The following is a 142,716-nucleotide window of genomic DNA, read 5'->3' as shown; positions in this document are numbered from 1 at the left end:
GCTAAGCTGCATCTGACTCTTTGCAACCCTATGGACTACAGCATTCCAGGCTTCCCTCTCCTTCACTATGTCTAGAAGCTTGCGCAATCTCATGTCCATCGAGTCGGTGATGCCATCCAACCATCTCATCCTCTGTCGTCCCCTTCTCCTCCTGCCTTCAATCTTTCCCAGCATCGGGGTCTTTTCCAACGAGTCTGCTCTTCACATCAGGTGGCCAAAGTACTGGAGCTTCAGCTTCAGCACCAGTCCTTCCAATGAATATTCAGCGTTGATTTCTTTTAGAATGGACTAGTTTGGTCTACTTGGTGTCCAAGGGACTCTCAAGAGTCTTCTCCAGCACCATAGTTCGAAACCATCAATTCTTTGGTGCCTAGCCTTCTTTACGTCTGAGTTTCATATGTCACCTGGAGGGCAGAAGCTCAAAAGGGGCCGGCGGGGAAGGTTCCTGCTGGAGGCTGCAGAATGGGCGGGGGCCATCTCCTCGCTCCTTCCAGCTCCTAGAGGCCGCCTTTCAACCTGCCTGCACTCCGGCTCTGAGTCTTCTTTCCCGGCTTCTTCACTCAGAGGACCTCGGCTATTTAAAAATGGGTAACCAGGGACTTCCCTGGTGGTCCAGTGGTTAAGAATCAGCCTTGCAATGCAGGGGACATGTGTTTGATTCCTAATTGAGGAACCAAGATTCCACACACCTCCGGGCAAATAAGCCCTCGAGCCACAGCTACTGAAGCCGCGAGGGAGTCCACGTGCCACAGGAGAAGGTCCCTCGTGACGCCACTAAGACCCGACACAGCCACGTAAGTGAATAAATATTTAAAATAAAATAAATAGACCTATTGGGCTTCCTTGACAGCTCAGCGGATTAAGAATCTGCTTGCAATGCAGGAGACCTCAGTTTGATCCCTGGGTCAGGAAAATCCCCTGGAGGAGGAAATGGCCACCCACTCCAGGATTCCTGCTTGAAAAATCCCATGGACAGTGGAGCCTGGTGGGCTACAGTCCAAAGAGTTGCAAAGGGTCAGACACAACTGAGCAACTGAGCACGCATTGTATAGCCCATGGAACTCTGTTCAAGGTCACATCGCAGACTGGCTGGGAGGGGAGTTTGGAGGAGAATGGACGCGCACACACGTATGGCTGAGTCCCTTCGCTGCCCACCTGAGACTATCACAGCGTTGTTGATCGGCTATACTCCAATAGAAGATGAAAGGTTTTTTAAAAGGCAAAGGACCTTGGTGATGACACTGGGCCCACCCAGACAATCCAGGATCACCCCCCGTCCCCACCTCAAGATCCCTAACTCAATCACTTCTGCGAAGCCCCCTCTGCCAGAGAGAAGAACTTGTCAGATTCCCAGCATTCGGATAAGGCCGTCTTTTGGGGCCATGATTCTGCTGACTCCTGGGTTGAGCCTTTTCTGGATGGTGACGCGGAGCCGCTGAAAGCGTCAAACAGAAACAAGTGGCGATCAGATGTGGCCTTGAGAAACATCCCTTTGGGAGGCTGCTGCGGCTGTGGGGCCCACGGGACCCGGGCATGCTAGGGCAAATGGCCTTTCATGGAGAGGGGGGATCACAGACACCTTCACAGCTGATGGCCCAGCCTCTAGCAGCACCCATTCTCCTCCCGGAAAACTAACGCTGCTCCTTCAAGGACCAGCCCAGGGCAGCCCTCCTCCCTGCACCATGGTGTGGTTTAAAGCAGCAGTCTGTAATCTCTGAGATTGAATCCCTAGGGATCTGAGATGGACCTGATGCAATAATAATAGAAATAAGAAGTGAAGTGAAGAAGTGAAAGTTGCTCAGTCCCGTCTGACTCTTTGTGACCCCATGGACTATAGTCCATGGAATTCTCCAGGACAGAATACTGGAGTGGGTAGCCCTTCCCTTCTCCAGGGGATCTTCCAAACCCAGGGATGGAACCCAGGTCTCCCACCTTGCAGGTGGATTCTTTACCAGCTGAGCCATAAGGGAAGCCCAAGACTACCGGAGTGGGTAGCCTATCCCTTCTCCAGCAGATCTTCCTGACCCAGGAATCAAACCGGAGTCTCCTGCATTGCAGGCGGATTCTTTACCAGCTGAGCTATCAGCAAAGGGCACAATAAACGTGATGAGCTTGAATCACCCCAAAACCAACCCCCGGCCCCAGTCTGTGGAGTGGGTTCAGGAAGAGCCAGCACATTGGGTGAGCTCTTGGGCCCCACTCAGGAGCCTGGCTTGAATTCACCGGTGGCATCCTGCCGACAGGAGTGCTTAGGGTCCAGAGTAGGAAGTAGGCAGGCCAGGCCTGGGTGGGGTGGTGGGGCCCCCTGAGCAGGGCTGGGGCCTAGCTCACCAGCTGAGAGGAAGGCTGCTGCTTATTCCCAGCTGTGGAGTTTGCCCTGAGCTGAACCAGCCTGTGGCCCCAGAGGCCCTGGCTGCTGAGGTCAGACAGACGGTGAAATCTCCCAGGGGCCCTAGTCACTGCGGGGGTGGGGGGTAATGGCTCCTTCCGTGGGACACGTAATAGCAGCACCTTTGCCCCAGCCCCTCCCTGGGGCCCCTCCCCGCTTCCTCTTCCGTCTCCTCACCTGGTGTTGGCCCTTGCTGCCCTCAGCCGCCCAGTCCTGACTCCTAGCACTAAGGGAGGGGAGCCCAGTGCCACCCTGGTCTTTTCCTGGCTCCTCCAGGCCCTCTGAACATGACTGCCCCTCTGCCCACTGGGTGTTCGGATACACAGGTCACAGGTCCCTGGGGCCCCTCTTTCATTTATTCAGCGACTCCCATGGAGACCACTTTTTTTTTCCCAGATTGGGGCTGGGTGCTGGGACACACAGATTATCATAGTCTTTGCCCCTTGGTGGGGGCGTCTCCTGTCTCTGGAGACACAGTTGGTTTCTCAGAATGAATAGCTGCTTCAATAGGCCATCACAGGAGGGGGCTGGCTAGGCTGGTGCGAACTGGATTCTCCGCCTCGGCTACTCAGCCTGACTGCTCTGCTTTGAGATGTTCCACTCACACTACACCTCAGGACAGCAATTTTTTCTTTTTTCGGGGGAAGGGGGCAGGTGCAAAGCCTTCCTTTGAGAAATCCTGAATCACCTGGCTGGGGATGCTGAGGCTCTGTGAGGGGATGTCACGTGACTAAGCATTCCAGAGTCAGTGGTCCAGCTGACCAGTGGCCCAGATCATCTTCCAGCCCTCCAAGCACCTGCATCACTGCCTCCTGGCTGAGCACTTCAGGGGCAGAGCGATTTGTCGGGAAGTGAATCCAGCCTCACTGTTCTCTAGCCCGAAGCCTGCCCTGGCCAGTCAGTCCTACGTTCTAAGGCACTGTTGAGCCCTTCAGCAGCACCTAGTATTTGCAGCTGGCCTGGTCAGGGTCCCCAGACCTCCTTCCGTTTTCATCCTCAGTGCGCTAGGGCCCTGCACCCCCACCTAACCCGGATTAGGGGCTCAGGGATAAGGAGTAACGAGCAGAGGGATTCTTTCTCACCTGCCCAGCCTGTCCTGGTCACCATCCCAGGTCCTGTCTCACAGACAGGGATGTCTGGTGGCTCTTTCCATTTTCTTCTGAGCAAGCTTTGGTTGAACACCTGCTGTGGGACCCTCAGGCCTCATTCTTACTGGACTGGGAAGAACGATGACAGCTCTTGGGTGCGGTAGGGGTCACTGGAGCATCAGACCTGGATTCAAAAGACTGGAAGCTCAGGGGAAAACAAAGCACTCCGACGGAGACACAGCCACGTCATTGGGGTGCCCGAGGAGGGGAAGGCAAGATCCAGCTGGGGGATCGTGAAGGGCTGACTTCCTGGAGGAGCAGGTGAGCGCAGCACACCTCTCCATTCTGAGGCTGGTGGGCTGGGTGCCTGAGCTGCACTGCATTATTGATCCTTCCTGGCGCCCTGTGGGGAGGTGGGCATTGCCAGTTTACAGAGGGGGGCACTGCTCGACGATTTCAAGGTCACAGCCTCAGATCGCTGCGTTTCTCTGTGTCTTATCTGATGCCACCTGTCAGTCACCCATCGCCGTGTGACAAAGTATCCCAAAACTTAGTGCCTAAGACTTATGCCCTCACTCTGGGCATCACTTAGCTGGGTCCCCTGCACAGGGGTCCCTCCCAAGCTATAGTCTCGGTGTCGCCTGGGCCGTGTTGATCTTGAGGCCCAGCTGGGGAGGATCAGCTTCCAAGCTCCCTTGGTGGCGGCTGGCAGGATCCCTCGCGAGCTTATGGCTGGAGGCTGCCCTTGGTCTCTGCCCACATGGGTCCCTCCAACACGGGAGCTTGTGTTATCCCAGGGCCCGAGCAGCAGAGTCCCACAAGATGGAAGGCCCACCTTTCATCGGCCAGTTGTGGGAATGACATTTCATCAGTTCTGAGAATGAGTCACGGGGGCCCAGCCTGCCCCGCAGGGGAGGGGCTCACACAGGAGGTGCACCCCTGGTTGGGGGCCATCCTCGGACGCTGCTCCCTGCCCCATGGGACAAGGGAAGTCATTGTCCCAGCTTCTCCCCTTTGAAGCTGGGCAGTGCCGGGTCATGGCTTGGAGTGGTGGCAAGACGGGAGTATGACAACGTCCTGGCAACAGCTGTGGAGACATGTCGGAGCTTCCCAGCTGGCACCTCTCAGCACCCCCACTGCCTCCCCCCTTGCCCCGCTCCCCCAACGCCTTTGGCCTTCCCCCGCTGCCTACAAGCCTGCCTGGGGATGGGCACAGTTTGGCAGCCAGGAAGCCCTTCATGGTACCCTCTCCACTAGCACACTCCCTCCCCCAACACCTCTTTTTAGGAAAATGGGGAAGGGTTACGAGGAACTGACCATTTGTCTTTCAAATGTTTTGCAATCTTCCTGGAAATGTGAGTGCTCTCACGGGGAGCGGGGAGGGGGTGGGGGGGGGGGTGGGCAGGCTGCTGGTCTGACCTCCTCCTGCTGCGGGCTCCAGTGACCTAGGCAGGGGAGCCAACGAGTCCCACCACAAGCCTTTTCAGGAACTGCCCGGGCCCTGGCCGGCCGAGCCCCCCAGAACCGCACAGGCCGCACTGAGGGGTGAGCAGCCAAGATTCCCTAGCTGGTGTGGGGTGGGGTTGGGGGGTACGGAAGAAAGTGCTCCAGGGCCGGGTATTCCCTGCCCAGCTCCCAGTGCCCAGCGTGACCCCCTGCAGGCCTCCCAGGCCAGCTGGGCCTTCCCGCGGTTCCGGCACCCCTGGGGTCTCCCCTTCCTGCCCTGGCTACTCTGTACTCCAGTCACTGAAGGGACAGCTGCACTGTGCCAACGATGGGGGCCCGCCAGGAAACCGAAGCCTGGGAGGCAGGCCCAGCACAGGTGACCTCGGCCTCTCTGGACCTCCGCTTCCGGGTTTCTGAAGAGGAGGGGGACGCCGGCCCTAGAGAGCACCCCCACCCACAGCGGAAAGAAGAGGCTGGTCTGGAGCCCCGCCTCCAGCCACGTGTCCTCGGGGAGGGGCGGGGCTGGAAGGCCTGGAGGCGGGGCCTCGGCGTCCCCAGGTGTGGACGGGGCTGGGTGGCTATCCTCGGGCTGGGCTGGGGGGACCGCCCTGCTCCCGCCCCTGTACCTCTGACCTCCTCGTCTTCTGCTGTCTGCTCTCTCCATCGTCGTCCGACTTCCTCCGGAGCATTACTTCCTGCCTAGTCCTCAGCCCCTCTCCCCACCGCCTGGACTCCCAGGCTGCATGTCAGTCTTGAGGTTGATTGGCAGCCCCTTTCCCAATCAACTTGCATGCATCTTCTCCCCTTCAGGTTAGGGGATGGCGCCCTTTGCAAGTTCCTGCTCTCCTCCCCGACCCCCTTGCCCCACGTCAGAGCCCTGTCTAGCTCTAGAAAGAAAAGAAAGTGAAGTCCTTAGTTCAGTTCAGTTTAGTTGCTCAGTCATGTCCGACTCTTTGCGACCCCATGAATCGCAGCACGCCAGGCCTCCCTGTCCATCACCAACTCTCGGAGTTCACCCAAACTCATGCGCATCAAGTCGGTGATGCCACCCAGCCATCTCATCCTCTGTCGTCCCCTTCTCCTCCTGCCCCCAATCCCTCCCAGCATCAGAGTCTTTTTCAATGAGTCAACTCTTTGCATGAGGTGGCCAAAGTACTGGAGTTTCAGCCTTAGCATCAGTCGTTCCAATGATCACCCAGGACTGATCTCCTTTAGGATGGACTGGTTGGATCTCCTTGCAGTACAGGGGACTCATAAGAGTCTTCTCCAGCACCACAGTTCAAAAGCATCAATTCTTTGGTGCTCAGCTTTCTTCACAGTCCAACTCTCACATCCATACATGACCACTGGAAGAACCATAGCCTTGACTAGACGGACCTTTGTTGGCAAAGTAATATCTCATGTCCAACTCTTTGGGACCCCATGGACTGTAGCCCACCAGGTTCCTCCATCCATGGGATTTTCTAGGCAAGAGTACTGGAGTGGATTGCCATTTCCTTCCCCAGGGGATCTTCCTGAGCCAGGGATTGAACCCAGGTCTCCTGCATTGCAGGCAGATGCTTTACCATCTGAGCCGCCACAGCAGCTAACCCTAACCCTAACCGTAACCCTAACCCTAACCTGCCGCCTTTCTGCCTATGGCCTCCCCTGTCTGGTGCAGTCTCTGGCCCAGTCACCACTGGGCACTGCCCTCTCCCTGAGGGGTGTGTCCCCCACCCACCGCATCCCCTGAGCTGCTCCATCAGGCTGTCCCCCAGGCAGGTCATACTCAACGTGGCCAAACACACCTCGGTGTCTCTCGGCACCTTCCCTCTGCCTAGATCTGCCCCTCCTCTGCCCTCGCCCCCACCCCAGCTCCTTCCAATGGACCTTCTATCCCAGAGCACCCCCTCCTCCGCTGGGCTGCCTGCCTCTCTCCAGAACCGAAGCTCAAATTGCCCCCTAATCAGTGGCCCTGGCAGACCTGGCTAGTTGTCCCCACTGGCCGCTCCTCCAGCACCTGGCTGCCCCAGGAGATGGCCTTTCCCAGCTTCCCCTGCAGCCAAGGGCAGGCTGCCCTGCAGCTGGCAAGGGTCCATGCAGGCTCACATATCTGGGCCAGAGCGGCCAGAGTGGAGACTGACCCCGAAGACCACGTGGGGAAGAGCTCCAGTTTCAGTCCAGGTTTCTAAATGAGAAAAGAAAGTAAAGTCGCTCAGCTGTGTGTCCAGCTCTTCGCGACCCCGTGGACTGTAGCCTACCACGCTCCTCGGTCCATGGGATTCTCCAGGCAAGAATACTGGAGTGGGTTGCCATTGCCTTCTCCAGGGGATCTTCCTGACCCAGGGATGGAACTCGGGTCTCCTGCACTGCAGGCAGACGCTGTGCCACCAGGGAAGCTAACTGAGCAGGGAACCTTTCTTTCCTGAAGCCACTGTCATTTGGGGTCTGTGACCCACAGTTCTACTACAACATCTGCCCCCTCCCCCAACACACCCCACCCCTGAACCTCTCCCATGTTGCATGAAGACAAACCTGGCGCCTTTTTGCTCCTTGATCCCACAACCTAGGATCTCCCTGCACCCTCGATGAGGTCCCAACCCTTTGCTCAGCACACGCGTGTTTTAGGGGTTGCACCCAACTCCCTTGCTGGCCTTGTCTGTGGGCCTTCAGCCCCCTTACTTAGTCCACAAAGCTCTGTGGATGGAGCACCTGCTGCGTGCTGGGCCTTGTGCCGGGAATTGAGGGTGCAGCGGTGAACAGGATGATTCCTGACACTCTGGAGGATGTCTTGGCTTGTTTCCGGATGTGTCTGCCCATGGGCTGGGGTTTGTGGAGGGCAGGACGCTCTCTGGTCCATCTCTGAGCCCTAGCACCCGGGCACAGGGCTGAGCATTTTTGTTGAGTGAATGAATGAATGAATGATCAATGCCTAAGTTAGAAGGGAGCTGAGACATCTTCAGATCCAGCTGGGGTTTGAGTGTCCACTGTGTTCCTATGACCGGGCTGGGTTTGCACATCACCAAGGCAGAATGGCTCTTCTCAACTCCCTTGGGCTGCAGGGCCCCCGGGGTCCTTTCCCTGCTGGCCCCGGCCCAACTCCAGACCCCAGCATCTGTCGGCATCCTGCTCTCGGGGAGAAAGGACTGGTTCCTCCTGGTCAGGGGTGGGTTCCTGCTGCCCAGAGCTGCCACCCAGCGAGTGCTGCAGCAGGCATGGTGCTGGGCAACGTGACCAAGAGCTCCTGGCCTCTGGGGGTGGAGGCTTGGTATGGGCACAGGTGCATAGAGGCCAAATTCCTTTTACTAGCTTCTTCTGTTGCCAGCTTGGAGGTATGGACTTCCGCCCCTTCTCTGGGGAGGCCCAGGCCCTTGGCTGGAATCAGAGTCTGAGTCCTGAGCTGGGGGCAGCCCCTCTGATGGATGGCCTGGGACTATGCTGACTATCTGGGGGCGGAGATAAAAAGACAGAGCTCCATCTCTGAGGGGTTCTGGGTTTAGCAAGGTGACATTACTTTTGCAGCGTATACCCCGAACATCACAGAGGCTTGAAGCAAAGCACCAGGCTCTGGGATTCGAGGGGAAGAGTTGCTTAGGGAGCCAGAAAGGCCATCAGAGAGGAGGGCACGAGGGATGGGGGCACTGGCCGCGTGGCTGAGTGGAAGGCGAGTTTTCCAGTCAGAGGGAACAGTGCTTGAGAAGCTATGGAGATGTTAGGGTCTCACAGGCTGTTTGGTGATGTTGGAGCAGAGGGGGAAGGCGGGTGGTTGGGGTCCAGCCCAATCCTGGGGGTCCCATTCAGGCAAACAAGGTCTCTGGGCCCCTTTTCTGGGCAGGGGCAGCCAGGAGGGTCTCTGCAGGGGAGAAGGGCCCGGATCTACAGGGTGGAAAGGGTAGCAGCAGGGGAACGGGGCTGAAGAAGGGGGTCACTGAGGATGAGCGGGGTGCCTGGCTTGGGCAGTGGTGGGGCCGCTCCCTGAGGAGACGCCCCTGCCGAGGACGGGCGTGAGTCCTGGCACCCCGCCATGGGGCAGGGTCCCCCACACGGCGGTCTGTGGCCCAGTGCTGGGCGTGGGGATGTGGGCAGAGGCTCCGGGCTCCATCCTTGGCTTGAAGCGCCCCGTGTGCAGGGGCCCGGCCGGCCTGGGTGGGTTTCTCAACCCGCAGGAGCCTGTGGCTTGTGCATCTCTGACCAGATGAGGACCTTCTGGTGTTTACGGTCGACAAAGTGTAACTTCCTGTTTTTAAGAGAAAAGGATTAGAAACACTTATTAAAAAGCCCTTTGAAAGGCATCAAAAGACTTCCTGAACGTCAAATGACTCTTACAAAGGAGCCATTTAGTGATTTAAGCAACACAAATGGGAAACATACAGGCCGGACCTCCTCAGACCGCTCACACACTCACAAAGCCTGGAGGGACCTGGTAGCCACGTGCAATGTGGACCGAGGGAACCTGGAGAAGCTAAGAATAGTCCTGAGGGTAGGGTAGCCCTTCTGTGGGACACAGGCATTTGGTGGTGTTGGGGGACCCTGAGCTTGGGGTGGCCGGGGCAGACCCCCAGGTGAGTTTAACCTCGACCCAAACCCTCTTCCAACTCCAGCATCTGGAACCCCCCTTGGGCCTCTGAAACACCCCCGTTTTCTACTGGGATCCCCTGGACTGACATCCCCGACACCCTGCCTCCACCCCCCCGCCCCGCCCGTGTACCAGCCTCAGTCCCAGCTGCCATAGTCTCTGTGTCTAAGTGTCGGCATCCATGCGGTCCCTCAGCCTGGTGGGCCCCACCTGTACACCGTCCTGTGTGTCCTTTGTCCCCAGGCCCCAGCCCAGGGGACCGTGGTGGCAGCCTCCTCATCGGTCTCTGGCTCCCCTCTCTCTGGCCTCCCACCACCACCTGGGGGAGTCCCCGTGCTGGACACAGAGGACCCCGGGCAGATGCAGAGACCCTGGCCAGCTCTTGGGGACACCTTGGCTACAAGATGTCCTCAGGTTGGCCACTGAGAAGATGGATTAGAGAGATGGTGACTCTCATCCTTGCTGGGTGCTGGGCCTCCCCAAGAGGCTGTGGACCGTGAATCTCAGTTTAATGGGGAGACAGAACACACACACACACAGGCACCCGAGCCCGGTTCCCTGGAGCCCCGTGTTGCAGGGAAGCCAGAGGCCCCCAGGGACCCAAGTCCTCCAGCTTGAAGACCTCACCCTCAGCTCCTCAGGCGTGACCCCTCTGCCTGCTGTCGTCTTCATCAACCCCAAGGCCCCAGACTCTTTCTTCTGTGCAGGCTCCTGGCCTTTTAGACTGATCACCCCACCCGGGGACTCAGAGACCCCTGACCCAGCTGGCATTCCACCCGCCGAGCCAGCTGGTGACCTCCCCTGCCCTCCCAGGAAACCACCCCCCCACCAACCCTCCCGGGTTGTGACTATTTGCTCCTGGGTTTTGCTCCAAACAGGGTACATTGCTACTTAGGCAGCTATTAAACCCTTCAGTGGCTCCCAGAAAATGCCAGAGAATTCTTGGAATAAAAATAACAATGAATAAAGTTGCCTGGAAATGAGGCTATGGGGCTGAATTTGATTACGCCCCACTTAGACGAGAAAATTAGCTTATTACAGCTGAGGTGAGGTGAGGTTTTTCCATTTTCTTCAGTGAAAAAAGATGCTTTTCCCATGCCCCTCTCACAGGGCTAGAAGTTAAGGGGGCCCTCTGAGCCCTGAGTTGGCTGGAGCAAAGGTCACTCTGGCAGGGTGCATGCCTGGCATGGGGGTGGGCCCCCATCTCCTGAGGCTGCACTCGTGGGCACCCCATGTGGCCCTGCGACATGAGAACATCCCAAGGACGGGTACCTGGGCTGATAAGGGGTGGAGGTGGGCCAACGCCACGATGCCCTAGGTCACCCCCTGCTAAAGGGGACCTACGCTTCCAAGGCCGTCTGCCCATGCCTGCCCCGGGGACCCACACGTCCCCTCCTCTCCCGTTCCTCAGCACCTGGACCTGCCCGGACCACCTCCTGGGTCTCCCCTTCCGGTCACGGCACACGGTCTCTCTCACGTACAGTTTCACCCCAGTGCCTCCCGTCATTATTCCTCTGGCTCTCCATGGCCCTCAGGATAAAGACAGGGCTCCTTACCCTGCATACAAGGCCTGCCATCATGTCCTGTGGCCACTGTGAGCCTTGATTCTATGTGTGTACTTGCCTGGGCTTTAGGGTGGCCAGATATTTGGTCAGACATCATTCTGGGTGTTTCTGTAAGGGTGTTTTGGATGAGATTAATCTTTAAGCCTGTAGACGGAGGGAAGCAGACTGCCCTCCCCAAGGTGGGTGGGCCACACCCAATCAGTCCACTGGAACAAAAGGCTGACCTGCCCCTGGGGAAGAGAGAATTCTTCCTGCCTGACAGACGTTGAGCTGGGACGTCATCTTTTTCATGCCTCTGGACTGAGACTGAAACATCAGTTCTGGGGACCGGGCCTGCTGGCCTTTGGATGGGAACGGCTCCATCAGCGCCCCTGGGTCCCAGGCCTTTGGACCTGGCTGATGCTGTGATCTAAATCTTCAGTGTTGTTCAGTTGCTCAGTCCTGTCCGACTCTTTGCAACCCCGTGGACTGCAGCCTGCAGGGCCTCCCTGTCCCTCATCTTCTCCCAGAGTTTGCTCAAGTTCATCTCCTTTGAATGAGTGATGCCATCCACCATCCCATCCTCTGTTGCTTACTCCTGCCCTCAGTCTTTCCTAGCATCTGGATCTTTTCCAAACAGTCGGCTGTTTGCACGAGGTGGCCGAAGTATTGGAGCTTCAGCTTCAGCATCTGTTCTTCCAATGAGTATTCAAGGCTGATTTCCTTCAGGATTGACTGTCCCCCGCCCTCCCATTCAGATGTTGAAACCTAACCCGCAGGATGATGGTATAAGTGGGCTGGGGGGCGTTGGGAGGTGGTTGGGTTGTGAGAGTGGAGCCCTCACGTACGAGACTAGAGCTCTTGGGAAAGAAGCTAGTGAGCTCCCTCGCGTCTTCCTCCCTATGAGGACACAATGAAAGGCTCCCCCGACCCCGCTGGCACATGACCTCGGACGTCTAGCCTCCACTACCGTGAGACGTCAATGTCTGCTGTTTTTTAGGGCACTGTCAGGAGCATTTTGTCACAGCAGCTTGGCAGACTGAGATGGACTGGAACCAAACTGTCAACTGGGCCTCCGGCTGGTCAACTCACTGCAGACTGTGGGACTTGTCCGCCTCCGTAATCCTGGGGCCCAATCTCTTCCTCTTTCTGCACACTCATCTTACTGGTTCTGTCTCTCTGAAGAACCCTGGTGAATAGAGCTGCTGTGTTAATCTGCGTAACAAATGACCACAAATGTGGTGGCTCTTACAGCTCTGAGGCCTGGGGCTGAAATCAAGGTGTGTCAGCCCTGGGCTCTCTGGAGGCTTCAGGGGAGTCTGCGGTGGCCGCCGGCGGCCTGGGTCTGTCGCTGCGTCATCACCAGCACCGCTTCTGTTTTCACGTGCCTCTCTCCTCCGTATGCCTCGTGTCCCTCCGTCCCTCTTGTAAGGACACCCGTGACAGCGTTTAGGGCCCACCCCGCTAAACCAGGATCATCTCACCTCAAGGTCCTCGGCTAAATGACATCTGTTAAGGCTTAGCTGTGTACGGGGCCGCTCACAGGTTCTGGTGACAAGGGCCTGGTTTCTGTTGGGCTGTGGTCACCAGCGCAGGCCTCTTGCCTGTCGAGGCCGCTGTGGACCTCTCTGGCTCTGGGCTGGCTGAGCAAGTTGGTGTGGGTGAACAGCAGAGGATCCCTGTGAGGCCCCCACGGGACGCGGCTGCAGGCTCTCAGCAGGCCCGCCTGCCTGGCCACTCCAGACGGCTGGGTTCCCTTCTGCGCGCTTGTCTCCGTTTCCCCACACTTTCTGCAGCAATGTCATGGACGTGCCTGGCTTTAATAACCAGGAAAAAGGGAATTGTGAAGACTTTCCGAGGACTGTAGCCCCAGGGGAGCCAAGCCCAGGGGGTCACTGTTTATTGAGCGCCTACTGAATGCAGTCAGAAGCATCCACCTGGTTCAGCTCCACGTGGAACCCCACGACATGTGCTCAGGCCTGGAGCACTTTTCAAAAACATCACTGCCCGCCTGCCTCTCACCCCCGCCCCCCCGCCCCTCACCCCTGCACCCCCCCTCACCCCTGCCCCCCCCGCCCCTCACCCCTGCCCCCCCCCCTCACCCCTGCCCCCCCCCCCCCCGCCCCTCCCCCCTCCCCCCCCCCGCCCCTCCCCCCTGCCCCAGACCCTTGATGGAGCAGCTTCTGAGGCAGAGAGTCCTGCACTGCCCAGGCTGGCCCAGGAGCTCAGAAACCCAGAGGGGCCTGAGGCAGAGTCTGGGGTGGGTGTAGGCAGTGGGCCTGGTCGGGCTCTGCTCCTGCCCTCTCTGTGCTGAGGGTCAGTGCCTTCCCCGCCCCTGGACCTGACCTGCTTGTGTGGACCTGCCAGGGCAGGCATGGGGCAGTCCCGTGGGAGCCAGCGCTGAGCGGGCCCCTCTTCCCTCCCCGATGGCCCTCTGTGTTCACCCCTGTCCCCCATCTGGCTGATGGCCTGGTGGATACTAGGGAGGACTGTCCGGCCATCCCCGGAGGGCCGCTAGGGGTGGGGGGCTGTTCTGGGGTAGGTGGGGAGCCGCTGTGAGACTGGGGAGGGGGGCTGGCACAGGCTGAGCAGAGGCTGCCAGACGCGGGCTGGCGTCCAGGCTCTGCGCGGAGACCAGGCTCCAGCTAATTAGCTCCCACCCACCCACATCCTCCCCTCCTCCCACAGGCAGGCTCACGTGCTGCGCTGCCGATGCGCCCCCATCTCACCCTGCTCCCCAAGACCTGCCCATCCCCCTCCGCACCCTCTGCAGCAGCCCCCAGCGCAACCTACCCCTGGGTTGCGGGGCGGGGCTGGCTCCGCCCCCGGCCCCAGCCCACGCTGCCTGGAGACATAAGCGTCTCCTCCTCCCTGCAGGCACCTGTCACCCCTGCGGTCCTAATTACCCACTCGGTGAGCACACCCACCTGCCCCCGCAGGGACGGCCCCCACCACGCACGCCCCCCACTTCCCAGCCCCACCTCACAGCCCTGCCCAGCCTTCCCGGAGCCCGTGGGCTACGTGTGGAGCCAGGACTGGAGGTGGGGGGTGGTCCCACGGGTCCTTGGGGACCGCCTGCCCCTGGATGCTCTCTCTGCTGCCCTCTGAAGGAGCAGGATCAATCTTGGAGGCAGGAAATAGGTGTCAGGCAGTCCTGGTCCTGCAGGCCCCGGCTCTGGGTGGGGACCCATTCTTGCCTCTCTGGGCCTCGACCTCCCGCTCCGTGCGGGTGATGCTCTGGAAGCCCCAGGGTGCTGGCCGCGCGGCCCCTTGCTCCCTGGCCGAGGCTGACCTGGCTCCCCTCTCCCGGCTCCAGGCCACCTGTTGATGGTGCCTCCCTCACTGCACCAGCTCCCCCACCCCCCAGGCTTCTCCAGCCAGACCCCCTTTCTCCAGCCTCCTCTCCCCCTGCACCCTGCCTCTGTTTTGCTTCCCACCCCCCACTGGCCCATCACCCGTTTCCACATCTCCATGGTCACCCAGCCGCTGCTGGCCTCTCAATCCTCCACCCCTGCGGCCCCCACGACCCTCCTCGGTGTCACCACCGCACCCTAGGCACACGCAGACTCCACCGCACCCAGCCCCTCTGGCTCTGAAAACCTGCGCCTCCAGCATCTACGCATCTCCTTCCCTTCTCGAGGGCCTCCCTGGTGGCTCAGATGGCAAAGAATCCTCCTGCAATGCAGGAGAACCGGGTTCAATCCCTGAGTTGGGAGGATCCCCTGGAGGAGGGCATGGCAACCCACGCCAGTGTTCTTGCCTGGAGAATCCCGGCAAGAGCCTGGCAGGCTACAGTCCATGGGAATGCAAAGAGTCGGACACGACTGAGCAAATAACACTTTCCCTTTCCCTTCTGTATCCTTCGTTCCTGATTCGGATCATCCTGTGCCTGGTTCTTTGTCCCCTGAGCCCTGACCTCTCCACTTTCCCCTTACCCATCAATCCTCTGTGTCACACCCCTCTTGGCCACTCTGGGCCCCTGATCCCATCGTGCGAGTCCTCACCTCCCTCATTCCTGGCCCGCCTGGCCACCAGGCCCCAGCCCTAGGCAAGTCCAAGGCCCTCCACACCTGAGCAAGCCACCCATCTGACCCAGATGCCGCCCCTGCGTCTCTGACCCCTGTTGAGCCTCTGTCCCCTGGTGCATGGGGGAGGTGGGAGCCACAGCTCCTGCCTCCCAGCCATGGTACCCACGGGGCTTTCCCCACTCCCTCCTTCATCACCACCTCCTGCATCCCCCCCATCTCCTGCATCTCTCAGGGCCCTCTCCACCAGCTTCACTGTCTGGCTCTAGGTACCAGTTAGTGCATTACTCCCCTCGCTCCTCCAGGCCTGGGACAGGGTAACTGCTTGCAGTTGCTGCCCTGGAAGAGTGTTCTGCCCCTGCAGGTTGCCCATGCTGCCCACACCTTCACTGCCTTCTGCTTTCCTGAGCTCTCCTTATTTGCAAGGGCAGTGGCCTCCTGCCGGGACCCAGTGGGCGTGGCCCCCTAACCTGCAGCCCAGGGCCCCTCCTCCTGGTGGCACTCAGCACTGTCACCCACAGCCGCTGTCCTGGGTGCCTGGGGCCCTGACCCTGATGTCCTTTCTCCCTGTCACACTCGCGGTGGGCTTGTGGGCTCTGGGATCCCCCAGGGTTCTGCCCCAGGTGTCCAAGGCCAGGTCTAGGACCTAGGTCTTCTCCGCCTCTCCCTTGCCTGAGCCATCTCTCCCACACCTAAGTGCCAGTGGATGCCACATGCTAATGACAGCTAACCGCTCTGTGCCGAGCCCAGGTGCTCCCTGGACCCAGCTGCCCTTGGGCATTTCAAGGAAACATGCCCCAAATACCTGCTGACCTCCTGTGCCCATCTCAGGAGCAGAACCACCATCAACCTGATCATGCAAACCACCCCCTTCTCCCTGGCTGTAGCTTCCTCGTCTCTAGGTCCCACTGACGGCACCTCTGCCTTCCTCACTGGCCCCGGTCACCCCCCGTCTCTCTTCCCACCACTGCTGCCTGGGCCCTGGTCCCATCCCATCCCTGTGCCCAGCCTGGGCCCCTTCAATCCACCTGCAGCAGGTGTGGCCTTCCTGGGCCACCGCCCTCCTGGCGCAGCCCTGGTGCGTCTTCCCAGCCCCTCCCTGCCAGCTGCTTTCCTGTCCATCCAGGAGAGTTCATGGTTGGCTTTGACCCTTGAGACTTAAATACGTGGTTCCCTCCATCTGGGTGGCCCGTTCTCTCCCCGTGTGCAGGGCCAACTCTGGCACAAAGGCCCCACCTTGCCACTGCTGTTGGTTATCATTATTGGCTCTCAGACTCTGCAGCGCTTCTCCCGGAGGGTGGGGTGGGGAGCATTGGCCTGGTCCTTTGTTTTAAGGCCGTGCAGTGGGAGCAGGACCCCGGCACTGTTCTGACGATGGTTAAGAAGGGTGCAGGCCCCTCCCCACTGCCTGTAATGCTGGGCGGGGGGCTGGGGCTTCTCTTGGGGGACACAGAGTAGCCCTGCTCCTCCCCTTCTCAGCTCCCCCATCAAGAGAGGGAGTCTGGGTTGGGAGGGGAGCCAGGGCCTCACCCCTCCAGGTCTCCCCGTTTGGGGGTGTCCCCAGGTCCTCCCAGACCCCTTGGCAGCCGCTGGCCCCTCGAATGGGTGGTGGGGCTGGGCTGGTGATTCTAGATGCTGCTGGTGGGTGGGGGGAGGTGTCTTCCAGGACTGTTCAGAGCCCCTCCCCCACCGGGCTGGGCTGGGGCTTTTCTGCTTTGCTAGAAAGGGGAGGTGATGGCAAGGGACACCAGGGGACGGGAGAGGGGTTGGGCCCGGGGCTCAGGTGGCCACGGGGTCCTGGGCCCCAGGCCCTGCCCAACAGCGCCCAGTGAGGAGTCCAGGCTGGGCCGGCTGCGGGGGGCTGCCCGTGGCCTGAGATGCCCCCTCTCGGCCTCCTGTTCAGAACACCGGGCGCCGCGGGGGAGCAGGGCAGGTTGGCGCGGAGCCGCGGAGTGTTTGTCATGTTCTGCGCCATGGCGTGGATGCCTGCCATCGTCTGCCATTATCATTAAGTACAATTTGGCAGGGGGATGGGTGGGGGAGCGGTGAGCCTGTGAGCCCTGATCACTGCCCAGGTAGAAAGCTCTCCCTGCCTCCTGTGCCTGCCGGGCTGGCCCCAGTGGGGGCTGCCTCCTGGCCCTGCCCTCTCCTGCCCACCTTTCCCGGCCGAGCTGAAGTCACCCCTCCGCCAGGAGACTGGCTCGGCCACCAGACCAGGCGGCCTGAGACCTACTGTAGCGCCCAAGGCAGGCGGCTTCCTACGGGCAGCCTCTGGCCCCGACTCGGCTGTGGGCTGACCCAGAAGGGCCTGGCCAGGGGCAGCTGCTTCCCTGTGAGAGGAGGTGGGATCCAGGGGAAACAGGGGTCCAAGGCAAGCAGGGATCTGGCTGGGGTCCAGGCGAAGCAGAGGCTGCACTTCCCGCTTGGGGGTCCTCGGCCCCTCCTTCCCCCCCGGGGTCCGGGGCCTCCTCTGCAAAGGGGTGGTTGGGAAGGCTAAGGAAAGAGGGAGGCAAAGCACCCCGCCTGCTCCCAGGGCTGTGAGAACCCAGGGAGACCCGCTGGAAGGTCTTCTTCTTAGACAGTCTGCTACTTTTTTGCCATTTAATTATACATATAGCTGTCTTTTAAATGTCTCTCTTCCTCACCAGAGGGCAAGGATGGCACATGCATGGAACCCCCAGGGCCTGGTATGTGAGCAGGTGAGCGGATGCTGCCTGCTCACCAGGTGAGTCATCTCCACAGGTGCTGGACCGGGAGTTGGGGCCTTGGCTTTACCTGCTCACAGGCAAACACGACACAGTGTGTCTGCTGAGCGGCTGCAGGAGCAATGACCGGTAGGGGTACCATAGGGACCCCTCACTAACGGGAGAGAAGACTGGAGCGGGGCTTCCTGGAGGAGATGAGATCTGAGCTGAGACGAAAAGAGGAAGCATGCTCAGAAAGAGGATTCATCAAAGAGACGGCCGTGGGGCAAACCTTCTGACCGTGCATCTAGGGCCGGGCCTGGCCTGCGCCTGGGTCTTCCTCTGGTCTTGGCGGCATCAGCCTGGAGGGGGCAGCAGCCATGGACACAATGCAGCCTCGATACTCCTCACCAGCATGGTCACAGACCACTATTCACGGCGCTTCCCTTGGAAAGGCAGTTCAGTTCAGTCGCTCAGGCGTGTCCGACTCTGCAACCCCATTGACTGCAGCACGCCAGCCCTCCCTGTCCATCACCAACTCCCGGAGCATACTCAAACTCATGTCCGTTGAGACAGCAATGCCATCCAACCATCTCATCCTCTGTCGTCCCCTTCTCCTCATGCCTTCAATCTTTCCCAGCATCAAGGTCTTTTCCAATGAGTCAGTTCTTCGAATCAGGTGGCCAAAGTATTGGAGCTTCAGCTTCAGCATCAGTCCTTCCAGTGGATATTCAGGACTGATCTCCTTTAGGATGGACTGGTTGGATCTCCTTGCAGTCCAAGGGACTCTCAAGAGTCTTCTCCAACACCACAGTTCAAAAGCATCAGTTCTTCAGCACTCAGCCTTCTTTATAGTCCAACTCACATCCATACATGACCACTGGAAAAACCATAGCTTTGACTAGATGGACCTTTATTGGCAAAATAATGTCTCTGCTTTTTAATGTGCTGTCTAGGTTGGTCAGAACTTTCCTTTCAAGGAGTAAGCTTCTTTTAATTTCACGGCTGCAGTCACCACTGCAGTGATTTTGGAGCCCCAAAATATAAAATCTCTCACTGTTTCCATTGTTTCCCCATCTATTTGCCATGAAGTGATGGGACTGGATGCCATGATCTTAAAGCCAAGAAGAATTAAAGAGCCTCTTGATGAAAGTGAAGAAGGAGAGTGAAAAAGTTGGCTTAAAACTAAGATCATGGCATCCAGTCCCATTACTTGATGGCAAGTAGATGGGGAAACAACGAACAGGTAGGTGCTATTTGGTAATAGTAGGAGGCCTGATCCTCAGGGCTGGCTCCCAACCTCGCTTCACTCTGCTGCTGCTGCTGCTGCTAAGTCGCTTCAGTCGTGTCCGACTCTGTGCGACCCCATGGACGGCAGCCCACCAGGTTCCTCCATGGGAAAATCTATGGGATTTTCCAGGCAAGAGTACTGGAGTGGGGTGCCATCGCCTTCTCTGAGCTTCACTCTAGACCAGGGATTTTATCTTATTTGTCAGCTTTGATCAAATGGTTACCTTGTGCTCTGTGTTGACAAGGATTCTAGTGTTCTGTATGAGCTCAGTGGGAAAGATTGATGGGTGAGTGATTAGTGATGTCGGAAAGATTGGTGATTGATTAGTGATGTCTGCTGTAAGTGTGGAAATCACATGTAGGGACGTGTGTGCCATAGACTTAAACATTTCTGCTCTAGACTGTAGACCACACTGTGTCAGACAGGAAAGGGTCTCGGCTATTACTGGGGCAAAAAACCTCTTGTGTGATGAAAGGGAAACCAAGGAAGAGCTCACGGGTGAGCAGAGCAGGAAGACGCTCAAGCCCCAGCTGGCTAGGCTCTTGGCCCTGCCCACGCTGTCTCTTTTTGCTTCTGGCTGAGAGGCTGCCCTAGTCAGGAGGCGGCTCGCAGCCCAGGCTGGGGAGTGAGAATCTGCTTTCGACATGCAGGAAGTAGCCCAGGAGGCTGGAACCTGTGGGCCAGTGGAGGTGGGGAGGAGGGGGCGCTCTGGGGGCCAGGGTCAGGGTTCCCGTCCAGTCCCCCAGTCTTGCTGTGTGACCTTAGGTGAGTCAGTGCATCTCTCCAACCTCATCCGTGAAATGGGGTTGATCGACTTGTTTTAAGGTTAGGAGGGAGCCTTCCTTCTATGAGCACAGATTATAAGACAGGCTTGGTGCTGGTGAGTGAAACTGTCACGGGTGAGCAAGACGCATGCAGGCCCCACCCTTATGTTTGCTTGCAGGGACAGGCTTTGCTCAAATTGTCACCCCCTGAAACAGTGGAATCAAACACTAAGGGCGTGGGGCCCCAAGGGGCAGAGTCAAGTCTTGGTGCACTAGAAAGTGGCAGCGTGGGGGTGGGGTTATTGTTGGGGTGGTCCTGCCCCATGGAAGCAACCGCTGAGGGACGAGCGTGGGATACAGGCTGCATCCCACCTCAAAGGATGCCCTTTTTCTGAATCCCACCGAGGTGCTGATGGACTGCGACTGCCTTGCTTCCTGGCCCCCCGCTTGTCGCCCAGGAGAACCCTAGGGGCAGCAACCAGGGTTAGGGGGCCACGGAGCCCACCCAGGACAATGTGCTCTGTGTCAGGCTCCCTGGGTAGTATTGTCTTGCCAGGCCTCAGTGTTCTCTTCTGTAAAATGGACACACTGGGTGCTGGGGGAAGACCCTGCCATCTACGCTGTGCCTCTGGGTTGGCACCCCTTGAATTGGGCAAGTATTCAGGGGTCTCCCACTCCAGGGTGATTTCTCAGGGCTGTGATCACACATGAGAGCCCAGGGAGACCCGCTGGGCCCCTGGAGGAGGCCCCCTGGAAGGTCTCCTTCTTAGATAGTCTGCTACTTACTGCCATTTAGTTATATGTGTAGCTGTGTTTTAAATGTCTCTCTTTCTCACCAGAGGGCAAGGATGGCACGCGCATGGTACCCTTGGGGACTGGTGCGTGAGCAGGTGAGCGGATCTCAGAGCCAACTTGTTCTGGGGAACCTGACCTCCCAGACTGGCAGATCCAGGAAGTGCCCCTTCACTTGGCCTGGCCAGGCTGGCCCTGCCTGGCTCAGGGTAGGGGCGGCCAGGATGTCCTGTGCATCAGGAGGGCTGCTGGAAGGACGGGAAGGGCTGGGGCTGGGTGGGCGGTGGGCACAGTGTGGGGACCTTGGGACCCTGGGGACAGGAACGCAGTGACTGGTTCCTTCTCGTCCCCTGGTGGCTGCAGACTGCCTCCACCCCCATTCCTGCATGCTTTCTGCCCACAGTCCTGGACGCTGGACCCAGTACTGAGGCCGGGGGATGTTCTGGTCACCCCTCGGCTGTCCCCTCCAGTCCTCCACCTCCTGGTGCTAGGACCCTCCTCCCAAAGGTTCTCCGGGAGACTGCAGGGGGGATTGCTGCAAACCGGGACGTCCTGTGACCACTTGGTTGTGTCTTTCCATGTCCCCGGCTCCGGGCTGGGACGGCTGGGGTGAAGGGTCTGGATTCTGGGCCTCCCGGCCAGGCCAGCGCCCAGGAGGGTGCCCCGAGCCCAGCTCTGTGGGCCTTGGCACAGGCCGGCTCTTCCCCAGGGCCGGTGTTTTGCAATCCTTCTTGGCCACTGACTCCCGTTTCTCTGGCAATTGCAGGTTTTCTCGGCTGTGATTTGGACAATGTTTTTTCCCTTCCAAACAACCACTCTGGAAAAAGGGACTCTAACTTTGAACGAGCTGGCTTCGATTGTTCCACTTCTTTCCACAAACAGCACCCCCTTCTCACTCCGCCCCCCAATGCCCTCGCCCAGCATTTCTAATCCAGCGATGCCTGGGGGTCACTCTGGGGTGGGGATCGTGGGCAGGGATTGCGGGCAGGGACCGCTGACCTCTGGGGCCTGGCGTCTCAGCTTCGGGGGCCACACTGTCCAGTCGCTTTAGAGTGGTCCCCAGTCATGCGCAGGCTCCTGAGGGAGTTTCCTGAGCACCTACTATGTGCCAGGCACTTGCTGGACACCTCTCATCATTCCCGCCATGGAGGCCCCAGAGGAGGGCAACTGGCGAGGACAGGACTGGGCTTTGGAGGTGAGTCTGCATCCGTGCGCCTGCCCCGCTGTCTCTGAGCATGTGGAGAGCGCAGCCCTGCCCACAACTCTTCAGATTCCGCCTGGGGCGGCTCTGTACAGCTTTATCCAGAGTGGCCTTCACCTGGACACCCACCTCACACTGTTCACGTCTGCTCACAACTGACTCTCACTCCCATTCCGGGCGTCATGGGCCCCGGCTCAGAGAAGTCAGGGGACTTGCCTGAAGCCACACAGCTGTAGCAACACGGGGCTGGGACTGGACATGGGGTGGTGTGAACGCTGGCTGAGGAGGGCTGAGGGGCAGGAGGGTCAGGAGTGAGCTCTCTCCAGGCAATGGGCCTGGCCCCAGAAACCAGCTCGTCACCCCGTCCCTCTGCAGGGGGTGGTGGGCCACTGGAGGGGTCCTCGGGCTCAACTCTGGCTTCAGTGAGGAGGAAACGGAATTCATGGTTCACCAGGGCATCAGAGGTGGCAACGGGGCTGGGGCTGCAGTTTCCTGGGCCCCAGGATTTAGTGAGGTCAGGGCCAGGCAGGAGGGCAAACTGTGTTTCCCTTTGGGAGGATGGTCCCTGGCAGACACTGTCCTCTTGGCATCTTAGGCTCTGCCAGCTGAAGACTAGAAAGTTGGTCCCTGTGAGCACTTGGGGGCCCCTGGACTTCTGGGATCCTTGAATTTCACATCTGCGCTCTGTAATTCTGCTGTCTCTGTGGCCGTAGCTCATGGGGAGAAGGAGTCACGTGATGCTGGGCACACATGCTTCCTCCGGGCAGCCCCCCTCGGCTGCATCTGGCAACTTGAGGCTTCCGTGGCTGCTCACTCCTTGTTCCGAAACCTCATCCTCGTGGGACTTGCCCTGTGGCTTCTGCATAGCTCCGGGTCGTTTTCCAGGGGCTCTCCAGAGCCCCGCCCTGGTCCCGGTCCTGCCCTCACCTGCATCCTTTCTCCGGCCCGCTGTCCGTGGTCCCAGTGCCTGACAACCGCTGGTGGATGCGTCCCGAATAAGGGAACAGGCTGCATAGAGTAGAATGTCCCTGTGCAGAAATCTATTGGCATTTTAGTCTTTTTTTTTTGCCGACGATGACGTGAACTTGTATTGATTCAAGCAAAAAAGCCAGATACCTTGTCATTTAAAAAAAGGACCAGCTCCCACTTTGCTGTGTGTAGCTGCAACCTGGGAAGATGCTATGGAAGGCCGTGTTTCGAGTGGTTTTACAAGCCGACCTCTACGTGCCAAGATTTCGGGAGCGAGGAGCTGGGCTTATGACTCCTGGAGTCCCTCCCAGCCAGCCACAGGCTCCTGGCTGCGCTTGCCAAGCAGTCCCTGAAATGTACTCAGACTCCGAGAGGGGACAGGGGCCCAGCCAAAGTCCTAGCCCCGGACAGTGCTGGGAAGGCCCAGGAATGTTGATCATCTGCCCTTGACCTGGTGAGCAGGGCAAGCGAACCCTGGACACTGGCCCCCATGGGCGGGCAGCCTTTCAGGCCAGCTCTGAGGGCTACCCCGCCACGCTTCCTGTGGGTGGGTCACACCCTTCAACCCCTGTGGGATCTGCTCTGTGCAGGGCCAGGCCCAAACCCATCTGGGGTCCCCCATGTACCCAGAGACCCCACACCATCCCCTGGGGACCTTCTGCAGCCTCTGATGGCTCCCCTGCTGGGAGTTTGGGGGTGACGCCGAGGAGGCCAAGGAAGCCAGCTTAGCCGTCCCGCCTTCTGTTCTAGCCCTCGGAGTAAACAGGAACATTAAATCACTACTTGGGGGTCAGGAAACTGGAAATAATCAAAACACAGTGTCCTGTCCTCGGCCCAGGCGCTGGGCCGCTTGTCCCCGGCCCAGCCCTGCCGCCTGGGGCTTTCCCGGCCTCGGCTCCACCCAAGACGCTGCCCCCGCCATCTGCCTCATGGGCCCGGGTGACCACAGTGGCCCACGCCCCAGGGTTCAATTAGTGAGACACCCGGAGAGCTGGCAGTCACCCCCCATGTGGGCACCACTTGGCTGGGGACATCACCAGCAGCCCTGAACCCCCACCAGCCCTCTGATCCCAGGTGATGGGGGTGGGTGTGGGGAGGGCCTCAGGGGGTGGCAAGCGGGGGCGGGGCGGGGGGCTTGTACCTGGTGCCCTGTCTCTGCTTCTAGGGCATGCGTGGCCTGAGGGCTGGCCACACCGCATGCCCACCACCAGGGGACAGTTAGATGGCCTAGGGCACACGGAGGCGGGGGGTGGGCAAGGGTCTTCTCTCCCAGGGCGTTCAGATAACGTGCCTTCCCGAGTGGGTCTCATCCTCAGGGGGCACTGCAAATCTTGTGGGTCTCCTGGGACTCCGCAAGGGCCAAGTCCTAAGGGGAAACTGAGGCTCGGCCAGCGAAAGCAGGCTTTGAGGCTTAGCCCCAGGGTTCCTGCACCTACCTTCTCACGGCCCTGGGATGTTTTCCAAGGCTGGTTCCAAGGCACGGTGGCAGGGGGGCAGAGGGGTGCTGGGGGGGAGCGGGGGGAGCGGGGAGAGGAGGAGGCCCCCTGGGCTGGGAGGTACAAGGTCCTGGCTCTGTGCCCAGCCCACGATATGCGCTGCTGAGCCGCCTCGGACACACCTCTGCCCTCTCTGGGCCTCCACTTCCCCACGTCAGGTGGCCTCTGAGGGTTGTCTCGTCTCTCAGATCCCACCCGCAGTGAGAAGACAGGGGACCCCCAGGGATGGCCACAAAGGACTCATGGCCGCACCTGAGCCTCACGTGGTCACAGATTCCCTGAGGTCCTGCTGCACGACCCCCCGAGAGCTGGGGTGCTCCTGAACCCCACCCTTGACTGTGAGCTGCAGCCCCTGAACAGGCTGGGGCCCGAGAGAGGAGTCCCACGGGGGTCTGAGTCCTCCGGGGCTGGATGGTGGCCGAGTGGGAGGATGCAGACAGCTGCGACGCAGCGGGAAGAAGCATGCCCACCCGACTTGGAGCCCCGGGTGGGGATGCTGGGGGGCTTGGGCCCGTCTGCTGGAGCTGCTGGTCTGGTGGGGTAGCCGAGGGGGACACAGATGCTAGTAGCCCTGGAGACTCGGTGGCGTGGGGTGGACGGGCCGGGGCAGGAAGTGGCCTTCTCGGCCTGGTGCTCAGAGGCGCTATCTGGGCTGGGTCTGGCACTCTGAAGGGGGGCAGGGCGGCCAGGGTGGGCTGTGGGAGGCTCACCTGCAGCGGGAGGCTGGGGTGGCCACTCCTTCATTAACCCGCCTCTAGATCTGGGACCCGGCCCGACTGTGTGCCTTCTGAGTGTGTCCACCACCTTGCAGTTTCCTTGAAGCCAGCTTGAGATGGAGGTGTGACTGTCCCCATTCTCCTGATGAGGAGACTGAGTCCCGGGGAGGCAAGCAGCTTGCTGAGTTTGCAGTGGCGTTTTAGAGTCAGTAGGGGAACGAGCTGGCCCTGGCGGCTCTAAGGACCTGGCTCCTTCCTTGTTGGGACTGTTGTCTCTCATCCTCCGGTGATGGGCTGGTCTGTCCATCTGTGCTCTCCCCCGGTCCTTCTCCTCCCCCTGTGCTCAGCTGTGGCCTCCAGCAGCAGTGGAGGGGGCACCCTGGCATCTCAGCTCTGCTCCCTGCTGGCGCTGCTCCTGGGTTGGGGGCAGTGTTTTCTGGCTTCCCCTTCCCTCTCCCCAGAGGGGAGAAAGGACTTCCCAGAGTGAGGGAAGGTCCCAGGGCCAGCAGCCATGGCAAAGATGGAGGTTTGAGACTGATGCATCATTCAAGCCAGAGCTGGGCTGGGGCTGGGGAAGAAACGGCTCCACTTACAGGGTCTTGGGCTTCCCTGGTGGCTCAGAGGGTAAAGCGTCTGCCTGCAATGCCGGAGACCAGGGTTTGATTCCTGGGTCGGGAAGATCCCCCGCAGAAGGAAATGGCAACCCACTCCAGCATTCTTGCCTGGAGAATCCCATGGACAGAGGAGCCTGGTAGGTATAGTCCGTGGGGTTGCGAAGAGTCAGAGACGACTGAGCGACTTCACTCACCTTACAGGGTCTTAGTCCCTGGGAAGAGGTGAGGCTGGCTGGGCTGGGGGCTGAGTTGGGTGGTGGTGACGGCTTGGAGGGAGGGGGGGGCCAGGAATGCAGGAATGGAATTCCTGGAAGGAGGTCCCTGCCCTGGGGGTTCGGGAGGGAGCTGACTTCCAGCCTGCGGCCCTTCCCCTTGTCCTGTCTTCCAGGCCCCACCCGTCCACCTCTGGCACCAGCATCACTTTGCCTGATGGAGTGGGTCAGGTCACAAGTAGCAGAGAATCAAGGCCCACCTGTCCCACCCCAGGGCCAGACCTCAGCAGCGGCCGCGGGGGCAGGTATGTCAGTACCAGCTCCCTCGCCCTTCAGGCGGGACGTCCATAAAAGGTGGATTGATTATTATTTGTATTGTTGCAGTGCCTTCCCAGCACCCTTTTCTTCCACCCTCCCCACAAACGCCACTCTTTCCCGAGCTCTGCCTGCACCCTCCGGCTCTCCCTCTCCCCACCCACCCCCGAGCAATCCCACCCATGCCCGCAGCCTTGGGTCCCTGGGCAACGTGCTCTGGTTCCCACCCTGGTAACGCTCAGCTGGCTCCTGCCTCAGCCCCTTGTGCATCCTGACCTGCTGCCCTGGGACTTTGTCTAGGGTCTGGTGGGGAGGAGGGTGGAGAGGTGGTGGGGTACACGGCGCCTGGAGGCTGGGGTGGGGAGGAAGGAGGGGGTCCGGGTTCTGGCACGGGTGATGGGTACGTGGGGCGCCATTCACTGGGAATGGCCGTTCACCATTCTATGAAGGCATATGAGACTGCCTTCCCAGACTGCCTTGCAGCCCAGGAGTGGCCACAGGAGCCAGGCCTGACTAGTGTGACTCAGGGGACAGAGAGGTGAGGGGGACATTCACTGGAGGGCTTCTGGGAAAGGCTGTGTCCTCCCTGAGATGGGGAGCTGTCCCTGCCCCTCTTCCTGTTTCCGGCCTCTGGACATTGTTTGCAAACTTGGTGTTTGGAGCCAGGGCAGCCTTCTTGCAGCAATGAGGTCATGGGCAAGAGAAATCACCCGGGTCTGGCCCCAGGACAGTGGGACCAGTGTCATAGCCAGACTTCAGACTCCTTGTTATGCTGGAGAAAAAAACCCTCTTTGGCTAAGTCACCATTCACTGGGCCTTCTATTATTTGCAGCCCAATGCATTCCTAAATAATATAGGATTTGCTACCACTAGTGGGGTTGGAAGCGATTTCCCAGGACCCAAGCCACAGAGTCCACTGGGGCAGGAGGAGACGGGGAACATGATGCAGCTGGGATGCTGGGTTGGAGGGGCGTCGAGGTGGGGCAGCTTTGGGTGGTGGCCAAGGCTGTGGGCATGGGTGGGATTGCTCAGGGGTGGGTGGGGAGAGGGAGAGCCGGAGGGTGCAGGCAGAGCTCGGGAGAGAGTGGCATTTGTGGGGAGGGTGGAAGGGTGCTGGGGAGGCACTGCAACAATACAAATAATAATCAATCCATCCTTTATGGAGCTGCTGCTAGACCCGAGAGGCTGGAATTTGCATGGACTGTCTCATCCATCCGGTCCTCGCCACCGCCTGGTGTGTGAGGCACTGTCATCGTGGCTGTTTTATAGGTGACAACACAGAGGCTCCGAGAAAGAGCCACAGGGACCCAGAGCACAGAGAGCATCCTGGGGGCACCAGAGGGCCTCAGAGGGGGTGCTGCTGCCATGGGACCCGCAGGACGTTGTAGATGCGGCGGCCAGTGGGGGAGGCGAGGCTCTCCAGGCAGAGGGGAGGAAAGAGTGGGGTCTGGCTGGGCCTCAGGATGCTCAGGCCGGCGGGGGGTGGGGGGGGGCTGCTGGAAATCAGGTGAGGGGATAGCTGGGGCCTGGAGTGCCAGCCTCGGGGAGGCGCCGCGTGACTGGGGCCAGCTCACCGTGCAGAGGGACCAGAGCTGAGGCTGCAGCTGACCCTGGGGGGAGTGGGGGCTCGGGCGTCACGCCCCCCTGCCCAGATGTCTCTCAAGGCGGAGGCGAGGCAAGACCACAGTCGGAGCCCTTGGCCTGTGGCCACGGCAAACAACTTGTCCTCATTGTCATTGAGTAACTGCAGTTAGGCCCTTTGGTCCAGGCCATTTCAGGACAGAGGGCTGCCGGCAGCTTGGGCGGGGTGGCAGGGGACCCCCCGACTCACCAGCCTGGGGCCAAGCCCCCCATGGCTGTGGCCCAAAACCTGCTCCTGGAGGGGAGGCCCACGGGCCAGCTGGGCCGGGAAGGCTGAGTCTGGATGACAGCTATTCCAGGGAGCCCTGGTTGTCCCTCAGCAGGGGGAGGGTGGACATGGAGCTTACGGGGCAGCCACTGGTTAAGAGGGTGCAGGGGGAGGAGCCCTGGGTCGGGGCGGGTGCACCTTCAGTGCCAGTGACCACTTCTGCCGCCGGCTGGATGGCATCAGGAGACCCTCATCCTGGAGGATGGTGGCCGGACCCACGAGAAAGGACTGAGGGGGAAAGCTAGGTGGTCAGACAGCCACCCCCACCCTTGGGGTGAGCTCTCAGGCGGGCCCTGCACTGCTCCAATTTCCCTATCCATCAAGTGGGTACAGTATTCTCCATCCTTTGGGGAAAGCCATGAGAATTGAAAGGATTCATGCAAAGTCCCAGGCCCGCAGATTTCGCAAACAATTAAAATTTCAAAAATCAACTTTAGTTCCTGTCGTCGGGTGCCAGCTTCATATTTTGCCAAATGAGAACACTGAAAACAAAAACAAAACATCAGCTACCATCTACTGTGACCGGCGCTTCACAAAAGAAGCAGCATTTGGACACGGAAAGGGTTGGAAGCCTCTGCAAGGAGAGGGCGGGCCTGAAAGTCCTTGGCCACGTCCTTATTTCTGCCCTGCACTCCTGGGACCAGGCGCAGGCGGCCCCAGCGCCGGCCTGGGGCTCAGCGGGTGCCTTCTTGGTGGGGCTGGGTCTCCCCCCATCTCCTCACCAGCCACTTCCAGCTCAAAACTGGAGAACTTACCATCTTTCAGGAGGAGTCTCTCTGATCAAAGGGTCCCCCCACCCCTGACACCCTGGTGTGGTTAGTAGCACCCACACTCGCCCTGTGCTTCCTCCTGCATTTTCTCAGCAGATGAGGTGCTTTTGGGAAGAAGAACCTGGCCACACCAGGTCCACTGCAGGAGGCGCCGGACTGAACATGCAGACCCCTGAGGTCGGGTGCCTGCCAACCCCTTAGTGCCCTGGGGCTGGGCTGACACCTGGAGGGTGGGAGACCCGGGCTCACAGAGGTGCTGAGTGGCACAGCTGAGGTCCCCCCACCATCTGCTGGGCAGGTTCCTGAGGCAGGTGATGGAAACCCAGGTGGAGAGCCCTCCCTCCCCTGCAGAATCAAAGGTGCAGATGAAGGTGGGCATCAGCCCTTTGCTTCCTCCCAAGGTCACCGGCCCTGGGCTCTCCTTCCTTCCTGGAGGATCTCCGGGGCTCTGTGGGGCTTGGGAGGCTAAGCCTGGCCGGGACCCGCGGTATGGGCCTCCACGTGGCTAGTGTTACAGCTGCACACAGGCACCCGCATGCATGCGCGCGCGCACACACACACACACACACACACACACTTCCTCTTCAAAGCCCCCTCCCCTGGGTAGAAGTCTGCACACCCATGGCACCGCCTTCCTCAGGGGGCCCCTCTGGCTACGCTGCAAGGAGAGAGAGAACTAGTTTCAGGGAGAGAACTCCGACAGACCTGGGTTTGAGACGCATGCCTTTCCAAGTCTGCAGGCATTTCTCAGGGCCCTGGAGCAGGACGCCAGGCCCCCGCCGATTACTGGTGGGTCACAGATGCTGGGTATGAGTCCTGAGCGGTTGTGCAGCTTCAGGACACCTGTCCACCACGAAGCGGGAGGGAGGGGCGGGGGTGTCACGTCAGCTCACCGCTGCAGCAAAGAACCCTCAGCGGCTCACACAGCACAGGGGTTTACCTGCTCAGGTCTCAGTCCATGCAGGTGTGCAGAGATGGGGCTGAGCTCCTGGGTCACTCAGGATCCCAGGTCGACTCCCATCGGTGGCTTCACGGACAGGAAAGATTTTCGGAAGTGGGCTGGAGGGCCATGCTTGGGGAAGGGAGGTGGGGGAAGCGGGAGGGGGCGGAGTTCGGCCAAGCCCAGCTGCGCTGAAGCCTCCGCAAGTCCTCGGCCCACCCCACAGGGAGCTCCGGGGCGGGTGGGCCCTTCCGCGCGGTCTTGAGTTTGCATGAGGACAGCGGACCTTTGCTCTCACGCTGGCCACTCCCCGGTGTGAGGGGTCCTGCGGGAGAGGGGCTGACCCTGGGCAGCTCTCTTCAGGACACGTGTTCTCAAAGGGCTGGAAACTGAGGCCTGTCTTTCGGGGACAAGGTCCTGCCGGGGTATCTGGGCAGCGCCCCGCGGCTCCAGGGCGGGCGGCCCCGTGCACGGCTCAGACCCTCCCGAGTTCTGGGGGAGGAGTCGCTTCCTCTGGGCTCCGCGGATCTCTCTCCCTAACAGAAGTCAGAAGAGGACGGTTCCTGAACAAACAATCGCCCCGCCGGCCGCCGCTGCTGCTGCTGGGCCTTCAGGCGGCTGCGCCACTCATCACCTCCTCGGCTCTCAGTTCTAGGCGCCCGGCGTCCTCTCGCCGACCACGTCTGCTCAGCACCTGGGGGCTCACCTCGGGGCTCAGCCGGAACATCATCCCTGGAATATCTGAGCGCCGGGTCACCACGTCTGCTCGACTGTGGCGGCTGCACCTCTGCATTTTACCATCAACACTGGGCAAAGGGGTGCCAAGGCGTGCCCCGTGGGACCTCCTGTGAGGTCCCCTGAGAGCCAGCCAGACTTCTCCTCATCTCCACCTAGGAGCAGCGATTCTAGTTCCTGCTAATGAGGCTCCATCCACCCCGCTAGGATAATGATGCCCCTTCTCTCTGCAGGTCTCTTGGCACAAGAGGCCAAAGTGCCCGGCATCTCTCTCTTGGCACAAGAGGCCAAAGTGCCCGGCATCCTCTGTGGCTTGGAGGTCACTGAAGCTCTCACTGTGTCCCCAGTGGGAGCTCTAACAGAGCCCCGGCCTGTAGGGACAGGAAGCACAAGCCCCCAGCGGTCTCCAAGCGACGTGGTAAACGTGACCACTCCTGCTTCTACCCAGCGGGGACAGAGAAATGTCACTGACTGAGGTGTTCACTGAGCCCTGGGGACATCACCCCATCCTGGCGAGGAACTGCCTTGAGCGGCCCTTCACTCTACCTTGGACAGGCCATCCTGTCACACCATCAGGCCGGCGTGTGGTCCACGATCTGACAGCGGACTCTACTACAGTTATAGGCTCAGGGCAGCACCCCACTTCCTACAGAGTGGGTCTGTGGTTTGATATGATGGTCCACGGGCCTCACGCCAAGGGACTTTACATTCTGTGAGCTCGAAGATGGTGATGCTGGCTGAGGCCCTGTGGGAAGAAAAGGTAACCTACGCCTCTTACACTATTTCTTGATTCCTCATTGCCTCTTCCAGGATGGAAGAAGTCCAGGGTAGTTAACTTGCTTCTAAGAGGCTGGTGGGTTTCCTTTAGGAATGAGGCCCTACTAGGGTCTCAGCATGGGGCCCTGTTGCTGGAAGGTTGGACAAACAGCCGTGGCACAAGCTAGACCAGCCTTGGAAAGTGAGAACCCGGGCAGCTGGGCTGCCTTAAGCTCTGTCTCGATGGCTACTGCAGTCGCGTGCCCACTGCTCCAGTGTGGGGGTGTCCATCCAGCGGCTGGCTGCCGTCAGAAGGCTGTCTCTCTCTCTGTTGTTGCTATTCAATCGCTAACTCGTGTCTGACTCCTTGCAACCCCATGGATTGCAGCTCCCAGGCTTCCCTGTCCTTCATTATCTCCCGGAGTTTGCTCAAACTCATGCCCACTGTGTCGATGATGCCATCCAACCATCTCATCCTCTGTCGCCCCCTTCTCCTCGTGCCTTCAGTCTTTCCTGGCATCAGGGTCTTTCCTAATGAGTCAGCTCTTCACATCAGGTGGCCAAAGTATTGGAGCTTCAGCATCAGTCCTTCCAATGAATATCCAGAGTTGATTTCCTTTCGGATTGATTGGTTTGATCTTTCTGCAGTCTTATCCAGCACCACAATTCGAAAGCATCAATTCTTCAGCGCTCAGCTTTCTTTATGGGCCAGCTCTCACATCTGTACATGACTACTGGAAAATACACAGCTTTGACTATACAGATCTTTGTCAGCAAAGTGATATCTCTCCGTTTTAATAAGCTGTCTAGGTTTGTCTTCGCTTTCCTTCTAACGAGCAAGCATCTTTTAATTTCATGGCTACAGTCACCGTTTGTGGTGATTTTGGAGTCCAAGAAAATAAAATCTGTCACTGTTTCCAGTTTTCCCCCATCTTTTTGCTGTGAATTGATACTGGATGCCATGATCTTAGTTTTTTGAATGTTGAATTTTAAGCCAGCCTTTTCACTCTCCTCTTTCACCCTCATCAAGAGGCTCTTTAGTTCCTCTTCACTTTCTGCCATTAGAGTGGTATCATTTGCATATCTGAGGGTGTTGATATTTCTCCTGGCAATCTGGATTCCAGCTTGTGGTTCATCCATCCCAGCATTTTGCCTGAGGTACTCTGCATAGAAGTTAACTAAGCAAGGTGACATACAGCCTCGACGAACTCCTTTCCCAATTTGGAACCAGTCCATTGTTCCTTGTCCAGTTCTAAATGTTGCTTCTTGACCTGCATACAGATTTCCCACTCTTTTCAGGGTGATTCCTGGATGGGGTGTTTTCTAGTGGATATTTTAAAAAATCATTAAAGCATTATTTATTTATTTGGCTCTGCTGGGTCTTAGTTGTGGCATGCAAGATCTCTAGTTGTAGTGTGTGAGCGCTTAGTTGCAGCATGAGGGATCTAGCTCCCTGACCAGGGATTGAACCCAGGCCCCCTGCATTGTGAGTGTGGGGTCTTAGCCACTGGACCACCAGGGAAGTCTCTCTGGGGGGTATTAACATATAATACCTGATGTTTTCTCCACATATGCACACTCCATCTGCACACTTCCACCCCAGGATCCCTGAGCTTCTATTTCTACTCCCAGGCCTCTGGCCAGGTGACGGAGCGATTTGTCACTGCTCACGCATCCAGCTATACTCGAACTCTGGGCTCCTTCTCCTTCCACACAGAGTGGACGACTGCCCCGAGTCTTGCGGCTTTATTTGGAAGACTCTCCCTTTCTATTATTCTCAAGGTCATTACAGGTGGTTTGAAGCAGCCAATGTCCGTTTTCAGTTCGCACCCATTTCCTGAACCATCGCTGTGCTCACCATATACTATTCCCTCCATGAGCCAAGCTCACACTGTCCCTCATCAGCTGGTCATGAAAATTTCATGTGGTTATAAGTGTGAGCTGAAGGAGAGGAAGCGGCATCATCTAGTCCTTAACTAAACTGTGCTCAATCTGAGGCGTGGCACGCAGGGGTTTTATGTTGGAGTACTGCTGGGCTTTCCCATTCTACTGGTTTCCTCCACTTCTCTGCATTGTTCACTGAAGAAGGCTTTCTTACCTCTCTTTGCTATTCTCTGGAACTCTGCATTCAGTTGGGCGTAACGTTCCCTTTCCCCTTTGCCTTTCACATCTCTTTTCTCAGCTATCTGTAAGGCCAAGATGGGGAAAAAGTGGAAAGCGTGACAGATTTTTTGGGGGGTGGGGGCTCCAAAATCACTGTGGATGTTGAGTGGAGCCATGGAGTTAAAAGATGCTTGCTTCTTGGAAGAAAAGCTATGACAAACCTAGACAGTATATGAAAAAGCAGAGACATTACTTTGCCAACAAAGGTCCATCTAGTCAAAGCTATGGTTTTTTCAGTAGTCATGTACAGACGTGAGAGTTGGACCATAAAGAAGTCTGAGGGCAGAAGACCTGATGCTTTGGGACTGTGGTGTTGGAGTAGACTCTTGAAAGTCCCTTGGACTGCAAGGGGATCAAACCAGTCAGTCCTAAAGGAAATCAACCCTAAATTTTCATCAGAAGGACTGATACTGAAGCTGAAGCTCCAATCCTTTGGCCACTTGATGTGAAGAGATAGTTGAATGGTATCATCGACTCAATAGACATGAGTCTGAGCAAACTCTGGGAGATAGTGGAGGACAGGGAAGCCTGATGTGCTGCAGACCATGGGGTCACACAGAATCGGACGCGACTTAGCAACAGAACGACCAGCAGCAACTGCTGGACTTAACTGACTTATGTCTCGGTAGGTCTGATAGAACCCACTTCATGATAGCAAATTCTGACCACATGGTCCCTTGGTTTCCCATGGCTGAGCACAGTCTCTAGGAGGGTCCACACCATGAGCTATTTATTGAAAGATACATAATTCTCCATTGTAGATGCCATGGGCTTGATCCAGAAATGGAAGCATGTGATTTGAGATTTTCCCATTGGGGTTTGCTGTAAAATCTTGGTGTCTTTTCCCACTGCTGATGACCTCTAAGATCATAACATAGGACAGATCATGTGGTCCAGGGGGCAAGGATGCTTTTTCCGCAGCCTGAACCTGCTGCAGAGCCTCTTCCTGCTTCCAGACCCCACTCAGAGTTAGCATTCTCTTGGGCCACCAGGTATGGGTGAATATTGTCGTCGTCCAGTCACTAAGTCGTGTCTGACTCTGTGCGACCCCACGGACTGCAGCATATCAGGCTACCCTGTCCTTCACCATCTCCTGGAGTTTACTCAAATTCATGTCCATTGAGTCGGTGATGCCATCCAACCATCTCATCCTCTCTCGCCCCCTTCTCCTTCTGCCCTCAGTCTTTCCCAGTATCAGGGTCTTTTCTAATGAGCTGGCTCTTCTCACCAAATGGCCAAAGTACTGGAGCTTCAGCTTTAGCATCAGTCCTTCCCATGAATATTCAGGGTTGATTTCATTTAGGGTGGACTGGTGTGATCTCCCTGCAGTCCATGGGACTCTCAAGAAGATTTTTGAGAGTAAATACAGGCAAGTATCCCCAGGTGTGGAGCATGCTGCCCCGAAAACTCAGAGGCCTTCCGCGCTTTGTGTTCCCTTCCTCGCGGAGCGGGTAGAGGAGGGGTGCAAGATGCAATGATTTGTCCTTTGCTTTTGAACAGATCCTGAGAGCATTGCCCTAGGTCACTGGATCGCTAATATTTGCTGATCTAGCAGGCATGCGAATCTTCACAGGGTTTATCTCTCTCCCTTTGGAGACGAGGCCTCCACTGTGTCCATCCAGCTCGTGTTGCGTGGTAGCCTCTTGGTAGTGGACCAAAGTGATGTTCTGTGGGGCGTCCAGCCAGGAATGTGATGGGGACTTCAGACTGTAATGTGTCAGGGATGAGAGAGAGCGCCGTAGTGCCAGATGAGATGTGTGCTATAGTTCTTCCCGAGTCCATGAGGACTGTTCGGTACGCTCGTTTCTCATGGGGATGAAAAGAACACAATGGTCCTGTACCTTGTGTCCCGGCCACATTCATCATTGCTAACAAAGACCACATCTGCTACAGGGGTTGCGGCTGGGGCAGCTACTGGCTTGAGTTAGTGGTAATTCGTCACCACCGTGCAAAATCCTTCAGGGCTTTGGGGCGCTGACAGGCAGATGAAATGGAAATATGATGGGGACCGCACTCTGCGTCATTTACCTCTTGAAAGGTGGCATTCACGTGTGCCATTCTCTGGTGTGTGATTTTGGTTTTGGCCCAAGTGGGAGAAGGCAGTTTCAGATGAGGCCAAGGTCAGGGTGGTACCAACTACCAAACAGGTCTGTCCAAACTATTCATTCCAGCTCCAGGGTAATGACCACTGGACCGCAGACCGGGGCCTCACAGGAAGCCACACCCGGGTCAGGACTCCGTCGCCCCCAGCGGTCTCATTCTATCAGGGTCATCTGGTCTCTGGTATCATCATCAACTCGAATCTTGTGTCCAACAGCCTTTGGGGTGTCTGGGCATCCTCCTTTCTCAGTCTAAAGATGCTCAAGGCACTCAGATCAGTAGCCTCACCCTCATGTGTGGAAGGACTGGCGCGTTACCGCCCTGTACACTTGTGGTGGCCCAGGGCCCTTCCTCCTGGAGAAGTGTCCGTCAGATTCCTGGTCTGAAAACTAGCTCCAGAGGGAAGCCAGGAGGGGAGCTGAGACTTTTTATTGGGGCAGCTACCGTCAGCATCCTGATCAGTCATTTTCGATTTCTTTTCACCGTACAGGTTGCACTTTGCCCTCCGTGGCTGCCCAGCTGTTCTGCCCCATGCTCCAATAACCAGGCTAACCGTTTCCAGAGCCCTCGAATGCCACTGTGATCCTGTTGCTCATTAGACTGGTTATTGTTGTTGTTTAGTCACCAAGTCATGTCTGACTCTTTGCGACCCCATAGACTATAGCCCGCCAGCCCCCTCTGTCCACCCAAGAATACTGGAGTGGGTTGCCATTTCCTTCTCCAGGAGATCTTCCCAACCCAGGGATTGAACCTGAGTCTCCAGCACTGCAGGCGGATTCTCTACCACTGACCCCTCTGGGAATCTCCATCACAGTGGTTCTTCTGTCTACTTTCCTGCAGCTCCACGTTGCCCCCTTGCCTCTCCCATGTCACCCCCTTGCAGTCAGGGAGCCTGGTTCTGCAGGGTTAGCCCTGGCTGCCGCTAGCCCTGGATCTGGAGGACAGACGCCACCGTGGTGTTCGAACTTTCCTTACATTCCTTCCCGCTTCGGTGAATGGTGTACTTTCCAGGTCTCTGGATTCACTGTCAGCTTGAATCCTGTGTCCGACAGCCTTCCACGCGTCTGGGTCTATTCCTATTGTGCTGGTCTTACCACTCTCGGAGCCTTGGGCCTCTTCCTGGATCTCCCCCATCTGACCAGCAGGCAAGGGGACCACGAAAGTAAGACATGTGAGACTTTGCTGTGGAGGGGTGAGTCTCACATTGCATTGGGCAGAACTCAGCATCAGGAGAGGGGAATGATTTGATAACTACCCAGCTGGTCCCTGCCACCCCCCTCCAAGGTATCCCGGGCAAAAGAAGTGAGCTTGCCTCCAGTGGGTTGAACTAGGGGGCCTCACAGTTGGGCCCCCCAGGACACCCTGCCAGCCTTCCCTGAGAACCTGCCTGCTTGAGGACTCGGGATCAAGAGGGGCCCCAGCCTGGTGGGGAGGTTGACTCCTGAGTAAAGGATGGTCACCCTGGGGCACGGCTGAGCCCCTGCCGGAACAATCTGAAGGAGCAGTAAAGCCTTCTAGGGGAGGGGTGGACGGGGAGCATGCCAGGACGGGCACTCTGGCTGTCCCTGGGCACAGGTCCCGCAGGCCGACAGTGAAGCAGGGCACACACAGAGGGAGCAGCTTAGGCAAAGGTTCAGGGAACTGCGGCGACTCCGAGTGGCTGCGAGGCTGGGGAGGGGCTGGGGGGAGGGCTGGGAGCACCCCGCTGAGGATCCAGAGGGGACACCCCCTGGTTCCCTGGCGCCTGACTCCCTTTTGCCACCCTACGCCTTGAGCACATCAGAGTCAACTTTCCAAAACAAACCCGGGCTGTGTCACGGCGGGATTGAAGCCCTCCCTGGCTCCCACCCCTCCAGAGCCCACACTCCTTCACTGGCACAGACTCCCCATCCAGGCTGAGTCCGCCCAGCACGGTTCCTGGATCCACCTCTCCACGGGGCTCCCAGCGGTTCTGGCCCTTATGTGGGTGTTCTGTTGTGGCTCAGCCCGTGGGGCCCTTCTGCTCCCGACTCGAGGCCTTTGCTCCTCTGTTCCCATCCGCCGGGATGCTCATCCCCCATTGGTTTTCTAGTTAATTCCTACTTGGCCCTCAGGAGCTGCCTCCTCCAGGAAGTCTTCTCTGATTCCCTCCCCAGCACAGTGCCTGGCCCATTTGGTCATCCTGAAAGATGGCTGCCATCGTTGGCCAGCACCATCTCCTGCTCCAGGTGGAGACTCTGTGAGCAAGGCCAGGAGCCACGCTGGACTCCTCTCCGGGGTCCCAGTCTGCAGCCTGCAACCCAAAGCTGAGCAGCCCACAGGCTGAATGAGAAGAAAGCAAGGAGATGACGCCCTTAAGCTCTGCAAAGACATTTTCCCAAGCAGCTGGCAAGGCCCCCACCCGCTCTGGGGGATTTTCCAATCTGCTCCAAAAAGGCCCAGCTCTGAGCATACTGGGATCATTCCGGGACACGGCGAGTCCCACTTCACTAGCCCTGGCCACGGGCAGAGCATGTCTGAAGGTCCCTTCTCCTGCTTTTCCTCTTCCCCCCCTTTTCCCTCCTGCTTTTCCTGGCAGCGGGGCAATTGGAGATGAGGCGAGATGAGCCTCCCAGAGCCCTTCTCTCCTTGGCAGCCTCTGGCCCCATCCCAGACCTCATCCCAGCACAGGCAGCATCCTTGTGTGGCATAGAGGCTAGCACAACCTGGATGACTCTCAGCGCCAGGGACCTGCAGAGACGATGCTGGCAAGGGGGTGGGGGTGCGACTGAATCTCAGAGGGTGGGTGCCAGGGAACCTGGGCTGCCTGCCCTGCTCCCCTCCGTTTCGTATTCCTGGGCCTGTGTGTTGGGGACGGGGGTTGCTGGGAGCTGGCTGCTGGCAGCGGGGGTGCTCCTACTTGTCCAGGGGTGGAGGGGGAGGCTATGGATGGCCAGGAGCAGGGTGTGGGTGGAGGCAGAGGGAAGAAGGGACTGGGTCAGCTGTGCCAACGTGACGGGCATCTCCTGGGATTTCCAGAGACCGAGCGGAAGCTCTTTGCAGAGGGGCTTGTTCCTCGCTCTGTCTGGCACCGCCTGGGACCTTCTGGGAGTTGTTTTGCTCGTGGTAATTGGTGAGAAGTTTGTTTCTAAAAGTCTGCCCAGAACCCCAAAGTGGAAGCAGGCGGAGGGCCAGGGTGAGTGGAGAATGTTCTTTTCAAACACATTTTTAAAAGAATGTGTTCAGGTCTGCTCTTTGGACTTTGTGAGTTTAGAATTTGGAGTTAATTTAAACAGGGCCGGGTGGGGGCCCACCTTTGCCCCCTGAGGCCCTGGAGGACAGAGGGGGTGTCCCTGGCCCTGGGGAACCGGCTGCCCTGGGGCAAATGACCTCATGCTAATCACAGGCGCTTCTTATCTGTGCAGGGGAGCCAGCCCCTTGGGGTGTCACTGCCTCGGTGTGGGCTCTGCTGCTGAGAGTAAGGGGGAGGGCATCTGCCTGGCCTCCTCTGTGGTCAGAAGCCAGTGCCCTTTGCCAAGTGCTCAGCCTGGGTAGAAAGGCGGGAGTCTGCCCATCCCAGTCCCAGCTCCGACTCTGAACTCAGCTGGTTTCTGCTGTTCACAGACAGCTGCCACCCAGCCAGACTGCCTGACCTTCACGGAGTAGGCTGGTAAATGCAGAGAGAGAGGAATGAGACCCCATGTCCCCTTCCCAGGGTACAACCTGGGAAGAGAAGTCCCCAGCAAAGTGATTTTCTGAACCTGAGGCAGCAAGGCAAGCCATCAGTTTCTGCCCTGCTGGGTGATGGCATTCAGTCTCTTGCCCTACTGAGCCTCAGTTTCCCCATCTGTCAAATGAGGGCAGAGTGTCAGAAGGGATGTCTTTTCGAGTTCCATACTACTTAAAATATTGTCCTGTGATGCCCCCTGCATTGGTTGCCCACCTGTGAAAGGAGGCAATTTGGGAAGCAACTTCAGAAAAGAAGCGTGATACTTGATTGGCAGGTCCTGGTAGCTTGGAGAGAACCAAATGTAAAAAATGGTGAAAAATAGGAGAGATGGTGTGTTTCCAGCCTTCGCCCGGGGAATGAGGGCCGCCTCTGTGCCAAGCTGTTTACCCCCGGATGGGCAGGGCCCAGCCACCGTCTAGAGCATCCTTTTTTGGTAGGTCCTCAAAGCAGCTGGATGTCAGCCGGGATAGGACTGGCACACACACAGGGTCTTCCTCTGCCTGTGTTTGGCAAGGAGGCTCTGAAGCTCGTGGTGTGTAAAACATTCCTGAGTTTAGCCAGAGAGAGGCATGCTGGACACGGGCACCAGGGTGTCCTGAGGGATCACAGCCTGCCCCGATCTTGATGACCGGTCATGATGCCAACTCCTGTGTCTGGCAGCTGTTCGCTTAACCCAGTGCTGACTGTCTCCTGTGGGCTCTGGATCACCGCCTCCATTCTCACCCCCGGCTTGAGACAGAGCATCATCCCCATTCAAGGAGGTGGAAACCTGAGCTCAGAGAGGCCCCGTCACTTACCTGAGATCACTCCACTAGTGACAGGTGAAGCCCCAGGGTTACTAGACTCACAGGACTGCCCTTGGGTCCCGTCCTCCACCCCAATTAAAAAAAGATGGTAGGCCCAATGGATTCCGAGACTGTGTTAGAGGCGTGTGGATGGATTTTTACATACTTGTGTATTAGAAACAAGTTACGCCATCAAACCTGTGGTTTCAGTGAGAATATTGCCTAGGAGAAAATCAAGGTTTAAGAAGCAAGATTATTTAGGATTGAATTTAAGAATGGCTGCTGTTGTTCAATTGCTCAGTCGTGTCCAACTCTTTGCAAACCCACGGACGGCAGCACACCAGGCTTCCCTGTCCTTCAAAATCTCCCTGAGTTTGCTCAAACCCATGTCCATTGAGTCGGTGATGCCATCCAACCAACCCATCCTCTGTCACCTGCTTCTCTTCCTGCCCTCAGTCTTTCCCAACATCAGGGTCTCTTCCAATGAGTTGGGTCTTCGCATCAGGTAGCCAGAGTATTGGAGCTTCAGCTTCAGCATCAGTCCTTCCAGTGAATATTCAGGACTGATTTCCTTTAGGATGGACTGGTTTGATCTTGCAGTCCAAGGGACTCTCAAGAGTCTTCTCCCATACCAAAGTTCAAAAGCGTCAGTTCTGTGCTCAGCCTTCTTTCTGATCCAACTCTCACATTCATACATGACCACTGGAAAGGAAGTACAAATTTGGTCTAGCCTTGCAGCCTGGCAAAAAGTCAGGGACTTGGGATGAAGCCTGCGTAAGTCACACCATCAGCCTGCTTTCCTCTTGACCCTCGGTTTTCACCTGCAACCCGGGCGCCTTGACACTCCCTCCCAAATCCCTCTCCCTTGGACCTCAACCTCGGGCCAGCTCCCCATACCCTATTCTGTCTCAGAAATGCCTGTAAAGAATGACCTCCACCGTGTGCCCCTCTCTTGAACCCTCTGCACTCTGAACTCTGCTTCCTGCCCCCACTGAGGCCGCCGTCTACGTGGTCCAGTGGCTTCTCTTCAAGGGGGTCCAGTGGCCTCCTTTGGCATGGCTGTCGGCAGCCCTAATGTGGGTGGCTCCTCTCTCTCAGGACTTCTGGACCCCATGCTCCTGTGACTTCCCCCCTTTTCTCTGGATACTTGCCCCCAGGCTCCTCTGAGGATCTGTGCTTCCACTCACCTTGGAATTTTGTTCCTTAGACCCATTTGGGATGCCCTCCTTGCTCCCTGCTTAGCTGGTTCACTCCCTCCCTTGGGCTTAATATCAACCATGAACTGATAACCCCCCTGCTTATATCCGCATGCCATCTCCTGAAATCCCGACCTGCCTGCTGGGCATCTCCCCTCAGGCCCCTCACAGGCTCCTCCCACTCGACTGCCTGAGCTAAACCCTGGACCACTCCCACCCCTTGCCTGAGCTGGCTCTTCCACCCAGCCTCATGGGCAGATGAATATTGGGACTCCACGTGTCTGGCCTCCTCTGGCCTCAGGAATGTGTCTGGGATCTAACCTCTTCTCTTGCCTCCCCACCACCCTCCTACTGTAAGCGTGGTCCTCTTGCGTACTTCAGGGACCAATCCACTTGGATAGTAACAGCCGGCAGGACCTTTTGAAAGACACAACTGGAGTCCAGTCACCCCCTGCTTAGAGTCCTCTCCTCCACTCTCATCCTGTCCCCTTGGGATACAATCCAGACTCCTCAGCATTTATAAGGCTCCCACAGAAACAGCTGCAGCAACAAACCTCTGTGGCCAGAAGCTGGTTGCAGAGGGTGGGAGCCGGTCCCCATTTTACCCGCTGCCAAAGCAGACACATCCGGGCGCTTGTGGCCGCTGCTCAGTGTCAGCAGCCCAGGCCCCTTCCGCCTTGTGGCTCTGCTGGTCTCGTGGGTCTAAGGTGACTGTTCGAGGTCCTGTCATTCCATGGGGCAGGGGAGGTAGGGAGGGAGAGAATAAGCAAGAAGTCGGATGCGGTCCTGCTCACGTCCACGGACCAAGCCGCATCATGTGGCTGCACCTGGCTGCCAAGGAGGCTGGGAAATACTGTGTTTGGCTGGGTGGTCATGTGCCCAGCCAACTCTTCTCTTACGACAGAGGAAGGGGAGAAAGAGGTGGGAGCACAGCTGAAATTCCTTCTCAGGAAAGGGTGGTTTGCCCCTATCCTGGGGAACCTCTCCAAGGCTCGGTGCCCATCTATAAAATGGGTGGGGGCTGCGGGGATGCACTGAGATGGTAAACCGTGAATGAGCGCTCTGAACCCCCTCAGGGTGTCTCTCCACTGTTGTCTTTCTCCTTCCATCCCTGCCCCCGTCGCCTGGGATTTGGCATCCGTGGCTCATGAATCTTGGTACTGTGACTGAATCGGCGCTTAGTAGGGCCAGACAAAAGCAGCTCTGCGGCATCTGCCTTGTTGCCTTGTCTGTGCCGAGGTTTTGGCACAGGCGGGGTTGGTGGGGGGAGGGTTTGGGGGCCTCGGGAGACGAGGCTGGCAGGGCAGGCGCAGTTGGTGCGTGGCAAACCGAACCTGTCAATTCCAGAAGCTTTTGGCACATTGTGGAAGCACTAGATGACTTTGAGAAGTGTCTGTGTGTTTTTTCCCCAAGTGCAGTTATTTTTGCCGCTGTGAAATGTTCTGAAATCTGACAGTTTTGTTTTGAGTCTTAGCCCGATGGGAAGATGGAAAGGAACACTGCCTCCTAGTTCTGTGGCACTCGCTTCTCGGGGTCTCCTAAGGACACCCAGATCCTGGCAGAAGTGGCCAAGGAGAAGCCAGGCAACCAAGATCTCCTGGGGACGGGTGCACAGTGGGTCAGGCGTGCAGTGGGTCACGACCAGGAGCTCTCAGACCCACTCAGGACATGAGACCCAAGGGCTGAAACTTGGCTGATGTAAAAGTACCTACTCTGGGTCAGGCCCTCCTCCACCAAACATTTGTTGAGAACCTACTGTGTCTTCACATGTCAGATGTAGACTGTGCACCTACTGTGTGCCAGGCCCTCACCCACCAGGCATTTCCTGAGCCCCCACCATTGGTGCGGGGCATCAGAGGGCTCTTGGTGGAGGAGTGGGTGGTGGTGGTAGGGGGGAGATGAATGGGGATGATGCTGAAGAATGTAGACCCCAGAAGAGAGATGACTCAGATGCAGACCCTGGTCATCTGAAACCCACAGGGGTCCTGCCAGGCTGCAGGGAGGATGGGGGGGGGGGTCTGAGTGCACCAGGGGAATGGGCGTATCCTGGTCTCATTGCTGGACCCATCCCCTGTCTGTCTCCTCCTCCTTTTCCCAAGCTCTCTAGGGCTGAGCCAGACACCTCTACTCTTCCCGCCTGCCTGCCCTCTAGCTGATCTCAGTTGCATCTTCACAGATGGCGTCCTCACTGCCAGGGATGCCATGTGCTTCTCCACTCTGGCATCTTCAGGCCCCTCTTGCTGGGTCCAGTCACCTGTGAGCACCTCCAGTCATCTCTCTCTGTGTGTGGTCGTCATGAGCTTGTCGTGTGCCCCCTAACTGCCCAGGCTCTGTTTCGGTGCCCATCACAGGCACTGGCCCCACTGCTCCTGGACCAGCAGCATCTCAGCTGCCTTCTGACTTGAGAGTCCCAGGATCCCGGCACATGGATTATAATGCAGTTGGTGACTTCCCCGAGCACCGGCTGAATGCCAGGCACGGAGGCAAGGGCTTTACCTGCACCAGAATCCCAACAACAGCCCTGGGTGGCAGCAACCACTGTGATCTCCATCTTCACAGATGACAAAACCGAGACCCAGATGAACAGATTACCGGATGACGCACATTGCATCCAGTATTTCCCGAAAAAGCCCAGTCGTTGACTTAACCCCGGATGATAGCTGGGGAATGGGAATTGAGCTATAACAACAGTGATTTCTTACACGTGTACAAATGGTTTTATGTTTACAAAGTACTTTTCTACATTGCTATGGAGACTGAGGATGTAGCCTTTCCCTCTGAGAGGTAGACCTAGAAGTAACTGACAATCACACTACAGTGTATTTCTGGTTAAGAAGGCAAACAAAAACAGGGCGAGGCTCCCGCCCTCCCTCCCCAGCCTTCACTTTGGGACCTTCATGGAGAGACACTGCTGCTCTGTTAGTTACAGGACTGGTGGCTGTAACAAAGATGCCAACGTCACAGCAAGGAAAGTAAGGATGTCTCCTTCTCTTCCTTTAAATATAAGCTATGCAGGGCTGATACTGCGACTTCCTGGCTCCTGGGGCACAGGCTTCTCCTACCCCAATTCTGCCACCTTCAAGCACCTTTCACTTTGTAGCTCAGGAAGGTCATGCCTACAGCCAACCATACGACACAGCCAGAGAAGGAGGAGGCAGAGAGCAGAGTGCACGGCTCTTTCCTTAAGGAGCTGCACGTGCTGCATCTGCTTGCATCCCGTTCGCTGCGAGTTGCTCACAGGGCCTCATCTAGCTGCAAGGGAGGCAGGAAGCATTGTCTCAGGGGGCGGCTCTGTTCCTAGCTCAAACTTAAAGGGCTCTGTTTTTAAGGAACGAGGGGGCAAATGGACACTGGGGAACAACTCACAGTCTTGGCCATGGTCTACCCCTTTGGGCCCCCTGACTTCCATGCAGGCTCTCCCTTCCAGCCCCTGGACACATTCAACCCCTTCTCTTGAGATCAGTCCTGAAGTCCCGCCCAGGCATTGCATCCGGCCATGTCCAGGGTCCAAAGGGAATGTGCAGACCTCTTATCAAGACCAGATGTGAAGGCTCATGGATAGGGAAACTATTAATAAAAAAGACAGTGGTTTATAGCCCCCGTTAGGTGATGATGAGGCAAGAACAGCAGAACTGCTGTAAATCTTGCCTTTGGAACAGATGCACATGGACAAGACAGCTGCTGCTGTCCAGGATGATGACTGAATCTGGTCGGGCAGTCATCACCACCACTCTGCTGCAGCTGACCCCTTTGGTCACCCAGCCTCTGCTTCTTGGAGGAGTGCATTGTCCACCATCTCCCGCTGGCCTTGCTGGGTCCTCTGAGAACACTCTCCTTTCCCACCCCTGTCTCCAAATCCACCCTAGTAGTGGGCATGGCTGACTACACGCTTCCTGGTGGCCACCAAACTCCCACAGCAAATATCTGGCTGTGTCTACATTTTAGGAGTGTCTAGGGATCTCTTTGAGGCGGGGTGTCAAAAAGTAACAAGCTTTGGGAAGCTGGGCTATGGTTTATTTGGCAACACAATTCCCTGCAAAACTTAGTAGGCCTATTTGCATCTGGTTATTCCATATTGCATGTAACCCCACTTGAGATCTTGTCCATGTCTTGCTTTTTACTCTGATGAAGCTGCTCTTTTGTTTCCAGGCCTCTGTTTTCAGCTCATTTCACAGCAGCTACTTTGATGTTATCTGAACCACAGGCTTGAGTGGGGAGATGCGGAACCACATTCAGACTGTGACCCCCAGGACAGCTGGCCTTGCCTGTTTGAGAACTCTTTATGGGAGGAGCTGGGAAGGGATTGGGTCATCTCTTTCTCCACCCGGACTGCACCTCCAAATCCATCTTCATAATTTTCCTGTATCACTTCCTAAAGGCAGCGTGCCACAGCCAACACATCTGTACTGAGTCTCAAACCAGTTTTCTCTTCTCAGGGGCCATCACGATGTATTCAATCTTCCAGACATCGCAGGGAGCATTTTTATGACAGGCTTTCGGCAGCACCAGGGCGGAGAGCTTTCCAGTTCACAAAACCTGAATCCTAGACTCTGGAGGCCAGACCTTGGAAGTCTGAGTTTGTTGTGGCAATGCCCCAGCCCCACTATGTTTGTGTAGCCAAATCTGTTAATAGTCAACATATTGGCTTGACTGCTAGAACAAATACCTAACCCTGAGCCCCCCAAAGTGGCTTAAACATGATGGGAGTTAATTTTTTTCTTATGTTACAGTCCAAGTGGTTCAGGATGACATGGTGACACCAGAACCTCAGGAACCTAGACATGTGTAGCCTGCTGCTTTACTGGCCTCAAAAGAAACTTTGAGTTCACAGTCTAAGATGGCTGCTGCAGCTCCATCCATCCCATCTGCATTTTGGCCAGGGTTGAGCAGAGAAGAGGAAGAAGACAACATGCCCTGCCTCTTCCTCTCAAGCCCAGGGCCTGGAACACGCACGTGTCAGCCTACTCATATTCTGTGGCAAAGAGGGATCTGAGGCTCAGGACACTGGGTCGCCGGTGTGCCTGAGTGTCTGTGAGGACATGTGTATGTATGAGCTATTGTGCTGCCCAGGTCTCTCTCTCCTTCATCCAGTGCTCTTTCTTTAAGCAGCAACACTGGAAAGAAGCGGGCCTGGGAGAGAAGTGAGATCCTTTGTTCCAACTGTGAAATGCCTGCGCTTGGAATTGGGAACCCGGGGGACGGAATGAATGCTTGTGCATTGTGGTCATGTACGCTCAAGGCCCAGGACGCCCGCTGGCTGGGCAGCCGTGAGCCAGCCGGCCTGTGGGTGAACAGTGCCTACTGCCGTCCTGGCAGGGCCCGAGCCCCACCTTCCTGCCCGTCTTGCTCTGACGTTGCCAGCTGTGTGCGTCTCAGGGTTTTCGCCTATTGTTGTTCAGTCGCTCAGTCTTGTCTGACCCTTTGCAACCCCATGAACTGCAGCACACCAGGCCTTCCTGTCCTTCACTGTCTCCCGGAGTTTGCTCAAACTCATGTCCATTGAGTTGGTGACGTTATCCAACCATTTTCACCTGTAACATGGAGTTAATGCTTTTGTCCTGTTACATCACACGTATTTTTGGGACTTCAGACGGGAGACTGGAGGCAAAAAGGCCATCAGCTGGAACATTGCGAGTGGTTGAACAGGGGACCCCGGAGGGACTCTGCAGATGAGATGAAGCTCAGGATATTGAGGTGGGAAAATGGGCGTGGATCACCCAGAGGGAGGCATGCAACCGGGAGGGTCCCTAGGGAAAGCGGGAGATGGTAGGGTCAGAGAAAAGAGGATGTGATGATGGCAGCAGGGGCCCTGGTGATGCAGCTGGAAGGCAGAGAGAAGGGCCAGCCGCCCAGGCCTTGGAGGGCAAGACTTCTCCCCCGAGCCTGCAGGAGGAGCCGCCCCAGGTCACGCCTTGGCTTTAGCCCGGTGAGACCATTTGGACTCCTTCTCAGCGGTAAGCACAGGGTTTGTGTGGTTTTCGGCTGCGGAGTTGGTGGCTCTCGTTACAGCGGCAACAGAAGTCAGATATGTGAAGGCCTGGGGCGCTGGGACCCTGTGGGATTGCAGCTGGCAGGATGGGAACCAGTGGGTGGAAGGAGACTCAAAAGGAAAGGTCCCGAAGGAGCAGTGCGGCTCTTTGCTGGATGGTGAGCGGCCTCTGGGACCAGCGTGTGGGGGGCTGGGATGGGCTCCCGGGGAGGCAAGCCAGGAAGGCCCTGAACCCGCCTCTCACCCCCATCGAGGGGCCTGCGCTTAATCTGGAGGAAGAGAGACCAATGAGGGTGGTGTGGGGGCCGGTGGAGATGCCTCCGGGCGAGGAAATGACTGGCGGGTCGGGAGGCAACCGGAAACGGCCTCACGTAGCAGGAGTGCTTGCGGTCGCGGTGTTGTGCAAAGTTTTGGAAGCCGGTGCGTCTCAAGAAGTACCCGGGTGTGCAGGGCCGCGGAACGAATCTTGGATCAGCCAGACCAGAGCCCCAACAGCACAGAGAAACCAGAGGCAAAGACCCGGAGCTTTTATTGAGAGTGCTTTCAGAGACCACTACACAATCCAGGGTCCAGCGGCCGCTGGCTCTCGGGGGAGGGGCTGTGGAAGTGCAGAGATGCTCTGCAAGCGGAGCCCAGGAGGGTCCCTAGGAACTGGAAGCGTGGCTCAGCCAAGACGCACAATGAAAAGAAATGTGTGACCGTGAAAGAGACACTTTCAAAACCGCACGTTTGTCGTCTGCGGCGTTCACGGAAACAGGCCCATCAGCGGGGGTGGGCGCAGTGGGGGTGGGGGAGGCCTGGCGGAACGCGGCGAAGGGCTCCGGGAACAGGATTTCTGCGCGCGGCGAAGACGCCACTCTGGAAAGCCACGTGTGGACGCGTGCGTCCAACCGCCCCACGGATGGTTTCAGATCCTGCAGGGAAGAGAGAAAAAAACATTCTGAACATTGCCAGAATGGTATTTGAGTAAACAGTGTGGACAGCTGCTCCTCGCTGTCGGAGCCAAAGAAATTCTGCTGTCGTCCAGGAGGAAAAAGCGTTTGGTCCAGGAGGAAAACGCGTTTGACGAGGGACCTATTAACTGGGGGCTGATCTATCCGGCAGGATTGGCGCCCCTGCCAGGGGCACCCCGGGGGTCTGTGGACTCCACCTCGAGCACCCTTTTTTCAGCTGGCTGTGGGTTCCCTGATTTGCGGGTTTTTTTCCCTTCCTAGAGAAAGTGTTAACTGTGCGTGGGAGGGGGAGGCGGGCTGCAGCCTGGCTTGAACCCCAGGTGGAGATGTGGGAGGTGCTGGGAGAGCCCGGTGCCCCTCGAAGCGGCAGGTAGGGGCGGCGGGGAGGCCCGAGGAGGGCATGCCAAGGCCTGTCCGGCCCAAAGGTCAGAGGCACACAAAGGATGCTGGAGTTCGCCCTCTCCCCCGGGAATGACCCGAGTGTGAGAGCCGAGCTGCTCCTCCGGCAAAGCGCCTGGGGATTAATTAGTTTAATTGGTCCCTGCTTTAGGCCAAATAGTCAGTGTCAAAAGAGAAAAGTAAAAGATACTTTCCCATTTGGGAAGACAAAAACGGCCTCTGGCAATGGCGGAGGGTGGCAATAACAACAAAAGCCTTTGCGGGAGTTGACTTGAATGGCCTGGGAAGGCGGCTGGACCCCAGCTCCGACCCCCTCGCATACCAAGCAGAGATGGGAGCCCTCTGGGAAAGGCCGGCCCAGGAACTTGCTCTGGCCAAGGCGCCACCCCCAGCCTCGGGCAGAAACATCTTGAGGGGGGGGGCTGCCCATTGAGCCTCCTTATCAGGGTTTCTACCCGAGGCCGCCCACAACTCTCCCCAGCCTCATTTGCAAGAGGAAACCAGGTTCTCAGAGGACTGGCTGGTTATGGCTGCGCCTCGCTTGGGCCGCTGGACTCTGATTTTCGTGCAGTAATTGTTGTGGGGCTGGGGAGCCTGGTGGGGACAGAGGCTTGAAGCAGGCCCACGGCTGTTAAGATGCGCAAGGACCTGTCTTATGTCTTAGAGGGTGGAGGTGTGGTGGCGGGGGGTGGGGGTTGGGCAGGGCCAGAGCCCACAGCCCAAGGTTAGGCTAGCTGTGTGACCTTGGACAAGTCGCTTGGCCCCTCTGGGCTCCTGTCCCCATCCCTCAGATGCAGATCAAGCATGTGCCCGTGTGCGCTGTTAGGATGGTGAGCACAGACGCCAAGGGCAGCTCTGGCGAGAGGACGGTTTGCAGTCCCAGGGGAGCTGGGACGAGTGAGGGAATCTCGGCTAAGGCTGAAGGAGTGGTCCCAGGTGCATTTTCCCAATTAAAGAAGGTTGAAAGAGTTGGACGCGACTGATCACGCACGCACGCAGGACAATACGAGAGTCGGAAAGATTGTTTGGGGAACCAAACTGTAATGACTTTAAAAATCACGCTGGACCTTTTCTATTTATATTCTCTTACCCAAGCCGAGGCAGAAAATGTTTATCTGTGCTGTTTTATAAGAGATGGCCTCTGGCCAGATGAGACACGACTTCGGTCCACAGCGCCCAGAAGACAAAGGGAGGAAGGGAGCTCCATCAGGAGCATTCATTGTGTCAAACTGCCCCGGAGAGACGAGGGTGGCCACTGTTTGTTTTGTTTTGTTTTACAGCTTTTTAAAAAAAAATTGTAAAATCTACTCTGTTGTTCTTGTTAAGTCGCTAAGGTGTGTCCAACACTTTGTGACCCCATGGACTGTAGCTTGCCAGGCTTCCCTGCCCTTCACCATCTCCCAGAGTTTGCTCTAACTCATGTCCATTGAGTTGGTGATGCCATCCAATTACTCATCTGCTGTTTTCCCCTTCTCTTTTTGCCTTCAGTCTTGCCTAGCATCAGGGTCTTTTCCAACGAGTCTGCTCTTTGCCTCAGGTGGCCAAAGTACTGGAGCTTCAGCTTCAGCACCAGTCCTTCCAATGGATATTCAGGGTTAGTTTCCTTTAGGATGGACTGGTTTGATCTCCTTGCTATCCAAAGGACTCTCAAGAGTCTTCTCCAGCACCACAGCTCGAAAGTATCAATTCTTTGGCACTCAGCCTTCTTTATGGTCCAAGTCTCATATCTGTACATGACTAGTGGAAAAACTGTAGCTTTGACTATACAAACTTTTGTCGGCAAAGTGATGTCTCTGCCTCTTAATATGCTGTCTAGGTTTATCATAACTTCCCTTCCAAGGAGAGTGAAAAAGCTGGCTTAAAACTCAACATTCAAAAAACTAAGATCATGGCATCCGGTCCCATCACTTCATGGCAAATAGAAGGGGAAAAAGTGGAAACAGTGACAGATTTTATTTTCTTGGGCTCTAAAATCACTGCGGATGGTGATTGCAGCCATGAAATTAAAACATGCTTGCTCCTTGGAAAATCTACATAGCATATTATTTACTGTTTTAATAATCTTCAAGTGTATAGTCAAGTGGTGTTAAGTACATTTCACATCATTGTACAACCATCCCACCATCCGTTTCTAGAACTCTTTGATCTTTCCCAACTGAAACCCTGTCCCCATGAAACAACCCCTTCCTCTCCCTGCTTCCCCCTGGCACCCACCCTAAATTCCTCTCTCTGTGAATTGACTGCTCCGAGTACCTCATACGTGTGGACTCATATGCTCTTTGTCCTTTTTGTCTTACTTATTTCACTTAATGGTCTCAGCGTTTGGCCAGGTGATAGGATAAGTCAGATTTTCCGTCCTTTTTTAAAAAGCTGTATGTCTTTCTTCACTTGTTTGGCGGCCTCGGGTCTCAGCCGCAGCTCGTGAGCTTAGTGGTTGTGGTGCTCGGGTTTAGTCGCTCTGTGGCACGGGGGATACTATTTCCCCAACCAGACATTGAACCTGAGCGCACCTGTGTCCTCTGTTTTGCAAGGTGGATCCTCAAGCACTGGACCATTAGGGCCATCCTTTCTTCCTTCTTAAGGCTGGAAAATATGCCAAGAGGGCTTCCCAGGTGGCAGCAGTGGTAAAGAACCTCCCCCTGCCAATACAGGAAACATAAGAGATTTGGGTTTGATTCTGGGGTCAAAAAGATCCCCTGGAGGAGGGCATGGCAGCCCACTCCAGTATTTTTGTCTGGCGATATTCCAAGAGGCCTTTGGTTTTATTCTGTGGTGTGATGGTGGTGGGGGATACAAAGAGAGAAAGAGGGGTTGGCCCAGATCCAGTGGCCAGAAGGGAGGTGGCCGTGGGCTCTTCTGGGGGCGGGATGAAGTTGCTGAGGTTGACTCGCTGTGGGAGGATTGGGGGAGATTTCATCCTTTTAGTAGCTTAAATGGAATACCTTAGGGCCAGATCGCAGGTGAGGCACTGGGACTACATGCGACATTTCAGGAAGCATCCTCAATATCAGTGACCAGATAAATCACATTTCACTGCAGTATTTAACAAAATCGAAGTAATCAACAAAAATCTGTGATGAACAAAATATCAAAATTTAAAGTGAAGACAGGATTAGTCGGGTTCTGTCTCACTCAGGCTCTCACAAGGATTGGCCCAGCAAATCCTTGTCTTTATTTTAAATTTTGGTATTTTGTTCATCACAGATTTTTTTTCCATTATTTTTTGTCTAAGTTACAGTCAAATATACATAACACAAAACTCATCATTTGCAGCCATGTTGAGGTGTACAATTCGATGGTATCAAATACATTCAACTGCGTGCGTTCTCAGTTGCTCGGTCCTGTTCGACTCTGCGACCCCATGGACTGTAGCCCACTAGGCTTCTCTGTCCATGGAATTTTCCAGGCAAGAAGACTGGAGTTGGGTAGTCATTTCCTCCTCCAGGCGGTCTTCCTGACTCAGGGATCGACCCTGCATCTCCTATGTCTCCTGCATTGGCAGGCGGGTTCTTTATCTTTGAGCCGCCTGGGAAGCCCGTTAAATACATTCACATTGTTTGTGACTATCACCACCATCCATCCCCAGAAATTTCTTATCTTCCCCAACTGAAGCTCTGTCCCCATTAAACACAAACTCCCCTTTCCCCCTCGCCCAGCTTACTGGAAGCTACCCTTTTGCTATCTATCTCTATGGATCTGACTACTCTAGGGAACTCCTGGAAGTACAATCAGAACTCTTGTTCTTTTGTTATTGACAGTTCACTCAGTGTATTGTCCTCAGGGTTCATCTGTGTTGTAAGAGTACCAGAATTATCTTCCTTTTTCAGACTGAATAACATCTCGTTGTACGGATAGACCACATCTTGTTTAGCCATTCACAGGTTGATGAACTTTGGGGTCTACTTCCACCCTTCAGCTATTGTGAATAGTGCTGCTACGGACATGATTGTGCAAAGAAATTTCTCGAGTCCCTGGCTTCAATTCTTGCAGAAGCACAATTCCTGGATTATATGGTAATTCTGCGTTTAGCTCTTTGAGGACAGGCAAAACTATTTTCCAATGCACCAGGATTTCAGTTTCTCTACACCCTTCCAACACTTGTTCATTAAAAAAAAAAAAAAAAAAAAAATTTAGCCAGCCTGGTGGGTGTGAGGTGGTGTCTCACGGTGGTTTTGATTTGCGTCTCCCCAGTGACTAATGATGCAGAACATCTCTTCATGTGCTTCTTGGCCATTTCTTAACTCTGGAGTAATGTCCACTCAATTCCTTTGTCCATTTTTGAATTGGGCTGTTTTACTTTGTTGCTGTGATTGAGCTGTATCTTCATTACTTTTGACTTAAAAATTATTGCCTGAAATGTGACTAATCTTCATTGCTGAGGTTTTTGGTGTTTCCTTGAATTCTGCATGAAGGGACCTCATTTGCCTCGCCCTAGTTCCAGACCTGGTTCTCTGGGGGAGGAAAGTTCCTGGAGGGGCGGGTGATAGCCAGGCTGGGAGAAGGTCAGACGAGGGGGAGTGGGATGGGGGGGGCCTGGTGGGAAGGGCAAAGTGGAGGGCTGAGGAAGGTCTGACCCTTGGTCTTCTCAAGGCTGCCGCGTAACAGCCCCTGTCTTCGAACAGGAGCCCTCCACGAGTGGTTTATCTTCGGAAAGGAGGAGGAAGGGTTGAGTTCGATGTTTGGGCCAATGCCTGGCAGAGGTAACAGAATAGCTGCAAATGTGGTGTTGAGGATGGGGAAGGACAGGTGGCCAGGAGAGGTGGGTGCTCAGCCATGCCAGTCTCTTGGGGATGTGTGCCCAGCCACGTGGATCCTACAGGGATGAAGACCCCAGAGGCAGTGCAGACCCACCCTCCTCCCTGACCCTTTGACCTGCCAGGCAGTTGGGGCTGCATAGGAGGTCCACTCACCAAGCTCAAACAGACTGCTTCCCTCTTCTAAAGGACGGGTGCCCTTCCTGCATCCTGGGTAGCATGTGGTGTATCCATCACCAGCTGTGCATGTGCGTGCAGCTGAGTCCGACTCTATGGTGCCCCGCAGAGAGAAGCCCGCCAGGCTCCTCTGTCCATGGGATTCTCCAGGCAAGAATACGGGAGTGGGTTGCCATTATCTCCCGACCCAGGGATGGAACCCGCCTCTCCTGTGTCTCCTGCATTGGCAGGCGGGTTCTTTACCACTGAGCCACCTGGGATGCCTTATCCATCACCACGGCCAAGCCCAAAGGCAGTGGTGGTGACGCGTCGAGTCTCCAAGGAACTGAGAGAACCTCAGATTCTCACCAGAATTCAACCCACATCTCAGCGTCGTTAGCATCAAACTGGGACCTGCTTGTTCTGACTTCTGGACAGCATCCTAAGAAGAATGGTTATTAGGGTCATTAATAATGATCAGTTGGCCTTTATTCTCAAAGACAGAGGTGTTCCTTCTGGGAGGCCTAGCTGAAATGCCACATCCCAATTTGATAAAAACTATGAATATACAAATCTGAGTTCAATGACTATGAAGTAGAGTAAATAAAAAGAAAAGCACACTGAGCTCTATCATAATTAATTTTCTGAATTCAGAGATAAACAGAAAATGCTAAATGCAGCCAGGTAAGAAGGAGACCTAGAGAGGAACAATCTGCAAATGCCAGTAGTGTTCTTTTTGGAAACAGTGCAAGCTGGAAGTCAGTGGGGCTAATATCTTTAAAATAGAGAAAGAAATTGTTCATCTAGAATTCTATTTTCTGCAAAAATATCTTTCCAAAATGCAAGGCAAAATAAGGAGTTTTAAAGACCCTAGCAGACTGACATTACAGGAAATATTAAAGGAAGTTAATATTAAAGGAAGCAGAAAGAAGATAATATTAGGTAGAAACCTGGATCTACAGAAAAAGAGGCAAGAGTATTAGAAGTGGCAGATATGTAGAGAAATGTAAAAAAAAATTAAAAACAAACAAAAGCTCATTTTAAGACTGATTATTCACAGTGATATTTGTGGCATTCTGGCAGTTCTTAGTTTTATTTAAAAACTTGAATTAATATATTTAAATTATAGATGTCATGTATACTCATTTCATTCAGATTCAAATAGAAACTCAATAATAATAAAATTTCAATCTATTCCCTGAAAGAAGTAATGTTTGATAATCAACCTCCTATACATTTTGCATATTAAACATTAAAATATACAAACAAGTATGGAATATTAATTTTTACATGAAATATTAAACATTATTCTGCTAATTGCATTTAAAAACACTAAAAGAAAAATTTTCTTCAACGTTTAATTTCCTTAAAAAACAACTGACCATTTAAAACAAAATATCAACAATATACTCTGAAAAGTAAAATCTATGACCACAGTAGTACATAGGACAGGGGAATTAAATGAAAGAATATTGTTGCAGGATACTTACATTATATGTGAAGTGGTACATTTGACGGTAGACTGTGATATGTATGTTTAAATTCTGGAGCTACTTCTGAAAATTAGAACAAAGAGATTCGATTGATTAGAGAGAATCAATCTGTGGGGAAAATGGAAATTAAAAAAAAATTAATTGCAAAGAAGAAAGGAAAAAAAGAACAAAAGACAGATGGGACAAATAAGAAACAAGGGGATACGGCTTCTCTGGTGGCTCCATTGTTGAGAGTCCTCCTGCCAATGCAGAGATACGCGCCTCATCCCTGGTCTGGGAAGATTCCATATGGGGCAGCTAAGCCTGTGTGCCACAGCTTCTGAAGCCCATGGACCCCGGAGGCCATGCTCTGCAACAGGAGGAGCCACAGCAATGAGAAGCTTGCGTTCGGCATCTAGAGAGTGGTCCCACTTGCCACAGCTGGAGAAAAGCCACCGAGCAATGCAGACCCAACACAGTCCAAAAAAAAGTGGAAAGACGGTAGACCTACACCCAGTGATTCTGATAATTATATCAAACGTTTACATCTGCACATACTTTAGTAAAAGGCAGAGATTGTGACACGGGATGAAAGAGCAAGGCTCAACTATATGCTGCTTGAAAGTGAACATGTTAGCCGCTCAGTCGTGTCTGGCTCTTTGCGGCCGCATGGACTGGAGCCCGCCAGGCTCCTCTGTCCATGGAATTGTCCAGGCAAGAATTCTGGAGTCGGTAGCCATTTCCTTCTCCAGGGAAGCTTCTCAACCTAGGGATTGAACTCAGGTCTCCTGCATTTCGGGTAGATTCTTCACCATCTGAGTCACTAGGGAAGACCCCATATGCTGCTTATAGAAACCTATTTTAAATATACAAAAATCAATTGTATGTTCACATACTATCAAAAAAAAGTTGGTAAGTGAAAATTTAAAATGCTGTGTTATAAATGAATTATATAAACGAAAAGCAAAAGAATGAGGGAATATTGAAAGGGCACCCAAGCCAGTCTGAAAGAGCTCCCAATGGCCAATGCTGTAACAATATTAGAAACAGAATAAACTATGACAGTATTGGATTATAGAGGAAAACAATGGAAGGGGAAAGACTAGCAATCTCCTCAAGAAAATTAGAGATATCAAGGGAATACTTCATACAAAGATGGGCATGATAAAGGACCGAAATGCTATGGACCTAACAGAAGCAGAAGACATAGAGAATACACAGAAGAATTATACAAAAAGATCTTAATGACCTGGATGACCTCGATGATGTGATCACTCACCTAGAACTGGACATCCTGGAGTGTGAAGTCAAGTGGGCCTTAGGAAACATCACTACAAGCAAAGCTAGTGGAAGTAATGGAATTCCAACTAAGCTATTTCAAATCCTAAAAGATGATGCTATCAAAGTGCTGCACTCAATATGACAGAAAATTTGGAAAACTCAGCAGTGACCACAGGACTGGAAAAGGTCAGTTTTCATTCCAATCCCAAAGAAGGGCAATGTCAAAGAATGCTCAAACAACCACACAATTGCACTCATTTCATATGCTAGCAAGGTAATACTCAAAATCCTTCAAGCTAGGCTTTAATAGCACGTGAACTGAGAACTTCTGGATGTACAAGCTGGATTTAGAAGAAGCAGAGGAACCAGAGATCAAATTGCCAACATCCATTGGATCACCGAAAAAGCCAGAGACTGCCTGGATCGCAACAAACTGTGGGAAATTCTTAGAGAGATGGGGCTATGAGACCACCCTCCCTGTCTCCTGAGAAATGTGCACGCAGATCAAGATGCAACAGTTAGAACCGGACATGAAACAATGGGCTGGTTCAAACTGGGAAAGGAGTACGTCAAGGCTGTATATTGTCTCCCTGCTTATTTGACTTATATGCAGAGTACACCATGTGAAATGCCACGCTGGATGAAGCACAAGCTGGAATCAAGATTGGCGGGAGAGATATCAGTAATCTCAGATATGCAGATGACACCACTCTTATGGCAAAAAGTGAAGAACTAAAGAGCCTCTTGATGAAAGTGAAAGAGGAGAGTGAAAAAGCTGGCTTAAAACTCAAGATTCAAAAATGAAGATCATGGCATCCGGTCCCATCATTTCGTGGCACATAGATGGGGAAACAATGGAAAGAGTGACAGACTTTATTTTTTGGGGCTCCAAAATCACTGCAGATGGTGATTGCAGCCATGAAATTAAAAGACGCTTACTCCTTGGAAGAAAAGTTATGACAAACCTAGACAGCATTCTAAAAAGCAGACATATTACTTTACTGATAAAGCTCCATATAGTCAAAGCTGTGATTTTTCCAGTAGTCATGTATGGATGTGAGATTTGGAGCATAAAGAAGGCTGAGTGCGAAAGAATTGATGCTTCCAAACTGTGGTGCTGGAGAAGACTCTTGAGAGTCCCTTGGACTGCAAGATCAAACCAGTCAGTCTTAAAGGAAATCAACCCTGAATATTCATTGGAAGGACTGATGCTGAAGCTGAAGCTCCAGTACTTTGGCCCCCTGATGTGAAGAGCCAACTCATTGGAAAAGACCCTGATGCTGGGAAAGACTGAGGGCGGGAGAAGGGGACGACAGAGGATGAGATGGTTGGATGGCATCACCAACTCAACAGACATGAGTTTGAGCAAACTCCGGGAGATGGTGATGGAAGGGAGGCCTGGTATGCTGCAGTCCACGAGTTCTCAGAGTCGGGTATGATTGAGTGACTGAACAACAAGTATTGGATTATAACCCAAATAATAAACTGAATATATTTTAGTCTGAACAAATATAAATTAATAATGTAATAGATAAATAAATGAAATTATATGAAAAGGAATATCACTGAAGTGAAATGAAAAGGAATGATACCTATTTATAGAAGAAGCCCAATTAATTCATGTAAAAAGGAATAGGGGGAAATAGAAAAATCCAAATAGAATTTCATGGATATCATGGCGGCAAAATACACCAATGGATGCTAAAATTAGTGGGAGAAAGTGTAAGAAGAAACAGAACCTTTGCATTGCCTCAAAGTATCTCCCTGCTCTCTTACAAAAAGAAAAATAGTGGCTATACAGTGGAGGAACCTGACAGACACCATCTTTACAAAATGATGAAAGTTCCCGTCACAAGAAATAAGACACGGTAACATCGAGGACTCCCTGATATGGCACAGGTTACTCCTGTGGTATTTCTCTCGATGATGCAGAATCTCAAATCACTATGAGAAGGCACGACGCAACACAGATCAAGGAACGGTCGAGAAAACACCTGACCACTGACTGCTCTTCAAGAGTGCCGAGTCCTGACCAACGGAAACACTGAACAACCGCAAGACTGCAGGGGCCTAAGGACGCGCCAACTAGAGGCAGCGTGGGATCCTGAGCTGCCCTCCAGAAGTGAAGAGCATTTGTGGAAAAGTGGTAAAATCCAAATAAAATTTGTAGTTTAGTTAACAGTATTTTACCAATGTTAATATCTCGGTTTTTAAATTAGTCCATGACTTAGGCGTTATCATTAGAAAAGGTGAGTAAAGGGTATATGTGTCTTCTGATATTCTGTGTCTAAAAAAGAATATATGTAAGAATTAAAGATATTAAAATTTAAAAAATAAAAAGCTAAAAAAAGTATATATCTATTGTTTTTATGTATATATAAATGTATATATATTATATATGTATATAAATGTGTATATGTATATAAATGTGTATATATGTACATGTGCATATAAAGAATGTATATATTTGCATATGTATATGAATATATAATACATAAACTAAATCTCTTTGCTGTACTCCTGAAACTAACACAACATTGTAAATCAGCTGTACGTCAGTTGGCGAGAACAGCGTGGAAACATACACTACCACACGTGAAGTAGATAGCCAGGGGGAATTCGCTGTGTAATTCACAGAACTCAAACTGGGACTCTGTAACAACTTAGAGGGGTGGGAGGTGGGAGGGATGTTTGAGAGGGCGGGGATGTACGTACACCTATGGCTGATTCAGGTTGATGCACGGCAGAAACCAACACAATATTGTAAATCAATTATCCTTAAATTAAAAAAAAAACAATAAAACACCGAAAGTGCATGCACCTAAGTAAAGGCTTTATATATTACAGGTCTAGCCACCTGTAACCTACAGTTACAAGGTTAACTGTAACCTTGTGAGAAGCCTTGAGCCTGAACCACTCAGTTCATGGATTGCTGATGCTCAGAAGTTGTTAATAAATTTTGTTGTCTTAAGTCACTATGTTTTGGGTTACTTTTAAAATGCAACAATAGACACCTACTACTTAGTGAGTTTTAGGAAATCGTTACTATAAACAGAATAAACATGTGGTCAAGACTGCCAAAAATAATTCTACATCAATAAAAAGTTGTTTGTTTTGAAAAAAAAAAAAAAAACCTTAACAAACAATACAGTTTATGATAGCATAAAATACATGAACGCCTAGGGATAAACGTCACACAATATATACCAGACCTGCCCCCTAAAAACTATAAAACACTGAAAATAAAAAGAAAAATAAGAGAGAAACTAAAGATGGTATGAAGAAATAAAGAGCTATATCTTGTTCATGGATCCAAAGATTCAATATGGTTAGATATCAATTTTGCCATCAATAATCTATGGATTCAGTGCGAATCTCAATTATAATCACACTGGTCTTTTTGTGGCAGTTGATAAGGCAGTTCTAAAATTTACATGGAAATTCAAGGAACATGAATAGCCAAATCAATTTTGAAAAAGAAGAAAGAAGGAGGATTTATACCACTGAATTTTAAGACCTACTGTGAAGCAGTATGCTGTTGGTGTAAGAACAAATATCTAGATCAGTGGAACAGAATAGAGAACCTAGAAAAAGATCCAGCTTTGTATGGCCAATTGATTTTTTTAAAAATGGGTGTGGTGAATCTTAGGGAAAAGGAAAGTTTTTAAAACAAATATTGATACAGAAAAACATAAACATACATAAAAACACGAACCTCAACCCCTACCTCACATCACACACAAAAGTAATTTTGAAATGGATCACGGACCCGAACATAAAAACCAAAAATATAAAACTTCTAGGAAATGGAGAGAGATGATCTGTGCCCTTGAGGTAGGCAAAGGGTTTTAAATTCTTTGCATTTTATCTCTTTATTTCTGGTGGCCCTGGGTTGCTGCTGTGGCACGGCTTCTTGTGCTGGCTTTTCTGGTTGTGGAGCACAGGTTCTGGGCTGCGGGCTATGTGTCTGCGGCACGTAGGTTTAGTTTGCCCCATAGCACCTGGAATCTTCTGGGTCCAGGGACTGAACCTGTGTCGTCTTTATCGGCAGTCGGATTCAGATCCACTGTACCACCCGGGAAGTACTCCGGCAAAGGGTCCTTAATAAGACCCTCACCGTCACAAAGCGCAAAATGATGAAAATGGATGCCAGCAAAATGAACATCCGGCTTTCAAATGACCTGTTAAGACAATGGACAGACAAACCAGTCTGCGAGAACAGATTTGCAGCTCACAATCTGATAAGGGACTTTAGCAGAATTTAATAAGCGCACGAACAACGTAATTAAAATATTGGATGAAAAACTTTGAACAGATACTTTACACAAGAAGCTCTGCAGACAAGGGAGCCCTTGGCTGTTCCCTCTGCCTGAAGTGTCTCCTCCTCCATCCGTCTCACTAACTCCCTCTTCAAGTCTTTGCTCAAACTTTGCCTTCTCAAAGAGGCCTCCCTTGACATTTTACTAAATATTACACTCTGCCCCGGCTCCTCCCCACCACACACATATTCCAAATCCCCTCTTTTTTCTTCTTGCTTTTTTTCCCTTGGCACACCCATCACTTTCTAACACACTGTAAAATTTACTTACTTATGCTTATTCATTATCTCCGTCCCCTGTGAGAATGAGCAAGAACTCTGTGTATTTTTCCACTGATGCATCCCGAGCGTCTACATGAGTGCCTGACATGTAGTAGGTGTTCAAAAAAAAAAAAACTCTCTTTTATACGTGAGTGAATGAATAAAAGGCTGCTTTTATGCTTCTGCTTTGTTTTTGATCTCCAGCAGTGTTACTTTGATATGTCAGGCATGAATTCATTTTCATTTATCCTGCTACAGACTCGCCATGCATCTTAAACGTAAGATTTCCATCCATCGTCAGTTCTGGGAAATTCTTCATCATTATATCTTCACGAAGTTCACCTTTTAGTCCTGTTCTGTCTAGTTGCTTCTAGAACGTCAATTAGATAACGTTATGCTATTTATTTGATCCTCGTGTCTCTTAACGGCTTTCTTTTTTTTCTGACCTCCTTTTTTTTCTCTTTGCATCAGTAGGTAATTTCTTTCACTCCACCTTTTATTTGACAAATTCTGTTTTCAGGAAACAGGTCTAATCTGCTGTTTTTCCAAATATGAAGATTTTCATACCATCAGTAAGATTTTCACAGCCAATTCTGCTTGGTTCCTTTTCAAATTTATTTGGTCTTTCCTCCCTTCCCCCTAGAGTGCTTTATTAATTCCCCATAATTTTGGTTTCCAGTTTCAGTTCCAGTTCTTTGAAACATTTAATGCTGTTCTCTCACATCATCCCACCTTCTTCTTCCCCCACTGTGTCCAAAAGTTTGTTTTTCATCTCTGTGTCCCCTTTGCTGCCCTGCACGTAGGATCGTTGACACTATCTTTCTAGATTCCAACATATGTGTTAATGTACAATATTTGTTTTTCTGACTTCACTCTATACCATAGGCTCTAGGTTCATCCACCTCATTGGAACTGACTCAAATGCGTTTCTTTTCAGATAGCCAGTGGGAGTTTGATATACGATACGGGGAACACAAAGCCGGTGCTCTGTGACAACTCGAGCAAAGGATAGGAGCGGGGCTTGAGAGGCAGGGGGCCCATGTACGCCTGTGACCGATTCGCACTGCTATATGGCAGAGGCCATCACAATATTGTAAAGGAATTATCCTCCAATTAAATAAATTTTACAAACATTTAAGAGAAACGTTTATTTAAGTTCCTTAATTAGTAGTTGCGTGTATCTGATGAACTCGGGGTTCTGACTTGTGAACACCTCGTTGGTAGGTTTATATTTGTGGGGTCCTTTGAGGCCAGGTTGTGGAGGAGGGGGATTTGCATTTGCTTCCAGCAGGAGAACCTTATTGGAAATATCTTTAATTTTACAGTTTGGGGTTTTCTGGACCAAAACATAGTGTAAATGTGACCCACAAACTTTTGTGAAATAAGAACACAGGAGACTGGTTTTCTCCACCTAGATTCCAGATGAAGACAGCGAGCTTGCTTGCCATCTCCTTTGCCAACTTTTTAGTCAGGAAGTCCTGCTTCCCTAAAGACCAATCCCCTCTCTCTGGCTAAGCCCAACAGAGGCTTCTTGCTCCTGCAAAGTTTTCAGGGAATCTGAGCAACTGTCCAGACAGCGGCCCCACATGGAGCAACTCAGTGACCTATGTTGCCACAATCCCAACACAGCTCTGCCATCTTGATGCATGGCCTGCAGAGTCTGGTTTTGGTCTAGAAGTGATTCACCTCTCTTCTTCTCAGCATCCATTGGCCAGAACCAGTCCCGAGGCCAGGCCAGTTGGAAGAAGGCCGGGAATGTGTCCATCTGTGCCTGGAGATGCTGGCTCCAGGGGAAGGGGGTCCCAACATCCCACCTCGCAGGTGCCATAAGCCCTCTCTCCTGTCCCTGACAACCACCGAGACCTACATTGCTAGGGCCCTGGGCCTGACTGATAGCCTGGAGTCATGTCAGCTTCAGGACTGGCTAAGCCATCACTCACTTTCACCTCTCCCTTAAATTCTGGGTGACTTCTTCACCTTCCTGCAAGCTCAACTGCACATTGCAAATGATGTTTCTTATATTTTATGTAACATCCACAGGCATTTCGTTTTAGGGGGTATTATCTACTTCTGCTTTATTGACTATGCCAAAGCCTTTGACTGTGTGGATCACAATAAACTGTGAAAAATTCTGAAAGAGATGGGAGTACCAGACCACCTGAGTTGCCTCTTGAGAAACCTACATGCAGGTCAGGAAGCAATAGTTAGAACTGGACACGGAACAACAGACTGGTTCCAAATAGGAAAAGGAGTATGTCAAGGCTGTATATTGTCACCCTGCTTATTTAACTTCTATGCAGAGTACATCATGAGAAACGCTGGACTGGAAGAAACACAAGCTGGAATCAAGATTGCCGGGAGAAATGTCAATAATCTCAGATATGCAGATGACACCACCCTTATGGCAGAAAGTGAAGAGGAACTAAAAGCCTCTTGATGAAAGTGAAAGTGGAGAGTGAAAAAGTTGGCTTAAAGCTCAACATTCAGAAAACAAAGATCATGGCATCTAGTCCCATCACATTATGGGAAATAGATGGGGAAACAGTGGAAACAGTGTCAGACATTATTTTTTGGGGCTCCAAAATCACTGCAGATGGTGATTGCAGCCATGAAATTAAAAGATGCTTACTCCTTGGAAGAAAAGTTATGACAAACCTAGATAGCATATTGAAAAGCAGAGACATTACCTTGCCAACAAAGGTCCATCTAGTCAAGGCTATGGTTTTTCCAGTGGTCATGTATGGATGTGCGAGTTGGACTGTGAAGAAGGCTGAGCACCAAAGAATTGATGCTTTTGAACTGTGGTGTTGGAGAAGACTCTTGAGAGTCCCTTGGACAGCAAGGACATCCAACCAGTCCATTCTGAAGGAGATCAGTCCTGGGTGTTCATTGGAATGACTGATGCTAAAGCTGAAACTCCAATACTTTGGCCACCTTATGCAAAGAGTTGATTCATTGGAAAAGACCCTGATGCTGGGAGGGATTGGGGGCAGGAGGAGAAGGGGATGGCAGAGGATGAGATGGCTGGATGGCATCACCAACTCGATGGACATGAGTTTGAGTGAACTCTGGGAGTTGGTGATGGACAGGGAGGCCTGGTGTGCTGCGATTCATGGGGTCGCAAAGAGTCGGACACGACTGAGTGACTGAACTGAACTGAACTGATTATTATTGAGAAACCTAGACAGCTTATTAAAAAGCAAAGATGTCACTTGGCCGATAAAGGTCCATATAGTCAAAGCTATGGTTTTTCCAGTAGTCGTGTACAGACGTGAGAGTTGGACTATAAAGAAGGCTGAGTGCCAAAGAATTGATGCCTTTGAACTGTGGTGCTGGAGAAGACTCTTGAGAGACTCTAGGACTGCAAGGAGATCAAACCAGTCCATCCTAAAGGAAATCAACCCTGAATATTCATCAGAAGGACTGATGCTAAAGCTGAAGTTCTAATATGTTGGCCACCTGGTGCAAAGAGCTGACTCATTGGAAAAGACCCTGATGCTGGGAAATATTGAGGGTAGGAGGAGAAGGGGATGACAGAGGATGAGATGATCAGATAGCATCACCGACTCAGTGGACGTGAACTTGAGCAAACTCCAGGGGAGAGTGGAGAACAGGGAAGCCTGGTATGCTCCAGCCCATGGGGTCGCAAAGAGTCAGACATGACTTAGTGACTACGCAGCAACAACAGAAATGAGTATTATCCACACCTTGCAGACGAGGGGAACTGGCTAGAAAGCTTTGCTAACTGGCCGCAGGACGCACATGAGATAGCCTTGCTCTTGGTCAGGCCTGTGCGACCTAGGCATTCCAGCTGGCCTTCCTCGGGAGAGGGAGGGTCGGAAGGTGTCTGGCACAGATCAGGTGCAGGCTTCCCAGAGGAGGCAACCTTCGATTGGGCCTGGAAGGGTACAAGGTTGGGGCGCAGGGGTGTGGCCGTGACCCAGACCAGGCAGAAGCCTGAGGGTGTGACAAGGTCAGGACACAGGTGAGCCGCTCCATAAATATTTACTGAATAAATGAATAAATAAATAGCCTATGAGAGGGCTGAGGGGGTGAATAAAGCTGTCAGTAAAGCCTGAGTCAGTCTCTCTCGTGATGGCTTGTGTCTGACCCCGAGTGTTTCTACCTGTTCTTGCCTCATTTCCCAAGCTAAACAAGCCGGGAAGGACTTGTGGGAACGCCAGGGAATGAGTCCCTCTTCCAGTCTTAGCAACTGCAGTTACCTAAAATTGCAAGCCTGTCTGATCTTATTAGCGAAATAAGACTCAAAAGGGGGCCTAAGGTGGAAGTTCAGCCCTGATGTGGAGACGCAGCCTCTTTGTCTGTCTCCGGTCCTGGGTAGAACCCCGGACGCTGCCAGGCTGGCTGAGTGAGCGCCCCACGCCCGCGCCCCAAGCCCGCCCCAGGGAGGAGGAGAAGGCAAACAGAGGGCAGAGCCAAGTTCAGCCTGGACCACACTCAGCGCCTGGCTCCGTCATAAACACCCTCCCTCGTCTTTATTACGAGGCGGGAACTTGAGCCCCAGGGCCTGCAGGAAGGGCTCCGTCCAGAAAAGCCCACTGAGGCAGATACCAATGGGAGGCCTAGCAGCGTGGGCCTTAGGTGAGCGGCGAGGGGGTCAGGAGGAAAGGCCAGGAGTCGGGGCTCTGGATCCTGTTCAAGGACCTTGACACCTTGACGTTCATGCAGTGAGAGAGCTGAATAGGTGGAAGCTCGCAGGACCCAACGCGGAGGTCTTATTTGCAGCAGCAAGTTGCTTCTCTAGGGAGTGTTTCAGAAGACAGAAATATTGTGGTCTGCTCGGGTGGCTAGGATGCATCACAGAAACAGCTGTTTATCGATCTCCTCCTGGGGGCCACGCTCAAATTAGTGCTTTCACACCCATTATCTTAGGCACTCCTCGTGAAAGCCTGCAGACAGGGATCATTATCCCCGGGTTTTAGATGAGGGATCGAAGAAGCACTGGTTAAGTAACTCGCCCCAGGTCACTTAGCTGGTAAGTGCGGCCTGGGGAGCCTCTTCCCCATCAGACTCGGAGAAGGCGGTCTGCCTCAACACCGTTTTTTTTTAAGGAGCCGCTGGACACCTGTGCAGTTTTGCCTAAAGCAGAAAAAATAATGTTCAAGGACTTGAAGGCTTATAAATCTTAAAACAAAATTTTATTATTTTTTCGTTTTTACAATATTGTGTTGGTTTCTGCCAGACTACAATGCACGTCATTTATATCTATATATATCTTCCCTCCCTCTAAAGGAAATCAACCCTGAGTATTCACTGGAAGGACTGACGCTGAAGCTCCAATATTTTGGCCACCTGATGCCAAGAGCCAGCTCACTGGAAAAGACCCTGATGCTGGGAAAGACTGAGGGCAAAGGAGAAGGGGACGACAGAGGACGAGATGGTTGGAATGCGTCACTGACTCAATGGACATGAATTTGAGCAAACTCTGGGAGATAGTGAAGGACAGGGAAGCCTGACGTGCTGCAGTCCACGGGGCTGCAAAGAGTCGGACACGACTGAGCAACTGAACAACAGCCCTTCCGTCTTAAGCCTCACTCCCTCCTGCTCCATCCCACCACTCTAGGTCATCACAGGGCACCAAACTGGGCTCCTCTGCTCTACAGCAATGTGGGAGGGGCTCACAGGAGTCACAGCGCATCTCGGAGGGATTCAGAGTGGAATCCCAGGCTCTCTGGAGGTCTGAATGGATGAGGATGAAGCTGCTTCTGTGGGCGATAGGTGGCTCCGCTACCCCCACGCCAAATGCACTTCTTTCTGTTTGTTTCTTCTTTAAACTTTCAATAAGTGAAAACTCCTGAGAGAGCAAACCAAATGTTCTCACCAAAAAATAAAAAAAGGATAAATATGTGAGGTGATCAGTTCAGTTCATTTGCTTAGCCGTGTCCAACTCTTTGCGACCCCATGGACCACAGCACTCCAGGCCTCCCTGTCCATCGCCAACTCCTGGAGCTTACTCAAACTCATGTCCATTGAGTCGGTGATGCCATCCAACCATCTCATCCTCTGTCATCCCCTTCTCCCACCTTCAATCTTTCTTTATGTGAGGTGACAGGCATGTTAATTATCTAGATGGGGGGGGGGAATCCTTTCACGATGTTCGTACATGCTAAGTTGCTTTAGTCATGTCTGATTCTTTGCGACCCCAGGCTCCTCTGTCCATGGCATTTCTCTGGCAAGAATACTGGAGCGGGTTGCCATACCCTCCTCCAATGAATCTTCCCTACCCGGGGGTGGAACCCCCATCTCTCAGGTCTCCGGCATTGGCAAGTGGGTTCTTTACCATTTGCGCCACCTGGGAAACCTGTATAAGTGTATCAAAACACCATGATGTACTCTTCAAATATCTCACAATCCTATATGTGAATAACATGTCAATAAGCTAAAAAATAACTTTAAAAAATGGAGTACTGTAGATTCACAAGAAGTTGCAAAATTAGTAGAGAGGTCCCAAGAACCCATCGCCTAATTACCCTCATAGTTAATCTTACATTTTGTAGTGAAATATCACATGGAGGAATTTGACGTTGGTGTGGTGTTCGAGTATAGTTCTATATCATTAATTATTTTTATTGGGGTGGACATGGAACAACAGGCTGGTTCCAAATAGGAAAAGGAGTATGTCAAGGCTGTCTATTGTCAACCTGATTATTTAACTTCTATGCAGAGTACATGAGGAGAAACGCTGGGCTGGAAGAAGCACAAGCTGGAATCAAGATTGCCGGGAGAAATATCAATAACCTCAGATATGCAGATGACACCACCCTTATGGCAGAAAGTGAAGAGGAACTAAAAGCCTCTTGATGAAAGTGAAAGAGGAGAGTAAAAAAGTTGGCTTAAAGCTCAACATTCAGAAAACCAAGATCATGGCATCTAGTCCCATCACTCCATGGGAAATAGATGGGGAAACAGTGGAAACAGTGTCAGACTTTATTTTTGGGCGCTCCAAAATCACTGCAGATGGTGACTGCAGCCATGAAATTAAAAGACGCTTACTCCTTGGAAGAAAAGTTATGACAAACCTAGATAGCATATTGAAAAGCAGAGACATTACTTTGCTGACTAAGGTCCGTCTAGTCAAGGCTATGGTTTTTCTAGTAGTCACGTATGGATGTGCGAGTTGGACTGTGAAGAAGGCTGAGCACCGAAGAATTGATGCTTTTGAACTGTGGTGTTGGAGAAGACTCTTGAGAGTCCTTTGGGCTGCAAGGAGATCCAACCAGTCCATTCTGAAGGAGATCAGCCCTGGGATTTCTTTGGAAGGACTGATGCTAAAGCTGAAACTCCAGTACTTTGGCCACCTCATGCGAAGAGTTGACTCATTGGAAAAGACTCTGATGCTGGGAGGGATTAGGGGAAGGAGAAGAAGGGGACGACAGAGGATGAGATGGCTGGATGGCATCACCGACTCAATGGACGTGAGTCTGAGTGAACTCCGGGAGTTGGTGATGGACAGGGAGGCCTGGCGTGCTGCGATTCACGGGGTCACAAAGAATCAGACACGACTGAGTGACTGAACTGAACTGAACTGAGTTGTACAGCAGAGTGAATCAACTATATGTCTACATATATCCCCTCTTGTTTGGATTTCCTTCCTATTGAGGTCACCATAGAGCTTTAGGTAGGGTTGCCTGAGCTATCCAATAGGTTCTCGTCAGTTATCTGTTTCACGCATAGTATCGTAGTGTATATGTGTCAACCTCAATGTCCCGATCCATCCTACCCCTTCTTTCCCCCTCGCTACCCAGATATTTGTTCTTATGTCTGTGTCTCTATTTCTGCTTTGTAAATAAGGTCATCTACACTAATGTTTTCAGATTCTACATTTATGTGTTAGTAAACAATATTTATCTTTCTCTTTCTGATTTACAGTTCCATGTCATATTTATCACTGGCTTCCCAAGTGGCCCTAGTGGTAAGGCATCCACCTGCCAGTGGAGGAGACATAAGAGACACGAGCTCCATTCCTGGGTTGGGAAGACCCTCTGGAGAAGGGCATGGTTGCCTGGAGAATCCCATGGACAGAGGAGCCTGGTGGGCTACAGTCCGTGGGGTCGCAAAGAGCCGGACACGACTTGGTGACTGAACAGCGAGGCTAGAAGGGACTGAGGCGTGAGTGAGGAGAGCCCTGGCTGAGGGCAGCTCGGGGTCTGAGGAGGGTGGCTGCCGGCAAACACCTGCGTCTCAGTGACTCTCGCAGGATGGAGTGGTCTGGGTCCCTCAAGCTGGACACCAGCAGCTCTGCCCCAGAGTGGCATGCAGTGCACTGGAACTGTTTTGAAAAACGGGGTTTCTGATTGAGAAGCTAGCTTGAATAATAACATCTAGTACTGTATTCTGAAGGGCTAATTGTTTTATATTTATAAAGATTCTTAATTATCTGCAGCAAATGCATTTAGTTCACTTGGTAATTGAATTAAGGAAAATGTCTTTTCCGGCATTGTAAGTCATTGCAATCATTAAAAAAAAAAAAAAAAAAAGACAGAATAACTTTAAAGTACTTCCCTACATGACCTAGACAAACTCGTTATTACTGAAAGCTGAATAATTCCATTAAGGGCCCTGTCGGCTCTAATATAATGGGAATTCTGGGGATACGAACCAAATTAAAATCACAAGAGCTGATGGAAATTTCCTTTCATTGGTGAGCCTATGTTGACCCCTATCTAGAAATAGTCCTTCCCCTGTGGGCTCTGGACATACTTTTTTTTTTTTTTTTTACACCTATCACACTGTATTGTGATTATCTCTGGGTTCTCTGTACCTTGTTTATGCCCCAAATGTGTTTGTCTCTTGAGAGCTAGACCATGTCTCGCCTGCGTAGGAATCACGAAAAAGAACCCCAATGTTCACAGCAGCACTACTTATAACAGCTAGCAAGCAACCTAGATGTCCACCGGCAGAAGAAAGGATAAAGAAATTTTGGTGCATATAGACAACGGAATCTCACTCAGTCATAAAAAAGGGATGCATTCCAGTCGGTTCTGGTGAGGTGCATGAACCGAGAGCCGGTTATACAAAGTGAAGGAAGCAAGAAAGAGAAAAACAAATTTCACATATTAATGCATTTACACAGAATCTAGGAAACTGGTGCTGATGAAGCTATTTTCAGGGCAGGAAGAGATATGCAGACGTAGAGAACAGACTTTGGACAGAGCAGGGGAAGGAGCGTGTGGGACGGGTTGAGAGAGTAGCGTTGACGTATACACACTGTCACGAATAAAAGCGATGGCCAGTGGGGATTTGCTGCGGGATGCTGGGAGCCCAGCTCAGTGCTCTGTGACAACCCAGCCAGGCAGGGTGGGGTGGGGGTGCGGGGTGGGCCCCCCTCCCCTCCCTCCCCCCCCTCCCCTCCCTCCGGACTTATGTGTACTTGCAGCTGGTTCACGTTGTTGGATGGCGGAAGCCAGCACAATATTGTAAAGCAATCATCTCCCAATTAAAAATAATAAAAAGAAGTCTACACCTAACTGTAACACCCAAACTGAGTTGACACCTCTCCCTCCACACCCGTGAAGTTCTTCAGAAAGCAGCCTCTCAACCTTTTATCTTTGGATGGACACATCTTTTAGTGGACTCCAACAGCCATATGGGGTTGCAAGATCCAAGTCATGGAATGTTGGTGAGGACGCCTTGGCCAGGGGACCCTCAGGCCCCAGGGGACTTGGGCCTTGATGCCGGAGCCTGGGCTTGTCAGGCAGCTTGGGTGGCGGTGGTGGGCAGGGAGTCAAGAGGAGCCCAGACCAACAGGCCCTGGACTTCAAAGAAAATTCAATACCTGTCCGGCTTTTATTGTACCATAAGGTGTCCCTGGTTGCACGGCTACCTCCTGGCCCCCTGCATGCCCAGTGAGCTCTGCTGATCAGGGAGCTGCCTGCCGTACCCCTACACGGCCCCCTGAAGCCATCAGAGGGGCCCGTGTCTGCTCTGGTTCTTTATGGTGGTAAAACCCACTGGGATTTCCCACAGCAGTGGGGCGGGGTGGGGTGGCTCCCTGGATCTTCCAGAGGAGCATGAATTCAGCCAATGATCACCCGAGTGCCATGACCACATGCTGGATCAGCCTCTGCTGATGCCACAGGGACCCCACCAGATGGGCCACTTAATGCCCGGAGCCTACAGCCAGTGTGGAGATTGATGCTGAACTGGTAAATGACTCAAAAGCAGGGTGAGTGCAGACTGATGTGTCATCCACCAAGCAATAAACCAGGGGCGGGGGGCAAGGATGGAGGCGCGGAGGGTGGGGCAAGCGGGAGGCTGCAGACGGTCGGGCTGCTGCCCATACGCTGGGTGCTTGGCACTGAGCTGGCATCGCTAGTGGCCCCTCCTCTCTCAAAGGGGACTGTCTTCTCCTCCCCGACTCTGGGCTCTTCTCCTCTCTCCTCTTCCTCTCCCCATTACCTTCCCATGCCGACTCCAACACCTGCCCGTGGCTCTGATGTGCCCATGCCGTCAGGGCGCCAAGCTGCCGCCTCTCTCATTTCTTATTTCAAATGTTCGGGCGGAGACTGTGATCCCCATTGTCCAGTCTATGCATTGGCTGTCCCAGGCAGGTCCATCCTGGGGCCATCAGCCAAGGCCTGGGTGGAGTGGACGACCCACCTGCCCGGGACACAGGTGCCCAGCAGGGGATGCCATGCGGCAGAGAGACACGAGGCCTGGGATTGAGTCCAGATCCACCCCTTATCAGCTTATTAGCTTACTTGAGCTAGCCTCTTGCCTCTGTGCCTCAGCTCTATCACTGGAGCCTGGGATGGACTGAGGGAGGTTGCGTCCAACCCCAGGCAGGGTGGGCAGGGGACACAAAGGGGTTTTCTATACGGATGAGCAAGACGTAAAGGCTGCTGCCGATAGCCAGGGACTCACAGGGCAGTTTTGGATACGTGCTCGCTACCCATTTTTATAGAATTCCACATCCTTTCTGGATCTTGGGATTACAAAACAGCCACTGGGAAATCACGCACCCCATTAACACTGAGACTTTTATGTATTTACAATTCAGCTTAAATTTTTACCAAGAGAGGTTTTCAGAATGTAACATGTGTTAGTCACCGCGTGAATTGCGAAACCAAGGAAATATCTCCAAAGTGCTGGCCTTGACAATGTAATCTGGCAGGGCTTGGGGGGAATAAAAATAACGCTTCTCAGCATTGCTGCCTTGACCGGTAGGGGGGGCACGTGGAGCCCTCCCTGGGCTCCCAGGTAGCTTGCTGGCGTGTGTGCTGGTCCCCTCTCCTCCGCCCTGGCCATGCCCAGCCGTTGTGGGGTGGGGTGGGGTGGGGGGGGGGAGTGGGGAAGGAAGGAGACTGGGGAGTCAGGGGGCCTGGTTTGAATTCTAGGGGAACCACCCACTGGCCAGGTGACCTCGGGCATTTTCCAGACCCCGTTGTGCACAGAGAGGTTAGGGGACTGCCCACGGGGGCACTGCAGTAATGAGAGGTCCTCACCACTGGCCCCCTGTCTCCCAGGTGGGTCCAAACCCAGAGGCACCGTGCCCCCTGAAACCCTGAGGCAGCCTCTAAGGCTGCAGCCGCATTTGGGAGCATGGAGGGGGCGGTGCCCGGATGTCCCCCGCAGCTGTACGGCCAGCTTGGTTTTCTAAACACAAGCCAGCACTTCCCCACGGAGCTACACGCCCGCAGGTGGCTGGATGAACATGTGGTTTCTGGATGTGACATGAAAGTGAGCATTTGCAAGCTCTCTGTCTGGCTTCCCTGGGTTTGTTTTTCTTGCTTTTACGGCCCTGAAATATTCCCGATCGTGTTTATGTCGAGGCAGGACGCGTGGAGGCCAAGCGCTGCTGTATCACGATCGGCTCCATCATCCCTCCGAAAAGCACCAGAGGGGTCCTGAGCCAGGCAAGCACAGAGCCCACCGCACAGGCGCCAGGCTTCTGGGCACCTGTCCACTGCCTCACCCCTGCCCATGCCAACTGCATCCTGGCCCCCACCTGGGAGCCCCTGTCCATTGGTGACGTCAGCTTCCCCTGGGCTCCACGTGAATGATTTCTGACCCTTGCTGCAGATGGGGGGTGATGGTGTGTTCAATTGTTCAGTTGTGTCTGACTCTTTGGGACCCCATGGATTGCAGCCCACAAGGCTCCTCTGTCCATGGAATTCTCCAGGCAAGAATACTGGGGTGGGGAGCCATTTCCTCCTCCCAGGGATCTTCCTCATCCAGGGATCGAACCTGCATCTCCTGCACTGGCAGGCAGGCTCTGGATGGCTCTACCACTGAGCCATCACCAGGAAAGTCTCCCTGGTGGCTCAGACAGTAAAGAAACCGCCTGCAGTGCAGGAGACCCCGGGGTTCCATCCCTGGGTTGGGAAGATCCCCTAGAGAAGGAAATAGCTACCCACTCCAGTATTCTTGCTTGAGAAATCTCATGGACAGAGGAGCCTGGTGGGCTACAGTCCAAAGGGTTGCAAAGAGTTGAATGAGACTGGGCAACTAACACTTTCAGGGAGAGTGGGGACCTGGATTAATTATTCTTACGCTGCAGGGGACAAAACTGAGGCTTGATAGCGACTTTCTGTCCATCGTGAGGCTCAAGGTCACACAGCAGTGCAAGATGAAGTTAGGGTTGAAAGCAGCCACTGTTTCTATCCTCTCGTTTCTATTCTGCATCCCCTGCCCCACCCCCCCAAGCCCAAGGGTGATGCCTCAGTTTCTCACTGCAGTTCCGAAGCTCCCACAGCCTCCCCCGATGACACCCACTGTGGCCAACAGCTCTCGCCCTTGGGTCCATCTGGATCTCCCCTTTGGCTTGGATTATATGCCGCCTAATGCCCCTGTCCTGATCGCCGGCTCTGCTTTTTAATTGTCTATGTTTTGCCTGCTCCCTGAGACTGTGAACCCCAGAAGGACAGGAGCCATGGGCCAGCTGCCCTGTGCCTGGCCTGGGGTGGCCACATAGCTGACTCTTAACCACGCTTGTTGAATGATGACTTGTTATTATTCCCTGAGGCTGGGTTCCAGCCTGTGTACGGCCACAGGAGGCTAGAACCTCCCCCCAACACACACATACCCCTGCCCCCAAGTCCTTGGCTGGCCAGCATTTCAAATGATATTGTTTCATATTAAATTATTTTAAATTCCATGGACCTGGGTTTCACAATCAAATAATTCGATCTTGTTTACAAATGGAATTTTTACTTTTTGACGGTTTCTAGCTTTGCTGGGCTGGATGGTCAGGAGAGCGTGTCCTCTCGTGCCCTCCTGCCCACCTCTGCTGCCTTCCCTGGGACGCCGTGGAGCCAGGGAATGGTCTTGGGGGGTGGGTGGAGGCCACCCAGCATGGCTGTGGGGGAGGCTGCCCCTCCAGTGGGCACTGGGCACAGAGGCCTCCCCTGCCTTTGACGTTCTGTCATGAGTAAATCCATAAATTACAGAATAGGAAGGGACCACTGGTACTTGTTATTCCAACCCCGCTTTACAGACTAGGACACTAGGGTTCAAGACCACAGTCCCTGTGGGTGGCCGGGACCCTATCCTTGCTCTTTGGACGCCATCCTCCAAGGGCTATTGCACATCCTGTCTTCCTCCACCTATACTGATGAAATCTTTCCATGTCGCTTTGAGCTATGGAGACCTAGATGTGAGAAGACGTGACCTTTGATCCCTAGATGCTCATAATCTGGGTGCTGGGGTCGGGGGTGGACAAGGAGACAAAAAGTGGCCGTGCTGAGGCTGGTGGGGCCCCGGACAGAGCAGGGGCAGGTTTGTGAGGGCACAGACGTGGGCTGAGCTGGGTGGTTGCCGGCCACCCCTTCTTAGGAGATGGTTGGACTCAGCATCTGAGTACGTTGACCAACGTGCAAAACATTAGTCTCCCAGAGAGTCCCCATCACCCTGGAGGCTGCCTCCTCGCCCCACAGCACCGTCACCACTGGACACAGATTGGCAGCCTCTCCTCCAGAACTTGGTCTAAGCAAGTGACGGTCCCGGGGTGGGGGACGTGCTTCCTTGCTTTGTGGCCACTCGCGAGGGTGACCTGGGTTGGCCCCAGCAGCAGCCCTGCTGGGCTTGGCTCAGAATGGTATCTGGCTGTTTCCAGAAGTTGCCGGCTCTCTGAGTTCGGAGCTGAACCTCCGAGGACCCGCCTGTGTGGGCCGCCCCCAAGGGGCCGAGGTGCTCGCGTCTCCGCCAGCCCTGGGGGTTGCAGAGGGCTCCTCAGGAAGGGCCTAGAGGAGGCTGGTTGACAACGTCCCAGCTAACTTCTCAGTGCAAAGGCAGGCACTTCATGCCCTGAAGGTCCTGGGAGACCGCGCAGGGCGGGCCAGACGGGCACTGTGGCTCCAGCCCATGCTGCTAGGGCCCTGACGTGCCCTGGACTCCTGCAGTCCACTCCCCACCTCTGTCTCATCACTGTGACCTTCATGGTCCTCACACATCTCATAGGGCTGACCCCATCTGGGCACCTGGGATCAGACTGCAAACTATGTGGACAGTGGGGATGCCCCAGGCCGGCAGGGGGATGCCCGGGGCCAGCAGAAATGTACATCCAGCCAAGCTGAATAAGCGTCCACACTTTGGGCCAGAATCGACGTTTCTAGGTCTCTAACTTCTGGGTGTCCTGGTGTCGGTAACCATTCAGAATGTCACACGGGCACCTAAAGCCTCCTGAGAGAGAGGGAGGTGCGTCTACCCGTGTGTGTTGGGACAAACAGGTCTCCAAAATAAACAAGGTGAAAAAAGGCAAGATGCCAAACAAAGTGGGATCCATTTTCAAGTTTGAAAAAAAGATACAGGGTTTTCCTTACTAGCCCAGGGGTTAAGAATCAGGCTGCCAATGCCAGAGACGTGAGTTCGATCCCTGACCCAGGAGGATCCCACCTGCCTGTGTGCCTCAGCTACCGAGCCTGTGCTCTGGAGCCCAGGAACCACAACTACTGAGCCCACAAGTCGCAACACTGAAGCCCGAGCGCCCCGGAGCCGGTGCTCTGAAACAAGAGGAGCCCCCGCGGCGGGCAGCTGTGCACCGCAACGAAGAGTGGCCGCCGCTCATCACAACCAGAGAGAGCCTGCAGGCAGCAGCGAAGACCTGGCAGAGCCAAAACGCAAACAAGTTGTTTAAAGAGTTACTTTAAGAGAAGATAACTAAATAGATGGAGGTATATGCCCTGGACGTACCCTGGTGGCAGGCACATGGACACAGGCCACTGAGCACCCAGCTCCCAGGCCCTACAGGTTGTTAACTCACTGAGTCCTTGGAAGACCCCAGGAGGTGGGTACTGCCATCCCACCCACTTTGCAGATAAAGAAACTGAGGCCTCGGAAGCGAGGAGTTGAACCCCTGACCAGGGTGCGGCTGGGGAGGGTGGCTGGAGAGGGGCTCTCAGGGCTTCCAGCTTTCCGTGTTCACCTTTGTGTCCTCCAAGTTTTCATCCCAGCTGAGTGTGTGACTCTATTTAAGAAAACATCAAGGGGTATCCTGGATAGAGGTAGGAAGCCTTTAATTCCTTTACTGCGTTTTTCTGTATTAAAGAGGAAAACAGTCATGTCATCTTAAGAACTCACCTTTTGCCCAAAAGAGAGAATAACTCTCCAGGAGCAGGCACAGAGGACAGATGGACCCCGTGGGGAGGAGCTGGGAGGCTGGGATTGACACGTACACACTATTGACACCATGCATAAAAAAGGGCTTCTATTTTATAGGCTTGGGGCTTTTATACTATGCATAAAATAGGCGTAATAGCTCAGTTGATAAAGAATCTGCCTGCAAAGCAGGAGACCCTGGTTCGATTCCTGAGTCAGGACGATCCGCTAGAGAAGGGATAGGCTACCCACTCCAGTATTCTTGGGCTTCCCTTGTGGCTCAGCTGATAAAGAATCCTCCTGCAATGGCAGGAGACCTGGGTTTGATCCCTAGATTGGGAAGATCCTCTGGAGAAGGGAAAGGCTACCCATTCCAGTATTCTGGCCTAGAGAATTCCATGGACTGTATAGTTCATGGGGTTGCAAAGAGTCGGACATGACTGAGCGACTTTTACTTCACTATAAAATAACTAATGAGAACTTACTGGATGGAGCAGGGAGTTCTATTCAGTGCTCTGTGGTGACTTGAATGGGAAGGAAATCCAAGAAAGGGGGTGTATGTATATATATACATAGTTGATTCCTTGTGGCTTACCGGTAAAGAATCCTCCTGCCAATTCGGGAGACCCAGGTTTGAACCTTGGGTTGAGAAGATCCCTTGGAGAAGGAAACAGCAACCCACTCCAGTGTTCTTGCCTGGAGAATCCCATGGACAGAGGAGCCTGGCAGGCCACAGCCCATGGGGTCACAAAAGAGTCAGACAGGACTTAGCAACTAAACAGCAATAGCTGATTCACTTTACTGTACAGCAGAGACTAACAGCTATATGCCAATAACAGTTTTTCATAAAAAAAATTAAAAAGAAAAAAGCTAGGACTGCAGCAAGTGATCCCCAGTCCTGGCGAGGGGGGTGTCCCTGGGCATTTGCTTATGGAAATCAGCTGTTTCCCATGATTTCCAGAATGTGGGATGTGAGAGACTCCTGCCTGACTTCTAGTCCAAAGTGGGCAAGGGGAGGGGGTTGGTGGTGAGGGAAGGGGTAGCCTTGCTCTAGGAGTCACAGGGGGTCCACCTGGCGCCCACGCCGGGCCCCTGGGGGGCTGCCCCACCACCCTGAGCTGGAGCTGGGAAAGATGAAGCCGGGTATTTCTTGCCATAGTTGCTTGATAACCAAGATCAAACCTGCCCAGGAACTATACTTAGTCCAGGACAGGATTCCGCGGCCACCTGGCCCCCAAGCAGGGGGCCCTAAGCTGCCCGTCTTGCCTCATCCAGCCTCTGAACCCAGCTCACACTTGAGCTCGAGGCCGCTGCCCTGTGACTCGCACGGCCGTTGAGAGGGTGATGTTGCCATTGGTGACCACAGGTGTCCTGGCAGCCTGAACAGAAAGGCTACTTCAGGCTCCCACAAGGCCCAGGTTTCCAGGGGCGACAGAGGAGCCTCAGCCTGGCAGGCATCCAGCTCTGTCCCGACCAGCTCAGCGAGCTCTCTAGAAGCTCCCCTCCCCCAGGCCTCAGTTTCCCCACCTGTAAAACCATGGGAATGGCTCAGATGGCCTCAGGCCTTCAAGATGGTGGCAGACATCAGCCCCTGGCCTTGCTCCTGCTTCAGGTGAGAGGAAGGATGAACTGGGGGGCCTCTGGGATGCTGGTCCAGTCTCCATGGAGACCAGCTCACTTTCTCTCCTGGGCCAGCCTCCGTATGGTTACCTCGGAAAACAGTGGGCTCTGGCCGTATGCCTCCTGCTGGTGGCTGACCTTGATTGTTAGAGCTCTGGAATGCCAGAGATGGAGGTACCCCAAAAGATGAAGGGCCTCCCCTCATAGAGGATAAAACCAGGCTGTAGAGGAGCTATGAGGCAGCCCCCAAGTGCTGGCCTGAGGCCCCCACCCCCTGAGGCTGAGCAGCAAGACTGCCCCAACCCATCAGCAGCTTCCATCATTCTCCATGTCTGCCCACCTGCACAGTGAGTCTTCTGCCTCTATATGGGCCTCCCGCAAACCCAGGCTCCATGTCCTGAGCCTGGCCTCTTACACCCAGTGACCGAGGTAGGGGGGGCAAGATTCCCTCCGAAGAGTCTGTGAGGCTGTTTCTGCTTTGTATGTGGATTCATTTGCGTTCCTTTCGTTCCACATATACCCACTCCAGGATTCTCGCCTGGAGAATTCCATGGATGGAGGAGCCTGGCGGGCCACAGTCCACCCGGTCGCAAAGAGCTGGACACAACTGAGCGATGAACACTTTCACTTTCACAAGCAATATCAGATAATACTTCTCTGACTTCACTTAGCATGATAAACTCTAAGTCTATCCATGTTGCTGCACATGGCAACCTTCTCTTCTTTTTCTAATGGCTGAATAACACTCTATCACGTGTGGGTACCACAACTTCCTCACCCATTCATCTGTTTATTGATGAGCTGGGTAAAGGTTGGACCACACAAGAGCCACTTCAAAGCTAGAAAAGGCTGTCAGATCAACAAAACCAAATGAAAGGGACTATCAACCCAACAGTCATAAAGCCACAAAAGATGGGTTTGGCTGCACAGGGTAGGTCTGCACATCAGTGGGTCCCCCTGGGAGTGCCTCTCACAATCCCTGGGCTCCGGGGTGGGGGAGGTGGAACACTCTGGGTTGGAGGGGAGGCCCCACTACTCCTCTCCTTTCTTCCCCCGTCTCTTGCCCCTTTCCTGCATCTCTGGTGCTGGCCAGGTCCTCCATCGGGCCTTTGCACATACTGATGTCAGAACCGTCCTGCACAGCCTCAAGCACAGCTTTGTCTTCAGCAGCACTTCCCTGGCCATTTGACTGATGCAGACACGATCCCTCCCCACTGCACGCCCTGCCCTGCTGGGCCCTCTCCCACTCGGGAGTCAGCGCCACTGTAAGAGACTTGGTGGCGAGGGCAGGTGTCTGGCCACATCTGGTGGGCACAGAGCTCCCCTGCCCAGTGTCCCCCATTCAGGGGCCACCAGAGACTCGTGGAGCCCAAAACAGACCTGAGGGGAAAGAGCCAGGCACAGACCAGTCCCACCAGATCCATGTCCCCCGCCCCACCCCAGGTCTATTACTTGCCCCAAGAGTAAGTTGGTGATCTATTTCCTAATTTTCACTTGCTGCCTACAGAAAGGCTAGAAAGGTTGAAGTGTGTGTGAAACCAATCTGCCAACTAAAATGCACGGTGCAGGTGTGTGTACGTGTGCACGAGTGTGTGTGTATGTGCACGTGTGCATAGGTGTGTGTGCGCACAAATGCACGTATACCTGCTTGTGTGTACAGAGGACACAGGGGCAGCCTGTCCTGGCCATGTGATGGTGACGATCACTGAGGCAGCAGGAGAGCCCGCTGAGACTGGAGCAGGGAGGCTGCGGTTCTGCCCCTGGGCAGCTGTCAGAAGCAGTCAGAAGAAAATGGACTCAGCTCTCCCAGGGCTCCGAGAGAGGAATGCAGGAAGCCAGGGAACAGCTCTCCTCCATGTTGCCTGGGGGCCTTCCTCCTAGAAGACAGGAGCTCAGGGTCCCTTCCTTGGTGGAAGGATGCTGGTCGTGGACCCCAGGGGCTGCTCATCAGGCAGAGTGTCATGGTCTGCCAAGGCTAGGAGAGCCGGCCTGAGCCCAGCTCTGCTCTTGCTGTGTGACCCGTAGTTATGTGAACACCCTCTCTGGGCCCTGCATGCTCCACCTGCAACATAGGGGCAAGGTGGGAGAAAAGCAGCACCTACACCTCCAAACTGCCGTCAGGGCTGGCACCAGGGCACCGAGCACACAGCGGATTGTCTGCAGAGGCTGGCATGGGTGGTACAGACCCCCAGTCTGTCCCCCATGCCTTGGGGTCCCACGGGGGCAGCATGACTCCATCCAGGCTCTGAGGATTCTGTGCTGGACTGCATGGGTTCACATCTGCCGTGGGGACCCAGGAATTGGCTGGAAGAGAAGCCTGGAGCTGGGCTGGCAGCAGCAGGATTTTGCTGGGAGGGTGATCTGGGGGCAGGCGTCCTGGGCAGGACCACAGGTGTGGCAGGAAGGCCCAGGGATGAAAGTGGCCAGTGAGTGGGTACCTTGAGCCCAGCCCTTGCCTCCGGCACGACTTCCCTGGATTTGCACTGTGACCCAAGGAGGTGGGTGCGGTCAACCCCACTATGAGAGGAAGCCCAGTGAAGGGTGGTGACACCCCCAATGCCAGGGTGCTAGGAAGTGGTGGCCTGAGTGTCAGCAGGATGCTCTGACTCCGGGGCTGGAATCCGGGAAGCAAAGCAGGTGGGGACTGTGGGCACTCTGGGCTGCCTCCAGCTCCTCCATCCCATGCCCGCAGCTCTGAAAACAGGGATCTATGAACTCCGAGAGGCAGCCCACTGGGATGAGGGCATCACTCTGGCAGGTGGCAGCCATTGCTGGGAAGGAAACGGGGTAACAAACGTCAGAATTCCCGATGCGGTTAGAAAAATCCTTTTCTGGCGAAGCGTTTTGGTTCTGTGTGTACAAAGAGCTCACCCCTTATTTCACATGAAGCCGCTGTGAGTGTCCTGGGATGAGACTGGCCATCTCCTTTCTCGCCCCAGCCACCGTCAGCAAGCCCTGGAAGCCACTGTGTTGGGCCTTTCTCGGCTCCTCAGAGGCCTCCGGGCTTTTGTTCTCTGAATAAGAACGCCGGTGCCGGGCATAGGACAGGAGCCAGGCTGCGCTGGAGGGTTTCCGTGATGCGGCCCTACCCGCATGCTGGCGCGCTGGCTGGGCAAGGGGGCGGTGCCCCTGTGTGAGGTCTGAGTGCTCAGGGTGTTGAGGTTTGGCTGCGGCTGAATGAGGGGGACCCCAAGGCTCTGGTATGGGCCATGCTGTCCTCTCTTCGTGAGTCCCACGGAGTCCCTCACCTGCGGGCCAGAGGTGCCCCGAGGTCCCCAAACCCTAGGCCCCAAAGCTGTTCCACCAGGGTGCTCTCTGCTCTGAGAGGCGCTGAACCCTGTGTAATCCTAGGGGATGGGCAGAGAGAAACCTCCTGCTCCGGGGCCCTGTGGGTGATGAGCAGAGGGCCTCAGGGAGGAGGCGGATGTCCAGATGATGTGGAGATGGGGGGGTCAGGGGCCAGGAAATGCCAAGCTGGCCTGTGGGGAAGAAGCCAGCAGTGGGCACCTGGAGGGCGGCCACGGGGTGATCAGAATTGTTTTCCAATCAGGTCACTGACTCTGGCTGGAGTGGGGAGCTGGCCCCGTGTACCTGACTCTTTCCTAATGATTCTCCTCCAACCAGAGGAAGGCCAGACTTGTGTTGGAAGCCTGGGATGTGAGCGAAAACCCCAGTGCATCCAGTTTCAAGCGAAGCTGTCTCCCCTCCTTTGGGCATTGCCAGACACTGCCGCTCCTTTTGTTTATTATATCCATCAAGTTCTAAGGTCTCCCAGACTGGAGGCCATTTTTCTAAATATCTTTGACTATTCCGATGTTCAGAACATGTGGGCTGGCTGTTTTGATCTTGGAGGGTGCTGGGGGCCAACTTCCCCAAGGAAGGCTGGGGAGAACCTTCAGATGCCAACCCTGCAGGGGGTTCCTTCCCTTCCTGGTCTCAGGCCTGTTTGGGCAATTCTAAGTCACTGGAAGGTGGCTCAGTGGTAAAGAACCTGCCTGCAATGCAGGAGATGCGGGCTCAATCCCTGGGTCAGGAAGATCCCCTGGAGGAGGGCATGGCAACCCACTACTGTATTTTTGCCTGGAGAATCCCATGGACAGAGGAGCCTGGCAGGCTACAGTCCATAGGGTCACAAAGAGTTGGACACGGCTGAGCAACTGAACACACTCACACAGGCCCCTGGAGACCTTCAGTTGTAATAAACAAGCATAGAGCAAGCTGGCTTTCCCACACGAGGCCACACGCTCCTTCTGCCCTCCTGGTTTTCCTGTTTGCTACACTGCCTGGGCCAGGTGCCACAGAAGGGGCCTTTGTTTTCCTTCTGTGAACTAAACAAATAGAACAAAACAAAAACAGAATCAAAAAAAATCCCAAACACGCTCACACACACATGATGCCACCACAACACGCTCACACACACATGACGCCACCGTGCCCACAGTCAGGACGGGGGCTGGAAGCACTGTCGCCTGGCTTCACGGGACGTGAACAGACAGACGGCCGTGCTGGTCAGGCTGGGCCTCTCCAGGTGCCAGGGGAGCCCAGGGGTTTCTCGCATCCCAGGTCTGGGTCCATACTTTGGTCACTTGTTTTTGTGAAAATGACCAACGGACCCCCAACAAGGCTGCTGAGGGGCCCACCGGAGAGTTTTTAAAGGAGAGAAAACATCATAAAATGGAGGAGGAGGGTCCTCCAGATGGGACCAAAACGGGGATACAGGGGCAGCAGGTACGAGGTGCCCAGGCTTGCCATGTGGGTCTGTTCTGCACGCCCGGGGCACCTCCTGCACCCTCCCTGTACACCTGACCCTCTGACTGCCTTCCATCACACCCTCACACACATAAGGGGTCTGAGCCGCGCTGGCATAGGTATGAACAAACGTTTCGGCCTGGTACTCCAGTAAGCCCCCACCCGCGGAACAGCAGGGCCCCTCATACCGCAGTGCGACTAGCTGCATCTCAACCCTTCTCCCGGGTTTCCAAGAGACAACAAAAACACATTTTCCCCTTTCCTGTCCAGGTTAAAGGTTGTTCCTAAAGAGCAATAGTCAACTTACTTTTGGTTTTTTGAAACAGAAAATTATTTACCAAGAACACACGGCTTATTTGTTTTACTCTAAGCTACTCCGTTATTGAAACAACATCACTGGAAAAGCCATTTCAGTACAAATGGAAGATGAATTGAAAAATGGATTTTTCCTTTTTTTTAACCATCACTGGGGTTACTGATTTAAGGGCAGTTGTAGTTCAAACAAAGCCAAGGTCACTCAGTTTGTTATGTAATAGTGAAATAGTGCTGTTTTGTACAAAACAAAACCAGATATTCTTTCAGTTAAAAAAAAAATGGTGATTTTGCCTGTGCAACTTTTGTCTCAAGTAGAAGATGATTCTAATTTTATCTGTGTTCAATAAACAGATTTTTTAAAAAAATCATGAGGCTGGACCTGTTTACTTTTCCTTACAGTTCTCTGAGCAGCTGAAGAAAGTATAATCACCTTGAATCTAATGTTTTCTGAGTACACTACAATAGCTAGGTCCCTTAGACCCATCTGGAACGAAATTAATTACATCTATGTGTTAGTTTAATAGGAAACAATTTTATTTTCACTTGTATTTTCCTCCGGGATCCTAGGGAAAAAAAGAAAAAAAAGAAAAAAAAGAGGATATCAGGAAAAGGCTTTGGTTCCTCATGGCCCATTTTCTCTTTAGGCTTTTCTTGCTTTCCAGCTTCTGTTTTTTAAATTTTTTACGGTTTTTTTTTCTTTTGGTTGAAAAATACACAAAACGGGTATTTTAAATATCAAATAATTATAGAATTTGAACATGACAAAATTTGAGAGCCACTGTACATTTTGACAAAAAATATTATTAAAAATTACCGTCTGCTTTCACTCCATTTACATGCAAACGCCATCCTTTTCATTTCATATCTTCTGATCTGTTCAACCTGCCATTTGTTATTCAGAGAATATTTGGGGGAAAAGTAAACAACCGATCTGTAAAATTTCTACGGAAGCACGCTTGCTTAGTCCATATTAGTTTTAAACACCGTGTCGTGCTTGAAATGGCAAGTGTCGCTCGTGGGCACCGCAAGGCGGCTGCCCGGACTCAGGGTCGCGGCTCTTGGCGCGGCGCGGCAGGGCCACCGACGACCTTGCCCTCGTCCCGAGGCCCGGCTCCGCCCGCAGCCCCCGGGCGCACTCCCGCTGTCCCCCGGCCCGGTGCCGCGCGGCCTTCGGGTCTTTACAGAGGCGAACCGAGGCGCGGGAGAGACCCCCGCGGGGACGAGATGAAGGTGCGCGGCCTGCGTTTCGGCTCCAGCCGCGGGTCCCACCTGCTTTGCCCGGCCCCCGTGCGCCCCAGAGCCGCCGCCGCCACCGAAGCGCACGGCCAAGGCCAGCTGTCGGGACACCCCGAGCTCGTTTGGCTTCCACTAGGCTTTTTATCTGCCTCCCCCATCCCGACTGGTTCGGATTTGCAACCTCACAGGTGTAGGAACTGGGCTGGGCCGGGCTCTTGGTTTTTCGGGGACCCCCCCCAGGGGACCCCACCTCCACCCCCCAGCAATGACCCCTGTGAGCGCACGGCTGGGCCCAGGGCCACGGGCAGGGAGCGATCTAGGAGGCCGGGGCTCCGAGCTCGCACTCCGCCGCCGCAGTCAGTGGCTCGACCTTCGCCTAGCGCGGCGCCCCGGAGCTGTTCCGGGCGCACGGCCTCCGTCAAGTCGGGCAGGCTGGAGGAGGAGACCCCAGAACCTGTGGGCACAGGGCAGGAGCCCGCGGGCGCCATCGGAAGCAGGCGCGGGAGGGCAGCGCGGCGCAGACACTTGCTCTCGGCCCCCCGCGACCCTTGGAGGCTGGGACGCCCAGCCCTCCGGGGAGGGCGCGACCACCCACGCCGCCGCGGCCGTGTGAACCTGGCCGTGACCTAGGCCTGGGGGCGCTGCGGGTCGGGGCGGGGGGGCTCTGCTTGGCCACCATTTGCCAGCCTCGCATCACCATCCCGAGAGACCTGTCCTCAGTCGGGAGACCCCCAAATCGACCTGCTCCGACCGAGCCCAGCCGACCCCCAACGCCAGGAAACCCCAGGCCAGCCTGGGCGGCTGGGCCCCGCGGGCGCCAGGCACCGGAGGGGGAGGGCCCCGAGGGCCTGGGGCGCCGTTCCAAAGGCCAGAAAATGGAAACTGTGCGAAAAGAATCTCCAAATCCGGCCGGGCCCAAAGCCCACCGGCTTACATAAAGCCCCAGGAGCCCGCCCGCCCGCCCGCGGCCTCCCCTCCCGGGGGTGAACAATCGGCCGGCCCCTGGCCAGGCCGTCCTGGGGTTGGCACCACCACCGACCCCCTGACCAAGGGCCTGGCGTGACCCCGGGGAGGAGAAGAGGGTCTCGGCCTCTTCCCACCGGCTGCCCCGAGAAACATTTAACTGGCCTTTAATCACATTAGCAGCCGGCCCCAATTAAGGCCGCGGGCGGGGGAGGCAGGGGAAACCGCCGGCCGTGTCACTTGAGGATAAAGGTCCTTTATGCCCCAGGCCTGGCCTGGGGCGACGCGGCGGGCCGCCGTCCCCAGCCTTTGATTGCCGGCGCCTGGGCCTCGCCGCCGCCGCCATCTCTTTGCCCCTTCAAGCTACCCCCGCCCCCGGCCCCCCTCCCCTGTCCCCACTGTGCCATCGCCCTCGGGTGACCTGGTGGCCGGGCAGGGCAGCGACCCAGGCCCGGACTCGAGCCCGCGCCCCCAGGCCAGCCCGGACGGGGCCCCCTCCGGCCTGGGCTTGCGCCTGCGCGCTGGGAGCGCTCGAAGGGGCGGCTGCGGGGCTCGCCGAGAGCCCCCGGGACGCGCCGCCTGCCCGCCGACGCCCAGCGCCCGGCCGGGACCCTGGTAAGGCCGCTGCGCACCAAGTGGTTCGGAGGGAGGGTGACCCTCGTCGTGGGCGGCCCGGGAAGGTCACCCGCGGGCTTTCTGGGCTCTGTCTGGCCTCCTGGGCTCGCGGTGAGCCCCGCCGGGCCCTCCGGCCGGGCCCAGGACCAGTCGGGAGCCAGGCTGGCTGGTCTCCGGGGTCCCAGGCTCCGGCGGCGGCGTCGGGCCTCTGGCGCACGGGGAACACCAGGCCGGGCGGTGGGGCCGGCCCGCGGCCTTCTGTCTTGGCTCGCCGGCCCAGCGCGGCGGAAAGCGCGCGCTCGAGGGCCGAGGGGCCCCGCGCGGTGCTTACCTTGCTCGGGTGCCCGGACCGCGCTCCCCTCGCTCCTCCTCGAGGGTCGCCCGGGGCGCGCTCTGGACGGGCCGGGGTCGCGCGAGGACAGCGGCCGCCCGCGCCGCCGGAATGCCTGCCGAGGCCGCCGCCGCCGCCGCCGGCCGCGACGCCCGGGGGGCCGCCGGGGACCCCCGCCCGCCCCACGGCGGCAGCTGCAGCCCGGAGCCGCGTGACCCCGGCCCCGACCTCGCCGCGCTCGGCTGTTTGTCTCGCACAAAAGAGAACACTCATATTTTTCTTTCCCCGGCACCGATTTAACACCCGCCCCATCTCCCCTCCCCCGAATTACCCCCCACCTCCCACACGCTTCGCTGAGAACCGCTTTCTCTCCGCACACCCACTTTGTCTCGCCTTTCTCCACTCTTGAATTCCGTCGTTGTAGTCGAGGATGTCAGCATAGCTTAGAAAGTTTCATAGAAAGTCAGAAAGCAATTAGAGAGGCCCTATTATTGGAGTTTCGCTGGTGCCATGGAGTCTTTTAAAGGACAGCCCGAAGCACCGAACACAATCCCATTAAGCCGCCCAGACTCCCACAGTCCTCAATAGGGGTGCTCAATACTTCCACAGACTTTCGCGGCTCATGGGGGAACCGCGGGGTTTCAGTCCCCAATCCTGCAGCCCACTCAACAACAGCGCGGCCTTGAACCTCGCATTCCTTCCTTTCTCATCAGAATTTCCATTGGGAAAATGGCTTGCAGGGCCGGAGTGGACATTAATTAAAGTCTGCCAAGCGGGCCGAGGTCTCTGCTTGACAAGGGCTATGAAAACCTCAAGCAGTTTCATAAGTAACTCCCCATCCTGTTTATTTGAAGTTTTTCTTTTTTTAAGTTTTAAAAGTTTTTTTTTTTTTTTTTCTTTTCCCCAGCCACTGTCTACAAATGTGAGCGCGATTGAAATCAACTTTTACCTCTGTCCGGTTTCAAATCGATCAGCTGATGTTTGGAAAATGGGTCAAAGAAATTATGCTTTGCTGAGATAAAGACCACGTATGACCAAAGTTTCAGCTTAATTGAATTTTAGTGCCAAATTATAACTCACTGAATAACTGGACTTGGGCGCAGGAGGGGTGGAGGAGAAGGCAGTGAAGGACAGGCAATTCTAATGGAAATCCAGCCACCCTGGACTGGGGTCCTGTGGCCGCATGGGCACAATAAGAACTGCAGCTTGATTCCAAGGGAGTGAGGTTTATCACACTGTGGCTTTCATGTGGGAAAACGGGGTTGGCCTCTCTTGGTTCTGTGGGTTTGGGTTGATGTTTCTGGGTATTATTTCATGTAGCAGGCAGCTCTTCTATAGAGCATAGCTTCTCTTTTGTTGTTGTTGAGACTAATTTCTGTTCTTGCCAATAAAAATTAATCTCTTCCTTTAGAAGTCAATGTGTAAAGAAAGCAGGTGTTTTGAAGAGAGAAAGTATTTAAAAAATAAAACAGGTACTTGGTTGTCAAAGCAAAATGCCGGGTTTGGAACAACTAGGATTTTGCTCCTGGTGTGTCATCACAGATGTTCATTTTATTAAATAGACATTTGTATCTGGCAGTTTCTGGATTAATTTCAGGAAAGGAGAAGAGGTGATGGGCTCATAATGAAAGAATTATAATTTAGGTGGTAGTGCACTGAGCCTCAGTTGCAGGCAGATGGGTTGTTTGCTAAATCTATTAAGGGGAATAATTAAAAATGAGCATGCGAAGGATGTTTAATTTTTGGGTAGTCTGTATTTGTCATCAATTATTTGGAGCTTTTTCTCAAAGTTGCCCCCTTTTTTCTTGTTTCGTGGCCCATCTTGGCTGTGCTGCCTCCAGGCTCAGCCCCCTGGCCTCTGACCTCTAGTTCTGCATGCATGATGCACCCTCCGCCAGCCTACTGGGTTTTTACATCTGTCCTGCTTGCAGGACCTCTCCCTGCCTAGGTGGTTCGAAAGGGCAGCAGGCCATGCCCCCTCCGCACCACCCCCCCCCACCCCTGCCCCGACCCCACCCCCCACCCCCCACACAGATCCAGCCTCGGGCACTTTGTAGCTAGGCCTTCAACACTTCCTGCCTTGGCCATATCAGTTTCTTCCGATTCTTAACCAGCTTTTCTTGGTCCTGCCTCTAGGCGTCCCTCAGCTCCTTTCCCCACCTGAAACATCTTCCGCCTTCCTGTCTACCTGTCCAAATGGCAGTTCTCAGACCAGGATCACAGCCACATTGACCTGGCCCCCACCGGGCTGCAGGGAACTGCCTCCTCTGCTTGGCCTTTAGGGAGGGCCCCATGCTCCAGTCTGTATTTCATTGCCCTGTGCTTCCTTCTCTCGCTATAGCTGGACTTTGGGGATGTTTCCGGTAGAAGAGAAAACGACAGAGGCGCCTTGAGAGTAGGTGTCATTTTACACTGGTCCCAGGGCTCTGCCAGCACCCCGCACCCACAGAGTGGGCCATCCATCAGCCAGCCGCACGTGGATGTGTAAATCAGAACGACGTTTGGGCGGCAGCAACGGATGCGCCCAGCTCCTGGAGGTGCGAGCAAAGTCCATATGCTTCTGCGATGAACTCACAGGACCCGTCCCTGGACTTTTTCAAACAACATAAAACTCTTTAAATTCAATGGAATCTTAAACTGTTTAAAAAAGTGACTATGACTCAGTTGGACTGCAAGAGAAAGTGGAAGAAAAACAAACAAAAGCAAATCCAGAAATCCAAGCAGTTGAGTCTGCTTTGGGTAGTCTTGATTTGCCCAAGAAAGGGAGCAGATTCCTGAGAAACAGGCAAAAGATTCCAAAAGTGCTGCAATGCCTCGTCTTCCGGCAGGTTACCTGCACCGGGTGTTGCCGGGGCTGGCTTCTAGAATGAGGCTGTTCATCCCCGCAGTCTCGAATTGTCTAGGAAAAGTGCCATCCGGGACTGTCCCCGTGTGCCCAGGGAGGCGGAAGACAGGCACCTTCTTCAAGGAGCATGCCGAAAACCTGGCTATAGGGCTGACTCTGAAGAGGCTGATGAATTCCAGTCTGGTCAATAGCGCGTGATTAAGGTAACAAGATAAAAAATGATGTGAACCAAGGCACCTTCAAAACTCTTCAGGGAACAAAGAGATTAGCAATTGCTGCAGTACAGGAAGAAATGACAATGATGAAAATAACTCAGGAACTTGAAGGAGGAACATTTAACAGAATTCAGTGCAAATGTGTTAACAGTCCATCTGTGGGCAAGGTGCCTTTTCTCACCACTTAATCAAATTAACCAAACCAGGAGCGTTAGCATTTAGAGATGCAGCGTGGTTCAGAACGTGGCTGTCCCAAGAGTCTTCGCGTTCAACCAAGACACTGAACTGCTTTCTGGAGTAGCAGATTCTCAGCTCAACGTTTGCAAGGAACAGTAAGATACATCAAGAGAAAAAGCAGGTATACAAGACACAGAGCTGGACTGGAGGACCGCCAGGTTAAAATGCACATGTGGCACTCTTTGCAAGCTGTTTAAAAAACTTTGAAAAGCTTCTTCTCTTTGTCCCTGAGAGGAAGTTTCAACAAATGGCTGGGTGGTTCAAGTCTTTGCCATCTGTGAAACCCCTAACCTCCTTCTCCCGTGTCTCTTTGTCTGGGGCCTTAGACTGGATGAAATGCATATCCTGCTCACATTATTTTTTGGAGAACAGTTTCAGTGTTATGATTTTGTTCTAATTCAGTCGTTTAAGAAAATATGTAGGCTCAGGTTCATTTTAAATGGGTTCACTTGGTGTCCTTCAAGGGGACGGAGAAAGAGAGAAACAAAACAAGGCAAAAGTTCCTCCTTGAGACTTAATGATTCAACACAGAGTTAATATTGGGATTTTGGGCTGGTGATGGGTGAATGGGTGCCCTGTGTTGGGGGTCTGTTAAGGACAGCTGGGGGTCAAGGCCAGGTCATCTGTTTCAGTCCTAAATATCCCCTTCTTATTCTCAGTAATTTCGGGGCATCTTTGTCCTGATCAACCACCAGGCCCCTTGCATTCAATTTTGACCTTACTGGTCCACACGACCTTTGGGACTTGTTGTTTTCCAGAGCTTAGATTTTTGTTTTTTTTTCTCACATTTTAAAAGGAAGGTACAGTGTAGAGACTGTCTTATAGACTCCTGTAGCCTAGGAGTGTTCCCTTATTAAACCTGTGGGCATTTTCACAGTAAACATATGCATCTTCACTTTCAGAGGCATAAAAAAAATTGAGACTATAAATAACCTCACGTCAGGATTGTGTGCTAAATTTTGGAAACAATGTTTGATTTTCAGGTTTTTTTGGAGTTTGGGGCTCACATGTGAGGGACTGTGGTCCTGGATTACAAAACTCTGCCTCTTTTCCTTAAATAAGAAAGGCGCTGATTCGAGGATCCTTCAAGATCCTTTCGTGTGGGTCAGTTTTAACTGTAGCATTCATTAGTCTCTGTTTAGAGAATGCTTATATACTTTGAGAATTCACAGTAACGTAGGGACTAAAGACCACGCTTAGCGTATCAGAAGAGCCTGTTTGCACATTTCCGAGGCCCACTTCCGCGTGTCCTGCTGTAGGTGGGGGAGTGGGAGCTGGAGGCATCCTCCTGGCTGGACGAAGCGCCAGGGACAGCAGGTGACCTCTGATGGCCACATCTCATTCCTCCCCCTGCCGGGAAAGTCTCCGAGGCTGAGAAAAGCAGCAAGTGACTTCATTTGCCTCTGACCTTTCTAACGAAAATAAACTGTACATGACTAATAGAACCTAAGGTACTAAGAGGTCCTTAAAATGATGGAAATTGGCCACCAGCATGTGGACGGACCTCCTGCAGGCTTGGTTACATAACCCCTACTATCCTGTCCAGTTTTGACTCAGTAAGCCGGCGTGACCTATATTAAGTTCTAATAAACATCAGCTGTTTCAAGAGATACACATACTTTGCACAGAAATAGCCACCATTCCGATTCAAATGGGACTGGGATGTATATTTTAATGGTGACATTTTTGTTTCGTAAGAAAAGTCACCAGTTGTTTGTGAATTTGATTGCATACTTTTAGACCCTTAAGGGCCAATTATTAATAAATGCACACAGACTGTGCACCCTCTTGGAAATGTCAGAAATCTGCATTCGATTTTATGTCGTGTTGGACACAAGTGTTTGACGTACAGGAACACGTGCAGGAAAAGTGAAAACCCTGGAGAGGACCGATCTACCAGGCTGGTGTTCAGTGTTGCAGGCAACGCTTCAGGAATCCATTCAGTAGCTCAAAGCAAAAATGGTCCTGTCTTAGTGATGTGGCTTTTAGGGGGTTATTGGGGTTCTGTGTGCATTCCAGAGGGCCTGGCTTTAGGACCTGGAGGGCCTGGAGATGTCTGCTTATACTCATGAAAGAAGAAGAGAGTTAGGGGGCCCTCATTCCCTGGGTTTGAAAGGGTGGGGAGGGAGCGGACGGGAAACATCAGCTGACAGGCACTCTCCTGGTGTGTCCTGGAACTTTCCAGAGAAACAAGATGGACTTGAGAAAGGTGGTTGAAGTGGTGGCATCCTGCCTGATCTCTCACCCACAGGTCTGGCGTGCTGCAGTTCATGGGGTCTCAAGGAGTCAGACACGACTGAGTGAGCATCCGTGTATATTTAAGCACATGCTGCTTGGAGGCACCGACCACGGAAAGCTTTAAAACCTGGCTGATAAGCACCTCCGGAGGAGCAGGGGCTGTGCCTGCCCCACGGCAATCTTCTCATCTAAACTTCTTCTTCGTATTTCTCACGTCAGCACCGTTTCGACTGATGATCTCAAGGTATTGTGTCCAGCTGTTTATACCTGTGAAGCATCTCTCATTTTGCACAGTTAAGATTTGGGGAAGCAAGTGAAGGTGTAGACAGAAGAGAGAGCCAGGTTATATAGAAGGTCAGAGGGTCAGAGGACTGGGAGCAGCAAATCCAGAAACTGCCTGAGGCAGGGGGGCGAAGTCACTGCTGTCAAGGTCAAGAAGAAATCATCTCTGCCTATTCCTGGCCCAAGGCCTGGTGAGAGCCTCAGAGCACTGGTTACAGGGCAGAGGCACTGTGTCAGATGCATCAAACGGGACAATTTTGGGGGACCCATCCTCCAGGCTGAGCAAGGAGGGGACACATCCTTGGAGAGCTGCTGCCTGAGCTGAGGGTCATGGGATTAGTTGGCATTGATCAAGACAAGGGATGCTGTGGGAAGATGCACGAACAGGACGGTCCAGGGAGAGGGAACAGATGGCCCAAGAAGGGATGGTGGGGTCTCCGGGGACCCCACTCCATCACCAGGCCTCCATCCTCCACCAGGCTGCAAGCCAATGGGGTGATCTCTTTCCCTACAGCTTGATCTGCATGGTTTCCCAAGTGGTGCTAGTGGTAAAGAACCTGCCTGGCGATGCAGATGTAAGAGACACTGGCTCCATCCCTGGGCTGGGAAGATGCCCTGGAGAAGGAAATGGCAACACGCTCCAGTATTTTTGCCTGGAAAGTTCCATAGACAGAGGAGCCTGGTGGGCTACAGTCCACGGGGCCACAGAGTCAGATACGACTGAGTGACTATCTTGGCCCGCATAAGTCTATCCTGGATTGCAGCTGCAGACTTTAATAGGCATTCACAAAAGAGAAGGTACTCATTGGAAGGACAGATGCTGAAGCTCCAATACTTTGGCCACTTGATGTGAAGAGCCAACTCACTGGAAAAGACCCTGATGCTGGGCAAGATTGGGGGCAGGAGGAGAAGGACAAAGGATGAGATGATTGGATGGTATCATCGACTCAATGGACATGAGTTTGAGCAAAGTCGGAGAGAGTGGTGGACCGGGAAGCCTGGCGTGCTGCAGTCCGTAGGGTCACAAAGAGTCGGACACAACTGAGCGACTGAACTGAACAACAACAACCCAGAAGAGAAGCACCCAGTGGACCACCTCCCAACATTTGATGTGGAGGATGTTTCCAGACTCTGATTCATGGGCCTTGTTGGCTTAAGCTCAGCATCTCTGTGTGTTGTCTTTAACTCACCTATTTAGTGAGCCTCTATTGAGCGTCTAATGGCCCAGGCGCAGGAGGAAATGGTCAGTGGCGGGGCATAGTTTCTGCCGTCCTGGGGCTTGCAGTCTGCAGAGGGTGACTCTTCAGCAGCAGCATGTGACCCAGGGGGCCTTTTAACACCTGCTGTTTCAGTGGCTCAGAAGGAAGAGAACCTTCAGCAGACATCTCCAGGAGCCCTGCCGCGTGCCAAGGCACCCTGTGAGGTGCTGTGAGTGTGCGAGGTGGTCCTGGCTCCCAGAGAGTTCGGGGCTGGGTGGGGAAGGTCAGGGAAGGTCATTTGAGTGTTAGCGGTGGTAGAGGTCGTGGGGCCACACGGAAGGAATATTCAGTGCTAAGCATGGGGCATTCTAGGAGGAGGGGAGACCACTACAACGCTGACTAGGGCACAGTACACCCTTTGGGGGCTGGGGGAGAAGGTGGGATGGTAGTGGTGAGGGCCAGAGTCGGGTGGCAGGGGCTGGCCTCTCCTGCGCTTGTCTGCAGTCCTTGAATTACATGCTCCAGATGACAAGAATTATGAAGGCTGAGGTCGTCTCGTTGAAGATGTTCTATTGAATTAAGTTCACGTTTTCTGTAAAATGGTCCGCAACGTTAGTTATAATTGGACATCTCTTAAAAGAAAAATCTCATTTCCCAGATGTCACCTGGATAGCTTATTTCCACGTCCGGTTAAACTTCCTGCTGGATAAAGATTTCCAGTGCAGAATGCCAAGAGCTGGTAGGGACAACAGTGGGATCAGTCATACTGATGAATGTGCCCGACTATCGCAGTAGCTCTGGCTGGCTGGCTTGCGCTGCACCTTTGGGTACCGCTTCTGGGATGAGGAAGGAGGCGGTAATGTGAGGCTGGCAGTGGGAACCAAGGTGCTCACTTGTTCTGGAGCCAGCTGGTCTGAGCGTGCTGTGATATGAGCTTGCTAACACTTGGGAATCAAGTGATCACAGTTTTTGAAGGTGCTTTACTGCACGTCTCCTAATTTTTTTCCCCTCCTGGAGTGTGACAGAGCCTTCTACTCTGAAGCTGGCAGTAGTGGCCGAAGCAGCTGGTCAGCTTGCCTGTGACTCCTTCTCAGTCCCAGAGAGCTCCCGGTCTATACAATGAAGTTGATTCGTGGGCTCAGCTGAATGTTTTTCCTTTCCTTTTTCTCTTTTTTAAAAGAGCAACTGGTTAGTAATTAGTTGTTCAATTCGACTGTTTTTCTCTTAAATTTTTTTTTTATGCGGTAGAAGTTTTATTTTTTTTTCTGGGCAAATTCTCAGGGTTTAATTGCACTTAAAAATCGTGGAGCCTGTCAGAGTAAATTGCAGATAGAATAGTTTTACCCAATAAAACTAGTCCTGTGATTGTCACCATTGTCAGGCTTCTCAGATAAAGTTGTGGGAAGGAGAATTTAAGTCTGCACGGTGAACCACACTTCAAATCAGTATTCAGCACGAGGCTCATCATGCTCAAAGACAGATACCCAGGGTAGCAGCTTTGACGTTGGAGAAATCAGACATTGATTTTAAAATGATTTTTCAAATGCTGCCCACGTAAAGAAAAGGAGAAATGTCTACCCCAATGGGCTTAAAGCAGTGCACTTAAAAAAAAATTTTTATCGAAATATAATTGATTTGTAATACTGTGAAGTAGTGTAATTTGTGAAAAAATTTTTAAAAGGCAAAAGCCATTTTACAGCATGTTAAAAACAATAAAGCACAAGCAATATTAGCTACGAGCTTCATGCAAAGTTGCATCTGCTCTTTGGCTCAGTGAAGGTTCTGTTTATTCCTGGGAGCAAATGAGGTCGCTGAATGTCCTAAGTGGCTCTAGCCTTTTCTTGGGCCGTGAGAAAAGGTCCCCTCCCACCCACCCTATGCTTCCCAAGCAGTTTGTGTGTGTGTGTGCGTGCGTGCTCAGTTGCTTCAGTCAGGTCCAGCTCTTTGCAACTCTATGAACTGTAGCCGGCCAGGCTCCTCTGTCCATGGAGTGCTCCAGGCAAGAATACTGCAGTGGGTTGCCGTGTCCTCCTCTGGGAGATCTTCCCCACCCAGGGACTGAACCTGAGTCTTCTGTGGCTGCTACGTTGCAGGATGGCTCTTTACTGCTGAGCCACAGGGGAAGCCCGTCAAGCAGTTTTTAATCCCCTAAAAAATAGTGTCATCTTCCTCCTTCCCTTTTTAATGAGGGAGCTTCTCATGCTGGATCTGCCTTCACGAAAGACAGAACTTTCTAGAATATTCGGCTTATCTTTCAACCCAGCTGGGATTTCTGAGGACAAAAGCGGAATCTATACTTATTGTTCTTTCTCCCAGAGTCCAAGGCTTGTATTGACCAATAATAAACTTCAACCAATTGTTGGATCTACTGAGGATGGGAAGTAGTTCCTCCAGTGTTTGAAATCATTTTTAAGTTAACTATATTATGTCAATCTATTGCTAATCTGTAATATACATTCATATTTCAGGTGGTTCCCGATAGATCAGGATGGACAGGGTAGAGCACCTTCCTTACGTGAAAAGTATCAGCTCGTTTCTGCTCTTCAGCATTGTGGAGAAGGTGAGTTAAATAATATGTGGCGAAGCTGTTGGAACTTTTAAGGAGAAAGATGTTGAATGAGAGAGAATACAGGGACTTCCCTGGTGGTCCAGGGATTGGGTGGAGCTTCGCCTTCAGTGCAGCGGGTGTGGGTTCCGTCCCGGGTCAGGAAGCTCAGATCCCACGTGCCTGGAGGCCAAGAAGCCAAAACATAAAACAGAAGCAATATTATAAAAAATTCAAGAAAGACTTTAAAAATGGTCCACATCAAAAATCTTTAAAAAAAATCAGTGCAATTAAAAAAAAAGAGAGAGAGAGAATATGGGTATCACCTGGGAACTGGAAGCCTGGCCCCCAGAAGCTGACTGCCTCAGGCCTGGCTAAGGTCTTCACCCTCGAGCTGTGCTATGTAAGTTCTGTGACCCAGAGGAACTCAGTGTGATGCCGACCCAGCACAGTGGGTAATCGTGTGTGATCATGTTTATAATCAATCATTAAGGAGAAAGCAGTATTTCACAAAAACAAAACTAGGGGAATGAAGGTGACCGTGTATTTGTCTTATGTGTGTTAGTCGCTCAGTTGTTTCTGACTCTTTGCGACCCCACGGACTGTTGCCCACCAGGCTCCTCTGCCCGTGGAATTCTCTAGGCAAGAATCCTGGAATGGGTTGCCATTCCTTTCTCCAGGGGATCTTCTCGACCCAGGGATCCTCCATTGCAGGCAGATTCTTTATGGTCTGAGCCCCAGGGAAGCCCTATTTGTCTTATGAGTGATATATCTATTTTTCCAAATGGCACATCAAGAGTACTAGCTATAATCAGTTAATATAATTATGTACATTTTCCATATCCGAGTCCTAGAGATTTAAAAATTGGTTGCCTGTGGAAGTTACTGGGTTCTGTGTCTTGCGTGTGTCTGTCTACACGTTTAGTGTATCCAGTCACTTTATGCATTTCATATTCATTTTGTGGGCTGCCAGATAATAACAGCAGGGCTGGCATCAGCTCTATATCTGCTTGGAAATGACCATAAACACCACCACGGAAACTGAGAGTTCTTGCGTTTAGGCACCTGCCTCTCTGTCAGCTGCAGAAGAGCAGGGGGCTGTTTAGGAGAGGCTTGGGAGATGGGGGCTCAGAGCTGTGCTCCTTGTGCCCCTGCGGAAGGCGGGGGCAGGGCTTCCTTCCTCTTCCTCTGGGTAGAAGGGGCCAGCCGGGGCCCCGGAGCCAGTGCCCCAGATGCACCTGGCAAGTGGTTCTGGTGCCAGCTAGTCCCTGGCAGAGGGAGTCACGAGCTGGGTGGAAGGGAGGAACGTGGGCCACAGAGCAGATCTGCCCCCGAGCCCTGGGCCTTGGATAGCCTTGGGACCTTGCAGAACTGCCTTTCCCTTCTGTTGTGTGAAGACTAGCTCATGTCACCCAGGTTAGTTGCAATGACCTGCCATTCCCCTTTAGAAGCCGGGTGGGAGACAGATGCCACTGAGTATAATAATACCACATCCTAGCTGAAAAAGAGGCAATTGCTTTCTGAAATAGTTACTTCTCCATAAGTGCCGGAGGGAGATAACACAATTGGATGTCTGATAGAAGTGGTAACATGTTTTCTCCAGTCCCGCCTTCTGTACATCTATTTCGCTGAGTGCGCCATTTTTCACAAGAGCGTTTCCTACCTTGGGGTCATCTTTGTGCTGGAGATTACAGAAAGCCAGCTCACACCATAAATTGCTTTGCCACAAAAAGGCCCTTCTAACTTCTCACATTCTGGGTCAGAATTTTTGTTGTTGTTTGTTTATGTTCCCTCCCCAGTTCATCCCAGATAACTGTGCAAAATAACATTGTAAATGTCGAGGGTCTTTGTCTGTGGACAATAGGATAGGCCCAGTGTTAAAATATCTTACATACCTCATATTTTAGGAAACGCACACAATATATACAATTGATTTACTCTCAAGCTATATCTTAGGTTCAAATCTGTCTACTAAAAACCTTTCTGATGACATATTTGAGATAAATATGGTAAAAAAAAAAATAGGTAGAGGACTGGATCCACAAATGTAAACCAGTTTGTATAAACCACTGTTAATGAGCAGTTGTTTGATTTCATCTGGCTAACACTGAATGCCAGTTTGTGTGTGTAGCCAGACTGTAAACGTGAATCTTGTGTATGAAGAGACACTTGAAATAAAAATTACATTTCCTTTGTATTGGAGTCTAGTTGGTTTCCAATGTTGTGTTAATGCCAAGTGCAGAGCACAGTGATTCAGTTATACTTATATCCACTCTTTTTCAGATTCTTTCCCCATGTAGGTTATTACACAGCACTGAGCCGCATTCCCTCTGTGCTGTGGTAGGTCCTGAAAAGACAACATTTTTGATGGAAGCTCTGAAGCAGGACTCTGCGCTACATTTTTGTACGATGCATCAAAAGTGTTTCATATTTTTTTCCCTCAAAGAGGATGCACATTAAATTCTTCTGCAGCTGCTACTGTCTGTCCCGGAGGTGTCTTCAGTTACTTTGTCTTGAGGCTAAAGGGATTTAATGAGCGCTGACTTAATGGTTGGGCCTGACACTCTTCTGAGGGCTCTGCCTGTGTTGACTCATCAATTTCTGGTCCGTCTGGTGAGACGGGGCCTCTTATTATGTCCATCTTACAGCCGAGGAAACTGGAGCTCCATCAGGCTAAATGTCTCATCCACCATTGAGCGGGGATTCACACCAGACGCCAGACTTCAAGAGCGTGCGTGCTTCTCAGTATTAAAGAGGAATCTGGGGAGTCTTTGTTTTCAACGGCAGCTTATTATGTTACCAAGTCTGTAACAGTAACTACGAATGGGCCTAAATTAGGACTACTGGGCAGATGTCACAATGGTAAGTGTTTTGAACGTCTGCTTGAAATACACTTCTGTTGACAGGGAGCCAGCTATAACCATGGAAGTCGGAAACACTCACCCATGATGATCAGAGGATGTCTTCAGACTGGATCTGTCCTGTGAACATGTAAAGGAGAACTAACGTTATAAATACAGACCCTACAGACATAAGAACTGTGAGTTAGCGTTTGATAGGGGAGAGTTAAAAACACCACTTTACCTAAAAAGCACTCTAGGATTATCGTGCTCTCTCACCTGCCAAGTGTTGAGAGAGTCTTTCTCAGGAGCTTGAGAAAACCAAGTCAAGAGATAATAGAAACACTTCTGGATGGACAGGAAGAGACTTATCAATGTGCAAGTGTTATTAAGAGAGATAGAAAAAGTGAACATTTGCAGAGAACAATCCTCCATTTCTCAAGAATACCAGTAGTTTCAAAGGGAGCAAGTTAAACACTGATTTGGGGAATACTAGTCAAGGGCAGTGACATTTGAAAGTGAAAGTCACTTGGTGGTGTCTGACTCTTTGAGACCCCATGGGCTGTAGCCCACCAGGCTCCTCTCTCCCTGGAATTCTCCAGGCAAGAGTGCTGGAGTGGGTAGCCATTCCCTTCTGCAGGGGATCTTCCCGACCCAGGGATGGAATCCACACTGCAAGCCGATTGTTGGTGACAATGAAATTCTGATTGCCGGTTGCATGCTGTTGAGACCAGAATGGCTCCCTGGGACTTCCTTACACAGTCGCTGTGATGGACCGACAGACTATTTGCAGGGGTACTGCGTTTCTGACATCTGTGTATTTCAGTACATTCGATTTAGTGGTTAAGTGAAGTCATACGTACATCTGTGCTAAGTCTCTTCAGTCGTGTCTGACTCTCTGCGACCTTGTGGACTGCAGCCCTCCGGGCTCCTCTGTCTATGGGATTCTCCAGGCAAGAATACTGGAGTGGGTGGCCCTGCCCTCCTCCAGGGGATCTTGTTCCAACCCAGGGATGTTTACCTCTCCTTCATTGACAGGTGGGTTCTTTACCACTAGTGCCACCTGGGAAGTTCCTCAGTGAAGTCACTGATGATCAAATGTCCTCAAAGGAACCCCCCCCCCCTCCAACAATCCCTCCGCACTGGAAGGGTCCCAAGAACCTGGGGGGGGGGGCTGTGAGGGGTGGGAGGTGATGCCTCTGTGACTTTTAGGCTCTGGCTTGGTCTCATTAGGGAATCAGATATGTTTGTGCTCATTTCGCAGCAGAAGAAATACACTTTTAGAGGAAGAAGGGAAGCTCAGCTCTCATCCTGCCCACTGGAGTCCATGGCATAACTTCCAGATGGTGATATTCAGATTCTTTTGATATTCCTCCAGCTAGGAATATGAAATACATACGAGAGAAAAAAAAAAACTTAAGCCCTGGGGGAAAAAAGATAAGCGCATCCTAACGACTAACAATCCCTTGTCTGTTTTTAATGAAGTGTTCCCCTTCTGGTGTGAGTGTCTGGAAGTCAGCTATGGGTGATACTGCAGTATAAAATTCACATGGTCCTTCGGGGTGCCTGACTTCATCTGCCTGCTGGCTCTGCCTTTCCAGTGCTCAGAACAAAGTGTGGGGTGGTGTAGATGCCCAAACTATTGATGGCCAAGGGACCGAGTGATTGACAGAGATGAGTCTAGAATAGGAGGTATTCGACAGAGAAGGGCCATTTAGGTACTGATTAAAAAATACATCGGTGGACCACGGACACCGTCACAGTGGTATCTGCTAATGCAATCTTCTTTCACCTTTCCCTGGGTTCTTTAACAGCTGCAGAAAAACCAAGAAGACCCACAGGCAAATTTCGAAGATCGCACGGCTAATTTACAAACAAGGGGGAAACAGAACGCTGAGAAACTCAGCGCCTCCAAAGACTGCAGTAGATGGGAAACAATTCGGAAAGCGGCCTCCGCGGTGAGTGCAAGCCGTGTTTGCTTCTCAGTGGTGATTTCTGAGGATTAATTTTGAGAGGGAAGAGGGACTTTACTCCTGTGTGTAGGATGGCTCTCCATCATGAACCGTTGTTTTAACGGACTAAAGAATTTGTTTGGCACACACTTGCTCAGAACCCAAGGGAAAAAAGCCAAGTTCCCTTGAGGCTGTCAGCCCCGGAGGACAGGAGTCAGTTTGAAACGTCTTAGCTTTAAGAAGGTGGCAGAATTACATAATTATTCACAACTCATAAGAAATTAAAATACCTCTTCCAAATATGAAGTTGTGAGATAACACAAACCACAAATTCTAGACTTTCAGAGAGCGCGTGCCTCGTTCGACCTCCTACGCAGAAACCCACAGCAGAATGTGTGCGCGGCGAGCACGTGGCCGCGCTGCCCTCGCTTCCCCCGAGTCCTTCCGCGCACAGGAGGGTCCTTGACCAAGCACAGGAGGGTCCCATCGTGCACAGGAGGGTCCCATCGCGCACAGGAGGGTCCCATCGCGCACAGGACGGCCCCATCGCGCACAGGAGGGCCCCTCCGCCGGGCTCCTTCGCGATGCCTAGGGATCTCAAGACGGAGCATGTTGGAGAAGCAAGCGGTCATCACAAGGCCCTTGGGACCCCGGAGGAACCTCTGCAGGAGGTAAGGAACAGCCTAGAAAGTCCTTGAATAAAGGCACAGCACGATGGGATGGAGGTGGGGGGTGGGGTGGGCTGGAAGTATGGAGAAATGGTCACATGGGCCCAAGGAGTCTGTCTTTTTCTTGCGGGGGGGGGGAGGGGGGGATGCGAGGGGGGAGGGGAGGTGCCCTAGGGGCACTGTGCGCTCTCCATGTTTGTGAATAAGTTTGAAAATCATCAGTTCAGTTCAGTTCAATCACTCAGTCATGTCCGACTCTTTGAGACCCCATGGGCTGCAGCATGCCAGGCTTCCCTGTCCATCACCAACTCCTGGAGCTTACTCAAACACATGTCCATCTAGTTGGTGATGCCATCCAACCATCTCATCCTTTGTCCTCCCCTTCACCTCCCGCCTTCAATCTTTCCCAGCATCAGGGTCTTTTCAAGTGAGTCAGTTCTTCAAATCAGGTGGCCAAAGTATTGGAGTTTCAGCTTCATCAGTCCTTCCAGTGAATATTCAGGACTGATTTCCTTTAGGATAGGCTAGTTTGATCTCCTTGCAGTCCAAGAGACTCTCCAACACCACAGTTCAAAAGCGTCAATAGCACCACATTAATCCAGGTTCACTTCGAAAGCTAATGTGCCTGCATGCTCCAGTCACTCAGTCCTGTCTGATTCTTTGTGAGCCCACCAGGCTCCTCTGTCCACAGAATTCTCCAGGCAAGAATTCTGGAGTGGGTTGCCATGCCCTCGTCCAGGAGATCTTCCTGAACCAGGGATCGAACCCGCCCTGTCTTTCACAGCAGACACATTGTTTACCTCAGAGCCACCGGGAGAGCCCCTTGAAAGCTAATATCACCTGTTAAACCCCTTCGATGGATAAACTCAGCCCCATTTTGAGGATCTGCCCTGCCTCACGCCCAGTATGAGGCCCTGGGGCTTCCAAGGCAGAGTAGCTGGGTTCCTGCCCGCAAGGTGTTTATGTCACTAGCAGGGGGCACCGTGGTCAGGAGTGAGCCCTGGACTGTGGGGTGGGCATGGGCTGCAAGGGTGGGAAACCAGGATGGTGTTTGGTGAAGGGGAGGCCTCAGGGGGCAGGGCTGCAGAGGTGGGGGGACCTGGTGACTTTGGGGGGTTTTGTGTGCTGCGCTCAGGGGCTAGGTCTGGCCATAGCAGGAGCTGGGTCTGTGTCTCTCAGTTGGGGGGTCCTCTCATTTGGGGGTCCTGGAAACCAGTGCCCGAGGAATTTACTGGAGACAGAAACTTTACCATGTTGGGCAGGGGAGTGAGTAGGACGTGGAGGAAGGTAGATTTTTAAATGTGAATATCTTAATTTTTTTACATTGTTTTAAATATAACATTATATATATTTTTTTCTTTTTCAAGTGGGGTAGATTTTTTGAGGATGGCAGCTATGACTTAGTCCTCCCCGGGTCCACTGTAGTGCACAAAGGGAGTCCCCAGTTAATTGGAAATACTGTATGTCCACAGAGTTTCAGTAGCAGTATTCTTCCAACTTTATCTTTCTCAATTTGAACGAAAGCCCATAATCTAGAATGAGGATATAGGTTTATGAACGTGGCCAGAAAGAAGCAAGGGATGGACCCCAGGTCTATCCAGTCTGTGTTCTCTCCACTTTTCCTTCTGGGTGGGGGGACTTCATCGAGTCCCCGCCCCACCCCACCCATACAGAAGGCGTCTTATATTTGAGTTGCCCGTTTAGAATACAAAATTTGAGAAATAATTGCCATCACATTCTGCTAAATACCTGCCGTCTACCAGAAGCATGGAGCATGTGTGGCTGCTGCCTTTTGAGACCTCATGGTCTGGATTCTTTGCTTAACGTGGTGGGAACTGGAGGAGATTGAATTCTCTGAAGAAATGATAGCACAGAGGAGCAACAGGGCCACCCTGTTTCTGTTTGGAAACCCTTCACAATTTCAGAGAACTCAGAGAAACATGCCACAATACAATGATTTTTTTTTTTTTTTATAAGCACAAGAGAGCTGTCTCCAGTCAGTCCCACCTGCGGAGAATTAACTAGCCTGCCAGCAACTCTGACGGTGAAGGGGTTAAAATAACAAATAAATGACTTTATTTAGACTTGAGCATTTCTGGCATTTTTTCTAGAATTTTTTTCCCCCCACAGTATTTGATGTGACAGCTTTTGTTTGCTCACACTTGTCTCTCTTTTAAATTTCTCATATCAGCGGTAAAAGCTATTTCTTTTTTCTGTAACATCTTGAGCTTGATATCCAATGAAGGGAGAAATTGCTCTTGCATTGCTTGAAATTATATTATACCTAATTTTGGGGGGAGAAAGATGAGAGTAATTTAGATCTCCAGGCACTGAAGATTTTGCAGACAGGTCATCTGCAGCTTTATTGCTGATTAGTCATCCATAAAAGTGTTTTTACTGCGGGGGAGGTGTCGCCATTTCTAGTATGTTTTAGAAACGCTGGTTTTGAGGTCCATCCAGGGAAGGGAAAGACCGTTGTCCACTTTGAGGGCACAGTCTGGCCTTGATGGGGCTCTGGTTGGGAGGGGAGAGCCTCTTTGCCCTGAGGGACGGAGCAAGGGTAGGGGGCGCCGGGTCTCATCTTACCTAAGCCCATCAGAAGCATCAGCCTGGGCGCCACTGGCCTTTAGGCCGCGCATGCGCGGTTGCAGAGCCAGCCTCTCAAGTGGGCGGCGGGCTTCAGGTACCAATTATTTGTGCGTGGGGAAAGGTTCCCTGGAGAAGCCTGTCATTTCTGGACTTGGCGGGCTCACTTATAAACCATGAACAAGCCAGAATTTGTTGGCTAACCATTTATAAGCAATTTGGAAAGAAATGTGCTTCTTTCCTGACGTTTTCCTTATGGGAGTGAGAATCAGCCTGCTCTTCCGCACTTTCTTTCACACCCCAGGGCCCCTTCCAGAGGCCCCCATTTTCCAGAGGAATTCAGTGACAAGCTCTGGCCTTTTGGCCACTAATACCCGAGAGGGGACGCATACAACTGGTTTGAGTGCCAGGAAGTCTCCCCTCCTGCCACCCTTCCCGGGTGGGCAGGGGCTAAAATGCTTTATGTAAATTTCAGGGCAGAGGGGCTCATTCTCTGATCCCTGCCTCTGGAGCAGCTGGTATTTCCTAAACTTTTCTGTGTATATCGTTGGAAGCACAGCGTTACCACTCTAAAGAGGGACACCGAGGAGCCGAATGCCAGTGGAGTTCTGTAATGTGGGCTGCAGTGTAAACTGTGGTAGGGTTGAACTGAGGACTCTTCTAGAAAACCTGTAAGTAATTAAGTTCTCCCTCCAGCAAGGTAAAAGCTGAGTCTGAAGTCTATTAACACAAAGGAGAGTGAAACCTTTGTTGGTGGTTTTATATATATATATATATATATATTTTCTTTTTCCTTTTTAATGTAAATAAATAAAAAATTCTGGCAAAACAAACAGAAAAAACCACCCCCAAAACCCTCGTATCTTGTTACTGACTTAAGGAGAAAAGGAAAGATGCTGCCTTTGTTGGCTGCGTGTTTCGCATTGCTGAGGTCAGAACAAAACTTAGATTACCCTGTTTCAGCAACTCCCAAACCATGTTCCGGGGAATATAAGATATTTCCTGGGGAGGAGGGAGGAAAGATTTCATGGCCAGCTCAGTTGCAGAAACCTTCCATATAATTTCCCCCTCTCTGGAGATTCACAATGCTCTGTAGCTTCTTACGAGAATGCTGTTTGCCTTGGCTTAACCCAGCACTTTAATCTGGTGTGACTAGAGTCCTTTTTCACAGGGCACCTGCTCCCATCCAAGGGGAAGTACCGCTTACTTCACCTCCAGCAGAAACACTGCCCACTGGCAGCTGATCTTCCCTGCTTGTCCTTGTCTACACTTGCCCTGTGGCTCTTCATCGACATCGGCGGTGTTCTCAGTCTTGCGATGCGTGTATCCAGCTTTCAGGAAAGACTGCATGCTCCTTGAGGACAAACACTTTTCCTGTGTCATCTTTGTATCCCCAGCGTGCCTGCTGCAAGTATGGGAGCATTTGATTACCATACAGTAAGTCCCCTACTTAGCAACCTTCAAGTTGCGAACTTTCAAAGATGCGTACGTGCATTTGCACGTCCAGTCACATGAGTTAGTTCACATGTCTGGTGTACATCGTCACTTGAGTGCATCCTCTACGAGTGACTGTGCTCTTGTATACGTTACCGTACAGTACTGTATAGACTACCATAGTGCAGTATCTTTATTTCAAACCCAGAATGTCCGGAAGCAAGCGTAAAAGCTGCGGTGATGTAGCTGCTACTAGTGTGCTTTTCAAGGTACTGTGTTATAAGATTAAAAATGCTCAAGTTTTGTGCTTTCTTGTTTTTTGTGTATTACTTGTGTGGTAAGCAGCCTGATTCATGAGAATTGAAGCTGCTCAGCTGTGTGCGACTCTTTGCCATCCCATGGACTGTAGCTTACCAAGCTCCTCTGTCCATGGAATTTTCCTGGCAAGAGTGCTGGAGTGGGTTGCCGTGGAAAGTATTATAACCTAGTACAGTATAGCACTATATATTATAGCCCATTCTGTTAGTTGCGTACCTAGGCTAACTTTGCTGGACTTATGAACAAACTGGACTTACGAATGTGCTGTTGGAACAGAGCTCTTTCGCCTGTAGAGGATTTGCTGTATGTTGAAAGCTAGTCCCAGAGTGGCTCATGGAAGGACCCACGCGCACTTCGGACCTGCTAACAGAGCAGAGGGTTAGAAGCAGGGGAGATAATGAGAAGGATCTGCAGAGCTAGTTCTGTTCAATTGCTTTCTCTTCCTGCATTTCATTTTCTCCATGGAAAACACCTACCTTTAGAGGACTCTTTACCTCTCTCTGCACTTGTAAGAATAAAACCATAATTTTTTTTTTTTATTGTAAAACTGTTAGGAATGGATTGAGGTTCAAAGCAGATAGAGATTCAGTTACCTGGCAAGGCTGAGTCGGGAGCATCCCGTGTTTGGGGCTCTGAGCAGAGAGCATAGGGCTTGGAAGAAAAGGCTTGAATTTTCACTGCCACAAGAAATAGGAGAGTGACCATCCTCTCTGAGGAGACTGAGGGCTGGCACCAAGAGGAGGCTGGCGAGACGGTGTGATGTCCGTTGCTTAGCATCGTGGGAAGAGCGTGGGCTTTGGAGTCTGGTGGTCTTGGCTCTGAATTCCAGCAGCTCTGCCTTTTTTTTTTTTTTTTAAATTGAAGTATAGCTGCTCTACAATGTTGTTAGTTTCTGCTGCACAGCACAGTGACTCAGGTACCCACATATATGCATTCTTTTTCGTGTGTGTTTCCAGTGTGGCTCATCTCAGGAGACTGGGCCGCAGGACCTCCGTTCCGCATCTGCATTTGCGGGACTCCCGGCCCGTCCCCGCCCCCCGCGCCTCGGCAGCCACGGCTCTGTCCTCTGCGTCTGCGAGTCCACCTCTGTTTCCTAGTTGGTTCGCTTGCGCCACACTTTGGATTCCACATATAAGCGGTGTGGAATTTGTCTTTCTCTTTCTGACTTACGCGATTCGTCTTTCTGAGTTACTTCACTTAGTATGGTCGCCTGTGGTTGCGTCCGTGCTCTTGCGGATGGCAGTACTTTGTTCTGTTTTCATGGCGGAGTAACATTCCGTTGTATGTGTATATATGTACCAGACTTCTTTATCCACCCATCTGTCGATGGACACTTACGTGGCTTCCGTGTCTTGGTTATTGTGAACAGGGCTTCCAGCAACTCCGCCGGAGCTTGGACTAGAGTTTCAGTTTATTTATTTTTAAGTGTTGAAAATATTTATTTTAAAATTTACTGAATTTTTATAGAGAGTTACATTAATTATTTAAAAGTATTTGAAATTTTAATTTCGATAAGACCTAACTCATAAGACGATTGTAGTCTGTGTAGATTTTTGTATAGTGTGACTTGAGTATGTTCATATAAGCATGGAACACGCCAGGCTGTTAGCATGGGTTATCTGGGAGAGGTGTCCCTTGCAGGACGGTCACTGAGGGCTATGGCAGCCAGCATCCAGGAAACCTTGCCTCCTGGGGTTCATGTGTTTATGCAGTTGCTACCCACCATGAATAGGGCTGGCCTGGGTAACCAGCAGGAAACGACAGAACGAAGAAGGGTGACCTTTTTGAGGCTAGCTCATAAATGACATTGCAGGTCCCACCATGCTCTCTCGGCTTTTGCTCTGGAAGAAGCCAGCTGCCTTGCTGTGAGGACACTCCAGGAACCCTCATGTGGTGAGGAATACAAGCCTCCTGCCAATAGCCCACACCAACCTGCCAGCCACGTGCGGCACCATCTTGGAATCAGAGCTTCCAGCCCCAGTCAAGCCTTCAGATGATGGTAGCCCCACCTGACCTCTTGACTGCCCCCCAAGGAGAGACCCTCCACCCAGAATCACACAGCTAAGCACTCCCAAATTCCTGATCAGCAGTGTGTCTAAGATAATAAACATTCATTATTGTTCTAAGCTAAGTTCTGAGTTGCTTTGTTATGTCGTGATAACTAATACAAGTTAGGGAGGTGAGAAGGCAGACGAAAAGTAAAAGTCTGCACTAAAAAACCAGAGTGTGCATGATATGATTTCATTCACATGAATTTTATATAAATGTGCATAAAGAAACCAGAAAAATATATAGCCACAGACTTGTAGGAATATCTGTGTTACAGTGTCAGTTGCCAAGTGGCAGATATAAATTACAGAATAATGTGTGTAGAATGAATCCATTTTGGTGAAAGCAAGCAATAAATCAGCCTGTTTACAGAAGGCTTTGGTAGGTTTCTTTAGGAGGTGAGTATAATCACCTTTGTATAATCTTTTCTTGCGTTGTTTCACTTGTTATAATAAGCTTAAATTATTTTTGTAATTTGAGACTGCGGCCCTGTAGTTTAAAAATGAAAAAACAAAGTGATTGAAAATGAGAAGAAATGTGTTGCAGACTGCCTGGCATGCAGAGGCCTTCATTAAAGATCTTTTCTGTGCCGTGGGCTAGTTTGGTGTCCATATCTGGTGGTCTCGTGAACCCTGTGGTCCATTTCTCAGACTAATGTGTTTAAGTCAATCAGTACGTTAAAATACATAGGCTTACAGAGGAAACCCCTTCTATTGAAATAAAGCTGCAATATGTTAAAAGCCAAGCGTGTGATGAAGCAGTAACTCTACTAAAGCAACAACTTTATTAATATTTTAAATAAGATCCACTAAATTGAACGGCTCCTAGAATTTTGGAATAGTAATGAGCGTAAGTGTTATTTGAAATACTTGGAACAACTTTTATGTCACAAGAAAATATCTGTGATTTCTACTAATTACGGTAAAGTCGCAAAAACTGCTGATGTGTTATATTAAGATTTGCTGCCTAAGTTCATGACTGAAAATGAAATGTTAGTTGCTCAGTCATGTGAGACTCTTTGTTATTCTGTTTTCTCTAGCCCACCTGGCTCCTCTGTCCATGGGATTCTCCCGGCAAGAATACTGGAGTAGGTAGCCTTTCCCTTCTCCAGGGGATCTTCCTGACCCAGGGATTGAACTCAGGTCTCCTGCATTGCAGGCGGATTCTTTACCAACTGAGCTATCAGGGAATGCAAAGCAACAAAGACCCAGTGCAGCCAAAAATAAAATAGTAAATAAATAATGAAAAAAAAAGAAATAGAAAACAATGCCAACATTAGTAGTAAAGGTAAATACTGTATTGTGAACGTGTGTCTCAGATGAATACACACATATCCCCCCCCACACACATGCATGTATGTACTAGATTACAGTGTGTGTGTGTGTGTGTGTGTGTGTGTGTGTGTGTGTGTGTGTCAGTCGCTCAGTCATGTCCAACTCTTTGCCACCTCGTGGACTATAGCCCACCAGGCTCCTCTGTCCATGGGATTTCCCAGGCAAGGATACTGCAGTGGGGTGCCATTTCCTTCTCCAGGGGATCTTCCTGACCCTGGGATCGAACCGGGGTTTCCCACATTCCGGACAGATTCTTTACTGTCTGAGACACCAGGGAAGCTCTTTAGATTGTTGTAAAACAAAAACAGTATAACAAAAACTGGAACGTTCCTGCTGTAGGGAATATCCAGCAAACATTAAATGTTAGGGTGCTTTTACCATTCAAGTCACAGTCAAGTGGGATGGTAAACACACGAGCTGTGATGCGTGAAAGCTAACAGCATGAGGGCAGCTGCATGGTGCTGTTCAGCACCTAGGGGAGCATCCCTCATCAGTGAGCACAGGTCGCCCAGAGCTGGTCTTATCTGGAGGCAGGAGGGAGGGCTCTTGAATCCTCTGGTTTTGGACTGCCCGTGGGAGGGGCATTGGTTCTCAGAGGCATGGCTTCTGGGAATGGGGGAGGAAACCCTCTGGAGGAGGCAGCTAGGAGCACCCAACACTCAGCTCGCTGACCTGGTGAAGGCCTCTAGGCTGGTCACCAGCCAAGTCTGATGCATGGAGATCAGGTTTCCTAATAGAGGTCCCCGCTCTTGGAGGGTGAAATGAAACCTAATTGTTCCCCAAGTTAATTGCAACGTAAGATCCAAGGATTTGATTTGGAGTGTGTTATTTTTGGGGGGGAGGGGTGGTCTCATTGTTGTTGCTCAGTTGCGCAGTCGTGTCTGACTCTTGGCGACCCCATGGACTGCAGCATGCCAGGCTTCCCTGTCCTTCATTACTTCCTGGAGTTTGCTCAAACTCATGTCCATTGAGTCGGTGATGCCATCCAACCATCTCATGCTCTGTCATCCCCTTCTCCTGCTTTCAGTCTTTCCCAGTATCAGGGTCTTTTCCAATGAGTCAGCTCTTTGCCTCAGGTGGCCAAAGGATTGGAGCTTCAGCTTCAGCATCAATGAATATTCAGGGTTGATTTCCTTTAGGATGGGCTGGTTTGATCTCCTTGTAGTCCAAAGGAGTCCCAAGAGTCTTCTCCAATACCACAATTTGAAGCATCAGTTCTTTGGTGCTCAGCCTTGTTTATTGTCCAGCTCTCACATCCTTACATGACTACTGGAAAAACCATAGCTTTGACTGTAGGGAACTTTGTAGGCAAAGTAACGTCTCTGCTTTCTAATACACTGTCTAGGTTTGTCATAGCTTTCCTATGGGTGGTCTCTACTTCTTTTTATATGCTGCCATCATTTCTGCTTTTTACAGATCATGAGTGCTGAGTGCTAAGCTGCTTCAGTCGTGTCTGACTCTTTATGACCCTATGGGCTGTAGCCCCGTAGACTCCTTTTTCCATGAGATTCTCCAGGCAGGAATGCTGGTGTGAGTTGCCATGCCCTCCTCCAGGGACCTTCCTGCCTCAGGGACTGACCCTGGGTCTCCTGCATTGGTAGGTGGGTTCTCTACCACTAGTGACACCTGGGAGCCCAGTGTCACTCGAATGTCACCTTTTATGTGGAATCTGGCAAGAATGCATATCTGTTGTCTGTTGCCTGGCGGGCTTGCACACTTATTTCCTGGGATAGGTTGTGCCCTATTTCAGCCAAATGGGACTGCGTAGTCTTCTGGGACATCCCAGTGGTGTTCAGGAAGACTATCCCCACGTCTGCATTTGGTTGGCATGCTTGCTTGGCCAGCAGGTGTTGTCAGGAACAGCAAGCTTACTGTGGATCCTGAACTTGCCTCTGTTCAGTGTTTTGCAGGCTGCGTGTGGGGGTGAAGTCCTTTGGCCTCTCTGGGACCAGTCTGGAGGTAGTGGCATTTGAGCAGAGGTTCCCTGAGAGTGCGTGTGGACGGATAGCACCGTTGGTATCACAGTAGCAGGAGACGAACTTTTCTGAATGAAGAGAGAATACCCTGATGTACCAGCCCCCACCCCCACCCCAGCCTGGGTGTAAGTCATTAAAAGCGTTGAGACTTCATGCCCTCCGAGCATAGCGTCTGTTGGTTTTCACTGTAGTCGGTGCTCGTCCTGCCTGTGTGTGCTTCACCCACGGTTGGGAGGGAAGTATATTAGGAAAGGCCAGGCTGGGAGAATCTGGGTCCGGACAGTTTGTCCTTTTGTAAGAGTTCAAAGTTCTGCAGCTGTTCGTAGCGTGGCACACAATGTCCCGAACTTCCGCAGGCCACACCGGTTGATCCCATCCCTGGGTCATGCGTGGTCATGCTCATCGACCAGGCTCTTTGATGCCCGGGGTGCCACTCTCTGGCTGTCCCTAGTGCAGGAAAGGATGTGTGGGATGCCACTCAAGTCTGCATGACACCCAGTGGAACCCAATCACGGTCCTTTATTTAATGAATATGTGGTGTGTCCTCAGTCGCTTCAGTCATGTCTGACTCCTCGTGACCCTGTGGACTGTAGCCTGCCAGGCTCCTCTGTCCATGGGATTCTCCAGGCAAGAGTGCTGGAGTGGGCTGCTGTGCCCTCCTCCAGGGTTTCTTCCCGACCCAGGGTTTGAACCCACGTCTCTTAGGCCTCCTGCATTGGCAGGCAGGTTCCTTACCACTGGTGCCACCTGGGAAGCCCGTAATCAATGTGTCAGTTCATCAAATTAATTTTCCAGCTATCTAGTAACGAAGATCCCTTATGTGAAGATTCGCTACAGGCTCACAGTGCTTGGTTCATCTATTTCTAGAAAAACAAAGCGAGGAAAAGGTAATGACCTAATCCCCAGTGAACTTTGTGTCTTTCTGACGGTTTAAGAAAGGCTCGGTGCAGAACGCTAACTGTTGCAGACAGATGTTGCCTGTGCCTTAGCAGATCATTGCCGTCATCTGAGGAGGTGCGGCTCTTCCAAGGACACAGAGAATTCTTCTTTGTTTGCGTGAGGAATCGAGAGAGGGTGTGCGTCCTTTGGGGGGGCCCAGGTGAGGGGTGAATTGGAGAAAGTGCTGTTTGCAGCAGTGGTTGTCAATGGTAACAGCTCTGAGGTCCCTTTTATACACATATTTTGTAATTCTCTGTGGTAAGTTACAAAATACAGCTCAGATTCCCTCCATCCATGAATGCTCTGCGTCAGTGATGTGGTGGTGTTGCGCCTCTCATCAAGAAGCTGTGTCTGGGAGCGTCCCTGGTGGTCCAGTGGTTAAGACTCCGAGCTCCCTGTGCAGGGGGTGAGGGTTTGGTCACTGGTCGGGGAAGATTCCACGTGCTGTGTGGTGTGGCCAGAAAAGAAAACAAAAAGAGGCTGTGTCTGTAACTGTACCCCTGTCATCCTGGCTACTCTTGCGATTGACCACGACCTTTAGAATGCCAGGGACTTGATGCTGGGTGGCTTCAGAGCCAAGGCTTCAAAAGCCTTTGCAGCATCTTCCTTCTCTATCTTGGAACCAAGTCACCGTGTCAGGAAGCCTGAGCTAGCCACCTGGAGAGGCTGGAAGGAGAGCGAGGTGCTTGGGCTACGGTCCCAGCCAACTGCCAGACCCGTGGCCATCACACCCAGCCAGTCCCGGGCTAATGGGCCAACTAGTCTCAAAGGCAACGTGCACTCTGCCAGCAGTGGTGGTGTGCAGTTGCTAAGCCCGGTCGGACTCTCTGCGACTCCAGGCTTCCCAGTGCCACAGCGTGTTGAAGCTGCTGTACAATTGTGCTCATTTCACGTGCTAGCAAGGTACTGCCCCAAATCCTTCAAGCTAGATTTCAACAGTATGTGAACCGAGAACTTCCAGATGTACAAGCTGGATTTAGAAAAGGCAGAAGAACCAGAGATCTGCCAGTGTGCTGTAGAGCAAAGGGAAGCCGTTCCAGCTGGGTCCTGCCCAAGTGCCAGCCCACAGAATCGTGAGCGAGATATGATTGTCTGAAGTCACTAAATGTGGGGTAGTTTTTATGCCCCAGTCGAAAACTAATCTTCATTATTTATTTTCTTTGAAAGCCATAGGTTCTATGAACTACTACACATAAAATTTAAAAAGAAAGGTGTAACACCTTGAGTATAATACAAAAGGAAAAATAGGAAGGTAAATCAGTGATGTGCAAATCCTCAGGGTCGGCTACGCTTGAAGTAGAAAAGCGGTAGGAGGTAGCTGAACTCGCCACAGACGCCTCTGTTTCAAGCGCAAGTTGCTACTGTGGGGCTGAGTCACATAACCCGAGGGCCCGCCATTGTGATGTCATTTTCTGAAATGGTGATCAATTCTTGGCTGAGTTCAGCAAACAAAAAATAATATTTTCCCTCTATTGACGTGGCAGTGAGATTCTTAGTGCATTAATTTTACATTAAAACTGCACCCCCAAACCCTTTGTGTGTGCATATAATTTTAAAGCGTTGGTTCTAGTTGCGTTCTTTTTACTTTAATGTTTTTTTGCTTAGAATAATTTTATATTTAAAACATTTTATTACAGTTGATTTACGGTGTTGTGTTAATTTCTGCTGTATAGCAAAGTGATTCAGTTTTACATAAGTGAATGGCAACCCACTCCAGTATTCTTGCCTGGAGAATTCCATGGACAGAGGGACCTGGTGGGCCGTAGTCCATGGGGTCACAAAAAGTTGAACACAACTGAGAAGCTAACACATGTATGTATATATATTCTTTCTCAGGGGCTTTCCAGGTGACTCAGTGCAGTTCAGTCGCTCAGTTGTGTCCAGCTCTTTGCCATCCCATGGACTACAGCACGCCAGGCTTCCCTGTTCATCACCAACTCCCAGCGCTTGCTCAAACTCAGTGGTCATTGAGTAAGTGACACCATCCAATCATCTCATCCTCTGTTGCCCCCTTCTCCTCCTACCTTCAATCTTTCCCCAAGAAAAGAGTCATTCTTCGGATTAGGTGGCCAAAGTATTGAAGCGTCAGCTTCAGCATCAGTCCTTCCAATGAATATTCAGGACTGATTTCCTTCAGGAAATAGTCTGGTTTAATCTCTTTGCTGCCCAAGGGACCCTCAAAAACCTTCTCCAACACCACATTTCAAAAGCATCAATTTTTCAGTGCTCAGCTTTCTTTATGGTCTAACTCTCACATCCATACATGACTACTGAAAAAACCATAGCCTTGACTAGATGGACCTTTGTAGGCAAAGTAATGTCTCTGCTTTTTCATATGCTGTCTAAGTTTCTCATACCTTTTCTTTCAAGGAGCAAGCGTCTTTTAATTTCATGGCTGCAGTCACCATCTGCAGTGATTTCTTGGAGCCCAAGAACATGAAGTCTGTCACTATCTCCACTGTTTCCCCATCTATTTGCCATGAAGTGATGGGACCAGATGCCATGATCTTGGTTTTCTGAATGTTGAGTGGTAAAGAATCTGCCTGCCAATGCAGGAGACACAGGAGATACAGGTTCAATTCTTGGGTCGAGAAGATCTCAGAGGGAGGACGTGGCAATGCACTGCAGTATTCTTGCTTGGAGAATTCCATGGACAGAGGAACCTGATGGGCTATAGTCCATGGGGTCGGAAAGAGTTGGACATGACAGAGCATGGATGCAAAAATTCTTTTTTATATTCTTTTCTATTATGGTTTATTACAGGATATTGTATATAGTTCACTGACCTCGTTGATGATCCATTCTGTGTATGCTACCTCACACCCACTAATCCTAAACTCTCCATCCCTCCCTCCCCTATGTCCCCTCCCTCTCGGCAACCCCAGTTCTGTTCTTTGTGTCTGTGAATCTTTCTGTTTCGTATCTATGTTCCTTTGTGCTTTATTTTAGATTCCATATATCTGTGATGTCATGGTATTTGTCTTTCTCTGTCTGACTTACTCCACTTAGTATAATAATTTCTAGATCCATCCATGGTTGCTACAAATGGCATGATTTCATTCTTTTTTCTATGGCTGAGTAACATTCCATTATATGTATATACCAGAGAAGGCAATTGCACCCCACTCCAGTACTCTTGCCTGGAAAATCCCATGGACAGAGGAGCCTAGTAGGCTGCAGTCCATGGGGTCGCTGAGTCCGGACACGACTGAGCGACTTCACTTTCACCTTTCGCCTTCATGCATTGGAGAAGGAAATGGCAGCCCACTCCAGTGTTCTTGCCTGGAGAATCCTGGGGACGGGGGAGCCTGGTGGGCTGCCGTCTGTGGGGTCGCACAGAGTCGGACACGACTGAAGCGACTTAGCATATGTATATACACCATATATATACCACGTTGTCTTTATCCAGTCATCTGTTGATGGACATTTGGCTTGTTTCCATGTCTTGGCTATTGTAAATAGTTCTGCTGTGAACATAGGGGTACATAGGTATCAAATTATAGTTTTGCCTGAGTATATGTCTAGTTATATTCTAGAGTCAGATAAACACATTCAGAAGCTGAAAGAATTCATTGCCAATAGACCTGCATCATAAAAAAGGTTATAAAAAGTCCTTTAGGCAAAAGAATATTGATACCATGCAGAAATATGGATTACATATGGGAATGTATAGCACTGGAAATGCTAACCACATGGGCAAATACTTAAGATAATTTTCTTATTATTTAGATCTTCCTGAAAGATAGTTGACTTTAAAAAATAATAATGTAGTGTGAGTTTTATGACATACGTAAAAATAATGTGGATGACAACAATAGCATAAAGGTCCGAAGGGGAAGGGGAAGGAGATGGCTACCCACTCCAGGTATCCTCGTCTGGAGAATCCCACGGACAGAGGAGCCTGGCGGGCTACAGTCCACGGGGTCACAAAGAGTCCGACATGACTGAGTGACTAACACGAGGGGAAAATGGAAGTTTATTTTAAAGTTCATTTTCTCTCTACAGAGTCATATAATGGGTGCCGAAGATAGACAGTGATTAAGTAAAAATTGTGTACTGAGTCCCAAAGCCATTGCTAAATAGCAAAATACAGACATAAGCTAACAGAAGAGATAAAATAAAATTACAAAAATACAGTTAATTCAAAATGAGAGAAAAAAGAACAAAGAAGAAATGAAATGAATAGAACACGTTTATAGATTTAAACTAGCTATACCGATAATCACACAAAATGTAAAGACAATGTCCCAATTAAAAGGTAGAGATTGTTAAATGGGATTGAAAAAGCAGTACTGTGTGTTACCTACAAAAAATAAAACAAAATTGGACCGTAAAGAAGGCTGAACATTGAAGAATGGATACTTTCGAATTGTGGTGCTGGAGAGGACTTGAGAGTCCCTTGGAGTGCAAGGAGATCAAACCAATCAATCCTAAAGGAAATCAACCCTGAATATTCATTGGAAGGACTGATGCTGAAGCTGAAGCTCCAATACTCTGGCCACCTGATGCGAAGAGCCGACTCATTGGAAAAGACTTTGATGCTAGGAAAGATTGAGGGCGAAAGGAGATGAGGTCGGCAGAGGATGAGTTGGTTGGATGGCCTCACCAACTCAATGGGCATGAATTTGACCAAACTCCAGGAGATAGTGAGGGACAGGGAAGTCTGGCATGCTGCAGTCCATGGGGTCCCAAAGAGTCAGACACGACTTAGCGATTGAGCACTAACACCTTCAATATGAAGACAGAGAGGTAGGAAAGATTTACCGTGATAATAATGATAAAAAATCATAGCGGCTATATTAATATCAGATAAAGTACATTTCGGAGTAAAGAATACTACCCCGTATAAAGAAGGTCATTTCACAGTGATATTGAAGTCAGTTCAGCAAAAGGACTTCTTAACGATTTATGTACCTAATAACAGAACTTCAAAACAAATGAAGCACTGCCTGATAGACCCACATGGAGAAACAGAAAACCCATAATTATGGTCTAAGGTTTCAGTATGCCTCTCTCAATAATTGATAAGACCTGGACAACTTGACCTCATTGACATTTACAGAACATTCCATCTCGCTAGGCGAGAATGCACGTTGTTTGAACTGGATGTCTTTACCGAGGTAGATCGTGTTCTGGGCCACAAACAGGTCTCAATAAATGGAAGAAGTTTCAAGTTAATGAAGAGTGTTAGAAATCAACGACAGAAAGACACCTGGGTAATGCCCACATATTTGGAAACTAAATAGCGCACTTGTGAATAACCCATGAGCCAAAGGGAAAATAAAAATGGAATTAGAAAATATTTTGCACTGGAGTAAAGTGAAAGAAGTACACATCAGAATTTGCAGGAACACTGTTGATCAAATAGTAGAGGGGAAACGTTGCATGAAACCCCCTATATTGGGGAAGAAGGAAGGTCTCGAACCAGTGACCTCAGTTCTTGCCTTAAGAGTCGTGAAAAGGAAGGGTGAAATTAAGTAGAAAGAAGGAAATTAGAAAGAATGGAAATCAGTTAAAAAAAATAAAGGTCCCTGAAAGACAATAGAGAAAAGCAGTGGAACCAAAAGCTCATTCTTTGTTGTTGTTCAGTTGCTGGGTCGTATCTGACTCTCTGTGATCCCATGGGCTGCAGCACATCAGGCTTGCCTGACCTTCACTGTCTCCAGAGTTTGTTGGAACTCATGTCCATTGAGTGTGAGGCTATCTCGCCATCTCATCCCCTGCCGCCCCCTTCTCCTTTTGCCTTCAATCTGTTCCCAGCATTCTTTGAATAGGTCAGTAAAACTGATGAGTTACTATGCAGACTGATGAGTCAAGAAAGAGAGAAGACACAAATAACCTATATCAGAAATAAGTGAGGTGAGGGATTTACCTGTTGGTCCACTGGCTAAGACTCTGCGCTCCCAATGCAGGGGGCCTGGGTTCAATCCCTGGTCAGGGAACTAGGTCTGGATTGCCGAAACTAGAAGATCCTACATGCCACAAGGTAAGTCGCAGATACTGAGTGCCACAACTGAGACTTGGTGCAGCCAAATTCATTAAAAATATTAAAAAAAAAAATTAAGCGAGATGACATCACTACAGATTGTACAGTCACTTGAAATATGAGGGACTAATGTGAAAAACTTTACACCAATGGATTTGCAACTGGATGAAATAAATAATCCGAAAGACACCAAGTACCAATATTCACTAATTAATTAAATAACCCTATAATCTATTATTGGTCTTCCCCAGTGACCCAGCGGAAAAGAACCCACCTGCCAATGCAGGAGACATAAGAGATTCGGGTTTGTTCCCTGGGTGGGGAAGATCCCCTGGAGGAGAGCATGGCAACCCACTCTGGTATGCTTGCCTGGAGAATCCCATGGACAGAGGAGCCTGGTGGGCTATAGTCCATGGGGTTGCAAAGAGCTGGACATAATTGAAGCGACTTAGCATGCATGATCTGTTATTACAGAAATTGAATTTGTAGTTAAATATCTTTTCACAAAGAAAATGTTAAGCTGAAATGGCTTTACTGGTAAATTTTACCAAACATTTAAAGAAGAAATAATACCAGTTTTACACATTTAATTTTTTTTTTTTTTGTGACCTCATGGACTGTAGCCTGACAACCTCCTCTGTCCATGGAGTTCTCCAGGCAAGAATACTGGGGTGGGTTGCTGTGACCTCCTCACACATCATGACTACCATGTGTTTTATCCCAGGACTATATTGTTTGATTTAAATATTAGAAAACCAATCGGTGTAATACATTATTTTAACAAAATAAGAAAGAAAACACATATGGTCGTTTCAATAGAGGCCCTCTTCCTCTCTTTTCAAAAAGCATTTAACAAAGTTCAATATCCATTTTTAATAAAAATTCTCAGCAATCTAGGAATTGAAGGGATTTCCCCAATGTTATACAGCTGGTGGTGGTTTAGTTGCTAAGTCATGTCTGACTCTTGTGACTCTTATGGACTGTAGCCCACCAGGCTTCTCTGTCCATGGAATTCTCCAGGCAAGAATACTGGAGAGGGTTGCCATTTCCTTCTTCAGGGGATCTTTCTGACCCTGGGATCAAACCGGGTCTCCTGTATTGCAGGCGGTCTCTGGCCTTTCAGGCAGATTCTTTACCAACTAAGCCACCAGGGAAGCCCCTCAATGTTATATGGGGCATCTGCAAAAACCCTTCAGCTTCAAAGACTGAATGCTTTTACTCTAAGATCAGAAATAAGACAAGGATGGATTCTATTCACCACTTCTATTCATTCTTGTCCTGGGGCTCTAGCTAGGGCAGTCAGAGAAGAAACATAAATAAAAGGCAACTAGGAGAAGGCAATGGCACCCCGCTCCAGTACTCTTGCCTGGGAAATCCCATGGGTGGAGGAGCCTGGTAGGCTCCAGTCCATGGGGTCTCAAAGAGTCGGACACGAGTGAGCGACTTCCCTTTGACTTTTCACTTTCATGAATTGGAGAAGGAAATGGCAACCCGCTCTAGTGTTCTTGCCTGGAGAATCCCAGGGACGGGGGAGCCTGGTGGGCTGCCGTCTATGGGGTCGCACAGAGTTGGACACAACTGAAGTGACTTAGCAGTAGCAGCAGTTTGGAAAAGGAGTAAAAGTGAACTTACTGGCAAATGATGTGATTGTCTCTATTAAAAATCTGATGAGATTTACAGAGAAGCTCCTAGAACTAATAAGTTAATTTTGTAAGGTTGTAAGGACACAAAATAAGTACATAAAAAGAACTTCCCTGGTGCGCTGCGCTTCCAATGCAAGGAGCATGGGTTTGATCCCTGGTCGGGGAACTAAGATCCCACAGGCTGTGCAGCTCAGCCAAAAGCAAACAAAAGCCATAACAATCAGTTGTATTTCTATATATTAACAACGAAAACATACAGGTCAAAATTCAGAATTATTTTTATACTGGCATCAAAAATATGAAATATGTTAAAGATAAGTTGGAAGAGATGGTTGGATGGTATCACCAACTCGATGGACATGAGTTTGACCAAGCTCTGGGAGTTGGTGATGGACGGGGAGCCTGGTGTGCTACAGTCCACGGGGTTGCAAAGAGTCGGACACGACTGAGTGACTGAAGTGAGCTGAAGTTTGACAAAAGACTCTGTAGATTCTGTACACCAAAACTGCAACACTGCTGGGAGATGCCAGGGAAACCTGAAGGAATGGAGACATGTACTGTCCATGGGTCAGAAGAGTCTGTGTTGTTCACCTGTGGAAGTGAAAGTGTTAGTCGCTCAGTCAGGTCTGATTCTTTGGGACTCTGTGGACTGTAGCCAGGCTCCTCTGGCCATGGGATTCCGCAGGCAAGAATACTAGAGTGGTTTATCCGTTCCCTTCTCCATGGGATCTTCCTAGACTCAGGGATCGAACCCAGGTCTCCTGTATTGCAGGCAGATTCTTTACCATATTAGCCATCAGGAAAGCCCCCATTCATCTGTGAATTCTCCCCAAATTGCCTTGTGGATTAAATAGAGGTTCTTTTGTAGCACTTGACACGTGGATTCTAAGATTCTTATGAAATGTAAAGGACCTAGAATAACTAGATCAGCTTTGGTAATGAAGATAAACATTATTTGATTTCAAGACATAATAAAATGACAGCAATGAAGATAGTGCAATATGGGCTTAAAAATAGACAAATACGTCGGCGGAACTGAATAAAGTTTAGAAATAAACCCACGCATACATGGAAAACTCCATGGAGGTTCAAAGACCTGTTAGTGATGAAAGGATAATCTTTTCAAAATTTGGTGCAGGACTTTGGTACAAACATGTATGAAAAATTAACTCAAAGTGCATCCGGGCCCTAATCAACACCAGAGCTGTAGAATTTGTAGAGGAAAAGTAGGAGAAGACTTTTGTCACCTTGAATTAGACAAAGGTTTCGTAGATCCAACAACAAAAGCATGATTTGTCAAAGACAAATGGAAAAATTGGATTTTGTCGAAATTAAACACTTCTGCTCGTCCAAAGATGTTTTTAGGAGAATGAGAAAGCTGGAGAAAGTATTTGTAAATTATCTATCTGATAAAAGAAGTATTCAGAACATGTAGAGAACTTTAAAATTCAGTGATTAGAAAACAGTCTGTCAGAATGGCCACTGTTAAATAGTCTATAAATCACAGATGCTGGACAGGATGTAAAGAAAAGGGCACCTTCCTACACTGTTGGTGGGAATGTAAATTGTTGTGGCTACTGTGGAAAACAGTATGGAAGGTGCTCAGAAACCTAAAAACTGTTGACATGTGATCCAGCATTCCCACTCCTGAGCGTATTTCTGGGCAAAACTATGATTCAAAAAGGTACGTGCACCTTTATGCTCATAGGAGATGTGGTACGTGTATGCAGTGGAATGTTCAGTTCAGTTCAGCTCAGTCGCTCAGTCGTGTCTGACTCTTTGCGACCCCATGAATCGCAGCACGCCAGGCCTCCCTGTCCATCACCAACTCCCGGAGTTCACCCAGACTCACGTCCATCGACTCCGTGATGCCATCCAGCCATCTCATCCTCTGTCATCCCCTTTTCCTCCTGCCCCCAATCCCTCCCAGCATCAGAGTCTTTTCCAGTGAGTCAGCTCTTCACATGAGGTGGCCAAAGTACTGGAGTTTCAGCTTTAGCATCATTCCTCCCAAGGAACAGCCAGGACTGATCTCCTTTAGAATGGACTGGTTGGATCTCCTTGTAGTCCAAGGGACTCTCAAGAGTCTTCTCCAACACCACAGTTCAAAAGCATCAATTCTTCGGCGCTCAGCCTTCTTCACAGTCCAACTCTCACATCCATACATAACCACAGGAAAAAACCATAGCCTTGACTAGACCTTTGTTGGCAAAGTAATGTCTCTGCTTTTGAATATGCTATCTAGGTTGGTCATAACTTTCCTTCCAAGGAGTAAGCGTCTTTGAATTTCATGGCTGCAGTCACCATCTGCAGTGATTTTGGAGCCCCCCAAAATAAAGTCTGACACTGTTTCCACTGTTTCCCCACCTATTTGCCATGAAGTGATGGGACCGGATGCCATGATCTTCGTTTTCTGAATGTTTTACTCGGTCGTAAAAAAGAGTGAAATAGTAACACCTGGAGCAGCACGAGTGACCCGAGACGGTCATACTAAGTGAGGTCAGAAAGAGAAAGAGAAAAAATCCCGTGTGATGCCACTTACATGTAGAATCTAGAATATGATGCAAGGGAACTTATCCACCAAAGCAGCAACGGACGTGCAGACGTGGAGCACAGACTGTGGCTGCCAGGAGGGCAGAGGGTGGGCTGGGAGCCTGGGATTAGCAGATGCAAACTCTTACGTATAGAATGGGTGAACAACAGGTCCTACTGTATAGCACAGGGAACTATATTCAATATCCTGAAATAAACCATAGTGGAAAAGAATATTAAAAAGAATATAGATACATGTAAAACTGAATCAGCTATGCTTCAATAAAGTAAAAAAAAAATCAACCTAATTAAAAATTAGGCAGACACAGGAACAGATACTTCACTAAAGAAGGTATGTGGATAGCAAATGAGGGCATGAAGAGGTGCTCAACATCATTAGTCATTAGGCAACTGTGACTCGAAAGAACAGTGAGGGCTTCCCGGTGGCTCAGGGGTAGAGAGTCTGTCTGCCAGTGCCAGAGACACGTGTGCAATCCCTGATCCAGGAAGATAGAAGGTGCCGCGGAGCAGCTGAGCCCGCGCGCCACCGCGCCTGAGCCTGTGCTCTGGAACCTGGGAGCCATAGCTGCTGAGACCACGTGCTGCGACTGCAGAAGCCCCTGGGCCTCGAACCTGCGCTGCACAACAAGAGAGGCTGTTGCAGCTGAGGAGGGGCCCCTGACTGCCACGGCTAGGGAAGGGCCGCACAGAAACGAAGGCCTAGTACAGCCCCCAATAAAAATAAAACCCCAGTGAGCTATCACTACACACCTGTTGAGGTGGAAAAGGTAAAGACTGACTGTAGGAAGTGTTGGCCAGGAGGTGGACGTCTAGACCTCTTCGTATACTGCAAGTGGGACACGCGAAAGGGAGAAGGCGCTCGGGAAAGCAGACAGTCTGAGCCATTCCGCTCCACCCAAAAGAAAAGGCACATGTACGGACATATGCCCATACAAAGCCTTGTATGCAAATATTGATAGCAGCTTTATTTGTCTGTGTACAGAAGCAACCCAAATGTCTCTTCTGGGCGCAATGGATGGACTCGGGTATATCCATACAATGCAGTACTACTCATCAGTAAACAGAAATGGACTATTAAGACGTGCTGCCTCACAGATGAGTTTCAGATTAATTACTGAGTGGAAGAAGCCAGGCAGAGCACCTATAGCATGAGTTCATTTACATGAAGTTCTAGAAAATACAAACTAATCTACAGCAGCAGAAAGCAGATTAGTGGTTGCCTAAAGATGGTGGGAGAGAGGGGGGACACAGGCATTGCATAGGGATCAAAGGAAACTTTTGGGGGGGGCGATGAATATTTTTATTATCTTTTTTTGTGGTGCTGGTTTCACAGGGGGGTGTGCGTGTATGGCAAATTGTGCAGGTTGTCGTGTGTCTGTTTTATATCAATAGGATTGTTAAAAATTCAGATAGCTCCTCCCAAGCAACATTGTACCCCATTTCCACAACATCCCCCCAGACTTTCCCTGAGAACATGGTTGAGAGTGTAGAAATCGTTGCTGGTTTACTTATCCTGTGTGCTCAACATAGCTGCCGCATCCTACGAGACATTATCCCCCCCGAGTCTCCTGCTATAGTGTGAATTTATTCTCCATCCCAGGGGCAGCCAGGTTACTGTTAAAACCTCAAACAATACCACTGTTGTTGCTGTTGTTTTACTTCCAAATTAAAGATGATATCTAGTGCTGTTCCTTTTGTTTTATTTATGCCAATCCAAACCCAACCTATCATTTAAGGATCTTCGCTTTCCTGCCCATAAACTCTGCGAGTTTTCTAGGTCTGATTCAGTTTAGCAAACAGTTACTGAGCACCATGAGACGAGAGTCTCCTTAAGACAAGAGTAGTATCTTTGTGCTTCCAGGGTCGAGCTTCATAAATACTGAGCTATTTTAGCACGTTGCGTACTGTATTATATTATTTGTTAATGATTTTGTGTCTTTACTCTTTCTCCTCTGCTATATTCTTGCCTCTAGCACAGATTTAACACAGAGGAAGTGACTAATTCTTGGAGATCAAATACTTTGGGGGAAGGCATAGAGAGCCCATGGACAGCGAATCAGTAGCCTTGCGGACTTTCCTCCGTTTGTCAGAACCCACTTATTAAGTATGAAAGCCTTAATCATGTGCTTGGCTGGACAGAACCATTTCCTCTTGTAAAAAAAGAAAATGAAAAAGGTAATGTCTAGGCCTGTATGCTGCAGTCACTTCATTCCTCAAACATCTGTTGTTTCTTTTGGCCGTGGTATGACATGGTTTAAATAATACTGACTAATTAATTTACCTACAAAGCACGGCACTAATAGGTACTACCGGGGGGAATTTGTTTACGTAGCCCTAAGCACTCTGGAGAAGGCGATGGCACCCCACTCCAGGCCTCTTGCCTGGAAAATCCCATGGACGGAGGAGCCTGGTAGGCTCCAGTCCATGGGGTCGCTAAGAGTCGGGCACGACTGAGCAACTTCCCTTTCCCTTTTCACTTTCATGCATTGGAGAAGGAAATGGCAACCCACTCCAGTATTACTGCCTGGAGAATCCCAGGGACGGGGGAGCCTGGTGGGCTGCCGTCTATGGGGTCGCACAGAGTCGGACACGACTGAAGCGACTTAGCAGCAGCAGCAAGCACTCCAGTCTTACAGAGTATTTGTTTTTATGGCAGAATCAGAACCACTAAGATTAGATTGACTTAGATTTATTTACCAAACTCACAAATATTAGATAGAACCAGAGAGAACTGAGATAGCTTTAGGACACAGAAAAAGAAGAACAATTGTATCTAACTTGTGATGGTGTTTTGCGACTGTTAGACTCAAAGCAAGATGCATTCTGAAAACAGGAGGCTCCAGAGGGTTTGGATGAATTCATGAGTGATCCTTCCATAGCTGACTTTTAGGGAAGTTGAAGGTTGTTTGGTGGAGAGACTCATGTCTGGAACAGCAGTAATGCTGTTAAGAGACCAATTGCTGGGATGGAGAGAGCATGGCTTAATACATTAGTTATTTATAAATTAAATGGATTTCCCAACTTCTGATTATACACAAAATTCATCCTTTCATAGTAAAGTGAAAAAAATGCTGAAAGCTATAAAGAAAGAGGTAACATTTATTCTCATTACTCAGTGACGATCACTGTCTCCATGCTCTTTTTTGTTAAGTGTACATTAATTTTTCTAGTATGTTCTTATGAAAATTTCAAATGTATGGCCAACTTTTTTAGGCACACTCATATACCCACACCTAGATTATGTTATTAACATTTTCCTATACTGGCTTTATCATATATTTATCCATTTACTTATTCCTCTCTCCCATCAATCCATCTTGTTTCACTGAGGTTTCCGCAGTTTAGCACGCATAATATCTTGAGTTCAGTCTGTGTTTCCTTTTGATGTAAAGGCTGCAAATCTTAACTGTTTGTTCCCTGAGTGTGGTGGGTATACACTGAGGGGACCCCTGGTGATACTCACCTGGTATTCACACCCTGCATAAGCCCCTGTAATTTGCTTTTCTGTTGTTGTTGCTCAGTTGTGTCTGACTCTTTTTGACCCCATGGGCTGCAGCACGCCAGGCTTCCCTGTCTCCCAGAGTTTGCTCAAACTCATGTCCATTGGATTGCTGATGCCGTCCAGCCACCTCATCCTCTGTGGTCCCCTTCTCCTCCTGCCTTCAATCCTTCCCAACATCAGGGTCTTTGCTGATGAGTTGGCTCTTCACATCAGGTGCCCTAGGTATTGGCGCTTCAGCTTCAGCATCAGTCCTTCCAGTGAATATTCAGGACTGATTTCCTTTAGGATGGACTGGTTGAATCTCCTTGCAGTCCAAGGGACTCTCAAGAGCCTTCTCCTACACCACAGTTCAAAAGCATCAATTCTTTGGTGCTCAGCTTTCTTTATAGTCCAATTCTCATGACTACTGGAAAGACCATAGCTTTGACTAGGACCTTTGTTGGCAAAGTGATGTCTCTGCTTTTTAATATGCTGTCTAGGTTGGTCATAGTTTTTCTTCCAAGGAGCAAGTGTCTTTTAATTTCATTGCTGCAGTCACCATCTACAGTGACTTTGGAGTACAAGAAAATAGTCTGTCACTGTTTCCACTGTTTCCCCATCTATTTGCCATGAAGGACAGGCTCCCCTGTCCTTCACTATCTCCTAGAGTTTGCTCAGATTCATATCTGCTGAGTCAGTGATGCTGTCTGACCATCTAGTCCTCTGTGTCCCCTTCTCCTCCTGCCTTCAGTCTTTCCCAGTATCAGGGTCTTTTCCAGTGAGTCAGTTCTTCACATCAGGTGGCCAAAGTATTGGAGCTTCAGCTTCAGCATCAGTCCTTTCAATGAAGTGATGGGACTGGATGCCATGATCTTAGTTTTCTAATGCTGAGTTTTAAGCCAGCTTTAAGCTGCTTATATCCAGTGGTAAGTGACAAAGATGTTAAGATGTTACTCCGGTGGTGATGTTATATGATCTTAGACTCCTTATTTCTAGTAGTCTGGACCTAGAGACTTATTGTGGGATCAGTGAAGTAAGTGATCATACTGGAGAAGCTCAAGCGACAAGGAACTGTGTATGGCATCTAGGATCTGAGAGCCAGCAAAAAGCTTGGGTCCTCAGCCACACGGCAAGGAAATAATTCTGGAACAACTGTGAGAGTGAACTTAGAAGCAGATTCTTCCCTTGTTGAACCTCCAGATGAAAACAACAGTCCTATAGGACCCTGAACAGAGGACTCGGCTAAGACACGCCCAGACTTCTGACCTACAGAAACTATGAGATAATTTATGTGTGTTGTTTTAAGTGGCCGAGTTTGTTGGGATTTGTTTGGAGCAGCGAAATGAATGCAGGTATTATTACCTGGTGGTGGGGTGCTGTTGTAACAAATACCTAAAAATGTGCATTGGTTTTGGAACTCAGCAGCTGGCAGAGGAGCCTGAGAGAGAAACCCAAGTCTTCCCGAAAAGACTGTTAATAGTAGAAGTCTGGGCTAATTTAGGGATGCTACTGGTGAGAGCTCACAAGGAAGTGGGAAATGTGTTTCTGGAAACTGGAGGAAGGGAGAGTCCTTGGCCTGGAGGGGCAGAGAGTTAAGTGCTGTCTCCTGTGCTGAGTGGAAAGCTAACTTTGTAGATGATGAACTCGGTTATGCAGCTAAGGACAATCCCAAGCGGAGAATTGAAGGCATTCCCTAGTTTATTCTGGGTGCTTATCGTAAGGTGTGAGAGGAGAGGGATTAACTGATAGAAGAACTGTTAAACAAGAAGGAAGCAGGACTGGGTGATTTTGAAAACTCTGAACTTCTCCAGAGGACAATAGGAGCTCAGATTAAGGCAGGGTGATCTGGAGAGAAATCTGAGGTTGTGATTGCATAACCTTTGGCTAAAACTCAGATAATCCAGTCCAGTGAAGGGATTTTTGAAAAGAATATGCCTCACAGATCCTCTCCGCCAAACCAGAGGATGTCTAGAAGGGGTAAGCTCACTGGCCCTCAGCGTCTCCACCTTCCTAGCAGAGAGAACCAGAGACTCTTCCCGTGAGCATGGCGCAGTGAGTGGCCACGTTGGAGAATCCACATGACAAGGGGCCAAGAGCACCCTGGGGACTGTGGAGGCAGTCTCCAGGTGATAGCCAGAAAACGCTGGGGCTCTTGGGCCGTTGAATCCTGGCCATGACCCCCATGAGCTTGGAAGGAGATTCCCAGTTGGGCTTTCAGATGAGAACACGGTCTGGCTGTCACACCGCAGCCTCGTGAGATCCTGAGAAGAGGACCCTGTCGAGGCTCATGTGGACGTCTAATAAAAACTATGAGATCACACACGTGTGGTTTTAATCCTCCAGCTTATGGTCATTTCTTATGACTCAGTAGAAAACAAATACACTGAGTTTTGGCAAGTTCATACTCTGCAATTCAAACTTCCACCTAGATAGGGAACATTACCATCACCTAGAAAATTTCCACATTCAATATCCTAGTCAGTCCCCAACCTCAAGCTGCTCCCCTCCCAGGCAAAAACTCTTGTGATGCTTTTTACACTGCAGATTAATTTTGTCTGTCCTGCAGTTTCATGTAAGTAGAATCCTACTGTGTGGTCTCTTTTCTGTTTGACTTTCTCTCAACACAATGTTAATATTTTTTTGCAATTTATCCTGCATTGTTGTGTGGGTCAGTGGTTGGTCCTTTTTGTTTCTGCATATTATTCTGTTCTGTGACTATATCACAATTTTTTAAACCATTTTTCTTTTGATGGACACAGGGGCAGTTGCTGGTTTTAGGTGATTATGCCGTAAACACTTTTTGAATAATTTTCTTTTTGTGAATGAATATGTTTCTGTTTCCCTTGCGTAAATACCCAGTTGTGAAATTACTAAGTCATAGGATAGGCATATGATTAGTCTTCTAAGACACTTTGAGGTCTTTTTCCCAAATGGCTGTCTCATTGCTCATTCACAACATGTATGAGAACTCCTGTAGCCTTGCACCCTCAACAGCACTTGGCGTTTTCATTCTTTTTGATTTTCACTATTCTAAGAGATGTGTAGTGCTTTATCATTGTGGTTTTAACTTATGTTTTCCTGGTTTCTAATAACGTTGCATATTTTTTCTTGTGCTTTTTAGACATCAAGTCTCCTTTTGAAAGGTCTCTTTTTAAATCATTTGCCCCCTGCTCCCTTTTTGAGGAGGGAAGTTGTTTGTGCTTTTATTATATTTGCTGAGTTATTGTTGTTGTTCAGTCGCTAAGTCATATCCGACTCTTTGTGACACCATGAATTGCAGCACGCCAGGCTCCCCTGTCCTTCGCTATCTCCTAGAGTTTGCTCAAATTCATATCCACTGAGTCAGTGATGCTGTCTGACCATCTGGTCCTCTGTGCCCCCTTCTCCTTTTGCCTTCAGTCTTTCCCGGCATCAGGGTCTTTTCCAGTGAGTCAGTTCATCACATCAGGTGGCCAAAGTATTGAAGCTTCAGCTTCAGCATTAGTCCTTTCAGTGAATATTCAGAGTTTTATTTCCTTTTGGGTTGACTGGTTTGATCTCCTTGCTGTCCAAGGGACTCTCAGTCTTCTCCAGCAGCACAGTTCAAAAACATCAGTTTCTTGGCACTCAGCCTTCTTTATGGGCCAACTCTCACATTCATACCTGATTGCTGGAAACACCATAGCTTTTACTATATGGACCTTTGTTAGCAAAGTGATAGCTCTACTTTTGAATGTGCTGTCTAGTTTTGTCAGCTTTTCTTCCAAGGAGCAAGCGTCTTTTAATTTCATGCCTACAGTCACCACCCACAGTGATTTGGGAGCCCAAGAAAATAAAACTTGTCACTGTTTCCACTTTTTCCTCTTATATTTGCCATGAAGTAATGGGACCAGATGCCATGATCTTTGTCTTTTGAACGTTGAGTTTTAAGCCAGGTTTTTCACTCTCCTCTTTTACGCTTGTTGAGAGGCTCTTTACTTTCTGCCAATACCACTCTGAGTGGTATCCAAGTGCATATCTGAGGTTGCTATTTCTGCCGGCAATGCTGAGTCATAGGTATTCTTTACGTACTCTGGACATAGTCCTGTGTATGACCTTTGTTTTGCACATGTTGTCTCTCATGTGGTAGCTTGATTATTGATACCTTTGATGAATCATTTCAGTTCAGTTCAGTCGCTCAGTCGTGTCCGACTCCTTGCGACCCCATGAATGGAAGCACGCCAGGCCTCCTTGTCCATCACCAACTCCCGGAGTCCATTCAAACCCATGTCCATCGAGTCGGTGATGCCATCCAACCATCTCATCCTCTGTTGTTCCCTTCTCCTGCCCTCAATCTTTCCCAGCATCAGGGTCTTTTCAAATCAGTCAGCTCTTTGCATCAGGTGGCCAAAGTACTGGAATTTCAGCTTCAACATCAGTCCTTACAATGAGCACCCAGGACTGATCTCCTTTAGGATGGACTGGTTGGATCTCCTTGCAGTCCAAGGGACTCTCAAGAGTCTTCTCCAGCATCATAGTTCAAAAACATCAATTCCTCAGCAGTCAGCTTTCTTCACAGTCCAACTCTCACATCCATACATGACCGCTGGAAAAACCATAGCCTTGACTAGACCTTTGTTGGCAAAGTAATGTCTCTGCTTTTCAATATGCTATCTAGGTTTCCTTCCAAGGAGTAAGCATCTTTTAATTTCATGCCTGCAGTCACTATCTGCAGTGATTTTGGAGCCCAGAAATATAAAGTCAGCCACTGTTTCCACTGTTTCCCCATCTATTTGCCATGAGGTGATGGGACCAGATGCCATGATCTTAGTTTTCTGAATGTTGAGCTTTAAGCCAACTTTTTCACTCTCCTCTTTCACTTTCAAGAGGCTCTTTAGTTCTTCTTCACTTTCTGCCATAAAGGTGGTATCATCTGCATATCTGAGGTTATTGATATTTCTCCTGGCAATCTTGATTCCAGCTTGTGCTTCCTCCAGCCCAGCGTTTCTCATGATGTACTCTGCATAGAAGTTAAATAAGCAGGGTGACAATATATAACCTTGAAGCACTCATTTTCCTATTTGGAACCAGTCTGTTGTTCCATGTCTAGTTCTAACTGTTGCTTCCTGACCTGTATACAGGTTTCTCAAGAGGCAGGTCAGGTGGTCTGGTATTCCCATCTCTTTCAGAATTTTCCGTAGTTTATTGTGATCCACACAAAGGCTTTGGCATAGTCAATAAAGTAGAAATAAATGTTTTTCTGGAACTCTCTTGCTTTTCCATGATCCAGTGGATGTTGGCAATTTGACCTCTGGTTCCTCTGCCTTTTCTAAAACCAGCTTGAACATCTGGAGGTTCATGTATTGCTGAAGCCTGGCTTGGAGAATTTTAAGCATCAATTTACTAGCATGTGAGATGAGTGCAATTGTGCAGTAGTTTGAGCATTCTTTTGCATTGCCTTTCTTTGGGATTGGAATGAAAACTGACCTTTTCCAGTCCTGTGTCCACTGCTGAGCTTTTGATGAGTAGACACACAATTTTCATTTTTCATGGTTATTGCATTATGTGACTTTAAAAAAAAAAAATCTTTGCTTATCCTTAAGCTATGAGCATATTCTCCTGTGTTTTTCTATGCAAATACCACAATTGCTGGATTACTATAGTCAAAACTGTATATTGTCACCCTGCTTATTTAGCTTATATGCAGAGTACATCATGGGAAATGCTGGACCAGAAGAAACACAAGCTGGAATCAAGATTTCTGGGAGAAATATCAACAACCTCAGTTACGCAGATGATGCCACTCTAATGGCAGAAAGTGAAGAGGAACTAAAGAGCCTCTTGTTGATGGTAAAAAGGAGATTGAAAACATGTACACCCATGAGTGATTCATGTGAGTGTATGGCAATACACTCATGTGAGTGTATTGTAAAGTAATTAGCCTTCAATTAAAATAAATTAAAAACAAACAGAAAACCCTCAGCATTCAAAAAAACTAAGATTATGGCATGCGGTCCCATCATCATAGCAAACAGAGGGGAAAAAGTGGAAACAGTGACAGATTTCATTTTCTTGGGCTCCAGAATCGCTGAGGATGATAACTGAAGCCATGAAATTAAGACGCTTGCTCCTTGGAAGAAAAGCTATGACCAACCTTGACAGCATATTCAAAACAGAGACATCACTTTGCCGACAAAGGTCCATATAATCAAAGCTATGGTGTTTCCAGGAGTCATGTATGGATGTGAGGGTTGGACATGAAGGCTGAGTGCCAAAGAATTGATGCTTTTGAACTGTGGTGTTGGAGAAGACTCTTGAGAGCCCCTGGGACAGAGAGAAAATCAAACCAGTCAATCCTAAAGGAAATTAACACTGAATATTCATTGGAAGGACTGATGTTGAAGCTGAAGCTCCAATACTTTGACCACCTAATGTGAAAACTCAACTCATTGGAAAAGACCCTGATGCTGGGAAAGACTGAGGCAGGGAAGGGGGCAACAGAGAATGAGATGATTGGATGGCATTAGCGACCCATGGATGTGAGTTTGAGCATGAGGGACAGTGAAGGGAAGATCCCCTGTATTTCCAAATACACTTTATTTATTTATTTTTTAATTTTAGTTTTTTATTTTTTAAATTTTCCAAATACACTTTAGAATAAACTAAAGTGGCTCAGATGGCAAAGAAACTGCTTGCAGTGTGGAGGACCCAAGTTCGATTCCTGGGTCGGGAAGATCCTCTAGAGAAGGAAAGGACAAACCACTCCAGTGTTCTTGCCTGGAGAATCCCATGGACAGAGGAGCCTGGCAGCCTATGGTCCATGGTGTCCCTAAAAGTCGGACATGACTGAGTGATTTCACTTTCACTTTCTGAATGTCTACCAAATGAAGCTACTGGTGTTATCATTGAGATCACTTTGAATCTGTGGATCACTTTGGTCAGAATTGGCATCTTAATAGTAGATAGTCTTTTGATCCATCATCATGGTATATCTCTCCATTTATGTATGCCTTCTTCCAATTTCTTCCAAAATGTTTTATGGTTTTCTGTGTACCAGTCTTGCACGTATTTTGTTAAATGAAATTAAAAGATGCTTACTCCTTGGAAGAAAAGTTATGACCAACTTAGATAGTATATTCAAAAGCAGAGACGTTACTTTGCCGACTAAGGTCCGTCTAGTCAAGGCTATGGTTTTTCCTGTGGTCATGTATGGATGTGAGAGTTGGACTGTGAAGAAGGCTGAGCGCCAAAGAATTGATGCTTTTGAACTGTGGTGTTGGAGAAGACTCTTGAGAGTCCCTTGGACTGCAAGGAGATCCAACCAGTCCATTCTGAAGGAGATCAGCCCTGGGATTTCTTTGGAAGGACTGATGCTGAAGCTGGAACTCAGTACTTTGGCCACCTCATGTGAAGAGTTGACTCATTGGAAAAGACTCTGATGCTGGGAGGGATTGGGGGCAGGAGGAGAAGGGGATGACCGAGGATGAGATGGCTGGATAGCATCACTGACTTGATGGACGTGAGTCTGGGTGAACTCCGGGAGTTGGTGATGGACAGGGAGGCCTGGCGTGCTGCGATTCATGGGGTCGCAAGGAGTCGGACACGACTGAGTGACTGAACTGAACTGATGCCTAAATATTTCGTAGGGCTTCCCTGGTGGCTCAGACAGTAAAGAATCTGCTTGCAATGAAGGAGCCCTACGTTTGATCCCTGGGTCAAGAAGATCCCCTGGAAACGGGCGTGGCTACCCACTCCAGTATTCTTGCCTGGAGAATTCCATAGATGGAGGAGCCTGGCGGGCTATAGTCCATGGGGTCAGAAACAGTCAGACACAACTAAGCATACTTTTCAATTATGTAACTGAAATGCTTAAACTTTTTTTTTTTGCTGTTTGCTGCAATTGACTTTTGTAAGTTTATCTTCTATCCTTTGACCTTGCTAAATTCACTAATTTGTTTTGGTAGTTGTTTGGTTGATTCCTTTGGATTTTCTGTTTAAACAATTATGACATCTGAAAATGAGACATTTTTCACTTCTTCCTTTCCAACCTGGATAGCATCTGTTTATTATATTTTGTTTATTTTATTGGCTTATTGCACTGACTTGGAACCCCCAAGTGTTGCATAAGAATGTCCATTCTCCCCTTGTCCCCAACCTTAGTGGGGACATTTTCAGTCTTTCCTCATTAAATATTGTATTGGTTATATATCTGATGTCAATTTTTATATCTGATGTTTTGTTTTTTATCATGAAAGAATTAGAGTTTTGTTAAATGCTTTTTGTGTGCATGCATGCGAAGTTGCTTCACTCATGTCTGACTCTTTGAGACCTTCTGGACTGTAGCCCACTAGGCTTCTCTGTCAGTGGGATTATCCAGGCAAAAGTGCTGCCGTGGGAGCTCCTAGGGAGCTCTGAATGCTTTTTATGCATGTATTAAAATGATCACATGGCTTATCTCCGTTAGTCTGTTAATACTGTGAATTACCTTGCTTGTTTTTTTGAATGTTAATTCAAACTTAAATTTCTTAAATTTCTACTTGGTCATGATATGCTATCCTTTTTAATACTTTTCTGTATTGTTTCTTATTATGAATTTTTGTATCTCTTTTTCTACCGACCATTTTATGACTGGTTTTCTACTTGCTGCATATTTTTTTTTTGTTCCTCTGAATTTTTTTAGTGATTTCTCTAAACATTACAAGGTTAGTGATATTGATCCATAATTATATTCTCTAATATCTCTGTCAGACTGTGGTTTTAGGATTTCAGTGGCCTCATACAACAAACTAGAAAGTGTTTCCTCCTCTATTTTAAGAAAGTTTGTAAGTGATTGATACCATTACTTCCTTAAATGCTGACATAATTAACCAGTGAAGGTGTCTGGGTCAGCAACTTTCTTTGAGGGGTAGGTACGTCATAAAGAAAAAGATGCCTTTTATGAATATGCGACAAGATATTCTGTTATAAAGGATTTGTCCATTTCATTTAAATTGTCAGATTTGTTAAAGTTGGCATTATCTCTGTAATATCTGTAGGAGCTGTAATGATGTCCTTTGTCTTGCTCTTGAGGTTAATTTATGCCTTCTTTTTTTATTTTCTTGATCAGAGTAGCTAGACATGTATCAGTCACATTTAGCTTTCAGAGAACAAGCTTTTGGTTACATTGACTGCTCTGTACTTTTTTTGTTTTATATTGCACCGATTTATGCCCTTACATTTCCTATTCTCTTCTGTCTACTTACTGTGGGTTTCCTTTGCTCCTTTTTTCGTAATTTCTGAAGTTGAAACCTTGGATCTTTTATTTTAGGTCTCTCTTCCTATCAAATATTATAAGCATGTAAAGCTGTTAATTTCCCTCCAAGCTCTGCTCTAGGTCAGTCCCACAAATTTTGATATGTAGTTCTAATATCATTCAGTTCAAATACTTTCTGATTTCTCTTGTGATTTATTCCTTAACCCATGGATTTCTTTAGAATTGTGTGGTTTAAGTTTGAAATACTTGGGATTTTCTAAATATGTTTTATTATAACTGATTTCTAATTTTGTTGTGGTCAGAGATTATACCTTGTATGATTCAAGTGAGGCTGTTTTACCTTTTGATTAACGTTTAATGTACATTTAAATAGAAAGAATATTCTCGAGGTATTGGATGTAGTATTCTGTAGGCATCAGTTAGGTAAAGTTGGTTGATAGTACTGTTCAGATCATTTATAGATTTACGGATTTTGTTTGCTTGTTTGTTTAGTTGTTCTATTAGAAATTTAGTGAAGGAGACTTAAAATCTCTAACTACAACTGTAGAATTCTCTGTTTCCCTCTAATCCTGTCAATATTTGCTTCACATACTTGAAGATCTGGTGTTACATGCTTATACATTTATGGGTTGTTACTCGTTGTGATCGGAGAAGGCAACGGCAACCCACTCCAGTACTCTTGCCTGAAAAATCCCATGGACAGAGGAGCCCCTTAGGCTGCAGTCCCCGGGGTTGCTGCGAGTCAGACACGACTGAGCAGCTTCGTTTTCACTTTTCACTTTCATGCATTGGAGAAGGAAATGGCAACCCACTCCAGTGTTCTTGCCTGGAGAATCCCAGGGACAGGGGAGCCTGGTGGGCTGCCGTCTGTGGGGTCGCACAGAGTCGGACACGACTGAAGCGACTCAGCAGCAGCAGCAGCACTCGTTGTGATGGGTTTATGCTTGTAATGATTATGAAATAGCCCTTCTTATCTCTATCAGTACTCCACTGTTGAAGTCTATTTTATCTTGATATTAATGTGTTCACTCAGGTCTTCTCATGTTTACTGTTTTCATGATATAAATATTTATACTCATTTCCGACCTATTTATATCTTTATATTTAAAATATGCTTCCTTTGTAACATGTAGTTAGATCCTGCTTTTTTTGTTTTATAATCCAGTCTTATGATCTCTGCCTTTCAATCAGAGTATTTAGTCAATTAACAGTTAGTGTGTTTTTGATAGAATTGGATTCAGGTCTACCGTTTTATGATTGGTTTCCTGTTTATTCTATATATATGTTTTTTTGTTTTTCTTTGAATCTTTTAGTGATTTCTCTACACACTGCAATATAGATCTTCCATCCGTCACAGTGTATTCAGTGTGAATATTGTAGCTCACTATGGAAAATGTAAAAATTTTGATACTGCATACATTTACTTACCTCTATTTTCCTTTTGCCCTGTAATTATTATATTATGTCTATATTATAAAGCCATGCATACAATGACTGTAATTTTTCACTTAGTTATATTTTTAAATAAATCAAGAAAATATTTTTTATTATCATCCAGCTATTTTGCAGATTCATCATTTCTGAATAGTTTCCATTTTTTTTTCCCAGAAGATCTGAATGTTTCATGTGGAATTATTTCCCTTCAGAATGAAGAGCTTCCCATAGCATTTTTCTGGTACAGATTTGATGTCAGTGAATTTTCAGTTATCTTTTCCCTGAAAGTGTTCTTATTTTGTCTTGATTCTGAAAGGCTGTGTTCACTGTCACTGCACACAATGTTCTGAGTTGACTGGTTTTGAGGTCTTTCTAATTTAGAGCTCTAAAGATGCTGTTCTAGTGTGTTCTGGCTCCTGTCTTGATAAACCAGAGGTCATTTGACTTGTTCTTCTATACGTAGTGTTTCATTTTCCTCTGGTTTCAAATTTTCACTTTATCTTTTTCTTTGGACTCTTTGACTGTGGGAGTCTGGGCGGGCTTTTCTTTGAAGCTTTTCTTCTTGAGGTTTTCTGATTTTCTTATTGGAAAATTTAAGTATTTGATCACATTTGGGAAAATGTTTGCCATGGTTTTTCAAATGTTCTTTATCCTATTCTCTTTTTCCTCCTCATGCCAATTGCTCTTATGATGGATACTGTATGCTAGGTTCCTAAGGTTCTGTTAACTTCTTCTAGTTTTCTCTTTATATTTCACAGGTTAGATTTATTTCTGTTGGCCTGTCTCCAAGTCCACTAACTTGTTCCTCTGTCACACCCATTATGCTGTTAAACGTATGCAAAGAATTTTTAATTTCATGTATTGTATACTGATGCTCTAGAATTTCCTTTTAACATTAAAAAAAAGTTTCTATTTATGTGCTGACATTTCCTGTCTTTACATGCACGGAGCATGTATTTTTATATCTGTCCTTGTTTTTAAATCCTTGTCTTATAATTTCAGTATTTTAGTCCTTTTGGAGTTGGTCTCCATCTATTGTTTTTCCCCTTGAAGATAAGTCACATTTTCTTGCTTCTTCTCTGTTGTGTAATTTTGGATTGTATCCTGGACATTGTGAATGCCATCTGGATTCTGTTATATTTCTTTGAAGAATGTTGTTTTTTTTATAGCAGACTATAAATTTAATTGGACTCAAACTGTGAACTCTTTCTCTTCAAATAGCTCAGATCTTAGCTCTGTTCTTTGTCATTCACTTACTGCTTTGAAATCCACCTCTCGCATACACGGTTCAGGTGTTATATAGAGAATTTGGGATGCCCTTCTTCTGACTCTGTCCTTTTCAGAATTACCCCCTGATTTTCCAGTGACTCTCGTTGCCCTGAACTCTGTCCTTTCGTTCTTCAGGCCAGAAAAACTGTAGGTTTTCCTTTAAAGATTTAGCCACTTCTGTGGTGACAATTTTGAATTGCCCGTAGGCTAAAAGCTATAAAAATGGGAGTTTCATCTCTTGCCATTTTTTTTCCTTCCAAATATCAACTTCCTTAAGAGTCTGCCTGCCTTTTCTTCATCCTCCAGTGAACAAAAGCTATGTTTTATATTTTTACACAGAAGTGCTTGTTGTTATCTGCGGAAGGGTTGAGTCTATAGGAAACTCTCTTGGTCATGCTAGGAGGAAAAATCCTTCTTCCTTTCATGGAGGTTAAATGCATTTTATCTGCAGAGAAACTATGTGACGTGTATTTTTTCCTAAAAGCAATGCTTAAGCTCCAAAGAAATCAAGGTAAAAATAAACGAAGGGCTCACGATGACGTCAATTCCATTTGTCTAAATTCCGGCTCACTTTTGATTTTATAAGAAAGATACTAAATACTAATTTTGTTTCAAAATTTACAAAATTTTCTATTGCTTAATAAATCTTTATTGAATTAATAAGCATTATGATAATGTTATCAACAGTTTACATATCATAAAATAGTTTAAAAATATAGCTTTAGTATATACCATTTCAATGTGTGTGTGTGTATACACGTATATATTATATATATTTGTCTTATGGATGTGTTTCCTGTTTCCATGTTTTTTGCCTGTATTGGTTACTATTCTGAACATCTTTCTACATAAACTTTTGATGAAATATCTGACTGTAAAAGAAATGTCTTAACCACTCCTCTATTTAATTGGCATTTGACTGACTGGATTCAGTTGACATTTTCTACACCCTCAGCAGTCAATTACATTTTTCTATACCTTCTGCAGGGGTTTTCCAGGTGGCTCAGATGGTAAAGAATCTTCCTACAAGGCAGGAGACCCAGGTTTGATCCCTAGGTTGAGATCTCCTGGAGAAGGGAATGGCAACCCACTCTAGTATTCTTGCCTGGAAAATTCCATGGACAGAGGAGCCTGACGGGCTACAGTCCATGGGGTCACAAAGAGTCTTACACAACTGAGCCACTAACACTCCCAAACCTCCAGTGCTGACTGTACAGAGAACTTTTGTTTTTTTCCTCCTCCCATTATTTGGGATGTATGCTTACCAAGAGCTAATTGTGTTTATTCCCAAACCTGTTTATGCCAGCTGTTACTATGACTTAGTTGATTGGAAAACTAACCTACGAAATATGAGTGAAAAATGAAAGGAGAGCTGTTTCTAGAAAAACCATAGAAACAGAGCTGGATGTTTTGGGGAGACTCAATAAAATAAAGGAACAATGCGATTGCAGTGAAATAAGGTTATGGGCAAGGCAAGTGTGAACAGTCTGAGAAAAAGGATTGTAAGCTAAGAAAAGAACGTACTTCCATATTGATGCCCAAATATCTTGATGTTTGTGCTCCCAACTGTATTTTTTAATTTATTTCTTAAATTAAAAATTTTTAATGTATTTTTTTATGTTTTTAAAAAAATGTATCTAATTTATTTTGTCTGCGCTGGGTCTTTGCTGCGGCACAGGCTTCCTCTCGTTGTGGCGAGCGGGTCCTACTCTCGCTGTGGTGCTCAGCTTTGCGTTGCTGTGTCTCCTCTCGTTGCAGAGCGTGCGCTCTAGGGTGCTCGGGCTTTAGTAGCTGCAGCGCGGGGCTCAGGAGGTACAGTTCCCGGGCTCTGGAGCACAGGCTCAGTAGCCGTGGCTTACTTGCTCCACAGTGTGTGGAATCTTCCCAGATCAGGGATTGAAGCTGTGTCCCCTGCATTGGCAGGCAGATTCTTAACTGCTGGACCACCAGGGCAGTCCTGCCCCAAACTTTGTTAAGAGCACAGATCATTTAGGTGTGGTTTATGCAAGAAAGATGCTGCAGAATTCTCACCAGGGATGAGACCCTGAAAGAAAGCCCTTGGTTCTTTGTCATAAAATTGGTGAATGGGTCCACATTTTATATTATGACATACTGTGATCTTTATAGTATACTTTTGCCATTGTTGATGAGTTCCCTGTCTAACTGACTTTTCAGTGGTTCAGATGGTCTATACTGCTGGTCCTCAAAGCATAAGAAAAGCAGATTTGAACTGTGGTTCCTCAGGTAGGTTCCTAGAAATGTCATTCATTACTTGTGTGGTCTTTTTTTTTTTTTTTCACTATTGTTATGTATTTACCTACTTGCCCATTAGGGAGATTGTATCCACTTCTGTTCCCACAGAGGGTTCTTTCTGAAGTTTGAAACTGTAGCGCAGTGAGGCTGCTGTCTTCCTCCAGCTCCGTCAGCTGTCATGTGTTGGACTTGAGTACCTGTAGCCCGAAGTGTCTTAAAAAATGTCTCAGGACTGTCCTTTGCTATGACAAAAAAAAAAAAAAAAAAAAGGAACTTGATCCTTGTCTGTTAATGCCAGGCTTTCATGAATCTTAACCTTAAATGCCATAAAGGCATTGAGGTTGGTGGCCAAACACACTCACAATTTCATCTATCATGTTACAGTATTCAGACAATCACCCTTTTTTTGTGCTAGAAGGTACCCTAGGGGTCAGCTTATTCAAACCTTCTTTTACAAGTTGCATCCTGAAATGGGGGACAGGGAGAAATGACTTGATGTAGGTCTTGAAGCTTAGTGTGTCTCCACTGAGCTCAGAGCTCGAATATGCTGACACCTGGTCTAATCCAGCTCTTTCACATATGTAACATCGATCTGATGGGGAAGGGAAGCGTGCAGAAATTTATCCCGCAGAGTGTCGTGTTACCAAGGGGGACTGTGCAGGGTGTTATCAGATAATGTCTATAGTATGAGCTAACATTTATTGAATGCTTAACTGTGCCAGATACTGTTTTAAGTGCTTTAACTGGATCAAATTATCTTATTATCTCTCCCACGTAAACTTCATGATGACTCTCCGAGGCCCCATTTTTTAGATTAGGAAACTGAGTGTGGAGAACTGCCGGAGGGTTTCTAACCAGTCAATGGTGAAATTGGAATCTGGTCGCCTACATTCTTGCTCCAGAGCCTGGTTCTCACATATCCTGCTAAATTGCCTCTCTATATGTTTCAAGAATAAAAGGAAAGTAGTGTTTATTATGTGTCTGATATGAGCCTGGCATTTTTAGATGTTTTACACTCTTAAAAAGCTGAATCTTCACAATCCCATTTTCACTTTGAAAGAGTAAGTGTTAGTTGCTCAATCCTGTCCAACTCTTTGCGACCCATGGACTGCAGCCCACCAGGCTCCTCGGTCTGTGGGATTCTCCAGGCAAGAATACTGGAGTGGGTTGCCATGCCCTCTTCTTGGGGGGTCTTCCCAATCCAGGGATCAAACCCAGGCTGCCTACATTGCAGGCAGATTCTTTACTATCTGAGCCACTAGGAAAGCCCAAACACCAGGTAAATTAAATGACTTGCCTAACGACATAGCTAGTAGGTGGCAGAGCCAGAAATCAAACCAAGACCCAACTGGCTCAGCAGCCTGTGGCTTTGTTAGAAACTCATGCAGGGGTGGCACCACCTGGATCAGCGATTCCTGTGACCTCAGCTGCACATTGGAATTAGCCAGGGAGGGTTAAAAAAGGGTGATGTTTCTGCCCCACATCCAGAGTTTCTGATTTCATTGGTCCGAGGTACAGCTTGAGCGGTGGGGCCTTTTTTTTTTTTTTTTTCTTTTCCCTTAAAAGCTCCCAGGGGATTCTAATATGTAACCAAGGATGCCACCCACTGCAAAAGATTCAGATGGTTTCGGTCATACCATAGGATTTAATTTCTTTGTCCAAATATGGGAATAGGGATAAATCACATCCCTGAAAGACGTGTTTCAACAGTGTATGGGTTTCCTGGGGCTGCCGTGACAAATCACCACAAACTGGGTGGCTTCAAACAACAGAATTGTGTAGTCTTGGGATTCTGGAGTCTGGAAGGCTGAAGTTAGTGTCAGCAGGGACACGCTCCCTCTGAAGGTTCTGGATAGAACTCTTCTCTGCCCCCTCTGGCTGCAGCTGGTTGCATCCGTCCTTGGAGCTCCTGGCTTGTAGGTGGCTCATGCCAGTCTCCGTCTCAGTCGTCACACGGCCGCCTTCTCCTGTGTATCTGTTTCTTGTGTTTCTTTGTATCTGCCTGCTCATGAAAGAATAGAAAGTATGTACTCTGCCCCCCTGGTTCCCGGCACAGAGCTCCTAAAACCCGTAAAGTTCCTAAGTGATTAAAGTACCAGGACCATCTTTTGTTTAGATAGTTGGTCTTTGACCCATCCCGGACACAGGGCTCCTAAAACCCTTGGAATTTCCTGAGACATAGGAGTGTCTTTTGTTCTAATGAGGCAGCTCTGGGTGGGCTCCTGGATGGAGGCTGGTTCACCAACCTGGAAGCTGTCCAGACCCCACGGGGTTGGGATTTTTTCAGAGGCTTCCTCACGTAGGCATGAGCTTGTCCACATACCAGGAAGGTGAGGCGCCGCTGTCCTGTGGGAACAGGGCACCTGTGCTGGGACCCTCCCGGACTTCGCCTGTGTATCTCATCATCTGATGGTTCATCTGTATCGATTGTCTTATCTTTTATTATACAGTAAACTGGTGAACATAAATAAGTGTTTTCCTGTGTCCTAAGAGCCGTTCTAGCAAATAATTGAATCCAAAGGTCACGGGAACCTCCGATCAGACAGACGCTGTAGGAACCCGGAGACCTGTGACATTTGGTTGGCATCTGAGGTGGGGGACCCTCCCATGGGACTGAGCCTTTAACCTGTGGGGTCTTCACTCATGCTCAGCTGTGCCTGACTCTTTGCAACCCCATGGACTGTAGCCCCCCACGCTCCTCTGTCCATGAAGAATTCTCCAGGCAAGAATTCTGGAGTGGGGTCCCATTTCCTCCTCCAGGGGACCTTCCCAACCCAGGGATGGAACCCGGGTCTCTTGTGTCTTCTTCATTGGCAGGTGGGTTCTTTACCACTGAGCCCTCTGGGAAGCCCAGGGTCTGCTCTGTCTCCTAACAGCTCAGCATTGAATTGTTGGACACCCAGCTGGTGTCTCAGAATTGCTTGGTGTGGGGGAAAGACCCCACACATCTGGTGTCAGAAGTGTTGTTAGTGGGATAATAGTATGAAAAGAGGAGGAACACACATGGGGGAGAAGTGAGTTTTTTCTATCCACTGCTCTATTCATAAGAACCCAGTCTAACCCATCTTAACTAACCATGTGCGCATAGACCTTACTTCCAAATAAGTTCACATGCTGAG

At 50.5% G+C, this 142,716-nt stretch overlaps 2 long non-coding RNA genes across 5 annotated transcripts; one reads left to right on the top strand and one right to left on the bottom strand.

Moving 5' to 3' along the window:
• Window positions 1-47,644: 47,644 nt before the first annotated feature.
• Window positions 47,645-86,174, bottom strand: LOC121817133 (uncharacterized). Of its 2 annotated transcripts, none has more exons than XR_006056928.2 (4): window positions 86,111-86,174; window positions 53,395-54,995; window positions 50,995-51,123; window positions 47,645-48,046 (listed from the first exon to the last, which is right to left on the bottom strand). It is a non-coding gene; the product is annotated as an uncharacterized LOC121817133 (long non-coding RNA). The 2 variants fall into 2 exon arrangements; XR_009597296.1 differs by having other exon boundaries at window positions 50,995-53,836; window positions 54,885-54,995.
• A 270-nt stretch (window positions 86,175-86,444) lies between these two features.
• Window positions 86,445-123,637, top strand: LOC132658139 (uncharacterized). 3 transcript variants are annotated; one of them, XR_009597294.1, is made up of 8 exons: window positions 86,445-91,889; window positions 95,595-95,686; window positions 97,955-99,549; window positions 99,776-100,469; window positions 100,801-101,134; window positions 104,889-105,154; window positions 113,604-113,738; window positions 114,138-123,637. It is a non-coding gene; the product is annotated as an uncharacterized LOC132658139 (long non-coding RNA). The 3 variants fall into 3 exon arrangements; XR_009597295.1 differs by lacking the exon at window positions 86,445-91,889 and having other exon boundaries at window positions 91,958-95,686; window positions 98,320-100,469; XR_009597293.1 differs by lacking the exon at window positions 86,445-91,889 and having other exon boundaries at window positions 91,958-95,686; window positions 97,955-100,469.
• Window positions 123,638-142,716: the final 19,079 nt, after the last annotated feature.

Source organism: Ovis aries, chromosome 18 (genome assembly GCF_016772045.2).
Source record: "Ovis aries strain OAR_USU_Benz2616 breed Rambouillet chromosome 18, ARS-UI_Ramb_v3.0, whole genome shotgun sequence".
Taxonomy (NCBI): Eukaryota; Metazoa; Chordata; class Mammalia; order Artiodactyla; family Bovidae; genus Ovis; species Ovis aries.
Note: the sequence above shows the minus strand (reverse complement) of the source record. Positions and strands in the feature narration are given on the sequence as shown.